Source organism: Microcaecilia unicolor, chromosome 8 (genome assembly GCF_901765095.1).
Source record: "Microcaecilia unicolor chromosome 8, aMicUni1.1, whole genome shotgun sequence".
NCBI classification, from domain to species: domain Eukaryota; kingdom Metazoa; phylum Chordata; class Amphibia; order Gymnophiona; family Siphonopidae; genus Microcaecilia; species Microcaecilia unicolor.
The window spans coordinates 5,019,028-5,155,572 of record NC_044038.1 but is presented as its reverse complement, the minus strand read 5'-3'; the positions used below and the strand labels follow the sequence as shown (position 1 = coordinate 5,155,572).

The 136,545-nt window shown below is 44.2% G+C and overlaps 1 protein-coding gene across 1 annotated transcript; it reads left to right on the top strand.

The window, feature by feature from the left end:
• The first annotated feature begins 55,358 nt into the window (after window positions 1-55,358).
• LOC115476498 lies at window positions 55,359-133,941 on the top strand. Its single transcript, XM_030212899.1, has 20 exons — window positions 55,359-55,466; window positions 61,321-61,463; window positions 62,032-62,155; window positions 65,230-65,323; window positions 69,389-69,539; window positions 70,348-70,528; window positions 75,538-75,663; window positions 80,458-80,520; window positions 83,740-83,862; window positions 83,959-84,114; window positions 97,844-97,897; window positions 99,276-99,493; window positions 99,832-99,908; window positions 103,063-103,173; window positions 103,930-104,010; window positions 115,063-115,176; window positions 121,052-121,173; window positions 126,220-126,342; window positions 126,839-126,881; window positions 133,605-133,941. Exons 2-20 carry the CDS (start codon window positions 61,334-61,336, stop codon window positions 133,710-133,712), a joined length of 2,199 nt encoding a protein of 732 aa, XP_030068759.1. The 5' UTR covers window positions 55,359-55,466; window positions 61,321-61,333; the 3' UTR covers window positions 133,713-133,941.
• The last annotated feature ends 2,604 nt before the right edge of the window (window positions 133,942-136,545 follow it).

The following is a 136,545-nucleotide window of genomic DNA, read 5'->3' as shown; positions in this document are numbered from 1 at the left end:
AGATAAAGACCTGCATGGTCCATCCAGTCTGCCCAAGAAGATAAACTCCTATCACATGGTATGAGCGATATATGCATACTTGATCTGTCTTTGCCATTTTGATTTTTTTTTTTCATTTGTAAAATGAAAAAGTGGGGCAAGGTCTTTCCAGTTCTCTTTTATGGAAATCAGGGGGGGGACGACAATATTTATGCCGTGGTGATCATCGTTTTTTAAATGGTGGCTGCTGTAGGCTTTTGTTTTTATACCTGAATATTCACTTCTGGGATAGAACCGGATACTGGCATTGAATATCCAAATATATCCAGGTACTGGCAAAATTCAGCCTGATGCCTGGATAACTACCCAGATAAAATTAGCACAAGCTTTTTGCTGTCCTAAGTTTATCCAGATATTTACTTGGTTAGGGGACTAAATATTGCTGCTAAACTCCCAGCTCAACCGAGACTGTGCCCATGCACTGCTGCAGCACTATCCGGATACTACCAAGGAAATACTGCAGAATATCTGGATTTGCCCTGGTCCGCAGGATTTAACTGGGTAGGAGCCTTCCTATCCAGTTACATCTTACTAAATATTAACCTCTAATACTAGTTTAGTTTATTAAATTAGGTATAAAAAATAACAATAAAACTAAGTGGAAAGGAAGTACAATGATCATTTCCCCTTGCTCGCTAAGAATCATCTTATCCACAGTCCAGTACATAGGAGCCAACTTTTCAGAATTATTGGGGGTGCTAAGCCCAATAGAAATAACCCCTCCCTGGACACATACAAGGAATTTTCTCAATATTGGGGGTGCTCAAGCACCCACAGCCCCCACAGAGTCGGCTCCAATGGTCCAGTATCATGTTCTGCAATTATCAGTCGCTTATCTTTAGGTTTCAGTTCACCTCTCCAGAACCATCCCTGTGGCCAGTGTGTTTCCCACTGATTTTGTGCTTTCACACTTGTGGTTCCTGAAATGATGTTTTACAAATTCTGTTGCATCGTTCTCTCCGTGTGTTGATGAATGCCTGACCCAGTTTATTGGAACATTTGTCCAGGTCCTGTGGGAAGGATTGATTGGAAGGCTTTCTTTAGAGTTTGATTAGGACCTTTGCACTCTCTTTTCTGCATCTCCAAATTATTCTGAAAAGTCCGCAGGCTGTATTTCCTGTCTCTAAGCCAGCCAGCTGTGAGCTCCAGTGAGCTCTGGAAAGAAGCCTACAGAAAGAACCATCGAATGTCAGCGAATCACTTCATTGAGAGAAATGATTGTGGAAAGCCAAACAACAATTCTAACACTACAGGAATTTTATTTAACCTTCCCTATACCTTGCTATCTGTAACTTTGCCTGGCTGTGCAATAGTCATTTTTCCCTCAAGAGGCTGGGATTGATCTTAAAAGCTTTGCAACATGGCTTAGTCTCCGTTGGCTCTTTTAGGTTCCAGTGAGATAGTGTCTGATCTGCTGTAGCTTTCGGTGTCTGACAGACTTGAGAAATTTAATTTTTTGGCCAAGAGTTTTTGTAATGGTCTAATTTTGTACTCTTGAAACTCATAGTTATCCCATTTGGGAGAAGCTGAACCGGTCTCTGGTACATAGTCAAAACTTTGGTCATCTGAACTGTTCACAAACATTCAACTACTTTAAAAAAAAAGCTTTGAACAAATACTGCTAGTCAGTAGTCATATTTCTTTAGATCAACGAACCAGTAGTCTAGAATTATAATCAGACCAACAAAATGTGTTTACTAGGCGTCACGAAAGTAAACCCATTCTTGGTCGTATTTCTTTGAGGCAGAAACAAGGAGTTGGCCACGGATGCAAGGGAAGAGCCACAGGAAAACCGCTGATAAATCACACTGTAGAATTTATTGAACAACCCTACAGTGTGGTTTATCAACAGTTTTCCTGTAGCTTTTTCCTTCCATCCATGGTGAACTCCATGTTTCTGTTTCGTGGTACATTTTTGTGGAAGTTTTTCCTTTTCACTTGCACATGTTTTTCTTTGACACTGAGCAGTTTCTTGAATGGTATGGATGAACTTTTATCTACAATCAATACTGTCCTGTCATTTGTGGCCTTATACGTATCTACTAATACTACTTAACATTTCTATAGCGCTACTAGACGTACGCAGCGCTGTACATTTGAACATGAACAGACAGTCCCTGCTCCACACAGCTTACAATCTAATTAGGACAGACAAACAAGAGATGAGGGAATATTAAAGTGAGGATGATAAAATAAGGGTTCTGAACAAGTGAATAAGGGTTAGGAGTTAAAAGCAGCATCAAAAAGGTGGGCTCTTAGCTTAGATTTGAAGACGGCCAGAGATGGAGCTTGACGTACCGGCTCAGGAAGTCTATTCCAGGCATATGGTGCAGCAAGATAAAAGGAACGGAGTCTGGAGTTAGCAGTGGAGGAGAAGGGTGCAGATAAGAGAGATTTACCCAGTGAACGGAGTTCCCGGGGAGAAGTGTAGGGAGAGATGAGAGTGGAGAGGTACTGAGGAGCTGCAGAGTGAATGCACTTATAGGTCAATAAGAGGAGTTTGAACTGTATGCGGAAACGGATAGGAAGCCAGTGAAGTGACTTGAGGAAAGGGCTGATATGAGCATAACGACACTGGCAAAATATTAGTCGTGCAGCAGAATTTTGAACAGATTGAAGAGGAGAGAGATGGCTAAGTGGGAGACCTGTGAGAAGCAAGTTGCAATAGTCTAAGCGAGAGGTGATAAGAGCATGGATGAGGGTTCTGGTAGTGTGCTCAGAAAGGAAAGGGCGAATTTTGGTGATATAGAAAAAGAAACGACAGGTTTTAGCAGTCTGCTGAATATGTGCACAGAAGGAGAGGGGGGAGTCGAAGATGACCCCAAGGTTATGAGCCGATGAGACATGGAGGATGAGAGTGTTATCCACAGAAATAGAGAATGGGGGAGGAGGAGGAGAGGTTGGTTTAGGGGGAAAGATAAGAAGCTCAGTCTTGGTCATGTTTAGTTTCAGATGACGCTGAGACATCCAGGCAGCAATGTCAGACAGGCAGGCTGATACTTTGGCCTGGATTTCGGCTGAGATTTCTGGTGTGGAAAGGTAGATCTGGGACCTCTCTCACCTGCTGTTAAAAATATGCCACCTGAAAATCGCATAGGACAGGTTTCAGTAAACGGCACTCACATTTAGATGCCAGAAAAATCAGCACAGATCTCTATTCTGTAAAGGACACTCCAAGTTGAGAGCTTAAAGCCCGTTCCCATGCCCAAATTTGGGTGCTGCTCCTTCCACCAAGTGAAACCTGGTATAAACTCTGGTGCCCGGCTTTTCTATGTTTAGTTTTATTTCTATTTATTACCATTGAGAATAAGGAAAGAGAAGAACTTTTGGTAAAGTGCTTTTAAAACACAAACAGGTTTATTCTTTCTAAGGTGAGCTGTCAGTTTTAGCTTGCCTTAGTAGGAGCTGCACAGAGATGTAGCTGATTGAACATTCTTACATTGCAGGAAGGGGGATGGACCCCACAGCCCTGCCTGCATGCAAATGAAAACAGACAGGTTGCTGGGAGGCTCCTCTTGAAGGGAGGACCAGCGAGGGACAAGGCCTCTGGGGTGTGATTGGCACTAGGGGCTCAGCAAAAGGGACAAGGCCTCTGGGGTGCAATTGGCACTAGAGGACCAGCGAGGGACAAGGCCTCTGGGGTGTGATTGGCACTAGAGGACCAGCGAGGGACAAGGCCTCTGGGGTGTGATTGGCACTAGGGGCTCAGCAAAAGGGACAAGGCCTCTGGGGTGCAATTGGCACTAGAGGACCAGCGAGGGACAAGGCCTCTGGGGTGCAATTGGCACTAGAGGACCAGCGAGGGACAAGGCCTCTGGGGTGTGATTGGCACTAGGGGCTCAGCAAAAGGGACAAGGCCTCTGGGGTGCAATTGGCAATAGGGGCCCTGCGATGGTTGTGAACAGCACTATGAGCCCAGTGGAGGACATCCAGTCCTCAGAGCCCAGAGAAAGCTTATAGTAAGCCACAGCAGGGTCAGGCATAGCTAGCCTGGAAGTCCAGCCCAAGAAGTCTCAAGCTGGGGGTTGAGATCTGAGGGGATTGGGAGAGGGTGGACTTGCAAGGAAAGGAAAGAAGGAATCTAGGCAACACAGTCACATCCACACACTGATTTAACTAAGCAGCAGGGACAAGCTTATATCTACTACCTTGGCAAGCAAGACCGAAAGGGTTTGAAAGATGTGAAAGACTATAAGCTACTGAGGCTGAAGATTTGAGTTATAGACTAATGCTATTGGTTTAAGTGCACAAGTTCTGGTTTAAGAGGTTAAGTAACGAGACTGTTGGTGTTTGTTTGTTGTAACCAGTGTGTTATTTCTAGTAAAAAAAAAAAAAGGTGCCGATGCTCAAATGCTAGGCCACCCTTCAAGGGTGGGGTGATCACTGAGGGACCCACCCCACAATGGCCAGGCTCCCTGCAACCAGTCACAGAATCTATGACAAGGCAGAATTGGTTTGTAGAGCCTGATCTCTTTCATTAAAACTTGGGGTCCATGGGTCAATTTTAGCAGACAATGGAAAAGGTGCCGGTACTCAGTACCTCCAAGTACCCCCTCAAAAAAAGCCCTGGTTGTAACTGAGTTAATGTGGTAAGAAATCCTCATTTCTTAGAGGCATATGATTATATATAGATGTCTATGTAAATAGTTCAATAAAACCTGTTTAATTTATTAGCCAGACTTGTTCACAGTAGTCTTTTGGGATTTTTCTTGGGGGGGGGGGGGGGGGGGAGAGAGGTTTAATCCCACCCACTAATACTTTTCATCCCCATGTGGAGACACCGAGCGCCAAGTGGGTAAAGGACTGACAGAGACCACCCTCGGGAGGCTCCTGCAGGGTCGGGCCTCTGATCCAGGGATGCCCTGAAGGGGGCAGTACAATCAGATACCTTTTCTGTTGATTAGTTTTGATACTGAGAAGACATTCAACCGTATAGATTGGGTTTACGTGAATATAGTGTTGGATTACTGGGGGTTTGAAGTCATAAAGCTATTTTACTCAGAGCCTAACGCTTCAGTGCTGTTAATGGAGTAGAGACGGTGGAGTAATTCCTTGTTTAGAGCATGAGACAGGGCTGTCCCCTTTCGCCATTGCTGTTGATGCTCACTTTGGAGCCCTGTTCATGTAGTATTAATGAGGAGGGCGTGATTTCAGGAATGGAAATAGGGGGTAAAGTATTTAAGATGGTGGCATTTACAGATGCTATTTTGGCTTATTTAACAGACCTTTCAACCAAATTAACCTTCAATCCACACTATACACACAATTGTTAACCCTAAGTGGTGGAGGAGTGGCCTAGTGGTTAGAACACCAGTCTTGCAATCCAGACGTGGCCAGTTCAAATCCCACTGCTGCTCCTTGTGATCTTGGGCAAGTCACTTAAACTTCCATTGCCTCAGGTACAAACTTAGATTGTGAGCCCTCCTGGGACAGAGAAATATCCAGAGTACCTGAATGTAACTCACCTTGAGCTACTACTGAAAAAGGTGTGAGCAAAACCCAAATAAATAGCAAGATTCTAGAATCCTAAAGAGTAACAAGATTCCATGCAGAATCTCAGAGTATCAACATTCCATGTAGAACCCCAAAGAATAGGAGTGGAGGAGTGGCCTAGTGGTTAGAGGTGGCCAGTTCAAATCCTGCTACTGCTCCTTGTGATCTTGGGCAAGTCACTTAACCCTCCATTGCCTCAGGTACAAACTTAGATTGTGAGCCCTCCTGGGACAGAGAAATATCCAGAGTACCTGAATGTAACTCACCTTGAGCTACTACTGAAAAAGGTGGGAGCAAAATCTAAATAAATAAGTGGAAAAAACTGATACCAAACTGAGCTCTCACATTTTATGTATCAAAAAGAAAGGGAAAAGCCTCAGAGGTCCATAGTAAATATAACACCCCATCGGACTGGTCCGTGGAAAGACTCCTTGTGTGCTAGTTTACAGCTTACTCTGGGCTGTTCACCCTGAACCTCTATCTATCATCTGCAAAAACCCTTTCACCTATTTTCATCCATTATTATACTTTATTTGACCAAACAAATATTTTTATATTTTTTTTATATTAAATATAACTTGCAGTGCAATTATGTGAGAACTAACTTAGGGTTAACAAACCTTTGACCTGTCTGTTGGAGGAGTTTGGTCTTTTTGGCTCTTTTTCAGGGCTTAAACTAAATTTGGAGAAGTTGGAGGTACTTCCCATACAGGGATGATGCGGGAACTGGGGGGGGGGGGCGTATTCTTTATCGTTTATTTATTTACTATACCGTTTCTTATTGCATTCGCAAAACAGAACGGTTTACATCATAATAACTAAGGTTTATATTAAAAAAAAAATAAGAAATCTATTAATTTGATAGAAAAGCACTGCAAAACACTAACAATAGACAACCATCCATAGCAAAAATAAAACATATTACTAGTTAATGCATATTCATTCTGTCTGTTTTTTTCCCTTTCAGCCCAGATTATTATCAAACGTATTTTGAAACAAACATGTTTTCAGAAACTTACGGAAATGAATATAGGACTCTTCTATTCTAATAGCTTTTGGAAGGCAGTTCCAGAGTGAAGGGGCTGGAAAAAAGAAAGCTGAAGTTCTGGTGGACTCTCATCTAGCCTTTTGAGGTGACAGAATTACTAATCTATTATCTGTAAGTGATCAAAGTGTTCGTATGGTATAATGAAATTAGCTAAATACGATGGAGTCAGTAAATGTAAGGCTTTATGTGTCAACACAAGAATCTTAAATTTTATTCTGGCTTCAACTGGGAGCCAGTGAAGTGTACAACAGTACTACCAGTAGCCAGAAGGGATTTGGGTTCATTTGTTCAGATTTTGATGGGCCGTACAGAACTCGTATGCAATGTGTCTGTATGTTATACACTGCTGCTAACGGAGCTCTGGTTTTTACGCTGTATGTTTCACAAAGCGTTGTTTTCGTGGTGTGTGTCAGTACAGCACATTGCAATCGACCCAGCATTTGGAGAGTGGAACTGCTTCTTAGTAGGACCATGCTGTGTTTGAAATGAGCTGTTTATTGCTCTGCGCTCTCACTTTTGGGGCCATCTGCATGCACGTGGGTGGGTCTGAGAAATCATTTTATGCCAATTTTGCTTTTTCTACACTTCATTTGCGATTGCATCACATCACTGCCCAAGTCAAATTGTCATTATTTATGGCTGCACATAGCTTGCAATGAGGTGGAAAATCTATTGTGATGTGTTTACTACTTAGCAGCTGGAAAATATTATTCCGCAGTTGATTTAGGAGCTAAGTTTGGAAGACCCCTCCCTCCTATGACCTACTGGATTTGAAAGTTTCTTATTCCAAGGCGGGAACTGGATTTAACAATACATAAACGCAAGACAAATGATGCATGAATGCCCTGCACGCGCCATTAAAGCTCTTTGGTCTACTCTGCTTTCTGATGTGGAGAAATCGCACTTTGCCAAAGCTCTCAACAGCATTACATCCACTTCACTGTAATGATACACGTTATGAGTAAATCTTCAGCAGGGTTGCGTCAGTGGGCAAGATGGTGTTTTTAGCTCATAAGGCGCTATAACAAATTCTTATTCAAACACAGTTCAGTTTTACTTCTAATGTCATAAGAACATAGAACATAAGAGTAGCCATACTGGGTCAGACCAACGGTCCATCTAGCCCAGCATCCTGTTTTCCAAACAGTGGCCAAGCCAGATCACAAGTACCTGGCAGAAAACCTAATCGTGGCAACACTCCATACTACAAATCCCAGGGCAAACAGTTGCTTCCCATGTCTGTCTCAATAGCACTTTTCCTCCAGGAATTTGTCCAAACCTTTTTTAAACCCAGATAGACTAACCGCTCTTACCACATCCTCCGGCAAAGAGTTCCAGAGCTTAACTATTTGTCGAGTAAAAAAATATTTCCTCCTATTTGTTTTAAAAGTATTCCCTAACTGCAAAGGTCTAAAATACAAATTAATGCACTCATCAACCTTTTCCTATATGAGCTCCCAATTCTGGAATGCATTGCCACGCACCCTAAAAGCGACCTATGAGCTGACCAACTTCCGCAAACTACTAAAGACCCATCTCTTCGACAAGACATACAACTAAGACCAAATCATGTGAAACTCCTACATCTTTCCAGAAATGTTAATAATGCCTTATGTTATATTACCATGCAATCCAACATTCTTCTGTAACAAAGTGCCTATTCTCTTCTCATTTCCATCATCCAAGATGTTTTGTAAGCCACATTGCGCCTGCAAAGAGGTGGGAAAATATGGGAAACAAGTGCAATAAATAAATAAATAATTTCCTTGAGTGTCCCCTAATCTTTGTACTTTTGGAACGAGTAAAAAATCGATTTACTTCTACTCGTTCTACACCACTCAGGATTTTGTAGACCTCGATCATATCTCCCCCTCATCTGCCTCTTTTCAAAACTGAAGAGCCCTAACCTCTTTAGCCTTTCCTCATACGAGAGGAGTTCCATCCCCTTTATCATTTTGGTCGCTCTTCTTTGAACCTTTTCTAATTCCGCTATATCTTTTTTGAGATACAGCGACCAGAACTGAATGCAATACTCAAGATGCAGATGCACCATGGAGTGATACAGAGGCATTATAGTATTTTTGGTCTTGTTCACCATCCCTTTCCTAATAATTCCTAGCATCCTGTTTGCTTTTTTGGCCACCGCCACACACAGAGCAGAAGATTTCAGCGTATTATCTACGATACCCAGATCTTTTTCTTGAGCGCTGACCCCCAAGGTGGACCCTAGCATCAGGTAACTGTGATTCGGATTATTCTTTCCAATGTGCATCACATGAGGAGAAATGTGATCGATCCAACAGCCATATATTTCTTTATTTAGATTTTGCTCACACCTTTTTCGTAATAGTAGCTCAAGGTGAGTTACATTCAGGTACTCTGGATATTTCTCTGTCCCAGGAGGGCTCACAATCTAAGTTTGTACCTGAGGCAATGGAGGGTTAAGTGACTTGCCCATGATCACAAGGAGCAGCAGTGGGATTTGAACCAACCACCTCTGGATTGCAAGACTGGTGCTCTAACCACTAGGCCACTCCTCCACCCCAAAGAATCTTGTTACTCTTTGGGGTTCTACATGGAATGTTGCTACACTTTTGAAATTCTGCATGGAATCTTTATGGAATCTTGTTGTTATTTAGAATTCTAGAATCTTTATTTATTTAGATTTTGCTCACACCTTTTTCAGTAGTAGCTCAAGGTGAGTTACATTCAGGGACTCTGGATATTTCTCTGTCCCAGGAGGGCTCACAATCTAAGTTTGTACCTGAGGCAATGGAGGGTTAAGTGACTTGCCCATGATCACAAGGAGCAGCAGTGGGATTTGAACCAGCCACCTCTGGATTGCAAGACCGGTGCTCTAACCACTAGGCCACTCCTCCACTTGAATTATTTGCAATTTTTTCAAAATTGATTTAGGGCAGACAACAAAAATCATGATCCAGTAATCAGTTTGTGAAAGTAAAACAGCCTGGACCAATACCTGAAAACAGTTTTCCCTGAGAAAGTTGTGAATACAACACAACTTTCTCAGAAGGAGAAAACATTTTTAATAAGAAGATTCATTTGCACTACCTACAGACCTGAAAGCAATCAAAGAAACATCTACCTTTCGAAAATCTCTGAAAACATTCTTCTTCAACAAGGCCTACAACGAGAACCTATAACCTCACTAAGTCCACTCAACTATGAACGCACACCTTCTATAATTACCCTAACAACTCTCTTCCTTCTTCCCTCACCCCTTCCTTAATCGCCACACATTACTAACTGTATCCGATATCCTGTTATGACAATGTTATCAAATCTATGTAAGCCACATTGAGCCTGCAATTAGGTGGGGGAATGTGGGATACAAATGCAATAAAATAAATAAATATGTGGATTGATAGACAAAGTATTGACAGAAAGGATTCCCCAAATCCTAATTTTTGGCAAGAGCTTATATTCCCTATCTTGTATTCTTATTGAATTTTTCTGTAGTGGACCAGAAGATCTATCAGTAAAACCGACGCAGCCCATTCAAAGCGAATGGGCTGTGTCAGCATTGCTGCACGGCAGCCGCTAGTGTGGCTTTGTAAAAGGGAGGGGGGTTGTCTTCTCCATATTTAACGTTTTTAGACAAATCAAGGGAAGATGCAATAGGAATGAGAACAGTTATCATCAGCATATATAACAGACTGAAAACCCGCATATTCCAATATAATACTGAAGGAAGACTTAAAGACATTGAACGAGATAGGTGAGAGTGGGGAGCCCTGTGGCATGGATTTAAGAACATAAGAATAGCCATACTGGGTCAGACCAATGGTCCACCTAGCCCAGTATCCTGCTTCCAACAGTGGCCAACCCAGGTCACAAGTATCTGGGTGAAACCCAAATAGTAGCAAGATTCTAGAACCTCAAAGAGTACGATTCCGGAATCCCAAAGAATAGCAAAATTCCATGCAGAATCTTAAAGAGTAGCAACATTGTCCCTGGCGGAAACCCAAATAGTAGCAACATGTTTTGTACTTTTTTGGGATCTTGTCAGGTATTTGTGACCTGGCTTGGCCACTGTGGGAAACAGGATGCTGGGCTTGATGGACCTTCGGTCTGTCCCAGAATGGCAACACTTATGTACTTGGGATTCTAAATGGAATGTTGCTACACTTTGAAATTCTGCATGGAATCTTGTTATTCTTTAGAATTCTAGAATCTTGCTACTCTTTGGGGTTCTACATGGAATGTTGCTACTCTTTGGGTTTCTGCAAGGTACTTGTGACCTGGATTGGCCACTGTGGGAAACAGGATGCTGGGCTTGATGGACCTTCGGTCTGTCCCAGAATGGCAACACTTATGTACTTGGGATTCTAAATGGAATGTTGCTACTCTTTGAAATTCTGCACGGAATCTTGTTATTCTTTAGAATTCTAGAATCTTGCTACTCTTTGGGGTTCTACATGGAATGTTGCTACTCTTTGGGTTTCTGCAAGGTACTTGTGACCTGGATTGGCCTCTGTTGGAAACAGGATGCTGGGCTTGATAGACCTTTGGTCTGTCCCAGTATGGCAATACTTATCTAGTCTCTTATGTAAAATTCCATGCTACCAATCCCGGGGCAACTAGATGAAAATTCATCATTCATTCTAACCCTATAGGAGAAGTCCTGCTGCATGCTCAAAACAGGAAGGAGGCAGCAGGAGGAGGAGGAGGGGAGCTGCGGCACTGTATTTATTTGGCTGGTGGAGCCTTGGGAAGGATGTTAAAAGAAAGGTCCATAGAATTAGAGCAATTGAAGATGGAATGGTCTACCAGATATATTCAGAGAGTCATCTCTCCTGCATTTAGGAAGGATTTGAAAATGTGGCTTTTCCCTCTTCTAGATATGTAGGTTCCTATAATTTTTATTTTATGTTACTTGTGTTGTCTGTCATACACCATTTTGACTGGTTTTGTTTACCAATATAAAGTTTTTAAAAGAAAAATGATAATAATTTATCATAGAAATAAAAACTTCAGACCCTCTTTTCTGGTACAACTTGCACTGGGTGGTCCTGATGCAACTCCGTCATGTTCATATATTAAGAGAATGTAAAAGAGCCTTTTGTTGTCCCCAGATGGTTAAATGTCACCCCATAAATATCAAAGGGTAAACAAATGTATAATCTCTTTCTAGCAGAAAGTGTTGACTGTCATAAACCTGCCCTGGACACTGACTGTGAATAATGTGTCTCTGGCAGCCCTGTACCAGGCACAACTGAACTGCCTTTTAGCACCACAGATGGCACCATTACAGCTGCAGCAACTCAATGATTCCTCTGCCCAAAACAGCCCTGCTTCAACTCCTACACATCAGTTAAAGCAATGCCCGAGTACCAGTGGTTGGTTCTCTCGCTATGATTCGTAGATCTTCATTCCAAATTAATATTTATCCGGCTCAGATCACACACAATGTTACAAAAATTTTAAGCCGACCTTAAAACTTTCCTCTTTGAAGATGCTTTTTCAATGAACTAATTCTGATGCTTTTTGAGGCAGCCACCCGTCCCCCTCCCCCAGGTGTGCCTGTATTACCTCTAAATGACCCTTATCTGTGCCCTCTGCCATAGACCCTTTAACAGAAGGAGCCACAGGTGCCATGGCTCCCACAAAAGTTTGCTACCCTTCCCATGTCATTTCTTCTGTTACCATTCATCTGCACATACTCAAGGCTAGCTCCAAAACAGGAAGTTTGGAGGGGGCGGGAGCCGACAGACCTTGAGCATCTGAAGGTCCTGCATCGGGCTGGCCATGCAATGTCTCCAACTTACTTATAGAGTTGCCACCCCAGGATAGAATTGTAAGGGAATAAATGCCTCACGGACACAGTAGGGAAGAAAATAAATGCTGAGGATGGGTGGGTGGGGGGGTGAGGTTTGAGTGATGGACACCACAGGCGGAGGGGGGACAAGAGAAGAAGAGAAAGGCTAGAGGGGAAAGACATGCTGAAGAGAGGAGGGTGAGGGGAGGAGAGGGAAAGAGAGAGATGCTGGAGACCGGTGGGGGGGGGGGGAGGGGTTGAATGATGGACACTACAGGCAGGGGGTGGGAAAAAGGATGGAGAGAGGTGCTGTAGACCATGAGGAATTGAGAGGGAGAGAGACGCTGAAAAGATGGGGGAAACGGAGTAGGGAAGGACAGAAATGCTTGACACCATGGTGGGGGGGCTGGTATGAGAGGGACAGAGAGAAGGAGAGAGATGTCAGATGCCGTAAGAGGGGACTAGGATGGTATGGAAGGGTTGGGGCAGAGCTTAGCCAAAGCCTTTGCCCTCTACTACCCCAGTTCATAGGAGCCAACTTTTCATAATGATTGGGGGTGCTAAACCCAATGAAAATTACCCCTCCCTGTACAGTGTCAAGCAGTTTGCTCGATATTGGGGGTGCTCAAGCAGCCACAGCACCTGCAGCGCCAACTCCTATGCCCCCATTTTCCCTATCTTATATCGTAGTTCCTTTTCCAGTTCAGCCTACCTTCCCCCTTCCTTTTTTCTCCATTTCTCCCTCCTTCCTTTCCATCTGTTATATTCGATTTTTTAGCCGCTCAGATATTACGTGCAGGACATTAAGCGCTTAATAAACTTAGTGCCTCTTTTACTAAGGCACGTTCATGTTTTTAGCGCACGCTAAAATTATGGACACTCTAAACGTTAGAGACGCCCATAGGAATGCATTGGAGTCTCTAAAGTTTAGCGCGTCTACAATTTTTAACGGGCGCCACAAACATGAGCGCGCCTTAGTAAAAGACCCCCTTAGGGTCTCTTTTACCAAACCGCGCTAGCAATTCACGCGCAGCAATGCGGACAAAGCCTATTCAAAATGAATGGGCTTTGTCGGCATTGCTGCGCCAGGTTCGCTAGCGCGGTTTGGTAAAAGAGGCCCTTGGAAACTTGACCACTGCTAGCCAAGGGGCCCTTTTACTAAGCTGCGATAGGCACGCTGTACGGCAGCAAAAGATGGAGTACCAGGGGACACAGATGTCCTGCTATAACTCTGTAATGTGCTTGTGCTAACCACACGTGACAACATTTTCAAATGATATTTTTAAAGAAAGGTATGAGAGAGAGAAGAAACTAGGTCTAACTGTAAAATAAAGAGAAACCGAAGGGTAGAATGATGGATGCCAAATGCTTTTTATATTTCATTTTATCAAAGCCAGATGGGATTATCAGATGACTTAGCTGTGTATAAAATATTCTGGCGAACGCCCTTGAATAAAGTGAGTGCTGCCAGGAAACGGTCTGTTTCAAGCACACATAGCGAGAGACGCATAACGAAATGGAGAATGTGAGTGCAAGGGCTCGACAAGACGGAGAATGTGTGAGAGAGCGGAGGAAAAGCACAAAAAAGGAAGTGACTGGAGACGGCCAGAGAGGTGGAGTGTGTGTGAGTGACAAAGAGGGACAGATGCAGGGAGATGATGGGGAGTGGGTGACAGAGAGAGCGTGAGGAAGAGACAAGAAAAACAGAGTGGAAAGATGTAGAGTGAGTGACAGAGAGGGACAGATACAGAGATGGAGCACGAGAGAGACAGAGGGGGACAGATGGAGATTGTGCGACTATCGAGAATGGTGGGAAAGAGATGCATAGACGAAGAACATAACAGAAAAGGAAAGAAAGAAACCAGGAAATAGAGAAAAGAATAAGCCTGAAAGAGAGTGAATGAAAAGAGAGGAGAATATGAGTGGGACAATAGACAGCTGCAGAATACATTTATTAATCGGCCTGCATCCTATCAGGCACAATGACATTGAAACCCTGCCATTGGTGTCCTTTCTGCACAGTTGTTGTTCTGGAAGAGAAACAAATGGTAATTCATTATGGATTGACTGGCAGAATTCCTACACATCAGTCAACTAGATTGTGACTTGCCAAACATCAGGGCCAGAAGCCAGAAGGACTATGAGAAAACCAGCAAAGGCGGCAACTGGAAAACGCACACCTTCCTAGCGCTCAAGTGGAGAAATGATTGCTTCAATTCATCACTTACAAATGCTCCCTCCCCATTAACCTTTCGTGGAGGGGGGTCGAAGTGCCGCACCTGTGTTCTCAAATCTTTATTCTCTGCAGCTGCACTTACATTAGTGGACTTAAGCAGCGTATTTGCATATGAATGAGCCTCTGATTAATATTTAAAGAGCCAGATGTCCAAGTTACATCTACTATAAAAGGGTCTTGTTCTATTTTTATTTTAAAGACAACACTTTAATGCTTTATTTGTTTCCATTCATTCGCCCAAAATAAAACTATCTATGAATCTGCTGTATTCCCTGTTTTCATTTGCAAATATAAATCTTGTATCCTCTGTATTTGAATAGGTTCATCCAGCTAAAAGTCTTTATCACAACAGTTATCATTATTTCGCCTTATTCATCTGTATCAGTCAGTCCATCTAATCAAGAACTCACAGAGATACAGCAGGCCAGTGCCATGACCCCATAGGAACAAAGGTCAACAGAAAGTCTTCAATAACTTTATTGCAACACTTCAGTGTAAGCAGCAACATACTGCATTTCTTAATCCTTTCCCCTTTTATTAGGGCCCTTAAATTCTTCATAACAAATGTAAAATGGAGCAAAGTATCCATTTCACATCCTACTGCTAACATCATGGGATTTGCGTTACAAGACGTATGAGGAGAGACTTGCGGACCTGAACATGTATACCCTGGAGGAAAGGAGGAACAGAGGTTCAAATATTTGAAAGATATTAATCCGCAAACAAACCTTTTCCGGAGATGGGAAGGCGGTAGAACGAGAGGGCATGAAATGAGATTGAAGGGGGGCAGACTCAAAAAGAATGTCAGGAAGTATTTTTTCACGGAGAGGGTGGTGGATGCTTGGAATGCCCTCCCGCGGGAGGTGGTGGAGATGAAAACGGTAACGAAATTCAAACATGCATGGGATAAACATAAAGGAATCCTGTGCAAAAGGAAGGGATCCTCAGGAGCTTAGCCTAGAATGGGTGGCAGAGCTGGTGGTTGGGAGGCGGGGCTAGTGCTGGGCAGACATATACGGTCTGTGCTGGGGCTGGTGGTTGGGAGGCGGGACTAGTGCTGGGCAGACTTATACGGTCTGTGCCAGAGCTGGTGGTGAGAGGCGGGACTAGTGCTGGGCAGACTTATACGGTCTGTGCCGGGGCTGGTGGTTGGGCGGCGGGGATAGTGCTGGGCAGACTTATACAGTCTGTGCCAGAGCCGGTGGTGGGAGGCAGGGATAGTGCTGGGCAGACTTATACGGTCTGTGCCGGGGCTGGTAGTTGGGAGGCGGGGATAGTGCTGGGCAGACTTATACAGTCTGTGCCAGAGCTGGTGGTTGGGAGGCGGGGTTGGTGGTTGGGAGGCGGGGATAGGGCTGGCCAGACTTATACGGTCTGTGCCAGAGCTGGTGGTTGGGAGGCGGGGCTGGTGGTTGGGAGGCGGGGATAGTGCTGGGCAGACTTATACGGTCTGTGCCCTGAAAAAGACAGGTACAAATCAAGGTAAGGTATACACATATGAGTTTATCTTGTTGGGCTGACTGGATGGACCGTGCAGGTCTTTTTCTGCCGTCATCTACTTTGATACTATGTTATATCAAGATAAGACAAAGTTGTGCTCGGGTCTATCCAAGAACTGAAAAGTACAACCCGTTTACTGGAAACAAGAAAGTACAACTATCCCAGATCCAAATGTTAATGGGAAATCTTCAACAAAAATCTTTATTGAACCACCTGGCTGTGAGCAGTCACACCACACAGTCCATCTACTTTATCAATTCCTCCTTCTCAGGAGTAGCCCCCACACTCTGGAATTTACTTCCAGAGGGGCTACGTATTGTTATTGATCTGTTTTTTTTGATGCATATAGAAACTGTAAACTGCCTAGAAAGTTTGAAAGTGGGGTATAGAAACTGTGTAAAAAAATAAATAACTCAACAACATCTCTGCTTCAGGAAGCAGGTGAAAACCTGGCTCTTCTGACAAGCCTTCGACTACACACTCACTCCACACCTGGACTAGCTTGCTGAACACCCTGTAACTCATCTCTTATTTAACTGTACATATAATTTGCCTTCAGTTTAGCCACCCATCCATTTATCCCAATTGAAAAGATATAGTGGAATTAGAAAAGGTACAGAGAAGGGCGATGAAAATGATAAAGGGGATGGGACAACTTTCATATGAGGAAAGGCTAAAGCGGCTAGGGCTCTTCAGCTTGGAGAAAAGACGGCTGATGGGAGATATGATAGAGGTCTATAAGATAATGAGTGGAGTGGTATGGGTAGACGTGAATCGCTTGTTTACTCTTTCCAAAAATACTAGGACTACGGGGCAAGCAATTAAGCTACAAAGTTTGGAGAAAATATTTCTTCACTCAACATATAATTAAACTCTGGAATTCATTGCCAGAGACTGTAGTAAAAGCAGTTAACTTAGCGGGGTTTTAAAAAGGTTTAGATGGCTTCTTAAAGAAAAAGCCCATAGGACTTGGGGAAAATCCACTGCTTATTTCTAGGATAAGTAGCATAAAATGTGTTGTACAGTTTTGGAATCTTGCCAGGTACTTGTGACCTGGATTGGCCACTGTTGGGCTTGATGGCCTTGAATGAATTCCTTCAAAAAGGCAGTAAATAAATCCTAATAAATAGTAACCCCATCAGTGGGTGAAACATGGACCATGTTGGTGATTTGTTTTCAATAAAGATATTTGTTTTATTTCTATTTCTGGACCTGCTTTGTGTTGTTTCTGCTTTTGTTGCAGATCCAAAGAGCCTACCTGGTTTTTTGCTCCTCTGACCTAGGGGCACCGTTCAAAGATTGTGGTCCAGCTAGAGGGGTCCTTGTCCAAAAAGCACCTTGCAATAGACTCAAGAGGAAACCCCTCTCCCCTTCCCCACCCATGTGGCATTAGCCAGTCACAAAATAATGACAGCGTCACATAGGTGTGACACTTCCAGCGGAGGGGTGGCTGCTGTTAGAAAGGCAGAACAAGTACCCCAGCACTGCCTATTTGCAATAACTAGATCACTGCACCTGAAAATATGGTGTAGCATTGAGGTTTGCATAATCCAGAGGCCTGTGCGAGTATCCCTGCTACTTCCAACAGAAAAATGACACCATACTTTGAGCTGTCACATGTCTGTTGATTTTAAGTAACCTTTGTAGTTTTTATTGGTTTTCCACTGGTGTCTTCTGGGGTTTGCAGCGCTGTTTGTTACTGCATAAGTTTGAATATTGTAAGATGGAAGGAGAGAGCACTCAGGAATCCTCTGGAGGAACCTGCACGCACAGGTGTGTGTGTGTGTGTTAGTAACATAGTAGAACACGGTAGAAAAAGACCCGCACGGTCCATCCAATCTGCCCAACCAGATGAACTCATATGTGTATATCTTACCTTGATTTGTATCTGTCATTTTCAGGGCACAGACCATAGAAGTCTGCCCAGCACTATCCTCGCCTCCCACCACCGGCTCTGGCACAGACCGTATAAGTCTGCCCAGCACTATTCCCCGCCTCCCAACCACCAGCCCCACCTCCCACCACCGGCTCTGGCACAGACCGTATAAGTCTGCCCAGCACTATCCTCGCCTCCCACCACCAGCTCTGGCACAGACCGTATAAGTCTGCCCAGCACTATTCCCCGCCTCCCAACCAACAGTCCCGCCTCCTACCAACAGATCTGGCACAGACCGTATAAGTCTGCCCACCACTACCTTCCCTCCCAACCACCAACCCCTCTTCTCCCCACCAGCTCCGCCACAGAGGCATGATCACTGAGAAAGAGAGTGTTCAGTTCTTAATATGCTCTTAGCACACACAACACGTGCTGATCTCAGTGCATGACATACTTTTCAGCTGTCACAACCTGTCATTTTTAGCTATTTTCAATAATCAGATCTTATTAAGACATTACACATAGTTCGTGCAACTCTCTATGGCTCAATTATGGCCTCAGAACACACAGCTCCCCACAAATACACACAGAACATGATGCCTTTCTGTGGCTGTTGAAAAGCAGGGAGCTGGTGCTAGAGGGATCCAAACCGAGCAGGAAAAGAAACCCTTTTTTCTTCCAGATGAGCAGAAAGAGAGTTATTCTGCACTCCATCTCCATCTCCCCCTGGAAAGGTTACACAGAAATGACAGCTGCACCCGTCAGCTGTTGATGTCCAGACAAGTCGCAGCTGCACCCCGGCCCCCACACAAAACCCCGCAAACCTTGGACTATCCAGGATTTAAACAAACAAAAGTCACACACTTGTGCTTAGAATTCCAACACACTCCCCCCCCCCCCCCCCCCCCCCACACAGCACTAATTATTAGCGCTTCCAGAAAGCATTAATATGGACAAGCCTGCAGATTCAGCTGGAAGATTCCATCGCCTGGAACTTCCTGTACAAAATGGCCACAAACGATTACAGCCACAGAACACATGAAATCAAATTACTTCCGAGAATATGGATTTCCTTCCCTTTTCTGTCCATGTCTTTTAAGTGGAATCTGCTGGTCACAGGACCTCCACATGTCTATCCTTGTCCATGGCCTTTGCAGTTATGTTTCTAATTTAAAGAAAGTTCTCAACTCAGTCCTCGCGGCACACTCAGCCAGTTGGGTTTTTGGGATATCCGCAACGAATGTTGCCCCTCCTTACCTCTCCACCCTCATCTCCCCCTACATTCCTACCTGGAACCTCCGCTGACTGGACAAATCCCTCCTTTCTGCTCCCTCCTCCACCTCCGCTAACTCCAGACTCCGCCCTTTCTGCCTTGCTTCACCCTTTGCCTGGAATAGACTTCCTGAACTGATATGTCAGGCCCCATCTCTACCCATCTTCAAATCCTTGCTCAAAGCCCAACTTTTCGACTCTGCTTTTGGCACTTAACCTTACCATTACTCCTCTATTCAACACCACTACCAATCTGTCTGTATTATGCATTTGCATACCTTAATTGTCTTTAGCTGTTTAGATCTATTAGTCTGTCCCTATGAACTATTGTGTAATCAGATGTACTATGCTGTCCTAATTTGATTGTCTCTGTTGTAAAGTCCTTTAGATTGTAAGCTCTTTAGAGCAGGGACTGTCTTTCTTCATGTTTGACTGTACAGCGCTGCGTAAGTCTGGTAGTGCTTTAGAAATGTTGAGTAGTAGTAGTAGAATGTGCTGGAGATAGATTAGCATGCACTGCCTCCTTGGCAGTGGCGTAGGAAGGGGGGGGCGGTGGGGCGGTCCGCTCCGGGTGCACGCCGCTGGGGGTTGTCGGCGCCTCGCTGGTTCCTTGCTCTCTCTGCCCCGGAACAGGTTACTTCCTGTTCCGGGGCAGAGAGAGAGCAGGGAACCAGCAAGGCGCCGACACCCCCCAGCGGCGTGCACTCAGCGGATTGGCTCTCCTGCCCGCCTCTCACCGCCTTCCAGGTATGTTCTCGGGGGGGGGTTGCGCTCCGGAGGGGGGAGGGTGCGCCGCGCTGCACCCGGGGGGGGGAGTGTGCAGCGGCGACCCGCCCCGGGTGTCAGCTGCCCTCGCGACGCCACTGCTCCTTGGTATGTAAATCAATTTTATGCATATTCATTGTACATATCTCAAAAACTGGGCTGGCTGGCTATGCCCCGAGGACTGGGCTTAGAACCCCAGGGCCTTAACACTTGAGGACAAGAATTCTGGAATGAGTGAATGAACTTTCTGAGCAACAGGGAATGTCTTTCAATTGTCCTCGGGGCTGGCAAACAAGGCCATGAGGCGGAGGAGCTCTTACCACCACCCACCCATTGAGTTGGCAGTAAGGGCTCCCGCAGTAACCCAGCGGTAACTGGGCAGTGCAATGCCCGATTACTGCCAGGTTAGCGCCGTACTAGGGAAATGCATTTCCTGGACCACTGGAAATGGCGCGTGCTCCAGCCGGAGCTACCATCAGCGGCCACATTGGGCTGGCAGTAGTTCCGCTTTAGCATGCGGTAAGGCCATGTTGGGCATGTGCAAAGTGATGCATGTGGGAAAGAGGAACCCGAATTATAGCTACGTCATGCAAGGTTCCACGTTAGGAGTCACCGACCAGGAAAGGGATCTAGGCATCGTTGTTGATGATACGTTGAAACCTTCTGCTCAGTGTGCTTCAGCGTATTATTAGGAAAGGAATGGAAAACAAAAGTGAGGACGTTATAATGCCTTTGTATCGCTCCACAGCCAAAGGAAAAAGGCTGAACAAAAAAATGGAAAGAAAAAACCCCTCCGATCAGTGGCAATTATTGACTAGCACCAGATCAAATATAGAGGCTCTTTTACTAAGGGCTTACGCTATGATTAGCACGTGGGTTTCCCCGCACAGAGGCCACTTTTAGTGCAGCTGTAAAATAACCACATTTACATTTGTCCTGTTAATGGCCAGGTGCTAATTTCTAAATTAGCGCACGGCAATTAGCGCATGAGCCTTTACTGATACCTGTTTATTTATTTATTTGTGGCATTTATACCCCGCTCTTTCCCGCTCAATAGCAGGTTCAGTGCGGCTTACAAAGTATCACAGAGATAATACAGGGATGGAAACAATCTATCAAAGAGATGACATAATTACTTAGATTATGTTCAGTATGGTACGTTGTATCACAGAGATGATGCAAAGTATGGAACAAAGTGTCGCAGGGACGGCATAATTTCATAGAGTGGGATAATTACACTGAGTGGGACAGTGGTAACAGATGTGTTGAAGGGATTGGAGTGTGGGTGATATAGTGGAGTGGAGTTGTGTTGCAGAGTTAGGATGGGTCGTAGGTTTGTTTGAAGAGGTAAGTCTTCAGCAGTTTTCGGAAGGGTAGATGCTCAGTGGTTTTTCGGATGTGTCGAGGTATGGCGTTCCAGAGTTGGCTGCCAATTACAGAGAAGTTGGATGTGTAGTAGGTTTTGTATTTAAGGCCTTTGCAGTTAGGGAAATGAAAATTGAGATATGTGCAGACTAGATGGACCGTGCAGGTCTTTTTCTGCCGTCATCTACTATGTTACTATGTTCTAGAAGTACTGGTCCAGTTTCTGGCTGGAAGATCGATCAGGTTGGACATGTAGCTTGGGGATTCGCCATTGAGGATCTTGTGGATCATTGTGTGGGCTTTGAAGTGTATTCGTTCCTTGATTGGGAGCCAGTGAAGTTTTTCACGAAGTGGTGTTGCGCTTTCGAATCATGATTTGCCAAAAAAGAGTCTAGCTGCTGTGTTTTGGGCGGTTTGGAGTTTTTTCAAGATTTGGGTTTGGCATCCAATTAAGATGCTGTTGCAGTAGTCGGCATGGGTGAGCACTGTAGATTGTACTAGATTGCGGAAAGTTTTCTGTGGAAGGTATGGCTTCACTCTTTTCAGTATCCACATCATGTTGAACAACTTTTTCGTCATGGCTTTTGCATGAGTTTCTAAATTTAGGTGTTTGTCTAATGTTACTCCTAGGATTTTTAGATTATCAGATATTGGGATTGTAACGTTGGGAGTGGTCAGGGTGGTTGGGAGCTGAGTAGTGTGTTGTGATGAAAGGATGAGGCACTGAGTTTTTTCTTTATTCAGTTTCATCTTGAAAGCGTTGGCCCAGGATGCTAGAGTATTCATGGCAGTGTCTACTTTCTCCGAGATTTCTGTAAGAGTGGATTTGAAAGGGATGAATATTGTGACATCATCAGCGTAGATGAAGGGATTTAGGCCTGATTTGGATAGGGATTTGGCGAGAGGGATCATCATGAGGTTGAAGAGGATCGGGGATAGGGGTGATCCTTGGGGGACTCTGCATTTTGAGGACCATGTGGGCGATATTGATGAGGTTGATTTGACCTGATAGAATCTGGTGGTGATAAAGCTTTTTATCCAGTTAATGATGTTTCCACCGATCCCTAGTTTGTCCAGTAATTTTGTATGGATGTCATGGTCTACCATGTCGAATGCGCTGGACAGGTAAGCAGAAAGGGCTCCTGCACTAACCATGCGCTAATCAGTAGGCATGCAGTGATAAACTACGCTAACCAATTAGTGCTGGGTATATAGTAACATAGTAAATGACGGCAGATAAAGACCTGTACGGTCCATTCAGTCTGCCCAACAAGATAAACTCATTTTACATGGTATGTGATACTTTATATCCGAGTTTGATTTGCCCTTTCCATTCTCAGGGCACCGACCATAAAAGTCTGCCCAACACTGTTCCTGTACTAAAAGTTCTGAACCTAACGTCGAAGCCCCTTAAAATTTACACTCCAGCCCATCCCTATCTATTCAGTCACGATCAGGGCGTAGACCGTAGAAGTCTGCCCAGCTCCCGTTTTGTTTCCAGTTACCGGCGTCACCACCCAATCTCCGCTAAGATTCCACGGAACCATTCCTTCTAAACAGGATTCCTTTATGTTTATCCCACTCATGTTTGAATTCCATTACCGTTTTCATCTCCACCACCTCCCGCGGAAGGGCATTCCACATATCCACCACCCTCTCCGTGAAAAAATACTTCCTGACATTACTCCTGAGTCTGCCCCCCTTCAACCTCAATTCATGTCCTCTAGTTCTTGTTGGAATGTAATTGTATTTTACATGCATTGCCTGTCACCTATTATTTCTCTGTGATTACTCTGTGACCTCTGATGTGAATTACTTAGAGAGGTCACACAGCTATGCAACTTCCTGTGGGGGTTAGACACAGCACATGCAGCACATGGAGCACATGGAGCTCATGATCTCTCCTAACCTGAGAGGATCTATGGTGGTGTGAGCATCCATTACCATCTAAGCACATGGAAGGAGCTGATAATACAAATGTATAGTAATATGTATATATAAGCCTGTCTGATTATAATCTAACTACAAACTGTGAGTAAACAGATGTTTTGTTACTTCAACTTTAAAGTGACTCAGCAGTGAATTATTCAGGGGTGAATGAGAGAGAGATGAAGAAAGAAATTAACATTTCTAAAGCTGAAGCTGTGTGTACTAAAATCTGCTAATTATTTACTACAAATAATCCAACAAAAGGGTTATGGGTCCAGGAATTGAAAAAGAAGAGAAATATTACCAGGCAGAAAAAAAGGCCACATTTTTCTCTTAAGTTTTAAAGGAAAGATTCAGTCTGTCTCTCTCTCCCCCCACACAGCAGACAGAAGGCTAAGAAAATGGCTGAGGGAAGAAATTCACTATTGTTCTATTCTCTCAAGGTGCCTAAATTAACTGAGTTTAATTATCAGAAGTGGGAACTAAGATTCATATGTCTCCTTCGAGCAAAAAGATTAAATATATGCTTAGACCAAGACAGAACAGCTGAAAATATGGCTGAATGGGACAATGCAAACTATTATGTGAAGTGCATGCTTTTGGAAGCTCTCTCAGAGAAACAAGCCATATTAGTGGAGGGAAAAGATACACCAAAGGACATTTTATATAAACTGAGAACTATGTATGCAACTACATATGCAAAGCAGCAACCAATTTGGCTGGCAGAGTTGAATGAAACCAAATTAAGGGATAAAAGTAAATGTAATGATCACATTATGCATCTTATGTCTTCATTTCAAAAGTTAGAACTTTCAGGAATTCCCATGTGTGATGCATTGAAAAGAGCATTTCTTTTTACCTCACTATCAAAGAAGTTTGATGTTTTTAGGTCTGTAAATGAGGCCATTGAAGGGCAATCTTTTGAACAGACAACATCAAAACTAAGGCAGGAATGCATAATAAATGATTCTGAGGAGATGTGTTCTCAAAGCAAGTCAGAGAAAAATGAAACAAATTTCTTGGCAAAGAACAGAGGAAGGCGGAGCTATGGGAAAACTCCACCCAAGGGCAAGCTGATTTGCTACTCATGTGGAAAGGAGGGACATGTATCTAAATGGTGTAAGGAAACACAAAACACTCCCTCTAGCTCACCTAAGCCAATGGAACTAAAGAATTTTCAAACCAGGAAATGTATGAAGGACAAAGATAAACACAAGGGTTTTCTAATGGCAGAAAAATCTTTGACTATGGTAAATAATAATTCAAATGAAAGTACTTGGATTTGAATTCAGGGAGCACATGCCATTTAACCAATTGTAAGGATTTCTTTCAGGAAATGTGTCCAGAGGAAGGTATTCTTAAAACTGCAAACGCAGGGACTGCTAAGATCCAAGCAAAAGGTATTGGATTCTTAAAATGCAAAGTGTCTAATGAAGTTAAAGAAATTCCTGTAAGTGATGTCTTGTATATTCCCCAAGCAGTTTGCAATATGCTTAGTGTATCTACATTAGATAAGAAGGGATTTGCGATTCATTTTGAAAACAGTAAGTGCACAATCTCTAAAAATGATGAAGTGTATGCTGAAGCTTTTATGCATAATGATGTTTATAAACTGAGCATTTCAGGTGAAGCCTCACATATGGCGCAAGTAAGGAAGAATGATGGTAAATGTAGTCTGGAAATCTGGCACCGCCGCCTGGGACATCGTGATTCTAAGGTGATCCAGGATCTTTACAGTAGGCAACTAGCCACAGGCATTCAGATAAGTGCAGATGCTGGTAAAATGGAGAAATGCATAGACTGTGTTACTCAAAAAGGTGTGAGACCCTCATTTCCTGCATACACAGGAAATAGGAGTAATAAAGTACTGGACTTAATACACAGTGACTTATGTGGACCGTTTAATATCCCATCATTGGGAAATAACAGATTTGTGCTAATATTCTTGGATGATTTCTCTAGATATTGTGTGGCCTATTTGCTGAAAGAAAAAAGTCAAGTCACAGACATGCTGAAGAAATACGTAGCCATGGTGAGCAATAAATTTGAAAGAAAACCAAAGGTTCTTCAGACTGACAATGGTGGTGAGTTCACTTCACAAAGCATGCGCACATTTCTAGAACAAGAAGGCATTCAACATATCACAACAGTAGCTTATACACCAGAACAAAATTCTGTTGCAGAGAGAAAATTTAGGTCACTTGTGGAAATGACCAGATGTATGCTGTCAGATAGCAATCTCCCTAAAAGACTATGGGGGGAAGCCATTCTCACAGCAGTGTACCTACAAAACAGAATGCCAACTAAAGGCGCTGAGCGCACACCACATGAGACATGGCATGGTAGGAAGCCAAACCTGTCACACATAAGAACATTTGGAAGTACAGCATATGCTCATGTACCAAAGCAAAGAAGGCATAAGCTGGATTCCACAACAGAAAGGGGCATTTTAGTTGGCTATGCTCCAGGACACAAAGGATATAGAATTTTGAATCTGAAAACTGGCATTGTTGGCATAAGACATGTTACATATTTTGATGAAAACAAAAGGGTTGATAAAGGCTGGATTATCCCAGATGAGCCTTATCATCCAGAATATGAAACTAGAACCATAATAGACATGCCAGTGTATATAAATGCCATACCAAGGCAGATGTCTGAAAGCAACTCACCTGTATCTAACGAGGAACAGGCAGAGGAAGCAGACACAGAAAGGATCATTGAAAAAGACAGTACAGTTGGAGAAGGGGAATCAATTGGAGAAGGACTCTCAGATTTAGAGGATGCGGAAAGGTCAGACCAACCTGTTGTCAGACGCTCATCCAGGGAAAACAAAGGTGTTCCACCCCCAAGACTGTCTTACCTAACAAAGTCAGCAGAAGCTCAAGAGCCCTTAACATGGGATGAGATTGAGAAAATGCCAGCAGAAGAAGCTGCTGAATGGCATAAAGCTGCACAAGAAGAAATTGATGCATTGGATAAAAATAATACTTGGATTCTTACAAAATTACCTCCTGGCAAGAAAGCTATAGGATGCAAATGGGTATTCAAGTTAAAAAGGAATGCACAAGGAAAAGTGGAAAGGTATAAAGCCAGATTAGTCGCAAAGGGATATCTTCAAAAATATGGAGAAGATTTTGATGAAGTGTTTGCACCTGTAGTGAAACACACGACAATCAGAACACTTCTGAGCATTGCAGTCTCAAAAGGCATGCAAGTCAACCACATTGATGTGAAAACAGCATTTCTTCACGGAGATATAACTGAAGACTTGTACATGGAACAGCCAACAGGTTTCATAAATACAAAACAAAGACAGCTAGTGTGTAAATTAAACAAAGGTCTTTATGGATTAAAGCAAAGTGCAAAATGTTGGAATGACAAATTGCATGAAATATTGACAAATTTAGGATTTAAGCAAGGTGAAGCAGATAAATGCTTGTACACTAGGTGCACAAATGGACAATATGCATACATTTTAGCTTTTGTTGATGATCTGCTCATTGCAAGCGAAAGTGAGCAAGAGTACAAGGACATTGTAAAGTGTTTAAACCTCAATGTTGAGATAAAAGAACTTGGTAATGTGTCATACTATCTTGGTATAGAAATTGAGAAACAAAATGATGGTTCTTATCTTCTAAGCCAGAAGCAGAAATAAATGAGCTTATTGAAAGTTTAGGTATGCAAGATGCCCAAGTTGTAAGCACTCCCATGATCACTGATTTTCTGAAGGATGAAACAGTAAGAGAACCTTTACCAGATAACATCCAATATAGATCAGCCATAGGTAAGCTTTTATATCTAGCTACCACATACAGGGCTGATATAGCAAATGCAGTAGGAATTTTGAGCAGAAGGGTCAGCTCACCTACCAAATCAGATGGGACTGCAGTTAAAAGGATGGTAAGGTATTTAAAGGGTACCATTGATTGTAAATTAAAGATTTCAGCCAATAGTAATCCAAAACTAATATGTTACTGTGATTCAGATTGGGCAGGGGATCATTCTGACTATAAATCCACAAGTGGATATGTGTTTATGTATGGAAATGTACACATTTCATGGGCCAGTCATAAACAAAGTATTGTGAGTTTGTCTTCTACAGAAGCTGAATACGTGGCCGTATCGGAAGCGTGCAGAGAACTGATGTGGATTGAAAAACTTTTGCTGGATTTCGGAATAGCTGAAAAGAGACCAATCCAGATAATGGAAGATAATCAGAGCTGCATCCGACTGTCACAGAATGACAAGGTTCAGTCACGCACCAAGCACATCGCAACGAAATACCACAACGTGCGAGAGTTGGCGAAAGAAGGGGTCATCAGTCTACACTATTGTCACACCAGTGAGATGACAGCTGACATCATGACCAAACCGTTACCCAGAGAACATTTTGAGGATCTGCGTATAAAGCTTGGACTTTGTATGAATAAATAATTGCATGACAGTTATGCATGAGAAGGGGTTTGTTGGAATGTAATTGTATTTTACATGCATTGCCTGTCACCTATTATTTCTCTGTGATTACTCTGTGACCTCTGATGTGAATTACTTAGAGAGGTCACACAGCTATGCAACTTCCTGTGGGGGTTAGACACAGCACATGCAGCACATGGAGCACATGGAGCTCATGATCTCTCCTAACCTGAGAGGATCTATGGTGGTGTGAGCATCCATTACCATCTAAGCACATGGAAGGAGCTGATAATACAAATGTATAGTAATATGTATATATAAGCCTGTCTGATTATAATCTAACTACAAACTGTGAGTAAACAGATGTTTTGTTACTTCAACTTTAAAGTGACTCAGCAGTGAATTATTCAGGGGTGAATGAGAGAGAGATGAAGAAAGAAATTAACATTTCTAAAGCTGAAGCTGTGTGTACTAAAATCTGCTAATTATTTACTACAAATAATCCAACAGTTTCTACCACCTTCCCGTCTCCGAAAAAGGTTCATTTGTGGATTAATACCTTTCAAATATTTGAACATCTGTATCATGTCACCCCTGTTTCTCCTTTCCTCCAAGGTATATGTGTTCAGGTCAGCAAGTCTCTCCTCATACGGTTTGCAACCCAAATCCCATACCATTCTCGTAGCTTTTCTTTGCACCACTTCCAGTCGTTTTACATCTTTAGCAAGATACGGCCTCCAAAACTGAACACAATACTCCAAGTGGGGCCTCACCAATGACTTGTAGAGGGGCATCAACACCTCCTTTCTTCTGCTGGTTATGCCCCTCTCCACGCAGCCTAGCATCCTTCTGGCCACGGCCGTCGCCTTGTCGCATTGTTTCTTCACCTTCAGATTCTCTGACACCCAACACCCCAGGGTACATCTACTGTCCACCCCCTAAACACCCCCCCCCCCCCCCCCGGTGCTAAAAAATACAAAGTACCAGGAAAAATACAAGGCATCGCAGCAGTGCATTTTGGCGTGCAGGAAGCACACATTACAGTTTATTGCGGCTTACTAAAAGGACCCCGTAGCCATTGGTAAAAAAAAAAAGTCCTTATTTGTAGCATCTCAGTAGTGAAAACAAAATATGAAGCTTATCTTAAACAGTAGCATCTTCTGAAAAAGCAAAAATCTTCCAGCATTCTAATTTTCTCTGTCACTTCGCCTCAGTTTTTTTATATTGTTCCTTTTGCTGGTAATGAGCCTCACTCCCTGCCTCTCAAGTTCACTGCTAAGGCTTGCCAGAGGTCTTGAATTGCGCCAAAAAGAGCTTTCTTCTGCAGTTCACAGGATGTAATAATAGAGGCATTTGCACAGGGCCGCAGGGTGGAAGCAGCACGTTACAGACTCATATCAGAGACAGACCCTGTTACTTGGAATTTACAAACTAATCAGAAACAGACATGAGACACAACAAAAACAGTTTAAAAGGCTCCAAGTTTAAATGCATAACCTGTGATAGGGAATATTTAAAGTAGGGAATATAGTTGTGACTAATTGAGGGAGGGCTAACTTTTTATTGACCAAAGCTGTAAGAACTAAAGGGAGCTAACTTAAAGAAAACAACCAGTAGGGTAACAGAAGAACTTAAGTGTTGCCATACTGGGACAGACCAAAGTTCCATCAAGCCCAGCATCCTGTTTCCAACAGTGGCCAATCCAGGTCACAAGGACCTGGCAAGATCCCAGAACAGTACAATATATTTTATGCTGCTTATCCTAGAAATAAGCAGTGGATTTTCCCAAAGTCCATCTTAAAAATGGCTTGTAGACTTTTCTTTCAGGAAGTTATCCAACCTTTTTTAAACCCTGCTAAGCTAATTGCTTTTACTACATTCTCTGGCAACGAATTCCAGAGTTTAATTACACATTGAATGAAGAAATACTTTCTCCAGAGGTGTAACCAGACTCAGTATTTCGGATGGGCCCAGAGATAGCTCCTTGTGACTCTGGGTAAGTCACTTAACCCTCCTTTGCCCCCAGGTACAAATAAGTACCTGTATATAATATGTAAGCCACATTGAGCCTGCCATGAGTGGGAAAGCGCAGGGTACAAATTTAACAACAACAAAAAAAAGGTAAAGCAGAGAAAGGGGTGTATATTACCTATACCTAGTATACCCTATGAATTCCAGAAGGCAGATCAGTTTGAGGCTATGAAAATATTAAAGACTGCACGAACAGCAAATCTGAGTGACTGAGATCTGGTTCTCAATATGTTATTATTTCTTTTCTTTTAGTTGATCTGTTTATAAGGGAAAAGGGGATGGGACTTCATATACTGCTTTTCTGTGGTTACAATCAAAGTGGTTTACATGGAGGGGCATAATCGAATGAAAACGTCTATCTCCATGGGCGTTTATCTCCGAGAACGGGTCCGTGAAGGGGCGGACCGAACCATATTTTCGAAAAAAATAGACGTCCATGTTTTATTCGACAATTTGTGAGCTGGACGTTTTTGCTTTTCAGCGATAATGGAAAATGAAAGCGCCCGGCTCAAAAACAAATAAATCCAAGGCATTTGTTCGTGGGAGAGGCCAGGATTCGTAGTGCACTGGTCCCCCTCACATGCCAGGACACCAACCGGGCACCCTAGGGGGCACTTTTACAAAAACAAAAAAAAAAGGTAAAAGAGTTCCCAGGTGCATAGCACCCTTCCCTTGTGTGTTGAGCCCCCCAAATCCCCCTCAAAACCCACCACCCACAAGTCTACACCATTACTATAGCCCTAAGGGGTGAAGGGGGGCACCTACATGTGGGTACAGTGGGTTTGGGGGGCGGTGTGGAGGGCTCCCATTTACCAGCACAAGTGTAACAGGTGGTGGGGGGGGGGATGGGCCTGGGTCTACCTGCCTGACGTCCACTGCACCCCCTAATAACTGCTCCAGTGACCTGCATACTGCTGCCAGGGAGGTGGGTATGACATTTGAGGGTGAACATAAAAAGTTGTGAAACGGCATATTTTTGTGGTGGGAGGGGGTTTGTGACCACTGGGGGAGTCAGGGGAGGTCATCCCCGACTCCCTCCAGTGGTCATCTGGTCGTTTAGGGCACTTTTTGGGGCCCTATTCGTGGAAAAACAGGGTCCAGGAAAAGTGCCCTAAATTCTCGCTAAAAACGCATATTTTCTTTCCATTATCGGCGAAAGGCACCTATCTCTGATCGGCCAATAACCACGCCCCAGTTCCGCCTTCACCACGCCTTTGACACGCCCCAATCAACTTTGTCCGCATCCGCGACGAACTGCAGTTGAAAACGTCCAAATTCGGCTTTCGATTATACCGCTTTATTCGTTTTTGTGAGATAAACATCTATCTCCCGATTTGGGTCGCAATATAGGCGTTTTTCTTTTTCAGTTATAAGCTGGATAGTATATACAGGTACTTATTTGTACCTGGGGCAATGAAGGGTTACATGACTTGCCCAGAGTCACAAGGAGCTGCAGTGGGAATTGAACCCAGTTCCCCAGGATCAAAGTCCACTGCACTAACCACTAGGCTAATAGGATTTTTTTGCTGCTTTTCTGCTTTTATGTAAGATGTTAATTGTACATCTTTACAAAAAAAGTTTTAACTTTATTGGTATTTATTTATTGCATTTGTATCCCACATTTTCCCACCTCTTTGCAGGCTCAATGTGGCTTACAGTACATCATGGATAGTGGAAATATATTATCCTGCCTTTATCCAAAGTGGGTAACAAAAAGTCGACATACATAATCAATAAAAATATAAAACATAATTTAAAAAAGCAATAATCAATAAAATTTTCCCAGAGAAAAAAAACCAATTATTAAAATACTTTTCATTCTTCCAAGAAGGCCTTTACAAAAAAGTACATTTTCAAACAATGTTTAAACTGTTGAATATTGTCACATGATCTTAAAAATTATTATTATTATTAGCATTTGTATAGCGCTACCAGACGCACGCAGTGCTGAATACCTGACACAAAGAGACAGTCCCCGCTCAAAAGAGCTTACAATCTAAATAATACAGACAGACAAGACAGTTACGGGCGAGGGAAGTACGGGGTGAGAAGGAAGGAAGGGACAAGGGGAGGGCAATTGAGTAGTGGCTAGGAGCTAAAAGCAGCAGTGAAAAGGTGGGTTTTCAGCATAGATTTGAAAACAGGTAGAAATGGAGCTAGACGTATAGGTCCAGGAAGTCTATTCCAGGCATAAGGTGCCGAGAGAGAAAAGGAACGAAGTCTAGAGTTAGCAGTGGAGGAGAAGGGGGACGACAAGAGAGATTTGTCTAGTGAGCGGATTTCACGGGGAGGAATGTAGGGAGAGATGAGAGTGGAGAGGTAATGGGGGGCTGCAGAGTGGATGCATTTAAAGGTCAGTAAGAGAAGTTTTAACTGAATGCGGAAGCGGACAGGGAGCCAGTGGAGTGACTTGAGGAGTGGGCTAGTGTGGGTATAACGATTCTGGTGGAAAATAAGTCGTGCCGCAGAATTTTGGACAGATTGGAGAGGAGAGAGATGGCTGAGCGGAAGACCAGTGAGAAGTAAATTGCAATAGTCCAAGCGAGAGGCAACAAGGGTGTGGATAAGGGTTCTGGCAGCGTATTCAGAAAGGAAGGGGTGAATTTTGCTAATGTTGTAGATAAAGAAGCGACAGGTTTTGGCGATCTGTTGAATATGGGCAGAGAAGGAGAGAGAGGAATCAAAGATGACTCCAAGGTTACCAGCTGAGGAGACAGGGAGGATGAGAGAGCCATTAACAGAAATAGAGAAAGGGGGAAGAGGGGAGGTGAAAAATCCAGGCAAGGCATTCCATGCAGATGGACCAGCAATCAAAAAAGTTTGCATCTTTGTCTCTACATAATGATATGATTTTGAAGAAGGTAGGCAAAGTTGAGTAGATGCCTCAGGTCTTAATACCAATCCTGGATTATATAATCGTAAAACATCTTATATTTTTTACTATGTAAACCATTTAGGATCATTTGTTGGATTAAGCGGTATATAAACATAAGCTAAGATAGGATAAGAAGACAGTGATAAGCATTCATAAATTTGATTTTATTAAAGAAACAAAAGAAAACAAAGGAATATGCAGATTTATATGGTCTGTGCCAGAGCCGGTGGTGGGAGGCGGGACTGGTGGTTGGGAGGTGGGGATAGTGCTGGGCAGACTTATACGGTCTGTGCCAGAGCCGATGGTGGGAGGCGGGACTGGTGGTTGGGAGGCGGGGATAGGGCTGGGCAGACTTATACGGTCTGTGCCAGAGCCGGTGGTGGGAGGCGGGGATAGTGCTGGGGAGACTTATACGGTCTGTGCCAGAGCCGGTGGTGGGAGGTGGGGCTGGTGGTTGGGAGGCAGGGATAGTGCTGGGCAGACTTATACGGTCTGTGCCAGAGCCGGTGGTGGGAGGCGGGGATAGTGCTAGGCAGACTTATACGGTCTGTGCCAGAGCCGGTGGTGGGAGGCGGGGCTGGTGGTTGGGAGGCGGGGATAGGGCTGGGCAGACTTATACGGTCTGTGCCAGAGCCGGTGGTGGGAGGTGGGGCTGGTGGTTGGGAGGCGGGGATAGGGCTGGGCAGACTTATATGGTCTGTGCCAGAGCCGGTGGTGGGAGGCGGGGCTGGTGGTTGGGAGGCGGGGATAGTGCTGGGCAGACTTATACGGTCTGTGCCAGAGCCGGTGGTGGGAGGCGGGGATAGTGCTGGGGAGACTTATACGGTCTGTGCCAGAGCCGGTGGTGGGAGGCAGGGCTGGTGGTTGGGAGGCAGGGATAGTGCTAGGCAGACTTATACGGTCTGTGCCAGAGCCGGTGGTGGGAGGCGGGGCTGGTGGTTTGGAGGCGGGGATAGGGCTGGGCAGACTTATACGGTCTGTGCCAGAGCCGGTGGTGGGAGGCGGGGATAGTGCTGGGCAGACTTATACGGTCTGTGGCAGAGCCGGTGGTGGGAGGCGGGGATAGTGCTGGGCAGACTTATACGGTCTGTGGCAGAGCCAGTGGTGGGAGGCGGGGATAGTGCTGGGGAGACTTATACGGTCTGTGTCCTGAAAGATACAACTCAAGGTAAGGTATTCACAAAAAGTGGCACATATGAGTTTATCTTGTTGGGCAGGCTGGATGGACCGTGCAGGTCTTTTTCTGCCGTCATCTACTATGTTACTATGTACATCTGACAATACAGGAAAAGTGACCAACTTTTTGATGAGAACCCATCACACACACCCACCCCTCCAAACAGAGAGATTCATTTCATAAGGAGTTTAATTAAACACAAAATATCCGGCATAACTGTTGCCGCTTCCAAAGTATTGACCTGTTCAGAAAGGGCCCAAATACTGCACCTAGAAGAAGGCCCATTTCCCAGCCCTGCTTTCCACATGCCAGAAAAGCAACTGCACAGCAAATCAAATCCACAATCACTCAATCAAACAAACAAGAGTTTTGCAAACAGTTTGTATTATTTCCAGTCAACGGCGCCCTCTAGTGCTCATTCCAGCAGCTGTTGGAAGCAGGCCATCCCCTTTCAGCAGCCAGTGGCTGAAATTTCACAGCTCAGGCCAGCTCACATTGTAAGTGCAGTGTCACTTATCTTTGCATGCATGAAGCCATCATCCGATACTTCCTGCCGGCTGTGCTCATGTCAGCTACGTCTGGCAGCATGAAATTGAGCTGGTAACAGTCAGGCACTGTTGCAAAATAACTCTCCTCTCGTGTGTCTGGGCAAAAAACTCTTTATTTGGGAGTCAATCCCCTTCTTATATACTCTATGAATATTCATGGATATTACATGTATTATCATTACTATTGGTTACATTTTGCTTACACAACCATGATCATGCATTGCTTACAAGAACAACTCTACATGAACAGCTCGTGAACCTGCTCAGGAATGTACAAACATCACCTGCTATTCTGCTACTTTCTCAGGAAAGAACAAAAACATCACATGCTAGATTCTCAGGAATATACAAAACATCATCTGCTGCCTGTATCCAAATACATTCTATCTACATCTCCACCTTTTTTTTTTTTTTTTTTTTTTAATGAAATCTCCGTGGTGTGCCAGCTGGAGATGGAGGTGGAGATGTTTGTAATAGCTTATAAACATATTGAGCAGAGTGACGTGTTGGAGCGAATGGACGAGGAAAACATAAAGAAAAAAGGTTAGGAATGCATTGTATACAACAGCAAAAAATAGTGAAAACAAAAATACCAATGACTAAATACTGGATAATAGGGCGGAGCCAGGTCCAAGGGATCCATTGCCACAATTGATCCCATACATCAGAGAGTAGGTTATTATGAATAGTAATATGAGTAGTTAAATTCCGTAGGAAAGCTAATTGTTTGTCAATGGCCTTTGAATTGTCAGATAAATTAAAACAGCACATGTCCTGAAACTCTTCGCAACCATGATGGTTAAGTAATAAAAGATAATCAATGGCTGCTCGATTTTGTAAAACTCCATGACGTAATTGCTGTTGCTCAGCATTAAGTAAACTAATAGCAGTGGAGGTTGCATTGATTGATTTAATTGCCCAACAGGCTAATTCACGAATATTTTTTGCATTTGCCGCTGCCTATTAATGAAAATGCAAGTGCCAGATATTCAGTTTGACTCAGAAATTTAACATTATCATTGCAATTGGCAGCAAGGGTCATACGCTTGGATCGCATATGTGAGGAGTTAGAAAATAAAATATGTTTACTGGGAAGTACCATAGTGAGTCGACTTAGACAGCATGTAGTACCATCAGATATATTAGCTGGAATATAATTAAAGGTATACATTCCACATGACCAAAACCAGCCAGGGGGTAAATGAGCAAATTTATAAATATATGAAACATTTTCGTAGGAGCTACAATTTAACAAAGTTGGTCCAAAATTAACACAATTTGATCGGGTACAATTAACCATACGAGCACATGTCATATTGATACTAGCTATTTGATTGGTTCTCACATGCATTGCCAAAGTAGGCGGCAACAGGGTTTGTGTTCCCCAATTATGGTATTCATAAGAAGCATTTCGATAGGATGAATTAACAGGAAGCTGTGAATAAAACCAAGTATCATTTTGCATATCTTTAGGATCATGACATACTGGAATCAGGCAAGTTGCCAAAACTTCTCCAACTGCCTTTTGATGAGAAAGACAGAAATCAGTTTGGTTCAGTGAAATTGCAAACGCTTCCCAAATATTTTTTGTGGGAAGTAATTGTGACTGTCCACAAGGTATGTACAAACAACAACACAGTAGAAGCAATGTAATGGAATTAGCATTAAGCGCTGCAATAATAGCCACTACGAAGTTATCATCAGTCTTTTCAATATGAGCTTTTTCTAAAGTCTCTGTAGCTTGTTGACTCAAGGCTTTAATTTGTCCCCAAGTAACAGGAGCATTAGGTTGACGAGTCACTGACCGTTTGCGTGTTTGCATCTGCGGTCCTTGAAGGGTGAGTGTGAAATTTGGAATTGGGTTGTGAAGACCTTGATGCCACGACATGAGGTTTCACCCACTTTGCTGGAATCCACACCGGGCCAGAATCTGTTTGAACAGCAGCGTAACCACGACCCCAGGTAAGGAGAGGCACAGGGGAACTCCACTGATCAGAAGGTAGTTGTCGGTATATGACCAAAGGACGAGATAAAGGTGGGGCAGGAGTACGAAAATGTTGTTCAAATCTGGAAGAAAAAGTTTTTGTAGCAGGATTATTGATGAGATTGAGATGATTCAGTGTGTAAAGGATTTGTGCTAAGCATTCATCAATGCTTACTCTATGACGGAGAATACCGTCTTTTTTTGTAGTCAGATTACTTAAAGCAGTTTTCAGTGTGCGATTAGCACGTTCAACAATAGCTTGACCAGTGGAGTTATAGGGGATACCAAAAAGGTGCTCAATATGCCAGAGGGTCAGGAACTCCTGTAAGGAGGTGGAAGTATAAGCAGGGGCATTGTCTGTCTTGAGAGTTTTAGGAACACCCATGACCGCAAAAGCTTGGAGAAGATGAGAGCGGACATGAGATGTAGTTTCCCCTTTTTGTGCAGTGACCCACAAAAATCCAGAATGAGTATCAACAACCACATGAAGCTTAGACCATTGACCAAAAGGGGGAAAGTGAGTAACGTCCATTTGCCAGAGGCTATTAACTTCCAGACCACGAGGATTAACTCCAGGAAAAAAGGTAGTAGGAGCTGAAAAGGAACATTGTGGACAATTTTTGATAATAGCTCTAGCTTCTTCTAAAGAAATTTGAAACTGGCGAGCTAGGCTAGGTGCATTTTGATGATGAAGTTCATGACTGCAGTGTGCTGTGGAGAAAAAATGAAGATGGCGATCCGCTCGAGCATTCCCTTCAGACAGACCACCAGGAAAAGGTTGATGACTGCGGATATGACCTATAAAGAGAGAAGAAAGGCGATTCTCCAAGTAACCTTGGAGGGTTAACAGTAAAGCATAAAAAGAGGCATCCATTTTGAATGATACATAACTGTCGGGCATGCGACGGACAAGATTAGCACAATATTGACTGTCAACAATAAGATTCAGTGGTTGATCTGAAAATAAAGAAAGAGCCAGGATGATGGCAGCAAGCTCTGAACGTTGAGCAGAGGTTTGTGGAGAGGTAAATTTGACGTGCCATTTGTTCAGATTGTACCAAGTAACCACCCCACGAGTGGGACTACCATCTGTAAAGACGGTGAGAGCAGTAGGGAGTGGACGTAAAGAAATGGGATCATGAAGAGTGATTGGCAAAATGGATGTGCCCTGTATGCGAGGGTCTTTAGGATAGTGGCAATCTATAATACCAACATAAGTGGCTAAAATAAATTGCAAGTCGTCGGAGAACTGAATCATTTTTTCCCACTGCCACAAAGAATGAGGAATGATGAGTTTAAGAATGTCGAAACCAGTCATGAATGTTGCTCGCTCTCGAGCTTTAGTAATCAGCAAGGCTAGTTGCTGGGGCCATTGTGTAATAGTAGAATGGAGAGTATTCTGTAAATAGACCCATTCTATCAATTTCGGAGGAGTTGTATCTTGATATAAGACACCAAACGGTTGTCGGTGGGTGGGGTCTTTGAGAACGCAAAAACAAAAAAGGGCAAATGCATCTCGTCTATCTGTCCATTTTGTTTGTAAGATTTGATCCAATTGTGACAGAATTGTTTGTTGCGATGCAGTGAGTGTAATTAATTCAGCAGGTGTTTTATGACCTTTTAATGCGAGAAACAGGGGTTGTAAAAATTCTGTAGGAAGTTTCAAGTAGGGACGTAACCAATTGAGATTTCCTAAAATCTCTTGTAATTGATGTAATGTCGTGGGAGACTGTAAATTGAGATGAGGAGCGACAGGTTGGGCTGCAGCTTTAGTCATACGGAAACCTAGATATAAATAGGGTTCCTTTTCTTGAACCTTCTCTGAGGCAATTGTTAATCCTGAGGAGGCCAAGATAGAAATTAAAGTAGATTTCCAAGAAGGGGGAAGAGTTATCCCTGCAATTAGTATATCATCCATATAATGATATACCAAAAGTTGAGGGAAATAGGCACGAAATGGTTGCAAGGCTTGATGAACATAGTATTGACAAATAGTGGGTGAATTTAACATTCCCTGGGGCAAAACTTTCCAACAATACCTAGTAGTAGGGTGTGCATTATTGTAAACAGGTACAGTAAAAGCAAAGTATTTATAATCTTTTTCCTGGAGAGGAATTGAAAAAAACAATCCTTCAGATCTATAATAGCTAATTGATAATCATAAGGAATCAAATTAGGATTTGGAATACCACATTGTAACGGGCCCATTGGTTCTAAAATCGCATTAATAGCTCGTAGGTCATGTAAAAATCTCCATTTTCCGGATTTTTTCTTGATCACAAATACCGGAGTATTATATGGAGAATTGGTAGGCTCAATGTGATTTAATTGTAATTGTTCTTCCACCAATTGATGTAAAATCAACAGTTTTTCTCTGGTAATCGGCCACTGCTCTACCCAAACAGGTTTGTCAGTTTTCCATTCCAAAGGAAGAGAAAAAGACATATTTATGAACTGTTAATCAGGTAGGATCAATGATGCATCTAATTGTTCCAAAAGGTCACGACCCCATAAATTAAAGGGTACTTGTAAAATACAGGGCTTAATATGTCCTAGAACCTTGGTATCGTTAGGATATGTAATAGATAACCATTGAGAACTTTGGGAGGCTGACTGAGTTCCCCCTATTCCTGTCACATGTGAAGTATCTTCAATGGGCCATTCCACAGGCCATTGTTTATAAGCTATGACAGAAACATCCGCCCCGGTATCTAATATACCAACAAAGGGCTTTTGTTGCAATAAAAATTGAGCAGTGGGTCGTGCATTAGAAACCGGTTTTAAAACTGCACTTACCTGTCGCGTAGATCCAAAGCCCCCTGTACGAGAGACAGTAGAAGGAATAGGTGCTGTAAAATATGGTAAAATAATTAATTGTGCCCACGAGTCCCCGGGAGAAATTGTTAAAGGTGATGAGGACCATACTTGAATTTTAACAATGCCTGTGTAATCAGCATCAATAACTCCAGGGATAACATGAATACCTGCCTTCGATGCAGAGGAGCGAGGTAATACTAAACCTACAGTAGCCGCTGGAATGGGTCCTTTAAAGGTAGTATTATATACCAAAACTTCATGAGGTAAGATGGCAGTTTTACATTCCGCTGCAATAAGGTCAATTCCTGCACTACCTTGTGTAGCAGTAGTACTATGAGCAAAAGACCCTTGCACTCCCTTTGGACCGAGGTTAGGAGTTAACCCGGAGCAAAGTTTTTTGGGGGTGGCGGTGTGGAATTAATTGGATTAGAGCGACATTGATTGGCCCAATGATATCCTTTTTGACATCGAGGACATTTTCGAGAAGGTCGAGAAGGTCCTTTTGCAAAGTTGGCACCCCCTCCTGGGGCTCTACACTGAGCTCGAAAATGTCCTGGTTTCTTACAATTAAAACACGTCCCCTGTGGCTTATTACCTTTTTGTATAGCTCCTGCTAACAAATTCATAGAATAACCATGAGTCCCCACATCTGCACATGCGCTCAATAAATCTGCTAAAGTAATTCCTGGGCGATGAGCTACAGTCTGCAATGCCTTTTTGCAATCTGAATTTGCATTTTCTTGGGCTAATTTAATCAATAACTCTGTTTGCGCATCAAGATTATCAATTTGCCTAGTTACAGCTTCCTGCAATCGATTAACAAATTGAAGGTAAGATTCGGTTGCACCCTGTTTAATTGATGCAAAAGATTTTGTTGGTTTATTCCCTTCTGGTGTTCTTTTAAATGCTCGCAAGATACAAGTGCCTATGGCTTGAAAACAGGTATCGTTTTGTTGAATTTGCATATCAAGGGTTGAAAATGGTCCCGATCCATAAATTTGATCAGGCACCAAATTAGTCCCAGTGATAAGTTGTGCTGCTTGCTTATATTCATTATCCCACACTACATATTGCGCAGGAGTTAACAGCATACGGAAAAGGTCTTTCCAATCTTTTGGAGTCATTAAGTAACCGTTACTAATCCCTTCTATCATGCCTTGAACAAATGAACTTTTTAAACCTGATTCTACGATAGCTCTACGTAATTCTCTCAAAACTTGATAAGGTAGAGCAGTCCATTCTGCATGATGTGTTTCGTTCCCTGCCTCTATTGTTGTAGTTCTAGTAACTGGGTATAAATTAGGATTAGGTTCCGAATTATCCCATAGATCATCGTTCCAAATGAATTCACCATTTTTTCGTGCTTGCTGTATACCTAATTGAATTAAACTAGGTCGTTCTACGCTCTTTGGTGTTTTGGTAATAATAACGCTATCATTAGCGTTGTTGTTTTGGATATTTTCAATTGGTTTATTAGGGGTAGTAGTAGTAAAGTCAGGAGTTTTGTTTTGCTCTTCCCTTCCCATATCGGTGGCCAGCCGACAAGAAGGAGGAGAAGGTGTAGGTCCAAGAGTCGCGGGAGGTAAAAGAGACCAGGTCTTGCCTGGCAATTTGTTGGATATATTTTCGTTAGTAATGCCTGTCAATCCAGAAGAGAGAATTACTATAGTAGAATATATCTCTCTCCAAGTCAATAATATAGGAGTCGAAACTCTAGGCTCTAAACGAAACTGCTGCCCTATCTTTTCCCATGTTTGAGGATCGAATGATCCCTTCTCTGGATACCAGGGACATTGACAAACTATTTCCTCAATTAAACGCTCTATATCTTTAAGAGTTATTGGATTTCGGGAGGAACCATATCTTTGCGTTATAGTATATAGCTCCTGTGCATGTTGTTTATGTGATGATGTTAAATTTCCCCCCATACTTACAGTGTTCCGTAGAAGGAATGGCGCGCTGACTGTTCCAGTCGTAGTAAGTACGTCACGTTTTCACCGATCACGTCGGGGTCACCAGATGTTGCAAAATAACTCTCCTCTCGTGTGTCTGGGCAAAAAACTCTTTATTTGGGAGTCAATCCCCTTCTTATATACTCTATGAATATTCATGGATATTACATGTATTATCATTACTATTGGTTACATTTTGCTTACACAACCATGATCATGCATTGCTTACAAGAACAACTCTACATGAACAGCTCGTGAACCTGCTCAGGAATGTACAAACATCACCTGCTATTCTGCTACTTTCTCAGGAAAGAACAAAAACATCACATGCTAGATTCTCAGGAATATACAAAACATCATCTGCTGCCTGTATCCAAATACATTCTATCTACAAGGCACATGTGCTTGGTCCAGACCCTGCTCTCAAACACTTAGGCAAGTCAGCAGTGTCAGCCTCACCTGCTGTCTCATCTTTCCCTCTTCAAACCCATCTTCTCATCAATAGGCCCAAACCTGCTCGTCTACTACCAGAGGTGCAGAACCAGCTCTGCTGTTCACTTTATTGCTGTCGAGAGGCATGACTCACCCATGCTTTCTAGACAAGCATCTTTCATTTATCAACTGTAAACATTCACAAATCGGATGCAGTGATTCCTGAGCTTGGAAGAAAAGGTTTTTTGGGTTTTTTTTTAAATAAGATCATGGGGGTCAGGTCAGCACTGAAGAAAAAGATCTAGGTGTCTTTGTAGATAATATGCTGAATTCTTCTGCTCAGTGTGCAGGCGGTGGCCAAAAAAGCAAACAGGATGCTAGGAATTATTAGGAAAGGGATGGTGAATAAGACTGAGAATAGTATGATGCCTCTGTATTGCTCCATGGTGCGACCGCACCTTGAGTATTGAGTTGAATTCTGGTCACCGTATCTCAAAAAAGGTATAGCAGAATTAGAAAAGGTTCAAAGAAGAGCGACCAAAATGATAAAGGGGATGGAACTCCTCTTGTATGAGGAAAGGCTAAAGAGGTTAGAAAAGAGACAGATGAGGAGAGATATGATTGAAGTCTACAAAATCCTGAGTGGTGTAGGGCGAGTAGAAGTAAACTTAGTTTTTACTTGTTCCAAAAGTACAAAGATTAGGGGACACTCAAGGAAGTTACATAGAAAAATTTTTAAAACAAATAGGAGGAAATATTTTTTCACTCAACAAATAGTTAAGCTCTGGAATTCTTTGCTGGAGGATGTGGTAACGGCGGTCAGCATATCTGGATTTAAAAAAGGTTTGGACAAATTCCTGGAGGAAAAGTCCATAGTCTGCTATTCAGACAGACACAAGGGGAAGCCACTGCTTGCCCTGGGATTGGTAGTATGGAATCCTGTTACTCTTTGAGGTTCTATATAGAATGTTGCTACTAATTGGGTTTCTGCCAGGTACTTGTGACCTGGATTGGCCACTGTTGGAAGCAGGATACTGGGCTAGATGGAACCAGATAACTGCTGAATCTACTCTCAGATCATCCACATAATAGCCGGTTCTGCTTAGGTGCTGGCTGGGTACAGTGAGACTAGCTGGTTAAGTGCCACCAAATTATTTATTTATTTATTTATTACATTTGTATCCCGCGCTTTCCCACTCAAAGCAGGTTCAATGTGGCTTACATAGTAATAGGGAATACAGAATATTGTTGGAGAAAGTAAAGCTTAAATATACCAGAATGACAGAAGAGGTGAGTAGGTAGAGATAGGCAATGGAGAAGGGAGTAAGGTAGGAGAGTGATTTAAACAGCCAGAATCTCTCCTGGCTGTTTAAATAGCTTAGAATATTGACCCCTGAATTTACCTTGTGCTAGAACTAAAAAAGGTGTGAGCTTAATCTACATAAATTAGTGTTGTACTAAGGACAGAAAGGGACAACCAGGAAGCAAGAGAACAGTGAAATATAACAATGAGCCACTAGGTGGCAGCAGCATAAATTACAGTAATTTATCTGGGCAATATGTCAATAAGAAAAGGCAGGTGGATGTGTTATTACGATTTATTTACTGCCTTTTTGAATAAATTCACTGGAGATGGTGTGGCCTCTGTGTGGAGGCAAGCTGAAGAGATAAGGATATTCTGTACTTTTGTAGCCAACTGGGAAAAGGACTCGTGGTCTTTCATCATCATATCCTAAGTAGAGGGTTTGTGAGAATCCTGCGGAACCCGCGGGGTTGATGGAAGCAGTTCCTGTGGGGTTCCCGTGGAAGTGTAAGCTACACCTGCACCAGCCTCTCATCTACCGAGTACCAAGTTCTTTGAGTGCTGTCTCCTCCTCCTCCTCTTCCTCCTTGCTTTAACAGCACAAATGTGGAAAATTTTCCATTAAGGAGGTGGTAGAGACACAAATGGTGACGGAATTGAAAAAGATGTGGGATGAACACAGAGGATCTCTACTTAGAAAATGGAAGTAATGAAAAACCTAACCTGAAATGGCTGCATGTGTGTGGATGTCGAGTGATTCTGGCTGTGATAAACTAGGGCCAATACCAGGCAGACTTGTATGGTCTTTGTCTCATACATGGCAATCTGGTGTAGGATGGGCTGGAAAGGGCTTAGACAGCAACTTCAGCGGCTGGAACATGAGGACAGTGCTGGACAGACTTTTACGGTCTGTGTCCCACAAATGAGAAGACAAATAGGCTGGAGTGGGCTTCGACGGCAATTCCAGTAGTTGTAACATAAGGACAGAGCTGGGCAGACTTTTATGGTCTATATCCCAGAAACACCAAAGAAAGACCATGATCGAGTATATAATATCACGTTCATTGTTGATTTAATCATGAATTGATAATGAGTGCGACTATTGGGCAGACTGGATGGACCGTTCAGGTTTTTATCTGCTGTCACTTACTATGTTACTATTAATCCTCTCTGCTCCGGGCTGATCACAGACCTCAACTCTGACGCAGGCACGAGAATCAGATGTCACCTGACCTACTGACGCGTGAATGTGGCGACCTCTCAGCACACAGTGCCAGTGAATCAGAGACAAGTCCTACATGTGCACATTAGAGTGTTCCAACTTCCATTCCTTCCTTGCCTGCATTGCTGCGGCTCGAACCCAGAGAGAGACTGAGAGAGCAGACTGGACATTTTTTTAATGTACCATTAAATTCTTGCGGAACTGGGTGGGGACAGGTTAAATTATTGTGGGGATGGGTAAGATTTTTGTCCCCATGCACCTCTCTAATCCTAAATTTCTCCTGAGCAACTATGGCTTAGTAACAAAAGCCATATCAGCTGCTTCCTTAAGATCTCAGACATAAGCACAGACCTGGAGTCTGACACATAATGAAACTGCCCAACTCTGCAGTCTGCAAGAATAAATGAGGGACTTTAACCCTGTACAACCCTTATTGTCCACATCTGATCCACATTTCAGCCGATGATGCTGTGATTATAGCTTTAAAACTGACATCACTTACGTAAGGTGATGCCTGGGTTCTCAGAATAATGTCCCCTTGATTTAACCACAGAAGCAAGGCCGCCGAGAGACTGAGCCGGGCCCGGGGCCCCTGCCGCCCCCCCCCCCCCCTCAATCGCTACCACTGTTGCCTCCCTCTCCTGCTCTCAGGCCACCAGCGCCACAGTCCCCAATCTCCACCCGCCCACCCCCCAGCCCCGTTGACAGGCCCCCTGCATTCAAATCAGCAGCGCAGCACCTCACCTCTGTGTGAAAGCGGCAGATCACCTCCCTTCGGGCCCTCCCTCACGGAAACAGGAAGTTACATCAGATGAGGGCGGGACACCGCTCTCAAACAGATGTGAGGCACTGCACTGCCAACTAGAGACTCTCCCTTTTCAAAATGCAGGGGGCCCAGTGGCAGACAGAAGGGAGTCACCGACAGAGCCGAGGGCAGGCAGGTGAGACCAGGGACTGCAGTGCCAGCGGACTGGGAGCAGAAGAAGAGAGACCCCGGCACTGGGCCCCCCTTGGAGGCCCGGGGAATTTTGTCTCCCCTGCCCCCCCTCTCAGTGGCCCTGCACAGAAGAAACCCTTCTGCAAACAGCAGAGGAAGCCACTGGTACAACCAAGATTTGACCTCAAATTCCTGAAGTCTGGTCCTAAGCTCTAGCATAAAACTGCCTGTCCCCCTTGGTCTTTACTGGCCATTCCCACTTTCTCACTCTGGTTGTAAAAGCCTGATGGTAATAAATCAGTTGCTGGTCCTACAAACAGCTCTCCCAGTAGAGGGGATGTAAATTTTCTGGATCAAGGAGCACCTGAGGGCTACAGGTTAGTTCCCTGCTGCCATTGGCTACATCGGTGCAATACTAAATTATAAAGACACAGTATTAAAAGCAGATTTTCCCAGACTGTCTGGATTCTGGAGAGAGATTAACAGCAACACTCACTACAGCATCCATTCTGCAAACTTTGGCAGTTTGGAAAACAGCCCACAGGCACCCAGGAGTCCATATCTATAAGACAAAGTTGACTGTTACCCCCCACCCCCACCCCCCAAACCAGAAATATGAGAAAAGTTAACATATTTTGTAGCTCGGGGAGTCTGCAGAATGGAAAGAACTGTATTTGCAAATCTAGATTCCCTGGAGTTCAGCTTGGTTCCTGATTTCTTACCCTTGTTTCTAGCCCCGCAAATTAGCCTGTTCCCTGGTCATGTCCAATTCCAAATAAAATTATCATTAAAGCAAAGGAAAGCCTCATCTCCTCACCAAAAATCTTAAAGTTTCTCTTAAACTCTGTTGATAATCTGCCCTACAGATGTTATTAAAACCCCCTGTGCTGGTTTAAATTCTTATTTCATTACATAACAATTTTGTGGGGCCGTTTGACACATGGAAGCTAGAAGCTGAATCCTACACAGCCCTGACAGGTGCTGATTTCTGAGACGCCTTTGGCTGGGAATGAAAAGAACGCATTAGATATGGCAAGTAGGAACATGCAGTGTGCTTGGGGATTCTTGGGGGGGGGGGGGGAGGAGTAGAGAACCCCTCAGGTCCACCCACACTAATGCTGAAGAACAGGAGAGATGAAGAGAAGATCCAGAAAGCACTAAACCGAAAAGTAGCCACTCAACCTAATTTCTGAGCTCAGTGTATGCTGCTACTACTTATCATTTCTAAAGCGCTACTAGACGTACGCAGCGCTGTACAGTTGAACATGAAGAGACAGTCCCTGCTCGACAGAGCTTACAATCTAATAAGGACAGACAAACAGGACAAACAAGGGATAAGGACAAAGAGTAGCAAGATTCCGGAATCCCAAAGAATAGCAAGATTCTAGAATCCCAAAGAACAGCAAGATTCTGGAATCCCAAAGAGTAGCAAGATTCCGGATTCCCAAAGCGTAGCAAGATTCCGGAATCCCAAAGAGTAGCAAGATTCCGGAATCCCAAAGACTACTACTACTATTTATCATTTCTATAGCACTACTAGACGTACGCAGCGCTGTACACTTGAACATGAAGAGACAGTCCCTGCTCGACAGAGCTTACCATCTAATCAGGACTGACAAACAGGACAAACAAGAGATAAGGGAATATTAAAGTGAGGATGATAAAATAAGGGTTCTGAACAAAGTGAATAAGGGTTAGGAGTTAAAAGCAGCATCAAAAAGATGGGCTTTTAGCTTAGATTTGAAGACGGCCAGAGATGGAGCTTGACGTACCGGCTCAGGAAGTCTATTCCAGGCATATGGTGCAGCAAGATAAAAGGAACGGGTGGTGGAGGCATGGAATGGCCTCCCGGTGGAGGTTGTGGAGGCAAGCAGTGGCATACCAAGAGGTGGGGGCGGTCCACCCCGGGTGCACGCCACTGGGGGGGTGCCACGCGCCGGTCAGCTTCCTTCGTTTCCATGCTCCCTCTGCGCCGGAACAGGAAGTAACCTGTGCACCCGGGGGGGAGGGTTCTTTCGCCGGGGGGGTCGTGCTGCACTGTGGGGGGGGCGGGGTGCATCGGCGATCCGCCCCGGGTGTCAGCCCCCCTAGGAACACTACTGGAGGCCAGGACTATTCCAGAATTTTAAGAGGCACAAATAAGCATGTGGGATCACTAAGGAAAAGGAAGAGTCAGAGGTTACAGAGGATGGGCAGACTGGATGGGTCATATGGCCTTTATCTGCCATCATGTTTCTATCAGATTCAGAAAGAAATAAAATAATTGAAAAAGGGAAGAATGGTGTTGACACCTCCAGTCAAACATTGAATGGGAAATGTTGATTCTATATAGATTTTACACGCATTTACCACATTTAATTTTTAAATTCCTAACCAGGTCCTCTCTCCTCCTATTTCAAATATCACAGAGCATCTCTTTCTCTCTTACTTGTCCACCGCTGTCCTGTACGCTATTATCCATTTTTTCCAGTCCTTCCCCCTCCTCCCCTGACTATGTATTGTGCCCCTCTGTCTACTACAGTGGTGTTCCTAGTTTGGCTGTCACCTGGGGTGGGTCGCCGCTGGGCCCCCCCCCCCCCTCGTAAATCATAACACACCCCTGGCGCATCACCTCCACCCACCAAGCGCATCGCTCTTACCTCCTGGGGGTGCAGGGAGCAGTCACATGGCTGTCGGCTCCACCGATTCCCTGCCCCGGAACAGGAAGTAACGTCAGAGGGAGCAGGGAACCGGTGGAGCCGACAGCCACCCGGCTGATCCCTGTACCCCTCTGCAGCGTACACCCACCCTTGGTATGCCACTGGTCTACTCTACCCTATCTTTATTCTTCGAGCATGGTGTGTGTGTGTGTGTGTGTGTGTGTGTGAATTAATTTCCTATCAATATATTGAACTACTTTTCCTTTTCTGTTCTTTTATAAAAAATTTTTAAAATTTTGTACACCGCTCGATCTGCAAGTTAGCGGTATAGCAAATTTTAATAACTATTAAAACTATTTTTCCAATTACATAACATACCTGGATTGCTGTAACATTTCTTATGATATTATCATTTTCTGTATATTGTAAGTCACATTGAATTCAAGCTTGTTTGGGATAATGTAAGCTATAAATGTCATAAATGCTTACAAAGAGCCCTGCAGTATACAATGCGCATTACTGCCTGTTAGATCGTGGGCCTGGACCCTTCTGGATCTTACTTCTTTTTCTCGGTTGGAGTGGAAGGTAGAGGTTGCTACTGTCCCATATCTTGTATCTTATTTTTGAAAAATGACCACTGCCTCGGTCTGTGTGATCACTGAAGCTTCAACATGAATCTAGTTTTCTGCTTTTCAGAGAGGTAAACCAAGGAGGAATTAGACCTTACCTGCTAATTTGCTTTCCTTTAGTTCCTCCAGACCTGTCTTGAGTCTGGAGGGCACTAAGGAAATATATAGTTTTGTCTTTGAAATGAGCTGTTGGAATTTTGACACCTTCTAGTTCATCTGTCCTCTGCTATGTACCTTTTGCTACAACTCTAGAGGCAGCCGTTGAAGAACTAATTACTAATCTTACAACCGAATTCCTCCCTCCTGAACCCTGCTCAGCTTGTTTTCTGCTTGTCTTCTAAAGATTTTTTTTTGTTTTGAGGGGGATATAATCTACTTCTCACAGATTTACCCACAGTTTATCCCTGTCTGTTCCCGAGCATTTATTTGTCTGGTCTGTCTTCAGTAGATTGAAAGCTCCATGGAGGATGGACTGTCTCTTGCAGGTATGGAGTGGAGGAGTAGCCTAATGGTTAGAACAGAACAGCAGCTAAGAACCAAATCGGGCTACAGCTCCTTCTGATCGTGGGCAACTCATTTAACCCTCCATTGTATCAGATTCAGATTGTGAGGCTTCCAGGGACAGAAAAATTATCTACTGTACCTTTTGCACTGCAGCACTTCTTCTGGTACTCACAGGTTCCAGGTCAATAGCAGCCCCCAATCCACATGGGATTCTTTGCCACATGCCCACCTGAGCCCTTGAAGCCCAGTAAGGATCACAGCTTGAAACCTCAGAGATTATATGCTGAGGGACAAATGCACTAAACCTAACGAGCCAACAACGTGGTTTTTAAACTGGTTCTAGCAAGTAGTAAACCGGGACATGCACAAAAGGGTTCTCCGAGCCATTTTCCTGTCTCAGTAGCAGCAAATGAGCTAATTACTATTATAATGTGAATGCGATGCGATGCACTACCGTTTCCGACCCCATGCACCATGGAAAACCTAACGGGAGGTCTGCACCTCTCATTGGGGCTGCTGTGAGCGGGACCCATGCAGAGGACGCCCATCGCAAAAATCGGAAGAAAAAAAACGTCCAAGTGCTCGTCAGGGACGTCCTTTCAAGTGCCTAACACTTGGACGTCCTTCACTCAAAAAAAAAAAAAAAAAGGACGTCCCTGACGAGCACTTGGACGTTTTTTTTCTTCCGATATTGTGATGGGCGTCCTTCTCATGGACGTGTTTTTCTTACATGCCCAAAATGACCATGCCGGAGAGAATCGGGGATCGGGACGTGCAAGGACGTCCAAATCAAAACTATTTGGACGTCCCTTTCGATTATGCCCGTCCAGGTCTCTCTCAGCCAGTCACAGCGCGTTTTTTTTTTTTTTTTGAGTGAAGGACGTCCAAGTGTTAGGCACTTGAAAGGACATCCCTGACAAGCACTTGGACGTTTTTCCCTTCAGATTTTGTGATTGGCGTCCTTCTCATGGACGTGTTTTTCTTACATGCCCGAAATGACCACACCGGAGAGAGGAATCGGGGATCAGGACGTGCGAGGAAGTCCAAATCAAAACTATTTGGACGTCCCTTTCAATTATGCCCCTCCAGGTCTCTCTCAGCCAATCACAGCGCGTTTAGCTGTCACTGGTGTCACGGGTTCTCTGGCCCTTCCCTTCCTTATCCTTTTTCTGTATCAGCTCCTCAGTACCTTCCCCTGTTGCTCTATTGATTCAGAACTTCTCCCTCTCTCTGGGGGGCGCGGCCGCTGCAGGCATTTAAGAGAAGCCTGCAGCCCACCTCCTTGGGGCTTCTATTGGTCCAAATTGAACCAATAGAAGCCCCGCGGAGGTGGGCTGCAGGCTGAAGAGGGGAGGGAAATTAGGGAATGCTGGGCTTCTAGACCAATAAAAAACCCTACTGCCTGGCGGACGGGAAAAGCGCCCAAACCCGCACAGCAGCCGTGAAAATGCCGCCCAATTTCCCGCAACCCGCAGCTGTCAAAAATTGCCCACAACCGGTCGCGGGAAGCCGTCCAATTGTGCGGGAAACCCGCAGCCCTGGCAACACTGGCTGACCAAAGCGGGAAGCTTGTCTGACCTATGCAGCTACTCTTGTCTGCTCCCTGCTATTTGCCTATTGGTCAGATATTCCTTAGCCAGCCAATAAGGTGTAGGGGAGGCAGGAGTAGTAGCTTAGGAGACACCAAGGAGGTTGGGATAAAGAACAGGAGATGGTAGGAGCATGCTTCACCCATTATCTGGGCTGAAGTCAGTAGGCGGAGCTTATCACCCTATCAGTTCTATTGTTTTGGGTGTATCAAGATGGTGGCAGCTGTATTGGGGAGAATGAAAGCTTCTTTGGGTGGACCAGATTCAGCTTTGTGACATCACACCCTGGTCTTTCTCTAACCTCCTTGGGAGACCCCAGTGTTCCTTTCTCCTTTCCCCTACAGCCCATTGGTCAGACATTCCTTAACCAGCCAATAGGTAGCAGGGAGGAGCTGCTTTTCCCTGTAGCTCTGCATCCCTGAAGTTTTCAGCTCTGGTAGTATAGTGCTGGAAACAATATTGGGGGTGCCATGGCATCCATAGAGCTGGTGCAGACTAAAGAACAGTGCACAAACCACCCACTTTGTGGAGGAGAGGTTGGAGCTCTGCCAGTCCTGTGTCTCCAGCTCCAGTAACTCAAAAAGCAGGAAATGGGTTTAGGGTGCTTACTTGAATCTACACTCCACTCATAAGGGACATGCCAAGCTACTGCTGTGTCTGCCCCATTACAGTTAGGAACTAGGAGTTCCTGCATCTTTACAACTTCACAGATGCAAGTAAAAGTGGGATTGAGTCAGCTTTGCTTTATAGACAAGACTTCGTAAAAGTAGAGTCCCAGGCCTAGCTCAGGTGGTAGCAATATTGGGCCTAGCATTTAACTTTATTGGCCAGTACAGTTCACTCCCGCAGGCTTCCTGCTTGCATCAGCCATTTTCTGAAGTAGGACACATGAGGCCTCTGAGTAATCATGTTTCACTGGTTTTGTCAAGATGTTAGAAGGCAGCCACTGACCTCAGAGGCCTTAAACACACTGTCTCTATTTATTACAAGAAAGGGCAGTCTCAAAATCTCTTTTCTCAGACTTAGAGGTTTTAGAAGGCACTGCAGGATTAAGACTTCCTGCTCCACCTCCTGGGATTTCATAAACATGCGACTGTATTACCCTGTCAGTGAAGCAGCCTCCTCCCTCTCACCACTGTGCAAACTCAGACCCAGGGCCTGAGCCTCTATTATAAATCTTTTTTTCATAATCCTCTGCTGTCCAATATTTTTAGACTCAGAGAACACTGAGTAAATCCCCATTCAAAAAGCACAAGATTTCTTCCTGGAAATACTAACAAATAGGGCCCCCACCTAAATAAGCTCAAAAATATTCAGTATAAGGTTGATGTGGCATACTAACTAGTCCAGAGGCAGTGGGCAGTTTTGGGATTCATTATATACCCGTCACCCATTGACCAGAGTTAGAAATCAGCCAGCCCCTTCCCCACATCCTCCATCTCTGAATGCTCTAGAGCGCTGTTCTCTGATCATATGGGCAGAGTACCACAGAACTAATTTCAATGAGCTCTGCGGTAAACATTTCCTACACAAGCGCAGGCTCATCTGAAGAAACTCATACCCAGCCTTCTGTGGGCACATTCTACATGCTACCCCAAATCCATAAACATGGAAACCCTGGCAGACCAATCATATCAGGTATTGACACACTCACAGAGGAAATATCTGGATTCATAGAGGGAATTCTGAAAACTCTCGTACACAAAACTAACAGCTTCATACAAGACTGCTGAAAGTTCACACAAAATTGCTTAATACATGCTTATAGATGCTTATATATGCTTAATGTTGACACAGCCCAGGGGCGTAGCTACGGGTGGGCCTTGATGGGCCCAGGCCCACCCAGTTTAGCCTCAGGCTCGCCCCACCCAGAAGCAGAGTCCGTCAGCTCCCGGACCCCGACAACAGCTTGCCACTGCCGATTGCGATTCCGTCATTCACAAGGGAAAAATATTCAACATAAAAGAATCTTTCACATGCTCATCTTCCAATGTGGTGGTATACATCATTCAGTGTAAAAAATGTAACGAAGGATGCTATATTGGAGAAACAGGCCAGATGCTTAAGACAAGATTTAACCTGCACAGACATCACATGAAGATAGCCTGTGCCAGTCAGGTTCCCACCCCTGTGGGCCAACACTTTGCAAGACCAGAACACTATTCACAATGTAACCATAATCGTAATGTAACAAACTGTATCTCTATTATTTACAATGTATTGTAAGCCACACTGAGCCAGCAAATAGGTGGGAAAATGTGGGATACAAATGCAACTAAATAAATAAATAAATAGTAAGAATCTTGAAGGGTAACTTTAAAACAGTACAGGAACGTAAGACCTTTGAAGTCAGAATGATTGAATATTTTGACACCCAACAGACCAGTGGCGTTTCTGACACCCGGGGCGGATTGCCGATGCACCCCCCTCCCCCGGGTGCAGCCCCCCCCCCCCCAGCGAAATTACACCCTCCCCCCGGGTGCATTTTTACCTGCTGGGGGGTGCCGCGCGCGCCTGTTGGCCGAGTCCGCTCGTTCCCTCCCTGCTGCTCTCTCTGCCCCAGAACAGGAAGAAACGTGTTCCGCGCAGAGGGAGCAGCAGGGAGGGAACGAGCGGACTCGGCCAACAGATGCGCGGCACCCCCCCCCCCCAGCAGCACCTGGGGCGGACTGCCCCCCCGCCCCCCCCTTGGTACGCCAGTGCAACAGACGGGACTTAACAAGGATCTGGGTTTTCTAGCCCATTATAAACCAGTGGCGTAGCCACAGGTGGGCCTGGGTGGGCCAGGGCCCATCCACTTAGGGTTCAGGCCCACCCAACATTAGCACATATTTAGTGCTAGCTAGTGGGGATCCTAGGCTCCGCCAGCTGAAGACCTCCCCCTGATGGTGCTGAAAACACTGCTCTCCACTTCAGCAGTCTAAGCTTCCTAAGCTGCTGATACTGGCCTCATCACATTGGGGGGGGGGGGGGGGGGGAGGAGAACACTTGGTGCCCACCCACTTCTTGACTAGGCCCACCCAAAATCTGCTGTCTGGCTATGCTCCTGTTATAAACCATAAAGTATTGCTCTGTTTATTACCCTCCTCTTACCTATCCACCCCCATCCTGTTAGACTGTCACTGAAATGCTTTGATGTCTCACTTATATATACTGTCATCTACCAACATTTGCTTATTTCCGATCTGACGAAGGGCAACCTTCAAAAGCTAATCAAGAAATGTACTAAGTTATGTCCAATAAAAAAAGGTATCATCTTATTTTGTTTTCTATGTTTTATTTTGTTTGATTTCTATAAATAAAACCATATAAACCGCATAATTCTGCTTGTTCCTTGTTCTAGTTTCTTGCCTGAAGTTCTTGCCAGTTTCTAGTTAGTGTATGTTTAGTTTAGGGTTTGCTTGTTTCTTAGTCTTGCTCCTTGTTTGTAGTTCTTTGTGTAGTGCTTAGGTTTCTGTGTTGTCTGTCTTCAGTGGCTGCTTGCAGCTTTTAGTTCTTTCCCTTGTTTGTCAGTGTTTTTTTCCTGCTTTTGTGGCTGCTTGCAGCTTCCAGTTTCTGTCCCCTAGCTTGTCCATTCCCTGCCTTGTGTTGTGTTGTCTATTCTGTGAGTCCTAGCCCAGGTTCCTGCCTTGCTGCCCATGTTTATTTCCCTTTCCCTCTGACCCTCAGTCCCTATGCTGCCTAGCTGTTATCCAGTCCTGCCTTGCCTAGGGTTACCATACGTCCGGATTTCCCCGGACATGTCCTCTTTTTGAGGGCATGTCCGGGGCGTCCGGTGGATTTTGCCCGCGCCCACGTTTGTCCGGATTTCTGGACAAACGTGGGCGCGGGTGCGGGCAGGCGCGTGCGTGCGGTGGGCGGGTGATCGGCGCCGTGGGTCTGGTGACCTGGTCTCCCGTCCCCTCCCCTTCCTTACCATGTTCCCTGGTGGTCTAGTGATGTCTTCGGGGCAGGAAAGAGCCCCCTCTTTCCTGCCCGGAGCGCTGCCTCCCCTGTCTATCATCCTTCTCGGTCTGGCTGGGGATTCAAAATGGCCGCCGAGAGTTGAACTCTCGCGAGGCCGCTTCAACTCTCGGTGGCCATTTTGAATCCCCAGCCATACCGAGGAGGATGCAGCAGGCAAGGGCAGGCAGCACTCCGGGCAGGAAAGAGGGGGCTCTTTCCTGCCCCGAAGAGAAGACGCTACTAGACCACTAGGGCTAGATAGTGAGGGAGGGGTATGTGATGGCGGGGGGGGGGGGGGGGACTATGCGACGGGGGGGGGGGAAATAGGGGCAGAACCCGACCTGAAGGGGGCGTGGCAGGGCGGGGCATGAGGCGTGGCAGGGGGCTTGACACATGTCCTCTTTTTCAGAGGACACAAAATGGTAACCCTAGCCTTGCCCAGTAAGTCCTGCCGGCCACCTGCAGCCAGGAGCTGAACTCCGGGTGAAAAGTGGCCAAGTGCAGGTGAAGGTTAAGGGTACCTGCTCTGCTTTAGTCCTGCTTGTTTGCCTCTGCTGCAACTCCAGTCCGGTCCAATCCTGTTCTGCCTAGTCCTAACCATGACTCTCTTACTCAACACCCTCACTTATCACCCCTACCACTGCAATTTCCCCACCCCTAGCTGTCTGTTGGTCTGTCCAATTTAGATTGTAAGCTCTGTTGAGCAGGGACTGTCTTTTCATGTTCATTTGTACAGTGCTGCGTAACCCTAGTAGCGCTCTAGAAATAATTCTGCTGTCTGTGTTTTTGTTTTCTGAGCCACATATGGCGGCAAGCTCCGCCCACTGCCTGTTCAGCCCACATAAAGGACGGTCCTCCAGATGATAGGCTCGTCGTCACCTGTCACTCAATCTCCTGGGCCGGCCTACTTGCCTGGCGCCGCTTCAGTCCAGTAGTACAGAGAGCAAGTGCGGTTGCGCTGAATCACTGCCCAAGGGAGGAGGATGAGGAGGCGGGGCCCTACCTACCTCTATCCCCGTGGTGTCCCGCGCTCTCCTCCGACGCAACTTCCTGTTTCCGGCAAGGCGGCGGCGGGACGCTTCAGAAGTGTCACAGGAGAGGAGGGAGGGGGAGTCAGGGACCGGCGAAGGAGAGCGACGGGATTTGTTGGTGGGGCGACCTGAGGTATTATTTTGACGGGGTGGGGGAGGGGTTTGCGGGACCCCCCCTCCCCCCATACGTGCGTCTTGGTATCTTTGTCGTTAGACCTTTAGCTGTTTTCTTTTTTCTTGTTAGCACGAACTCCATTGGGCTATTTATTTTATTTGTAGATTAGAATGCAATTTATCACTCTGAACCCTTCAGGCTGTACCATAATTATTCTTCTATACCATGATCTACTCCATATATGTTATGTTCCATGTATGTTATCATGTTTGTATGCACCATACATAGTAACATAGTAGATGACGGCAGAAAAAGACCTGCACGGTCCATCCAGTCTGCCCAGCAAGATAAACTCATATGTGCCACTTTTTGTGTATACCTTACCTTGATTCGTACCTGTCTTTTTCAGGGCACAGACCGTATAAGTCTGCCCAGCACTATCCCCGCCTCCCAACCACACGTCCCACTTCCCACCACCGGCTCTGGCACAGACCGTATAAGTCTGCCCAGCACTATCCTCACCTCCCAACCACCAGCCCCGCCTCCCAACCACCATCCCCACCTCCCAACCACACCTCCCAACCCTGGCACAGACCGTACAAGTCTGCCCACCACCAGCCTCACCTCCCAACCCCGGCACAGACCGTACAAGTCTGCCCAGCACCATCCCCACCTCCCAACCACCAGCCCCCCTCCGCCCAACCACCAGCTCCGGCACAGACCGCACAAGTCTGTCCAGCACTATCCCCACCTCCCAACCACCGGCCCTGGCACAGACCGTATAAGTCTTCCCAGCACTATCCCCGCCTCCCAACCACCAGCCCCGCCTCCCGATCCTGACTAAGCTCCTGAGGATCCATTCCTTCGGCACAGGATTCCTTTATGCTTATCCCACACATGTTTGAATTCCGTTACCGTTTGCATGTCCTGGTTTACTACTTGCACGTTAAAGTGGCTAGAACCAGTTTAAAACCCAGGTTACTGGCTCGTTTATTTTGGTGCATCTTGCCCCTAGGGACTAAAAGCTACTGACAGCTCTTCAGCTGTTGGTAGTGTCCCCTGTTAACTTTCTTGTCAGTGCCTGACTGCTGCTGATTGGTTCAGGCATTGACAGGAAGGTGACACTATGGCCCCTTACCCCCAAACCCATTTGCCGTAATGGCGGTTGCAATTTCTGGGTAACAGATTTACAAATGGTATTGCGTTAAGTTGCATACATACATGGTAACATACATGGAACATAATATATATGGAATAGATCATGGTATATATATATACCATGTGCATACATACATGGTAAAGAAGAATACATTTTGGTATTGCATGAGGGTTCCTGAGTAATAAATTGGATTATAATCTACATTAGGTCATTGACTATAGAGAGACCCTGTTTGACATAAGGTTTAGGGTGGTAGTGTTTATCATGTGATAAGATTTTGGTTTTGTATAGATCGTGTGTAGTGTTATCATTTAGTATATAAGATGGGTGTTTATGGTATGCCTTCTTGAAGAGATCTGTTTTCATTGTGGATATCCTTCAAACCTGATTAGCAAGGGGTACTCCAGGACTGGACTTCGGGAAACACTGCTTTAAACCATGGTTTGTTTTTTTTTGTTACATTTGTACCCCGCGCTTTCCCACTCATGGCAGGCTCAATGCGGCTTACATGGGGCAATGGAGGGTTAAGTGACTTGCCCAGAGTCACAAGGAGCTGCCTATGCCTGAAGTGGGAATCAAACTCAGTTCCCCAGGACCAAAGTCCACCACCCTAACCACTAGGCCACTCCTCCACTCCATGTTTATGTGTTCCATAATTTTATTCTTTATAATAGTTTCTACTATATTGCCTGGTACTGATGTCAGTCTTACTGGTCTGTAGTTTCCCGGATCACCCCTGGAACTCTTGTTAAAACTCGGCATTGCATTTGCAACCCTCCAATCTTCAGGTACCATGGACAGTTTTAATGACAGGTTACAAATCACTAACATCAGATCAGCAATTTCATTTTTGAGTTCTTTCAGTACCCTCGAGTGCATGCCATCCGTTCCAGGTGATTTACTACTCGTAAGTTGTTGATCTGGCTCAGCATGTCTTCCAGGTTCACCGAGATTTCTTTTCAGCCTCTCTGCATCATCACCCTTGAAAACCATTTCTGGTACAGGTAGATCTCTTACATCTTCTGTAAAGATTGAAGCAAATAATTATTTCAGTATCTACACTATGGCCTTGTCCTCCCTGAGTGCCCCTTTTACTCCCTCATGTCTAACGGTCCCATGGATTCCCTCACAGGCTTTCTGCTCCTGATATATCTGAAAAAGCTGTTAATGTGTGTTTTAAGTTTCTCTTCATATTCTCTTTTAGCCTTGCATCTAACTTGCCAGTGCTTATGTTGCTTCTTATTTTCTTCATTTGGGTTCTTTTTCCATTCATTGAAGGATGTTCTTTTGGCTCTAATAGGGTCTTTTACTTCACCTTTTAACCATGCTGGCTGGCTGTTTGATCTTCTTTCTACCTTTGTAAATGTATGGAATGCATCTGGTCTGGGCTTCCAGAATGGTATTTTTTAAACAGCTTCCATTCCTGATTTGAAGTCGTAACCTTTGCATCCAAACTTTTATCTGGAACGATAATTGGATTGTCTTTTTCAGACGTGGGTGTAGAGGAGAACCAACACTTTGTAGTGGATGAACAGGAAAATAACTGTCAAGTGTTGGAAATGCTCCTTGATGCCAGCAATAATGGATGAATCTATTGCGGTAACAGTAAGATGCTTGGGCAAGTGACGGAAGGACTTTGCGGATTGTAGGAATTTGATCAGCAGACAAGGCACTTGTTGCCACATCAGAAGCAGTCGGGACACAAATGATGGCACTTAACAATGCTTCATTTAGACCCCAAAGCAGCTTCTGCAGTTTTTTATCATTGAATTCAGTTACCAGTTGTCTAAGATGTGTTAAGTTTTTACATATTGATACTAGCATTTTATAGATACTGCTCTTTCTAGTTGGAACAGCCTGTTTTAAGGCTAGTCTCAAGCTTTTAGAGGATGACACGGGGACAAAGTTTGTCCCTGTCCCAGCGTCGCTCTCCATTGTAAAGGCACATATTAGTTTGGAGGGAGGATGCCACTGAACAGTTCTCCGTCTGTCTCAGCACTGTCTGAATCACATAGTAACATAGTAGATGACGGCGGAAAAAGACCTGCACGGTCCATCCAGTCTGCCCAACAAGAATCATGCTGCAGTGGTTTAGGGTCAGGGCTTGGGCGGAGTTGAAGGTTATCCATTTAGCAGGGATGTTCAGTCTGCTCGTCAGATACAGTTAAAAACCTTCAAAACACAATATAGTGGAGTTAGCTTTATACCCACAGATTCTATATAGCGCGCCTAGAGATTCTGTAACAGTGCGTGTAATTCAGCAAGCTGATAGCAGCACTTAACGAGCAATTATGAGCACTAAATGGCACTGATTAGAATTTAGGCACACAACTCGTTAAGCATATTCTGGAACGATGTGCTCCAAACTTCTAACGTGCACTGGCAAAAAGGGGTCTGGTTGTGGGCGGGGAAATGAGCGTTTTGTCGGTGTTCTGAAATTTACGCACCTATAGAATATTTATTTAATTATTTATTTGGATTTATTTACTGCCTTTTTGAAGGAATTCACGCAAGGCAGTGTATAGTAAGAATAAATCAAACATGAGCAATAGTCAATTACAGCAGTAAAACTATTCAGCTAACAATACAAAGTATGGCATAGTACACTATTTACAATGTCAACACAATACGTAATAGAACATTTTAACTGATAGTGAAGGGTAATGCAGAGTTGTAACATATAGATGGGTAAGAAAGTAGGAAGAGTTAGAAAGTAAGGTGACTGATTTGAAGAGTGTTGCACATGAGGTCAGATAGATGGTTAAATATTATCTCAGCTAGGGTAGGCGTGGAATATGGCCCAGTGCGCCTAAATCTATGAGCTGGGGTTTGCGCCACTTTTTTTGTTGGTGTAAATGGATGTGCGTAGATTTAGATTCTGAAATATCAACTAAGCGTATTCTATAATCGGTGCCTAAATCTACACACTGAATATAGAATAAGCTTAGTGAACACTGCTAGTGCGCCTTTGTAGAAGACGTCCTAAATGCGGTCTCACTGCACTGTTATTCAGGGGCATCATCACCTCCTTTTTCCTACTGGCCATTCCTCTCGCTCTCTTCTAGGTTTCACCGTCTACTTTCCTACCTGTTTGGCCACCTTTAGATCATCACATACAATGATTATTATTATGTTCTTAATTAGGTTTTATAGATTATGATTTTGTTTTTGTAATATTTTGACATTCTACTGTTAATTTTTTTTATTTGGTTTATTATTTTATCTTACCAATTCGCTCCATGGTGCAACCACACCTTGAATACTGTGTGCAATTCTGGTCAGTGCATCTCAAAAAATATATAGTGAAATTAGAAAAGGTACAGAGAAGGGCATCAAAAATGATAAAGGGGATGGGACGACTTCCCTATGAGGAAAGGCTAAAGCGGCTAGGGCTCTTCAGCTTGGAGAAAAGGCAGCTGAGGGGAGATATGATAGAGGTCTATAAAATAATGAGCGGAGTGGAACGGGAAGACGTGAATCTGTTGTTTACTCTTTGCAAAAATACTAGGACTAGGGGGCAAGCAATGAAGCTACAAAGTAGTAAATTTAAAATGAATCGGAGAAAATATTTCTTCACTTAACGTATATTTAAACTCTGGAATTAATTGCCAGAGAATGTGTTAAAAGCAGTTAGGTTAGCAGGGTTTAAAACTAATTTCCTAAAAGAAAAGCCCATAAGGCAAGCCATTATTAAGATGGGGAAAATCCTGCTTATTTCTAGGATAAGCGGCATAAAATCTGTTTTACTGTTCTGGGATCTTGCCAAGTACTTGCAACCTGGATTGGCCACTGTTGGAAACAGGATGCTGGGCTTGATGGACGTTCAGTCTGTCCCAGTATGGCAACACTTATGTACTGTTGGAGCAGTCAAGCAGGGAAAGTGCAAGAGGGTTGCACGTCTCATAATTTATTTATTTATTTATTTATTGCATTTGTATCCCACATTTTCCCACCTTTTTGCGGGCTCAGTGTGGCTTACAATAAGATATGAATAATGGAAATACATTTGTTACAACTTGGTTATGGATTACATTGTACAGAGTTATGCGAGACATTCGAATATCATTAGGAATATAACAATGGGACATCAACATAGAAACATTGGAAGGAGACAATGGGAAGCTAAAAGGGCAGTGTTAGACACAAAGACATATGGTGTACATAGTTCCGTGAATAAATGTATGATTGACTGGATTACGGGATGAGGGATCAGAAGTGGATGTATGTTGCATTGATGAACAGTGAGTATGGACTCTATGTGTTTTGGCTCTTTCCGTAAGTTTTTTCAAACAGGTGAGTCTTCAATAGTTTACGGAAGGAAGCTTGTTCGTTAATCATTCTTAGGTTGCGCGGTAGTGTATTCCAAGACTGCGTGCTCATGTGGGAAAAGGTTGACGCGTGTAGCGTCTTGTATTTCAGGCCCTTGCAAGTAGAGAAGTGGAGGTTGAGGTGTGTTCGGGATGATCTTTTAGCGTTTCTGGGTGGTAGGTCTATTAAATCAGACATGTATACTGGGGCTTCGCCGTAAATGATCTTATGGACTAATGTGCAAACTTTAAAAGTAACACGTTCCTTAAGTGGAAGCCAATGTAATTTCTCTCGTAGTGGTTTTGCCCTTTCATATCTTGGTTTTCCGAAGATGAGCCTGGCTGCTGTGTTCTGGGCTGTTTGAAGTTTCCAATAAATGAATAAAGGCCTTTGCATTTCCTTCAGGTTTTTGGTGAACATGCTGTCTGAGACTGCAGTGGAGGAGCCAAGCATCGCAGCTGTCACCACAGAGAATAGTGTGGTTGTGATTAGTGATGATGAAGCAGACAACACATTGGGCGATTCAGTAATAATCCTTGGGTGCTTGGGTAAGTGGATTGTTCATCCTTTGTCTCACACCCTTGACTAAATCAGACTGTAGGGTTCCCTGTTTCATTTCTATAATAATTTTGTAATGTACAGTATATATAGTGCTTCTAATTTTCAGTTATAACTAAAAAAAATAACCACCAGTAACCCCCCCGGCCAACATGGAGAGAAAATTGGTCTTTTTTAACCAAAAGCACCAAAAAATCAGCTTCTTCGCTGCAGACTAATGATACATTTGCTCCTCCTGCTTAAACAGTAACTTAGAGGCAGGAGCCATTGTGTTTGGCTTCCACCGTTTTCTTTCTTACTGGTGATGGCAATTGCTCTTGCATGACACTGAAGGCCTGGAAATACATTTCCTCCCAGACCTCGTTATAGAGCACTCGAGGGTTCGCTGCTGTTGAGCATGTATGATCGTTAATTTGAAAATTAAAAAGCACTTTTAAGCTGTAGTATTAGAGTCCATAATAGTTCTTCCTGCAGTGCTTCCATAGACATTTATAATATAGCAAAAAGACAAGCTTGCATAAGTACAGGTAGGTAAATGCAGAATTATATTTCTTTCAGAGCAATCCGTTTTGGAAGAGAAGACTCCTGAAGAAGTGCTGGATGACGAACTCGCCGTTACATTCAGCAGAAAAGGAAATGTGTTACCCCATGCCAGATATGACTGTACAACGCATCCATTTGTGTAAGCAGTCATAGCACAGAGTAACAGAGGCATGACATACTGTACAACCCTATGTATTTTGTCTATGTAGCATTTAAGAAATGGCCTGCATACTGTCTAAAATCAAGGAGGAGAGTCTTATAATCCAGCCGTTGTTGAGTAAATTGCCACAGAGAGGTTAAATGACTTGCTTGAAGTTGCAGAGAGTGGGAACTTGAGCTCTGGAGCCTTGGTCCCCTGTTGAGTTGAAAAGACATTTGGTTTATGCTATGAGATATTATTCCATGGTAAAATCCCTTCACTATTTTATTAGGAAAGAACAAATTCTATAATACTAGTATAAAAGGCCCGTTTCGGTAGGCAATGAAACGGGCGCTAGCAAAGTAATCCCCCCACCCCGCAGCGTCCCTCCTGTCTCCCCTGCCCCCCTGCAGCCACCCATCTGGTCTCAGGACCCCCTCCCCACCAACCCTCCTCTGCCTCTGCAGCCACGCATGTGCAGCAGTCCTCTTCTCTCCCTTGCTTCCCCTGCAGCCACCCGTGTCCAGCGACCCTCCTCTTCTTTCCCCTTGCCCCCCCCCCTGTAGCCACCCATGTCCAGCGACCCTCCTCTCCCCCTGCCCCCCCTGCAGCGTCCTTTCTGTCTCCCCTGCCCTCCCCTGCAGCCACCCATCTGGTCTCAGAACCCCCTCCTCACCTCCCTCTTCCCTGCCCCCCCTGCAGCCATCCATGTCCAGCGACCCTCCCCTCCCCCTCGGCGCATCATCCAAGCCCCTACCCCCCCCCCCCCTTTGGGCACATCAACCCCCTCGCCACCCACAGCCGCCAATACTAATGCTGTCCGGCTGCTGCTGCTGCGTCTCCTGTTGAGCAGCAGCGGCCGGTACAAAAAGAAAAAAGCCAAAAAAAGATTTTAAACCTGAAACGCGGCTCCGTAGACAGCCATCTGGCATTGGCTGTCATCTCTGCAGCCGCTCCTCCTCTCCCCTCTGACGTCGCTGCGCTCCTCCGGGGTCTTCCTGCAGGGGCAGTGACGTGGAGGGGAGAGGAGGAGCGGCTGCAGTGATGACAGCCAATGCCAGATGGCTGTCTACGGCGCCGCGTTTCAGGTTAAAAATCTTTTTTTGCCTTTTTTCTTTTTTTTTTACCGGCTGCTGCTGCTCCACAGGAGAAGCAGCAGCGGCCGGACAGCATTAGTATTGGCAGCTGCAGGTGGCGAGGGAGTTGATGTGCCCAAGACGGGGGGGGGGGGGGGGTAGGGGCTTGGGTGATGCGCCGGGGGGAGGGGCTTGGGTGCTGCGCCGAGGGGGGGCACTGAGAGCTGATTGGTAGGCAGGGGGAGGAGTACCCCCCTGCCTGGCTCGCGGTTTTGCAGGGCAGGGGCTTGGGTGTTGCGCCGAGGGGGGGCACTGACAGCTGTTTCCCAGGCAGGGGGAGGAGTAGGGAAACACGCTCCATGTGTTTCCCTACTCCTCCCCTTGCCTTGGAATCAGCTGTCAGTGACATCACTGACCTCAGTGCATTCTAAACTGCCTAGCAGACCACCTCTGAGGGAGCCACGGTCCCAGGCACATTAGAACGTTGGAGGTGAGAATTATTATATAGGATGTCTAATACTGTATATTGGGTAAGCTTTGAAATTCTTGCACCATCAGGAAGGTAAAGACCCATACATTTAAGTAGAGGCGGACTGAAACTGCTTTTTTTTTCAGTTTTGGCCAAAACCAAATTTGCCACTGAAATTGTCTGAAAGCTTTCAGCCGGTTGTGTGAATATGAACCAGTGAAGGCCACTTGGGATTGTCGGAGCTTGCAGTGTGCATCTCTCTGCTAAACCCACAGTAACCAAGCCAGAATATAATAATTTTAATAATGAAAGACCATATTTTGCCTCCAAGCAAAATAGCCTCCACAGACATGGACCATAGCTAATGAAAACTAAACTAAAAACCATGGTACTTTTACTGTGTCTGTCTTTCTGCCACACTTGGCGTAACAGCTGATGTCATAACTCCAAAGAGAGGCTAATTCCTAAGGAGTTTATCTGGGGACCAACAGAAGACCACCTTTAAGGCAGAGAGGCATGATTGGGGGAGAAAAGATTCCGGATCACGCTAAGGACAGGTTGGGAGTGGAAGAGAGCAGAGAAGATGTTTGGGGGGAAAAAAGGGAGATGCTGCAATGTAGTGTTTTGTTTTTGTTTTAATTGTGCCGAATAATTAATGCATTAATCGCAGAGTTAACTGTGATTAACTTTCAGTCCTAATCAAAAGCATTTATTTGGAGAACTCTTATTGTGCAAGATCATAACTGCATTACTTACAATTGCAATACAAAAATAAAAAAAATTCAAAGAGTAGCTCCCCCCCCCCTCCCCCCCCCGGACTACATTACATTCCCTGGTAGTCTAGTGGTGGAGTCATGGCAGGAGCAATGCTCCAGTCACAGCAGCCATTTTGAGAGCAGAATCAAAATAGGGCAGGAGTGATCCCCAGTTACTCCTACCCAGCTACACCCCTAGACCACCAGAGATTGTGAGGTAGGTTTAGAGGGACCTATGGGAGGAAGGAGGCACTCTGGGCTCCAGGGGGGAGACAAATGGGATAAAGCATACATTTTTGGCTTCCACTAAAGAGACATAATCATTTTCAGCTGGAACTGCACAGAAAAAGGATTTTGGGCCTGTTTCAGCACCATAACTAAAACCAAAGCAGAAATCTGGTCAGCCTCTACGTTTATGTTGGTCTAGTACAGTGTTTCCAGGGTCCGGTCCTGGAGTACCCCCTTGCCGGTCAGGTTTTCAGGATATCCACAATGAATATGCATGAAAGAGATCTGCATATAACGGAGGCAGTGTATGCAAATCAAGTTCATGCATATTCATTGTGGATATCCTGAAAACCTGACTGGCAAGGGGTACTCCAGGACCGGACTTGGGAAACACTGGTCTAGTATACACATAGCATGTTATAGAGCTCTTTCCAGCTTTTTAAAATATTTGTTTTAAAGGTCACCACTTCAGTAATAAACTTTAAAAAAAATATATTTGCAATGTGCAGTAACTTCAAACTCATTACCTTTGCCTACTTTTTCTAGGCGAACAGAAAATGACACGAGCGCTCCCATAGAGAAGAATTCTGATGCGTGTGGACAGTGCTTCTGCTATCTGTGTGATAAGCTTGCATCCCTTGTAAGTGGGACCAGATAACGTTTCAGTATTGGAACACGAGGGGGTGGAGAAGGAGCATGTACTGTGCTGACTGTTGTCCTGAACATTAGATGTCTCATCTGTGTGCTATCATGGGAGGGGGCTTTCTGGATGATGTCATCTTTTGCAAAAGCCCCAATGTAGAGCCCAGAAATATATACCGATCTAAATACGGTTTCTCAAGAATAGATATTGGAAACCACGAATATTTTAATAGTTTGAAAATTGGAACTTCATATATGGATTGACACTGTTGTGAAGAACTAGCGTGTACATCGTAAATGTAATCATTGGTCCGAACTGAATTGGGTCCTTCCTTCACCAAAAATAGATGCTTAGAATGTAAAATAGTGACATTCAGATCTTTCTTCCAAAAAGTGCATAAATACACAAAGATCATCAAATTACTTATCTTCAAATCAGAACACTTAAGTTTGTTTCATCTGTTTGGATCCCCAAATTCCAAAGACTTTTTACCAAACAATAGACTGTTGCGATGTATGCTGAGGACTTTTTTTTTAATTTTTTAAAGACCTAGGCCCCTGTTCAGGAAGTTGAGGAGTGGCCTAGTGGTTAGGGTGGTGGACTTTGGTCCTGAGGAACTGAGTTCAATTCCCACTTCAGGCACAGGCAGCTCCTTGTGACTCTGGGCAAGTCACTTAACCCTCCATTGCCCCAGGTACAAATAAGTACCTGTATACAATATGTAAGCCACATTGAGCCTGCCATGAGTGGGAAAGCGCGGCGTACAAATGTAACAAAAAAAAAAAAAAGTATCTTCCTGAATAGGGGCCTGTTCAAGATTATAGTCCATTTTGGGTTGTTGTGAAGGAGTGTTACCCTTGATAACTGTTTCTATGTCTCTGACTTGGGATGAATGAGTTGGGTGATAGTGATAATTTAGCCAAAACCCATAAACAATGGAATAACGGGGAGTAATTCTGAACTACAGTTAGGCATAAATACTGTTAAAAGTTGTTTTGTAGGTGTGTTAATAACACAGTATAAATTTGTGTTAAAACAATGAGACATTTAAAATACAGAAGTGCCTTGCTGAGTCAGACCATGGGTCCATTGAGCCCGGCTTCCTGTTTTTAGTAGTGACCAGTATGTGTAAAAGGGGTGATCAAGGAAAACAAAGAAATAGCAGAAAACTTAAATGAGTTCTTTGTCTCGGTCTTCACCGAGGAAGATTTGGGAGGGATACCGGTGCCGGACAGGGTATTCGAGGCTGACGAGTCGGAAAAACTTCATGAAATATCTGTAAACCTGGAAGACATAATGGAGCAGTTCTGCAAACTGAAGAGTAGCAAATCTCCAGGACCGGATGGTATTCATCCCAGGGTACTGATGGAAATAAAAAAATGAGCTGGCAGAGCTACTGTTAGTGATTTATAATTTATCCTTAAAATCGAGCGTGGTACTGGAAGATTGGAGGGTGGCCAATGTAACGCCGATATTTTAAAAAGGGTTCCAGAGGAGATCCGGGAAATTATAGACCGGTGAGTCTGACGTCGGTGCCGGGCAAAATGGTAGAGACTATTATCAAGAACTAAATTACAGAGCACATTCAAAAGCATGGACTAATGGGACAAAGTCAACATGGATTTAGTGAAGGGAAGTCTTGCCTCACCAATCTGCTGCATTTCTTTGAAGGGGTAAACAAATATGTGGACAAAGGTGAGCCGGTTGATATTGTGTATCTAGATTTTCAGAAGGCGTTTGATAAAGTCCCTCATGAAAGTCTACAGAGGAAATTAGAGGGACATGGGATCGGAGGTAGTGTCTTACTGTAGATTAAAAACTGGTTGAAAGGAAAGAGAGTAGGGTTAAAAGTTCAATATTTGCAATGGAGAAAGGTAGTTGGTGGGGTCCTTCAGGGATCTCTGCTGGGACCTCTGCTTTTTAACATATTCATAAATGACCTAGAAATGGGGGTAACTAGTGAGGTAATCAAATTTGCTGATGACACAAAGTTATTCAAAGTCGTCAAATCGCAGGAAGATTATGAAAAATTACAAGAGGACCTTACGAGACTGGGCATCTAAATGGCAGATGACGTTTAACGTGAACAAGTGCAAAGTGATGCATGTGGGAAAGAGGAACCCAAACTATAGCTACGTCATGCAGGGTTCAGCGTTAGGAGTCACGAACCAAGAAAGGGATCTAGGTATCATCGTTGATGAGACGTTGAATCCTTCTGCTCATTGTGCTGCTGTGGCTAGAAAAGCAAATAGAATGTTGGGTATTATTAGGAAAGGAATGGAAAACAAAAATGAGGATATTATTCTGCCATTGTATCGCTCGATGGTGCGACCGCACCTCGAGTATTGTGTGCAATTCTTGTAGCCGCACCTCAAAAAAGATATAGTGGAATTAGAAAAGGTGCAGAGAAGGGTAACAAAGATGATACAGGGGATGGGACGACTTCCCTGTGAGGAAAGGCTGAAGAGGCTAGGGCTCTTCAGCTTGGAGAAAAGGCGGCTGAGGGGAAATATGAGAGAGGTCTATAAGATAATGAGTGGAATGGAACTGGTCGATGTGGAGCATCTGTTTATGCTTTCCAAAAATACTAGGACAGGGGGGCATGCGATGAAGCTGCAGTGTAGTAAATTTAGAACGAATCGGAGGAAATTATTCTTCACTCAACGCGTAGTTAGACTCTGGAATTCGTTGCCGGAAAAAGTGGTTAAGGTGGTAGACTTAGAGCAGAATTTAAAAAAGGGTTGGACGGCTTCCTGGAGGAAAAGGCCATAGAATGTTATTGAATGGACGTGGGAAAAATCCACTATTTCTGGGATGGGCGGGACAAATTGTTCTTTTGGCTGCTGTCGGAGACGGTGCTGGGCTTGATGGACCCTTGGTCTGTCCCAGCATGGCGATGCTTATGTACTTATGGACTTGCTGACCTGAACATGTATACCCTGGAGGAAAGGAGGAACAGGGGTGATATGATACAGACGTTCAAATACTTGAAAGGTATTAATCCGCTCAACAAGATAAACTCATATGTGCTACTTTCTGTGTATACCCTACTTTGATTTGTACCTGTGTTCTTCAGGGCACAGACCGTATAAGTCTGGGATTACCTCTCGCCTTGACTACTGCAACCTACTCCTCACCGGCCTCCCACTTAGCCATCTATCCCCCCTTCAGTCAGTTCAGAACTCTGCCGCACGCCTTATCTTCCGCCTGAACCGATATACTCATATCACCCCTCTCCTCAAGTCACTTCACTGGCTTCCGATCAGATACCGAATACAGTTCAAGTTTCTCCTACTCACCTACAAATGCACTCGATCTGCAGCCCCTCCTTACCTCTACTACTACTACTACTACTATTTAGCATTTCTATAGCGCTACAAGGCATACTCTACCCTCATCTCCCCTTACGTCCCTACCCGTAACCTCCGCTCTCAAGACAAATCCCTCCTTTCAGTACCCTTCTCCACCACCGCCAACTCTAGGCTTCGCCCCTTCTGCCTCGCCTCTCCCCATGCTTGGAACAAACTCCCTGAGCCCATACGCCGGGCCCCCTCCCTACCCATCTTCAAATCCTTGCTCAAAGCCCACCTCTTCAATGTCGCCTTCGGCACCTAATCACTGCATCTCTTCTCAGGAAATCTCATATACCCCAACTTAACATTTCGTCCTTTAGATTGTAAGCTCTTCTGAGCAGGGACCGTCCTTATTCGTTAATTTGTACAGCGCTGCGTAACCCTAGTAGTGCTCTAGAAATGTTAAGTAGTAGTAGTATTTAGTTGGAGCCAATGGCACCTCATAGGTTTTCATTTTGTTCAGTTTCATGGATTCTAGCTTTCTCCGTACTTCCTTGCAGCTAGTCATCATCTGTGCTTGCCCCAGGCTTTTGTGAATTCCATCACTGTGAGGTTTCCAGATGGAACAAAGCCTGGGGATTTCGTTAGTGTGTGTTTAAGTATAACAGAGATACAGGTATTGCATGCTGTCTCCCACCAGCACTGTATTAGATGTCTCAGTAAAGATATGCCACTAATTGAAAGTATACCTTTGTCGCCATTGTAACAGTGTCCGCATTGGACAACTCCATCTATTTGTCATTGCAACGCACACAACAAGAGCAAGTACTGGAAGGCTGCAAGGGACACTGCCCTGGTGGGCGTACTTACCATGTTCAACCTGGACCTCACGGAAATAGATGCAAACCTGCGTCAAGGAGGTATGCTTTCTGCTTCAGGATTGTCCAAATTACAGGAATTCAATATGTCTTTTTTTTTTTTTTTTTTTAATTCAGATAAACATAAGTTGGAGTTTGTTAGAAACAATGATATATTGATCCCCCATTTTAGATAGAACATGCATATCTGGTCGGGATGTGTCCAATTTCAGGTAGTGTTTTAGAAAACGATCTGGTGATGTAGAGCCTTTTCTAAAATACATGCAGGAATGGACGTGTGTATAGCAGCTCTGTACTGTGGGAGAAACCACTTTACAATTCTCAACTTTGAAAACATCAGCAGAAGCCAGTTCCCCAGATGAAGATCTGCATGGTCCATCCAGTCTAGCCTGCAAGTCGACCAGAACTGCACTCTCCACTCTGCGCAGGTTACACTCCTTCGTAATTGGACACAGGCATCACATTTGGGGCAGTTGAATTTATTACCATACCTTAATGTGCAAAAGGTTGTTTCAGAGCTTATACATATGCTGATCTCTGAGTTCACAGACATGCATTTTCCTGCTGTAATGGGAAATACACATCTAGAGTTTTGTGCCACCGTGCCCCCTTGCCTATGCATCCAGTGCAGATTTACATGTATAATTCCTGGCTTCCTAAGATTAGGAAGTTGAGAATAGAGCTTCTAACATCCAAGCCATTGTGCCATATATCCAATTGTCTTTTGCATAATGCGATTGTGTATTTCTTTTACAGACTGTCTGGTGCTATGTATTCCAGTTGTGCTCCATAAAATTCATGACTTTATTTCAAACAAAAAAACCTATGTGTGTTTTTGTCTTGGTTTTAGGAAATCGCTTGCTAAAATTTATGCAGGAGCTTTCAGCACAATATAACGATTATTTGATAGGAGAGCAACTCTCTCAAGACGTTTCATATATCTGCGTGTGCGACTGTCATCGTGGACAAATACAGAAAAGCATGGGATGCGTTAAATGCAACTACTATCATGCAGAAACAAGAATATACAGGTGGTGTGTTACTACTACTACTATTTAGCATTTCTATAGCGCTGCAAGGTGTACGCAGCGCTGCACAAACATAGAAGAAAGACAGTCCCTGCTCAAAGAGCTTACAATCTAATAGACAAAAAATAAAGTAAGCAAATCAATTAATGTGTACAGGAAGGAGGAGAGGAGGGTAGGTGGAGGCGAGTGGTTACAAGTGGTTACGAGTCAAAAGCAATGTTAAAGATACCTCTTTCAGTCTAGATTTAAAGGTGGCCAAAGATGGGGCAAGACGTAGGAGCTCAGGAAGTTTATTCCAGGCGTAGGGTGCAGCGAGACAGAAGGCGCGAAGTCTGGAGTTGGCAGTAGTGGAGAAGGGAACAGATAAGAAGGATTTATCCATGGAGCGGAGTGCACGGGAAGGGGTGTAGGGAAGGACCGAGTGTGGAGAAATACTGGGGAGCAGCAGAGTGAGTACATTTATAGGTTAGTAGAAGAAGTTTGAACAGGATATGAAAACGGATAGGGAGCCAGTGAAGTGTGTTATATTGTTGTGTGAATGGCTGCATAGGTGTGATGTTTCTCTCCTGAGAGGACAGTTGTATAAACAGCTAACCACTCAAATACAGAAGGAACCTGAAGGGAATTAACTAGCTGGAGAGAACTAGATATTCTAGGCTTTTCTAATGGATTTCATATACATTCTATAGACATTTAATTTCATGTATCAAACTTATAGCTTACTCATCAATACATGCCGCAAGTGAGGAATGACAATATAAATTGAAACATAAAATAACATGCAATCATGTGTTTATTTGGATTTAGCTCACACCTTTTTCAGTTGGAGCTCAAGGCCAGTTATATCCAAGAACTGCTGATATTTCCCTATCTCTGGAGGGCTTACACACTTTGAGTATGTACCTGAGGCAGTAGAGAGTTAAATGACTTGCACAAGATTAAAAGGAGTGTCGGTAGGTTTTGAACTCTGGCTTCCCTGGTTCTTAACCTGCTGCTCTAACCACTAGGGTATTCCTCCACTCCATAAATAATCAAAAATAGAATTTGATTTGTCTTATATTTTGGTAGCTCACCAGAGATGTGCTGCAGCAGTGATCCTGGGTGTAGATGCGGAGAGGGCCTTTGATAGGGCCTCTTGACCCTATCTTGTTCAAGCTTTGGGAGAATTTGTCATCTCTGGACAGTATCTGGCCTGGATTAGGACTTGATCCTCAGACTTGCTAGAGCCTGTGTGTACAAACATGGGCTATACAAATATATTTGAGCTTGCCTGGGGTAGTAGGCAAGGTTGTTTGCTTTTCTTGAGGTTTTTTTTTGTTTGCCTTAGCTACCCTTGGCACAAATGGTACGCTGCTCTTTTTTGATTCGCGGAATTAGGTGTGGGGGAGTGCAGAATAAAATTCTTCTGTTTGCAGATGATATCCCGTTCACACTGTCAGACCCCATGGAACCCTTGTCAGCTGTTGGCGTCTTGTTGGAAACGTTTGGGCAGATATCAGGATTTTAAGATTAATAAATCCAAACTAGAGGTGTTAAACCTTACAGTGGTTGAGCCTGAGCTGGGTCATGTGCAGAGTCGTTTCACTTATAGCTGGAATGCCAGTTCGGTATGGTATTTGGGCGGTCAACTTGACATCCACCTTGGAGAGTTTGTTTCACGCTAATTACTCTGGACTGTTGCAGAAACTCTGGGCAGATCTAGACCGGTGGCATAGTCTGCATATTTCCTGGTTGGGTAGCGTTCACGCGATCAAGATGATACTATTCCCAAAACTCTTACACTTATTTGCACCTTTACATGTCCCTGATCAGTTTGGTTTTTTTTGAAAGCTGCACTGAAGGGTTTTTCAATTCATATAGCAGGGGAAACCACCGAGGGTGCAGAGGCAGATGCTCTTTCAACATTGGCGACGGGTGTGGGGAGGATGGAGGTGCCCAACTTCAGGGCTTACTATTAGGCTGCCCAGCTTAAATATCTTGTAAATTGGCAATGTGATCGGGATAAAAGCTGGGTTAAGATGGAGCACACCCTTATGGGGGATACTCCATTATGGGTGCTGCCTTGGAGTGGAGGAGTAGCCTTGTGGTTAGTGCAGTGGACTTTGATCCTGGGGAACTGGACTCGATTCCCATTGCAGCTCCTTGTGACACTGGGCAAGTCACTTAATCCTCCATTCCCCCAGGTACAAATAAGTACCTGAATATACTATGTAAACCTCTTTGAACGTACTGGCAAAAACCACGGAAAGGTGTTATATCAAGTCCTATTTCCCTTTCCCTATTTGAGATTCTACATGGAATGTTGCTAGTGGAGGAGTAACCTAGTGGTTAGTGTAGCAGACTTTGATCCTGGGGAACTGAGTTCAATTCCCACTGCAGCTCCTTGTGACTCTGAGTAAGTCACTTAACCCTCCATTGCCCCTGGTACAAAATAAGTACCTGAATATATGTAAACCGCTTTGAATGTAGTTGCAAAAACCTCAGAAAGGCGATATATCAAGTCCCAGTTCCCTTTCCCCCTTTCCCTTATGACATCACAATATCAGAAGTGAGCCAAGTATCAGGCAATCAAGCCATTGTGACATCACTGAAGAGGTTGGCTCTTATTGGTGGAATGAGTGGAGGAGTAGCCTAGTGGTTAGTGCAGTGGACTTTGATCCTGGGGAACTGGGTTCAATTCCCACTGGCCCTTGTGACTCTGGGCAAGTCACGTAACCCTTCATTGCCCCAGGTACAAATAAGTACCTGTATATACTAGGTAAACCGCTTTGAATATATTTGCAAAAACCAGAGAAAGGCGGTATATCAAGTCCCATTCCGTATTCCCCCTATCCATACCAGTCCTAGGAAGGCTTATGTGTACCACTAACCCTATTATCATTCAGACTCTTAAGCTTTGGCGTTATGACCTGTGTCCATCTTCTTCTGGGTCGAGCCTATTTCTCTGCAACTGTGGGAGGAGGCTCTGGGAGTAGATTACGCAGATCATGAGTGGGGGTGATATATAAAAACCTTTTAAGAGTATCTGTTTCTAGTAGCTTAGTTGAGAATGGATATAAACTGTTCTATCATTGGCACCTCACCCAGGTACTACTACTACTACTACTTAGCATTTCTATAGCGCTACTAGGGTTACGCAGCGCTGTACAAGTGAAAACATGGGGAAGGACAGTCCCTGCTCAAGAGAGCTTACAATCTAAAGGTAACAAACTATGTAGTCAGTGTAGTCAGTGTATCATGAATGGGGAAGGTGGTTAGGCGCCAAAAGCAAGGGAAAAGAGATGGGTTTTGAGTAAGGACTTAAAGATGGGCAGGGAAGGGCGCATGGCGTATGGGCTCAGGGAGTCTGTTCCAGGCATAAGGTGATGCGAGGCAGAAGGGACGGAGTCTGGAGTTAGCGGTGGTGGAGAAGGGTACAGATAGGAGTGATTTGTCCTGAGAGCGGAGGTTACGGGTGGGGACATAGGGGGAGAGGAGGGTAGAGAGGTAATGGGGGGCTGCAGATTGAGTGCATTTGAAGGTCACCTCACCCAGGTACGCCTGAAAGCTGTATATGGGAGCGGGTCAGATCGGTGTTGGCGTAAATGTGAGGGTCAGGGTACTTATCTTCACATCTGGTGGTCATGTCCCAAAGCTCAGCATTATTGGGGGGGGGGGGGGGGGGGGGGGGATAGCTGATTGGGTGTTTGGCAGTTTGGTTGACCCCAACGATATCTTCTAGTTTGCGCCATTTTGGACCCACTGAGCTGCGTATGCCCTGAGTCGCAAGGAATCGAATCCAGTTCCCCAGGATCAAAGTCGGCTGCACTAACCACTAGGCTACTCCTCCACTCGTGCGTCTGGTGATTGATGGTACTCTTCAGCTACGGGGCTTTCTGAGTCTTCTGTGCAAGGTCCCATGTGGATGTCGCTTGTGGCATAGGTCTTGAGCGGGGGTTTTTGAGGAAGCGTGGTTTCTCCAGGCAAGTGATCTCTACGATGTTGGGTGTGCACAAGCGAGCCACATCCTTGGCATTTATTCAGGTCTGGCGGGTGTTTGAAGATTGCTGTTTGGAACGTAGTGTATCTCGTTTCCAGGCTTCAGTTTTGGTTCTTTTAGATATTCTCCAGGCTTGTGACCATAAAGGTGCAGTTAGCGGCATTGGAGTCCTTCCACGGCCAGGTTCGTTTTCTCCTGTCATCCCTTGGTGCCTCCTTGGGATTTGAATTTGGTCTTGGAGATATTGGTTTCAGCGCCTTTTTAACCTTTGGCTTCTTCGGTGTGGAGGATTTCGGAATTGCGGGCCTTGACATGTTGTTCGCATGAGGAAAAGGTTACTTTGCAGATGGTTCCGTCCTTCATGCCTAAAGTGGTTTCCATGTTCTGTGTGAATTGGGTAATTTCGTTGCTGGTTTTGGGACACGTCTCTGGTGATTGGGAGCAGAGACGCTTGGCGCGTTTAGATGTGCAGTGGGCACTGTGGCTCTGCTTACCTAGAATGGAGGAATTCTGTAGGTCATATCATCTGTTTGTGCCGTTTGGTGGCCCTAAGAAGGGTGTGGCGGCTTCCAAAGCTTCCATTGAGCGGTGAATAAAGGAGACCATTGCGTCTGCCTACCTCCTGAATGGCTAGAGGGTGCCGCTGGTGCTCAAGGCTCACTCTACTTGGGGTTGGATTTTGAGATGACAATTGCTCTGTTATCATTGGGTGTGTTGATGTTTTTTTTTCAATGGTGATGTGGTTTTGCGGACCAAGAAACTGTCTTATTAAAATAAAAATATAGTCAGATAAATATGAAAGTTTGGTTGCTTAAAATGGGCTGATGATTCAAACCATTTAAACGCTAATTATAAAGATAAAAAAAAACAATGTGAACTATATTATAGAACCATATCTGGACATAACTGGCGCTTTATAGCGTCCTCTCACAATTGTCATTCTTCAGCTAGAATTGGGTGAGCAGAGAGACCTGTCAGTTTGCTGGTTTGTTTGTAAAGTTAAGTTGTTTGTCCTTTCACCTCTCCCTTCCAGATATTCTCCAGTGTATGATCTCGTAAGCAAATTTCTAACGCAAGTGGAGCAAGAAAATCCAGAAACAGCAGCTGTCATACTTCTGGGAGTAGCCAAAGAACTAATGCTTCAGAAGGAGCGTCCACAGTAAGTATTCACCTCCAGGAGAGAGAGCACAAGCCCTGCTTCTGCAAGAAAATAAGATGAATTTTTATCCTAAACATAAATTGTCTTGAGTTTACTGTCTCCCTTTTGTAGTAACTGGCTGCTAAAATAGCTGTGTATTGAGAGCTAATGCCTCTTCCTTACTTACAAATGGGATTTCTCTGACATACTGAGGCTGATATAGTAAGGCGCCTTAAAATTAGATCTTTTTCTTCTCTTGTAGCATACAAGGGTTTACTAAACTTACTTCCGTTTCATAGCAATTTTAATATGTGCACTGCAGTGGCGTTACTTCCTGTTCCGGGGCAGAGGGAGCATGAAAACGAAGAGCCGGCAGGCGCATGGCAACCCCCCCCCCCCCCCCCCCCCCAGCAGCGTGCACCCGGGGGGGGTGGGGTTCTTTCGCCGAGGGGGGGGGGGGCGTCGCGCTGTTCCGGTGGGGGGGGCGCATCGGCGATCCGCCCCGGGTGTCAGCCCCCCTAGGAGCACCACTGGTGCACTGAAAGGGAAGTTTAAAGGTGAGCTTGACAATGCATAATCTGTGCTATCACTTCAATTGCATCAAAATATGCTAAATGATAGCTCACTTTATTTTTTTTGATTCACCTTTTATCACTGTTCAGAAGGAAGGGATCCTCAGGAGCTTAGCGGAGATTGGATGGCAGAGCCAGTGCTGGGAGGCGGGGCTGGTGGTTGGGAGGCGGGGCTAGTGCTGGGCAGACTTATACGGTCTGTGCCCTGAAAAAGACAGATACAAATCAAGGTCAGGTTTACATATAAAGTAGCACATATCTTGTTGGGCAGACTGGATGGACCGTGCAGGTCTTTTTCTGCCGTCATCTACTATGTTACTATCCAGCTTATAATCAAAACTTTTCGCCGGCGATCTTCCGACACAAATCGGGAGATCGCCGGCTATTTTGCAAAAGTGGCGAAAAGCATATAATCGAAAGCTGACTTTTTAACAGCATCGCCGCTTTCCCTTCGAATCGCCGGCGAAAGTTCAAGGGGGCGTGTCGCCGGCGAAGGCGGAACACAGGCGGGCATGAGCGTGGCTACCAGATGGCCGGCTTTCGCGGATAATGGAAAAATAAAACCCGGCGATAATCAGCATTTCACTGGGTTTACTTGGTCCTTTTATTTTCACGACCAAGCCTCAAAAAGTGCCCCAGCTGACCAGATGACCACCGGAGGGAATAGGGAATGACCTCCCTGTACTCCCCCAGTGGTCACCAAACCCCTCCCACACAAAAAAAAAATAAAAAGAAACACCATTTTTCCCAGCCTGTATGCCAGCCTCAAATGTCATACCCAGCACCCTGACAGCAGTATGCAGGTCCCTAGAACAGTGTTTGATGGGTGCAGTGCACTTCAGGCAGGCGGACCCAGGCCCATCTCCCCCCTACCTGTTACACTTGTGGTGGTGGTGGTGACCATGGATGCCAGTTTGTCGGGTTGGAGGGCCCATTACGGGGGGGGAGGAGGGGGGGGCACCTGGCCCAAGGCACTCGTTTGGTGGATAAATGTTTATACAAGAAGGATAAACCTTGTGTTCAACAGCTAGTGATTACGCTCGCATTTCTTATTAAAGTTTCTATTTGCATTTCAAGCTGTTGACAAGGCGCTGAATGCAAGGTTTATCCTTCTTATACAAAACTTTTATGACGAGTCTCTATTAGGGAATATTCAGCAGCTGACTGAGGGGTGATATGATAGAGGTCTACAAAATAATGAGTGGGGTAGAGCGGACAGATGTGAATCGTTTGTTTACGCTTTCTAACAATAATAGAACCAGGGGACACAAGATGAAATTAGAATGTGGTAGGTTTAAAACAAATTGGAGAAAGTTTTTCTTTACTCAGCGCGTGGTTAGACTCTGGAACTCATTGCTGGAGAAGGTAGTGACGGCAGCTGGCCTTGCTGAGTTTAAAGGGGGTCTGGACAGATTCCTGAAGGAAAAGTCCATTGATCGTTATTAAATTTTGGGTTTTTGCCAGGTTCTTGGGGCCTGGATTGGCCGCTGTTGGAGACAGAGTGCTGGGCTTGATGGACCTTTGGTCTTCTCCCAGCGTGGCAGTGCTTATGCACTTATGTACTTATGACTCCTGATGAAGGGTGATAAAACGAAACACAGTGTGTTGAGTTCAGTTGACTGGGATTTGTATATACAGAACGTACAATAAAAGCTACATGTTTTACAAGACGGTATCATCTTGATGCTTTATCTTCTTCCACTTCTGTGACTGTTTTGTTCATATTTGCTTTGAGGGATAGCTTTTGAAAATCCTACAAGTCCTGGAATAGTAGAGAGAAACATAATGGAAGGAGAAATTAGGTTGTACCTGATAATTTTTTTTCCATTAGTTCTTCACACTATTCCAGTAGCCCACCCGTGGTTTGAGGCCATGCTTGAGACGTGGAGTAGTGTTAAGTGTGTGTGTGTGTGGGGGGGGTCTGTTTGGTGGGCCTTGGCGGCCCGGTGCTGTTTCATTTCGTGTCATACTTCCAGGGACCATGAGTTTATGGTTATGGTTCATGTTGCTGGACATGCCCCTGGTCTGGGTTTTTTGTTTTCTCCTCGCTGACTTATACTGGAGAAGTGGGCTAGTTGTAGGGGTCTGTATAGTGGAGCTCAGTTCTGTATTCTCTATCTCCACTTGCTGGTTGATGGATATAAACATCCCACAAGTCCTGGAATAGTGTGAAGAACTAATGGAAAGAAAATTATCAGGTAAGACCTAATTTGTCCTTCTCTTGTATAAAACATGCATTGAGCACAGAAATTGCTTTGTAAAATTACCTTTTTTTCTTGATAGGACTCTTAATTCTGCTGTGGGCCATAACTGAAATGCGTTTTTGCCGTAAACTCTGGAATTCATTGCCAGAGAATGTGGTAAAGGCGGTTAGCTTAGCGGACTTTTAAAAAGGTTGGATGGCTTCCTAAAGGAAAAGTCCATAGACTATTATTAAATGGACTTGGGGGAAATCCACTCTTTCTGGGATAAGCAGTTTTGGGATCTTGCCAGGTATTTGCGACCTGGATTGGCCACTGTTGGAAACAGGATGCTGGGCTTGATGGACCTTTGGTCTTTCCCAGTATGGCAATACTTATGTGCTTATGTACTTGGGATTCTGAATGGAATCTTGCTACTCTTTGGGGTTCTACATGGAATGTTGCTACACTTTGAAATTCTGCATGGAATCTTGTTGTTCTTTAGAATTCTAGAATCTTGCCACTCTTTGGGTTTCTTCATGGTACTTGTGACCTGGATTGGCCACTGTTGGAAACAGGATGCTGGGCTTGATGGACCTTTGGTCTTTCCCAGTATGGCAACACATATGTGCTTATGTACTTGGGATTCTGAATGGAATCTTGCTACTCTTTGGGGTTCTACATGGAATGTTGCTACACTTTGAAATTCTGCATGGAATCTTGTTGTTCTTTAGAATTCTAGAATCTTGCTACTCTTTGGGGTTCTACATGGAATGTTGCTACTCCATAGACCATTATTAATTTGACTTGGGGAAAATCCACTGCTATTTCTGGGATAAGCAGCATAAAATGTATTGAGCTTTTTTGGGATCTTGCCAGGTATTTGTGACCTGGATTGGCCACTGTTGGAAACAGGATGCTGGGTTTGATGGACCTTTGGTCTGTCCCAGTATGGCAACACTTATGTACTTGGGATTCTGAATGGAATCTTGCTACTCTTTGGGGTTCTAAATGGAATGTTGCTACACTTTGAAATTCTTCATGGAATCTTGTTGTTCTTTAGAATTCTAGAATCTTGCCACTCTTTGGGTTTCTTCATGGTACTTGTGACCTGGATTGGCCACTGTTGGAAACAGGATGCTGGGCTTGATGGACCTTTGGTCTTTCCCAGTATGGCAACACATATGTGCTTATGTACTTGGGATTCTGAATGGAATCTTGCTACTCTTTGGGGTTCTACATGGAATGTTGCTACACTTTGAAATTCTGCATGGAATCTTGTTGTTCTTTAGAATTCTAGAATCTTGCTACTCTTTGGGGTTCTACATGGAATGTTGCTACTCCATAGACCATTATTAATTTGACTTGGGGAAAATCCACTGCTATTTCTGGGATAAGCAGCATAAAATGTATTGAGCTTTTTTGGGATCTTGCCAGGTATTTGTGACCTGGATTGGCCACTGTTGGAAACAGGATGCTGGGTTTGATGGACCTTTGGTCTGTCCCAGTATGGCAACACTTATGTACTTGGGATTCTGAATGGAATCTTGCTACTCTTTGGGGTTCTAAATGGAATGTTGCTACACTTTGAAATTCTTCATGGAATCTTGTTGTTCTTTAGAATTCTAGAATCTTGCCACTCTTTGGGTTTCTTCATGGTACTTGTGACCTGGATTGGCCACTGTTGGAAACAGGATGCTGGGCTTGATGGACCTTTGGTCTTTCCCAGTATGGCAACACATATGTGCTTATGTACTTGGGATTCTGAATGGAATCTTGCTACTCTTTGGGGTTCTACATGGAATGTTGCTACACTTTGAAATTCTTCATGGAATCTTGTTGTTCTTTAGAATTCTAGAATCTTGCCACTCTTTGGGTTTCTTCATGGTACTTGTGACCTGGATTGGCCACTGTTGGAAACAGGATGCTGGGCTTGATGGACCTTTGGTCTTTCCCAGTATGGCAATACTTATGTGCTTATGTAACTACATACTCTTGCAATTCTTTTAGCTTTGTTGCAATGGAAGGATATAAAACGACAACCTTTATATTCTTTCTGTCAGGACTGGCCAAGCTCAGGATCCCACTTCAACGCTGAAGAGTGCTGTAGTCCATTTGATGGAAAGGTAAGATGCTGCACCTTGAAGAAGGGAAGGATTCTAAGAAAATTCAGGTGTGACATTTTCTGCTTCTGCTCGTGATGACCCTGGTACTAACCAAGTACCAGGACCATCAAAAAGAAGTGGCTACTCTAGTTAACTGCAGCATTCAGTTATGGTAGAATTTGCTTCAGTGACTGATGAGGGCTGGCCCGGTGGCCCAACACTGGTTCCATTTGAGAGACCTGGGCTTAGTTCCTGGATCTAGTTTCCGTTTTTCAGGCTAAACAGGGCTCAGGTGCAGCAGAGGCAGCAGTTGTAAACCCCAGAAAGAAGAGTATCCCAATCATTGCTCAGCACTAATTCCTGGGGGCCAACTGGAACGTATTTTGGCCAGGTTCTGGAACAAGGGTTGTTATATATTTTTTTTGTTACATTTGTACCCCGCGCTTTCCCACTCATGGCAGGCTCAATGCGGCTTACATGGGGCAATGGAGGGATAAGTGAGTTGCCCAGAGTCACAAGGAGCTGCCTGTGCCTGAAGTGGGAATCGAACTCAGTTCCTCAGGACCAAAGTCCACCACCCTATCCAGTAGGCCACTCCTCCACTGTTGCTACTATTTGAGATTCTACATGGAATGTTGCTATTCCACTAGCAGCAACATTCCATGTAGAAGTCGGCCCTTGCAGATCACCAATGTGGCCGCGCAGGCTTCTGCTTCTGTGAGTCTGACGTCCTGCAAGTACGTGCAGGACGTCAGACTCACAGAAACAGAAGCCTGCGCAGCCTTCTACATGGAATGTTGCTAGTGGAATAGCAACATTCCATGTAGAATCTCCAATAGTAGCAACATTCCATGTAGAATCTCCAATAGTATCTATTTATTTTTGTTACATTTGTACCCAGCGCTTTCCCACTCATGGCAGGCTCAATGCGGCTTACATGGGGCAATGGAGGGTTAAGTGACTTGCCCAGAGTCACAAGGAGCTGCCTGTGCCTGAAGTGGGAATCCAACTCAGTTCCTCAGTTCCCCAGGACCAAAGTCCACCACCCTAACCACTAGGCCACTCCTCCACTGTTGCTACTATTTGAGATTCTACATGGAATGTTGCTATTCCACTAGCAACATTCCATGTAGAAGTCGGCCCTTGCAGATCACCAATGTGGCTGCGCAGGCTTCTGCTTCTGTGAGTCTGACGTCCTGCACGTACGTGCAGGACGTCAGCCTCACAGAAACAGAAGCCTGCGCAGCCTTCTACATGGAATGTTGCTAGTGGAATAGCAACATTCCATGTAGAATCTCCAATAGTATCTATTTTATTTTTGTTCCATTTGTACCCTGCTCTTTCCCCACTCGTGGCATTACATGGGGCAACGGAGGGTTAAGTGACTTGTCCAGAGTCACAAGGAGCTGCCTGTGCCTGAAGTGGAAATCCAACTCAGTTCCTCAGTTCCCCAGGACCAAAGTCCACCACCCTAACCACTAGGCCACTCCTCCACTGTTGCTACTATTTGAGATTCTACATGGAATGTTGCTATTCCACTAGCAACATTCCATGTAGAAGTCGGCCCTTGCAGATCACCAATGTGGCTGCGCAGGCTTCTGCTTCTGTGAGTCTGACGTCCTGCACATGCGTGCAGGACGTCAGCCTCACAGAAACAGAAGCCTGCGCAGCCTTCTACATGGAATGTTGCTAGTGGAATAGCAACATTCCATGTAGAATCTCCAATAGTATCTATTTTATTTTTGTTTCATTTGTACCCTGCTCTTTCCCCACTCGTGGCATTACATGGGGCAACGGAGGGTTAAGTGACTTGCCCAGAGTCACAAGGAGCTGCCTGTGCCTGAAGTGGGAATCAAACCCAGTTCCCCAGGACCAGAGTCCACCACCCTAACCACTAGGCCACTCCTCCACTCCCTTTTTGCGAAGGGTTGTTGGATTTATTGTATACGTTGTTTTTAAGATGCTATACAACTTTCTATGATTTTGTGCTGCTCTACTGGACAGCTTATTTTCTTTTTTGAGAAAATTGGGGTTCCTCTATTTTTTCACTTAGATGTACTCTTCTGTTTTATTTTTTCCCTTTCCCTTTCTGCAGTTTTTGAAATGATAAATATCTTAAAATACTAGAGGTTTCATTTGGTTTGTTTGCTATGAGACCAGTGTTAATTTTTTGCTTCGGTTGGGGGAAAAAAAAAAAAGAAAGATGCTTTACAATTTAATAATGGTCCAAAGCAAATAGGTGACCTTTAAAAGTTGACTAAAAGACACCATTTATTACATTTAGCATTTTTAGTTATTTAACCTTCAAAATGACTAGTGTGTGTTTTAATCATAAGCTTATTGTATTTACTTAGGGCTCTTTTTTTCACCCAAACAATTTGCATCTTACTTTCCAGGAAAGATTTCATCAGATTCATTGTAGCTATCAGTGTTAAGCTGTAATCTGCCTTGAGCTCATGATTGTCTAAGTGGACAATAAGTACTTGAATTAAATTTTATAATCAAATAGCAGTATAAATTTACTGTGATAAAAGGCATAATGCACTCCAAAGATTACCGTATTTTTCGGACCATAAGACGCACCGGACCATAAGACGCACCTAGGTTTTAGAGGAGGGAAATAGGAAAAAAAAAATTTGCTTTTTCCCTCCTCTAAAACCTAGGTGCTCCGGTGCGTCTTGTCCGAATCCCTCCCTCCAAGTTCCGGATCGCCCTCAGGGTTACCTCCTCCCCCCTCCCCGGCCCTGTCACCACCTCTCCCCTTACTCACGCGATCTTCCCTGGTGGTCTAGTGACGTCGGGGCAGGAAAGAGCCCCCTCTTTCCTGCCCAGCGTGCTGCTCTCCATCCTCCTGTATGCATTGCTGCCTGACGGTCTCAGCGAGATTCAAAATGGCCGCCGAGACTTCAATTCTCGGCTCTTTCCTGCCCCGACGTCACTAGACCACCAGGGAAGATCGCGTGAGTAGGGAGGTGACAGGGGAGGGCGATCCCGAACTCGGAGGGCGGGCGGGCGGCCTGCCAGCCAAATCTCTACCTTCGGACTATAAGACGCACCCCCCTTTTTCCTCCCAAATTTTGGGGGAAAAAAGTGCGTCTTATAGTCCGAAAAATACGGTAGATTTAGGGCTGATTTTACAAAGGAGTTTGCTCCAATCTGACACCCACAGTAAATCTTCACAGTTAAAGAAGAACCAGTTACGCATTTGAATTACTTGGGTATTTTTTCATTTCATTGTAGGATTACCGTAACTCTTCAGAAGATGTTGGTGCTGCATAATTTTCCTAACAATCTGTATCGGAAATTTGTAGATTTCTTCAAGTCTCTGGTATTTCCCCCTCACTGCTATTCCTTTACAAATAGGTAAACTCTTGGATATCAGCACAATTTAATACTAGCAGTATCATTCTGAGCTGGCTTGAAAATGTCTGTAGTTAAAATTCTCCTTCTCTTTGCTAGGCTTAATGTTTTGCCATGGAGTGACTACTTACTGACCTCTGTGTTAATGGGTCAGAATGTCACAGGGGAACGAATCAAGAAAGGAAAAAAGGAATTTCTTTGGGAGTCCTTACCTGTGGTGCAGGCTCGGGTGAAGAGAATGGAAGATGAGGGCAAGTAAGAACCTTTGCATGTGTCTCTGAACGATATTGTATCTTCATATACTCAAATACTGTGTGTAATTCTGACCTTTGCACCTCAAAAAAGATACAGTAGAATTAGAAAAGGTACAGAGAAGGGTGATGATAAAGGAAAAGCTAAAGGGACTAGGGCTGTTCAGCTTGGAGAAGAGATGGCTGAGGGGAGATGTGATAGAGGTCTACAAAATACTGGTAGACGTGAATCACTTGTTTACTGTTTCCAAAAATACAAGGATTAGGGGGCATGCAATGAAGCTACAAGTAGTAAATTTAGAACAAACATTTCTTCACTCAGGGTAGAGAGGTGTGGTAGCCGTGTTAGTCCACTCTTAAGGTTATCAATAGAAATCAAACAAAATAAAACATGGAAAAGAAAATAAGATGATACCTTTTTTATTGGACATAACTTAATACATTTCTTGATTAGCTTTCGAAGGTTGCCCTTCTTCGTCAGATCGGAAATAAGCAAATGAGGTAGCAGATAGTATATATGAGAGAAACATCAAAACATTACGCTCAGGGTGTAATTAAACTCTGGAATTCATTGCCAGAGAATGTAGTAAAAGCAGTTAAGTTTTGGATAAATTTCCTAAAAGAAAAGTCGAGAAGCCATTAGGATGGACTTGGGAAAATCCACTGCTTATTTCTAGGATAAGCAGCATCAAACCTGTTTTTACTTTTCTAGGATTTTGTCAGGTACTTGCGACATGTATTGACCATTGTTGGAAACAGGATACTAGGCTCGGTGGACCCTTGGTCTGTCCCAGTATAGCAACACTTATGTTCTTAACATATTTTAAGATAAGTAATAGAGAGTGTCATTTTATCAAAAGGGTAATTGTATATCAGAGTGCCTAGACTGTGAAAGCACATAGGTGCACATGCTACACATCTTCTATAAAGACAACATACACACCTGTGTACCTATATAAAATTGCCTTTCCAAAAGAATGAGGAAGAAAAGAATTATGCAGCCTTAACCCTTGTCCCTGAGGAAAGTGATTGAAACCCCACGGAGTTGGGCGGTTTCAGGGGAAGGCAACTGATGAATGGTTCAGCAAGGCAAGATAGTTCTGCCAGGGAGGCAAGAACTTAAGAGATAAGTGCACAGTTTTCACCTAGTATATACAATTTTAAAAGTGATAAGCGATTTTATAGCACTGAGGTGATTGGGAAGCATAAAAAAATGAGCATATGTTGCTCCTCCCAAAAAATTTGTTAGAGTTACCTGATGAAAGAAGTGCTATGCCACTTTGTAGCAGCATTATTGACTGCAGTAATAGTGGTAAATATCTGAGGGTACTCTATACACATAAAAAATATTTCTATTATATTATACTGGTGTGAACTGTTTTAAGCACTCTCTTTGAGTTGGTGGCTACAAGTCCTGGTTTGTGTGTATATGTCATTGCCAGAGACACTGATATTGTGGATTCGTTTCCAAAAGCTGTGGCATTGTATAATGTAATGTAATGTATCCTACTATCTCCCATAAAAATGGTTCAAAACGGGTAAAAAAAAAAAAATGAAAAATTAACCCATAAATTTCTTAAATAAAAAGTTTCCAAGTTTTTTACGAAAACTATAAGAACCCCAAAAAAGTAATTCTAATGGAAGAGATGACCAAAAACGAGGAGCTTGATAAAATGAAAGAAGCCTCAAGATAACGCTTGTATCTGACTCCTTAAAATGAAGGCGGAAACAAGTGAAACGAGTCGCTCGTTCTAATGAAACTGTTAACAGAGGAAAATGAAAAAAAAAAAAGAAAAATCAAGAATATAAGCAGGAACAAAGCCATCAAACATTTTGAATATTATACAGGACAGTTTAAACAGAACAAGAGCTTGATATACTCGTATCACCCCTCTCCTCAAGTCACTTCACTGGCTTCCGATCAGTTACTGCATACAATTCAAGCTTCTTCTCCTTACCTACAAATGCACCCGGTCTGCGGCTCCTCACTACCTCTCTACCCTCATCTCCCCCTATGTTCCCGCCCGTAACCTCCGCTCACAGGACAGATCCCTCCTTTCAGTACCCTTCTCCAACACTGCCAACTCCAGGCTCTGCTCATTCTGCCTTGCCTCACCCTATGCCTGCAACAATCTTCCTCAACCCCTACGCCAAGCCCCCTCCCTACCCATCTTCAAATCTCTGCTTAAAACTCACCTCTTCAGTGCTGCTTTCGGCACCTAACCTTTCGAGAAATATAGTATGCCCTATCAGATTGACTCTACACTTGTCTTTTAGATTGTACACCTGTCTTTTAGATTGTAAGCTCCTTGAACAGGGATCGTCCTTCCATGTTAAAATTGTACAGCGCTGCGTAACCCTAGTAGCGCTTTAGAAATGTTAAGTAGTAGTAGTAGTAAATGGGAGCCAATGAAAAGAAATAAGAGCTGAAGAAGAACTATCTGATCTTTTAAGTCCCAATATCAGTTTGGCTGCAGTGTTTTGCAGGAGTTTTAGTTTTGAGCGAAGTTTAACAGTAATGGATAGATATAAAATATTACAGTAGTCAAAATGGAAGAAATAGGAGATAAGAGACTGCTAATTTTTTTTCACTTTCCCCTCATCTAAGGTTAAGAAGAGACTAGCGCTCTTTGACAAATCTCATGCCGTTCAAACAGCCAGACTCTGGAAAGACATTGCCGAAATGTTCTGTCCTTCACAATCAAGAAGATAAAAGCTTTGTTATTTAGGAAATATGTATTATAGCTAGATTCCTGCTTGTCTCCAAAGCAATCCATTGTAATTATCAGAGGAACTAGACTTTGAGCCCGTAAAAACGGGCTATTATAGGAAGGGGGGGTTGAAAGGCCCGCCCCCACCGCCGAGTTCGCCGCTGCCCCTCCCCCTCCGAGTTCGCGCCCCCCCCCCCCACCGAGCCGTCACCACCCACCTTCCACCCGGCCGGGCCCTCGCTCCGCTATTGAAACAGCGAGGGTCCGGGAACGCAGCACTGAGCTCTGCTGAGCTGCCGACGTCGGCCTTCGTTCTTCTTCTCTGCCTGTCCCGCCCTCGTGTGACGTAACGTCATCGAGGGCGGGACAGAGGCAAAGAAGAAGAAGAAGGAAGGGCGATGTCGGCAGCTCAGCAGAGCTCAGTGCTGCATTCCCGGACCCTCGCTGTTTCAATAGTGGAGCGAGGGCCCGACCGGGTAGGTGGGTGGCGGGAGCGCTAGACGGCGGTGTCCCTCCCTCAGCAATGCGCAGTACAGACCCTCTGTGTTCCGCCCCCCCCCCCCCCCCCCCCCCCGTCATCACGTATTGACGTGGGGGCGGGGCAGAGAAGGTCTCTACTGCGCATTTGCGAGTGAGTACGGTCACTCGCCGTTTATATGTTTGATAGCTAGATTCCTGCTTGTCTCCAAAGCAATCCATTGTAATTATCAGAGGAATGTTCTGATTTCTACACCCTTTTAAGATGTTTATAAACCGCTTAGAACTGAAAAGGTGTTAGCGGGATATAAGCCCTAATGTAATGCAATGGGAATTGGTTTCCACGGTTGTCATCAGCAGTATGTTCCTTCCTGCTATGTCCACAGAGAAGGGCAGGAACTTATTTCTCAAGTCGTTGATGATACGTAGAAACCTTCTGCTCAGTGTGCTGCTGCAGCTAAGAAAGCAAATAGAATGTTGGGTATTATTAGGAAAGGAATGGAAAACAAAAATGAGGATGTTATAATGCCTTTGTATCGCTCCATGGTGCTACCGCACCTCGAATATTGTGTTCAATTCTAGTCGCCGTACATCAAAAAACTAGTAAAAAAGCCCCGTTTCTGATGCAAATGAAACGGGGGCTAGCAATGTTTTCTTCTGTGTGCATGTGGGAGTGTGTGTGTCCCTGCCCTCTCTCCCCTCCCTCCTCTGGGGCTAGCAATGTTTTCTTCTGTGTGCATGTGGGAGTGTGTGTGTCCCTGCCCTCTCTCCCCTCCCTCCTCTGGGGCTAGCAATGTTTTCTTCTGAGTGTGTGTGTCCCTGCCCTCTGGCCTCTCTCCCCTCCCCCCTCTGAGTCCTTCACTGTTACAGAGCCAGCGATTTGATTTCGTGCTCTGCTGTTTTCCTTCACTGACTGTGTTACAGAGAGGGCGGGGCAGACACTCATAGGGAAACCGGATATCTCGCCCCCTTCACACTTCCGGCTGGAGGCTTCATAGAACGTTGGTGTTGCTTTTTATCTTTCAATGATTTTTATTAAGGACGTTACCAATACAAATGTGAATAGAACAGACATTTTCAGAGAAAGAGTATAAAACCACAGTACAATGAGTTCTTCCACATTGTTCCCCCAAACATTATTATCAACTTTTCATTTTATATCCCACCTCCCCCCTCCCCTCATACTGGAGTCTGTTTTATTCAGATAAGTTATCATATCTAACATCTGCAGCATATCTCAAACAAAGGTACTTAAACATCAATGAACTATCCAGCCTCTGTGTAGAAAGCAGTACTTTATAAATTTCTCTCCTACGTTACCAAACCTCTATTAACTAACCTAATTGCTACTAAAACGGTAAGCAGACATTATCAGTGGTCCATTGTCTGTAATAATCCCTCCATCCCCCCTCCCTCCCTCCTTCTCCTCCCTTCCCACCCTCCCCCCCTCTGAGGTCTGATTAAAGGTCTAATGTCACTTCTGTGATGTACCAAAAGGTGTCGCTGGTGTCTCCTCTCTCCCCTTCAATCTGTGTATGATCCTCTTCCTGATGCTAGGCTGAAGGGTGGTCCAATAATGTTCCCACACCCTACAGAATGCGTTCCGCTCCTGCTGTGAGTATGCTGCCTCAGTGAGTCCACAGAGTTCCAGGTGCAACTGTTCGGTCATTTTTGTTCTCCACAGCTCTTTTGTAGGCGCCTGAGTCTCTCTCCAGCAGAGCAGAATCACCTTTTTTCCTATTAACACTGTCCTTCTGAGAAAGCCTGTGCATCCCACAGGGATCGGTTTGGCGATAACATAAACGTCAAATAATAACAGCGGGGTTTCTCCCACTGTCCGCTTCCAGTAATGTCTGACCTCTGCCAGAACCCGCTTCCAAAAGGTTCTAATCTGTGCGCATTGCCAGAACATATGGCCCAAAGTCGCCTTTTCTTCTCCGCATTTGGGGCAGTTTCCTGTTCCAAAACCTGCCTTTCGTGCTCTGGCTGGTGCGATGTAAGCCCGCGTGGCAAACTTATATTGCTGTTCCCATTGCCTTATGAATGCCGCCCTATGTAGAATGGATAGCAGGTAACCTTGTAGCATATCCGCTGTGATCTCTACTTTTAGATCCCTCTTCCAATCCCGTGCCATTTTGCGATAGTCTATATCTTCTGTTGTGTCCAAAAGGTGTCTATGATGAAATCGCAGTGGCACCAAATTTTCCGATCCCAGAGTGAGTGCTGTTGATATCGTTTCCTGTACGTCTTCTGCCAGATTCATGGCTCCCAATGATTGTGCATAGTGCTTCACTTGTGCATAGGCATAAAAGTCTGATGCAGTCAAACCAAATTCTCTTTGTAATTCTGCCAGTGGCTTTACCTGCCCTTCCTCATCCAGCAATTGAAATAGGTACCGGATCCCCTTCATCCTCCATGATTTAAAATGTTGCGCTGATGATCCATCTGGGAAATCTGGGTTAAGATTCAATGATAGAAAAGGAGTAGCCTCTGCCGCGAAGCCTTGTCTTTGACACAACCACCGCCACATTGCTCTTGCTGATCGCACAAAACAGTTCAAAGGTTGCTGCCCAGCGGGTCTTGTTTTTAAGGTGTGCATTAAGCAGCTGAGATGCACCTCCGGATTCAATGATGCTTCCAGCTGGGTATTTGTAAACTGTTGGCTTCCTACTAGCCAATCGCGAACATGTCTCATGGTGCAGGCAATTGTGAGGTACCTGATACTGAGTAATCCCATACCCCCATGTGTTTTAGGCTTACACAGTACATTCAACGCTATTCTGGGGCGTTTGTTATTCCACAAAAACTTCCTTAACACTTCATGTAATGTTTTCTCCTCCCTTCCCCGTAAATACAGTGGTAGCATCTGGAATCTGTACAGCCATTTTGGTGCTATCATCATGTTAAATAAGGCAATGCGCCCCGCCAGGGAAAGTGGACAAGATCCCCAGATCCCTAAGAGGCGTTTAGTTTCCTCCAGCAGAGGCCGTACATTCCTTCTATACAATGTTGACAAATCTACCGGGATTTCCACCCCCAAATATTTAAGCTTCTCCTCCGCCCATTTAAAAGGGAAGGGGCCACTCCAGCTGGTCTGAACAGTGGGGGACATCGGCAGTGCCAAGGATTTCCCCAGATTTAATCTAAACCCCGATAACTTCCCATATTCCCCTATCTTCTCAAGTAGCCGCGCCACTGATGTCTGCGGGTCTTCCACCAGAAGCAATATGTCATCTGCATAAGCCAATAACTTCACCTCTCCTTTGCCCACCTTCATACCCCGGATTCCAGGCTCCACGCGAATTTTACATAATAGGGGTTCCAATGATATCAAAAATAGTAATGGGGATAGAGGACATCCCTGTCTTGTTCCCCGCCTTATTAGGAATTCTTGAGTTCTAACCCCATTTACCAATAATTTAGCCCGTGGATCCACATAAAGCATCTTAACCGCTTGCAGGAACCAGCCCCTTATTCCCACCCATTGCAATGTCTCAAACATAAATGACCAGATTACCCTATCAAAAGCACGTTCCGCATCCAAACTAATCACTAGGCTTGTTGCAGTTCCCCCAGGTGCCGCTATCACAGCTGCCAGCAGCTTGCGGACATTTAACACTGAGTGCCTACCACGGACAAATCCCACTTGTTCCTCTCCTACTAACGTTGGAAGTACACTTGCTAGGCGTTCTGCTAATAGCCTAGAAAGGATTTTAACATCCACATTAATTAGTGATATCGGCCTATAAGCAGCTGGGTCTGTGGAATCTCGTCCTGGTTTGGGGATTAAAGTGATTAGCGCTTCATTCGCGTATCTGGGGAGCCTTCCTGTTTCTATCGCCTCTTCAAACAGGCCTAGCAGGGGCCCCACTACTTGTTGTTTAAGCAATTTATAAAACTCACCCGAAAACCCATCAGGGCCGGGTGCTGAGTGCATTTTTAGAGCCTGTATTGCTTTCATCACTTTTTTTCATCTAGTGGGGAGTCCAGAGACTCCATCTGTTCTCCCGTCAAATGTGGTATTTTAGACTGAGTTAAATATTCTTGAATCTTTCCCCGTAGCTCTTCCCCTGTCTGCTCCCCTGAATATACCTCCTCAAAATGTGTTCTAAAAATCTTCGCAATTTCCTCCGGGCTTGTAGTGCATGAATTAGGGCCACTGCGTATGCTAGTCACCACTAGCCTTCTGCGAGCTCCTTTAATCAACCTAGCCATCATGCCTCCCGGGCGGTCTCCAAATCTATGGAGATGATATTTGCGGGCCACTGTGGCTCTCATAAACCTCTCCTGGAGCAGGCTATTTAACTCTGTCCGTGTTGCAATTAAGGACTCGAACAAGTCCTGTGTGGGATGAGCCGTGTACTTCCGTCTGGCCTGTTTTACCCTCCTCTCTGCCTGCACCACCCGCTGTGCTATTTGCCTATTCCTCCTTCCAATGTATGCCATCACCTCCCCCCGCATTACCGCTTTTGCAGTGGACCAGAAAAGGCCCGCATTATCTACGTGCTGTTTATTGTTCAAGTTATAATCTGCCCACTTGTCAGCCAGATATGCAGCAAACTCAGCGGAAGAATATAGGTATGCTGGAAAACGCCAACCTCCAGCCGCTCGGTAATATGGTTGGGCCTCTATGTCTATCCAAATCATAGCATGGTCTGATATTTCATCTGGGCCAATAGTCGCATTCAGAACCTGGGAAAACAGTTGTTGTGAGACGAGAATATAATCTATGCGGGATTGGGTTCCGTGGGCCCGTGAGGTGTGTGTGTAATCTCGTTCTGTATCATGAAGTAGCCTCCACGGGTCTACCATCCCCAGCCCGCCACAAAAGGTCTCAAGCACGCTAGGTCCTAACGTCTCCCCTCTCGGTTGTCTGCCTGTCCTGTCTAATTCTGGCTCCATAACCTGGTTCATGTCTCCGGCAATAATTAGTGGGTCAGAGCCATATTTCTGGCATTTTGCAAAAAGGTCTGCAAAAAAGTTCTTTTCTCCGGACTGGGGTGCATAAACTGCTACAAGTAGCCTCGTCTGTCCCTGCCAATTTAATTGCACCCCTACGTAATGTCCCCCACTGTCCGCAAATAAAAATTTAGCTTTTATTGCTGCCGCTTTGTGTACTAAAATCGCCACCCCTCCTCTTCTCCCCACTGCTGAGGAGCAAAAAACCTCTCCCACCCAGTGCCTTTGTAATTTCTGGTGTTCTATCTGAGATAACCGGGTTTCTTGTAGGCATGCAATTCCCACCTTATGCCGCTTTAAAGCACTTAAAATCTTTGCCCTTTTAACCGGGGATGTGATCCCACCTACGTTCCAAGAGATCAGTCTAGTCCCCCCTCCTTGCAAATTAGCCATCTCCTCTGTGTGCAACATAGAACTTCAGTTTACATTCTATTCCCTTCCTCAGGGGACCCAGCCTCCCCCCTTGGAATATCCATCTCCATTTACACCTGATCTTTAAGTCCACCAGTCTCCCCCTCCGCTCAGTCCTTCTCCTCTTTAGAGATACCCAGCTTTTTAGTAGTACCTCCTGATTGTGACCTTCAGCCTCTACCCCCCCTCTTTCCCTTCCCCCTTCCCCCTTCCCTCCCCTTTCCTCTTTTAGAACTCCCCTCATCCCCCGTCTTCCCTTCTCCCCTCCCCTCTTTATCTACTCCCATTATCCTTAATGGGTATTGGGGTTTCCCGTGTCCCCGGGCCCCAGCTCCCCCTCCCCCTCCGCCCCAGCTCTACATCCATTGTGAAATTCTTTTATTACTCAGTATCGGTCCCCAAAAACAAACCTTTTGCACTGCAGGTCTCCCTTCCTTCGTGCGCCTCAGCCGTTTGTCTGCTCAGTGTTTCCTTGCTGGTCTCTTGTCTCCAGCTCCATCACGAATCTCTGAGCTTCCTGAATATCCTCAAATTGCCTCCAACGGCCCTCATGTTTGATCTTTAATATTGCTGGGTAAATCAGCATAAATACCTGTTGGTTTTCATGTAATTTCTGGCACAGTGGGGTGAATTTTTTCCTTTTTTCCTGCAGTGCTGCTGAATAATCCTGAAAGATACGTATCTGCTGTCCCTCATACTGCAGCGTATTCCTTTTTTGGCGAAACCCTCTTAATATTTCTTCTTTGTGCACATAATTATGTACTTTTACAATCACTGTTCGTGGGGTCTGCCTGCCTTCTTGCCTCCTACCTATGCGGTGTGCCCTTTCCAGGCATAGTTTCCCTGCATGGTCCGATAACGCGAACTCTTCTGCTAACCATTTTTCTAGTAAATCGGATAACAGTCGGTCATTTACTGACTCTGGCAGCCCCACTATGCGAAGGTTTCCCCGCCGTGACCTGTTCTCTAGGTCCTCTACTTTTGCTGACAGGGTTTCCAGTGTGGCGGCCATTTTTTTTTCTCTCTGCGTCGCGGGGCCTGCTGCATCTTCTACAGCGGAGACTCTTCTTTCCAGTTCTCCAGTTCGTCCTGCCGTGTCTGCTATGAGCATTTCCAGGTTGGTCACTTTCGTGTATAGTTTTTCTAGCTTCGGGTCTAGTGCGGTGTCCATTGCTTCCACGATCTGTTGCAATTGCTACGTGGTGAACCGGGTTCCCCCGTTTGCAGGGCGTTCTTCTGCTATCGCGGTTGGCGCCTTTGTTTTTTCTTTTTCCTTTTTGCTCCCTCGGTTCGCCATTGTTTGCGTTGGCGAACTTAAATATTTGTCCATGAGGGGTTAAACTGTTCCTTCTATCGTCTTTTGGGGAGAGATGTGAGCTGGAGATCCTATTTTAAGGCAGTTTAGAGAGCCAGGGCCCAGGAGATCGCGGGACCACGTCTTCCTCTCTTCAGAGCATCACGTGACCCCTGAGTATTGCATTTAATTCTGGAATTAAAAAGGTTCAAAGAAGAGCAACTAAAATGATAAAGGAACTCCTTCCATGGGAGTGGAGGAGTCGGTGTTGCTTTTTATATAGAGAGAAGATATAATGGAATTAGAAAAGGTGCAGAGAAGGGCGACGAAAATGATAAAGGGGATGGGACGAATTCCCTATGAGGAAAGGCTAAAGTGGCTAGGGCTCTTCAGCTTGGAGAAAAGGCGTCTGAGAGGAGATATGATAGAGGTCTATAAAATAATGAGTGGAGTTGAACGGGTAGATGTGAAGCGTCTGTTTACGCTTTCCAAAAATACTAGGACTAGGGGGCATGCGATGAAGCTACAATATAGTAAATTTAAAACGAATCAGAGAAAGCTTTTCTTCACTCAACGTGTAATTAAACTCTGGAATTCGTTGCCAGAGAATGTGGTGAAGGCGGTTAGCTTAGTGAAGTTTAAAAAAGGTTTGGACAGCTTCCTAAAGGAAAAGTCCATAGACCATTATTAAATGGACTTGGGGAAAATCCGCTCTTTCTGGGATAAGCAGTATAAAATGTTTTGTACTTTTTGTGGATCTTGCCAGGTATTTGTGACCTGGATTGGCCACTGTTAGAAACAGGATGCTGGGTTTGATGGACCTTTGGTCTTTCCCAGTATGGCACTACGTATGTACTAAGTCTCTGCTGTGCTAAAATTTGAGGAAGATCCTAAGGAAGCTCCGTGGGTGGTGGATCCCTTTTAAGGCCTCCAGATCTTTTCCCATATCATATATATGTGATGTAATTCAGATGTAATGGAATTTTTATGCTTTGTTTAAAGTGGCCCATTCTATTGTTCATGTCTGTCCTATTCCAGAGCAGGATAGAGAACCTTTGCGGCCTCCTATGGTTCATGCTGTTGTTTCTGTGGTGACTAAAGAATACTGTTCCAGTGAATGGCCGTACAGCAATTAAGGACCCTCAAGACCATCGGATGGAGGCCCTTCTGAAGCAGAGCTTTGATGTGGTGGCTCTGGTATTCCAGGCAGATATCTGTGGGGACCTGGTGGCCAGGGCATGTTTTTGCTGGGTTGAGCGGGTCCTGGATAGGTCATTGGATGATTGGTTTTTGTTGGATCAGGAAGTGACTACGATTGAGATAGGGTCTGTCTTCTTTTCAGACACTCTGTATGACCTTTGTGTTTGGCAAAGTCCATGGCACTCATTGTGGCAGCTAGATTGGTCAGCTGATTCGGCATCTAAGGCAAAGCTCAGCAAATTTCCCTTTCGGGGATCACGTTTGTTTGGTGAAGAGTTGATAAGTTGGTCAAGTGTCTAGGAGAGACAAAAGTGCCCCAGCTTCTGGAGGATAGGTGAAAGGCTGCTAATAGAGGTTTGGCCAGCAGGAGTCGTTTTTGTGAGGCTCAGTGTATAGGCCTGGCAGAACACGTGGTTCCCAGAATAACTGGTTCGTCCAAAGGTCTCGGTCTTTTCTTGGGAGCTGGAGGTGGGCTGAGAAGCTGGTCTCGCCTCCACGGCCCTGGGGCGTGGTAACCAATGAAGTTGTTGGGGTTCAGCCTCTGCTACCAATGGGAGCGAGGTGGACCCAAATTACTTTGGATCGGTGGGTGATGGAGGTCGTCCACAAAGGTTAAACCCTGGAGTTCGCCCATCCCCTGCTGGACTCTTTGTTAGAGTTTCCCTGTTGGTTCTGGTGGAAAAAGAGGGCCATCAGGGACACATTACAGAGGTTGGTTGACCTGAGAGTGGTGGTTCTAGTGCCGAATGACGAGAGAGGTACGGGGCATTATTCCATTTATTGTGTAGTTCTAAAGAAGGAGAGTTCCTTCAGACCCATCTTGGACTTGAAAGGAGTAAATTGTGTCCGCGTGTCGTCCTTTATAATGGAAACTTTACGGTCGATCGTTGTGGCTGGGGGGAGTTCCTTACTTTAGATCTAACAGAAGCCTATCTTCATATCCCTATCCAGCAAGCACACCTGAGGTTCCTTCACTTCATGCTTTCTTTTTGTCTGGCGATAGCTCTGTGCACATTTTCCAAAGTTTATAGGGGAAGTGGCCATGGCTTTTCAAAAGAAGGGCATCCTGATTCATTCTTACCTGGATGATTGGGCTGATTCAAGCAAAATCCTTTCAGGAGAACAATAGAGCCACAGTGAGAGTGGTTACAGGTGTCGCAGTTGCTAGGCTGGGTGGTCAGTCCACCCAAGAGCCATCTGATGCCCTCACAGTGCCTGGAATATCTTGAGTGTGGTTTGACACGCAGCTCAACAGGTTGTTTCTCCCGGATAAGGAAGCTGCAGGTCCAGGTTTGTTCTCTTCTTTGAGCAAGATGTCCGCATGTCAAGCCCTTATCTGCAAATCCTGGGCTCGACAGCGGCAAGTATAGAAGTGATGCGGTACGCGAGGCCCTATATGAGACCGCTTCAGGAAGCATTCATTTGAGGCAAGCCTTCCCCTCCGAGGATTGTCGGGACGTAGTGTGCAGTAGTGGTTGGATGCTTGCAACCTGTCAGGAGGCATGAATCTGGATTTTCCCCTTTGGACAGAGGTGACGACGAATGCCAGTGTACAAGGTTGCAGAGTCCATTGTCTGGGCCAGGTAGCTTAGGATGGTGGTCATTAGAGGAGGCTCAGTGGTTGATCAACATATTGGAAATCAGGGCAATTCATCTGGCTGTCCAAGATGAAGATGTTTGTTTCTGGTAGCTGTAGCTTTGGTGAGGCAGATTTTGGAGTTTCAAGCTTTCTCGTGTAGGGAACCCTTCCTGCTATTTTCTAAAGAAAAAGATGTCTTTGAGACTGGTGTCTGCCTTCCTTCCCGTGCCAGAATTTCACATCAACCAACTGCCAGTTCTAGGAAACGAATCAGAGAAAAGTTTTCTCTACTTAATGTGTAATTAAACTCTGGAATTCGTTGCCAGAGAATGTGGTTGGTTTCCTTTTCAGGGTACAGAGGTGATGATGGATGCTTGGCTATTCAGACTGATTCTAAGGGGGCTGCACAGATTATTTATAGGCTTACTTAAAACTCAGTGGTTCTTAGTCTCCAGCTGCTGGTGAGTGAGCATAACCCATCTGTCTGTGCCAGTCTGGCGAGACTAAAGGAAAGTAAATTATCTGAAATAAATGTTGACCTTGGTCATACACAGTCTTTGGGTTTGTGTGATTGTATAGAAGAATGTGTCTACTATGACCATCCGGTAATGCTGAGAGATTTGTTTTAGCATTGGTGTATAAAATGGTATACACCAATGGTACTATGTGAAGGAAGAGCCATTTATTTTAATTTTATTACAGTGTACAGCGCTGCATACGTGTAGTAGCGCTTTAGAAATGATAAGTAGTAGTAGTAAAATTAGAGTATAAAACTGTTTTAGAATTCAAATCGGAGCAGTTTTCAACTGTAGGAAGTCCAGCTGAGAAATTCTGATCATCAGAATCTGAGGCTCATTTTCAAAGCACATAGATTTACTAAGTTACATATGTTAGTATGTACCTTTTGTAAGTCTATGTGCTTTGAAAATGAGCACCTTTATGTAAATACTGTTGGAGACTCCTGCCCTATCCAGCAGCTGAGGATTAATGTATATATTAGCTGTCAAAGTTAGAAAAAGACTATGAGGCATGATTTCACCCTGAGGCGTTCCAGTTGCTCAGACAGATTTTCTTACACTTATGCTGTTCCTCTCATTTTTAGGTATAGACAGTTGGTTCGTTACCTAAAAGCGGTAAGATGCAACAATTCACTTCCGTGAGTATTTCTTAAATCCTCCCCCCCCCCCCCCCCCCTCTAATGAAAATCTAAGCTTATCAGATACAAAAGAATGTAATTCTTATCTAGAAATTCAAGTATATGTTTACACAGCAGTACTGTGGGGAAAAATGATCCACCTAGAGTTGAGGTCTCCTGGCTGATTGCTGCAAACAGATTTGTTCTTTCTGGTATTTTATCTAGACCTTGAAAAATCAGATTTTGGCCAATTCATGTTTCCTTAGCGTCCCTCCGGACCGGACCAGGATTGGACTGATGGGTTGTGCTCGCCTACCAGCAGGTGGAGACTGAGAAAAAACTCTGACTCTAGAGAGCCAATAGGAGCCCTGGCCATGTGACCTTAGCCTCAGTATTTTCTCAGTCTCCCAGCAGGTAGGAAGCGTTATCATACTTCACAACATATTTCTTCTACATTATTATTCGAACAAAAATGTCTTTAAAGCATTCCGAAAAGCCGGATACGATGGTAAAAATCTGATTTTCTGAGGAAATTCATTCCAATTTTTAGCAGCTTGAAACAGGAATGAGCTCTCGGGAATAGATTTTACACTTATATTTTTAGGGGTAGGGTTCCCAATTTGCAAAGTGCACAAAAAAACCCCCAGCTGTTGCACCCGGAAGCAGGTAAGATCAGTAAATCTGTCACATCTTCAGAATTCAAGCCATGAAACTGCAATATGTCACTATCTTGGAAGTATATATATTACTGGGGATAAATATTTAAACTAGAAGAACAGATCCCAAAACTATATCACAAAAAACGTTCTTCCTTTAAAATATTTAATTTCTTTTATTACAATACATATATCACATAAAACCACTTATGCTGTGTAAGTTCCGGAACTTGCCCAGTCACACCCAAGGAACAAAAGAGAGAAGGTGTGAAGAGTTAGAAGGTGCTTAAAGTCTGGAAACAGTATGTAAATTCCAGGAAGCCCTTGACACACTGCACTGATTCACTCTGCTGAACTAACACTACTCCAAGAAGAGTGCTGGAGAGACTTTGTTGTGAACACTGTGCTCCTGCTTGATGTGATTTAGAAGATTTTTATGATTTAAAAGGACTATAATTTGAACCTTTAAGGACGATATCTAAGACACAAGTGGAAGATTTGAAATTGGGGAGCATGTACACAGATTATGGATATATAGAAATGTGCCCACACAAGGTTTATGTGAATGGGTGGTGAAGTGAAGGGTGTGACTGGGCAAGTTCCGGAACTTACACAGCATAAGTGGTTTTATGTGATATATGTATTGTAATAAAAGAAATTAAATATTTTAAAGGAAGAACGTTTTTTGTGATATAGTTTTACTATCTTGGAAGTAACATTTCTGTTAAATTTTATTTCTCAAGGTTGAGAGTGTTAAAAGACAAAATTCCACTTTATATGTGTAAATATGGAGACTTTTGTGATGCTGCACATATGCTGTTGACCTGGAAATCAGTTGGCTGCTGTATTGCTTGTCGTATCATACCTGCGGAGTTTGCTGCCTACCTGAAAATGTTTCGAACTAGGAGCTACCCTTCTGACAATGAGCTGCTTGGTCAGGAGCAATGGTTGATACACCCAGGTAAATACCCAATGGAGTTGTTCAAATATACTCCCACAGAGAGTGATGATATTTGCAGATTTGTTTTTTTTTGGGGGGGGGGGGCGGGGGGGGGAGAGAGAAACTTCAGCTGAAGCAATCACTTGAGTATCATGACTTCTGTAAGAAGTTATGATTTTTATGGTGGCAAGGTGCTATAAAAATGCAGCCTAACAAGTGAAAAGTGTAAAACATTGAAAAATGATTGGCAATATAATGGTAATGATGGGGAAAAGCCAACTTTTATTGAGTTTTCAAGCATTGTGCTGTTTCTTCCAAGGTAGTTCCGATAGGTCATTAAGCTTATTCTTTTCCCATAGACTCTGTCTTGAAGCCGGGTACCTCAATAAAACTTGCAATACAGATCTTGTATGCCAACAAACAGCTGTACAGAAATGTGAGTATTACACAGCTTTGGACAGATAGCGGTGGGAAGGGAGCAGGGCATGCTGACAGAGCTATACTTAGCTGAGTCAGAGCCAGTTCAGTGTATTCCGAAGGACAAGAACTAGATTCCATTGGAATAGGGTTAGAAAATCAGGACTGGGCTGGCATTTTGTGATGACATGGAGTGAGGTTGCCTGTTTTGACGCAGTGATGAAGGAAACCTGTAACTTTGGTGTGGAGGAGTGGCCTAGTGGTTAGAACACTGGTCTTGACATCCAGAGGTGGCTGGTTCAAATCCCACTGCTGCTCCTTGTGATCTTGGGCAAGTCACTTAACCCTCCATCGCCTCTGTTACAAAATTAGACTGTGAACCCTCCAGGGACAGAGAAATACCCAGTGTACCTGAATGTAACTTACCTTGAGCTACTACTGAAAAAGGTGTGAGCAAAATCCAAAGAAACAATAATAATATGCACGCAGTTAGTGTTGAGCATTGGACATTAAAGAGGGAGAAATGTTCCTGGTGCATGTCCACAAGAGCTGGCCTGCCGAGGTGGCAGAGGGCTGTGCTTGGAGGTGCACTTTCTGCTCTCTGGGGAGCTTCCAAAAATTGGTGTTTTGAGCTACTATCTGAGATGAACCCACAAAAGAAATCTACTGTAGCTGCATTTAATTTTCGAAAGGGCGACTATAATAAAATGAGGATGATTAAAAAGAAACAAAAAGGATTGGCTACAAAGGTTAGGACACTAAATCAGGCGTGTAAGTTATTCAAAAATACCATCTTGGAAGCCCAGTCCAGATTCATTCCACGTATTTGCAAAAGTGGAAAGAAGAGGAAAACGTCAGCCAGCATGGTTAAGATTCTCCTTCAAAGAATGGAAAAAGGACCCGAACGAAGAAAATAAGAAGCAACGCAAGCACTGGCAAGTCAGATGCAAAGCATTAATAAAGAAGGTTAAAAGAGAATATGAAGAGAAACTTGCTGCAGAAGCTAAAACTCACAGTAACAACTTTTTCAGGTACATCAGAAGCAGAAAGTCTGCGAGGGAATCCGTGGAACCGTTAGTTCACGAAGGAGCAAGAGGGGCACTCAGGGAGGACAAGGCCATAGTGGAGAAACAGTGAATTCTTTGCTTCTGTCTTTGCGGAAGAAGATGTTATAGATCTGCAGTACTGGAAATGGTATTGAAAGGGGGTGATGCAGAGGAATTGAAAGAAATCTCAGCGAACCTGGAAGATGTACTGAGCCAAATTGACAAATTAAAGAGTAGTAAATCACCTGGACCAGATGGTATACATCCAAGGATACTCAAAGAACTCAAGCATGAAATTACTGATATGCTGTTAGTAATATGTAACCTGTCGTTAAAATCGTCCATAGTACCTGAAAAGTGATTCTTAAAAAGGGTTCTGGGGTGATCCGGGAAATTACAGATCGGTAAGCCTGACGTCACTGCCGGGCAACAAGTGGAAACTATTATAAAGAATAAAACCACTGAACACATAGACAAACCTGTTGTAATGGGACAGAGTCAGCATGGGTTCAGCCAAGGAAATTCTTGCTTCACTAATCTGCTTCGTTTCTTTGAAGGCGTAAATAAACGTGGATAAAGGTGAGCCAGTTGTTGTAGTGTTTATAGATTTTCAGAACGCTTTTGATAAAGTTCCTCATGGGAGACTTCTGAGAAAATTAAAGAGTCATGGGATAGGAGGCAAGGTTCTGGTGTGGATTAGGAATTGGTTATTGGACAGAAAACTGAGGATAGGGTTAAATGGTCATTTCTTTCAGTGGAGGAGAGTGAACAGTGGAGTGCTGCAGGGATCTGTACTGGGACCGGTACTATTTAACATATCCTATATAATAAAACGCACCTCCAACATTCTGAAGCCGACTGCATGTCTGAGGCATTCCTGCTCTCTGTATTCCATCTCCTGAATTGTCATCACGTACTTCCGGGTTCGTCACAAGCAGAAGTGACCAACCACACGAGGTTTCTCGGCTTCAGAATGTTGGAGGTGCATTCTATTAAATAGGATTGGTCAGTTCCTTTCCTGTATAATAAAAGGCACCTCCAACGTTCTGAAGCTGATAGTCTATTCGGTGGCTGTTACAGATGTCACAATAAAAATGGCCAATGCCTGCTAGGGCAATTGTCTTGGCTTCACTGAGAGAATGAGAGCAGGGCCAGCTAAATTATCTCCTTTAGGCACTTAAAGAAAGGCTGTTCAGAAGGGGGAGGATGAAGTTGGGGGGGGGGGGGTGAAGGGATGGAAGGGTCTCAAATGGGTGGGGGGAAGGTAGGAACAAAATAATGGGGAGAGTAGGGTGGGAATACACTTGGAATTTAGGCTTGGTGGGGAGAGGAAGGGTGGTTGGCATCCTGTTATAAAGGTGACTGTTATCTCTGGCTAGTGGTAAAGGAAACGCAGTGTGCCAGTTTGATGTAAACTGTTGAAGTCATTAAAAAAAAAAAAGAGAGAGAGAGAACATAGGCTGTGGTGTAGCTACATGGGGGCCTGGCCCCCCCCCCCAAAATTCCTCTGGGCCCCTGGTTTTGCGGGGGGGGGGGGGCCGCAACCCCCCTCCAGCTGAAGCCTTCTCCAGCGCCGCTGCGTTGCCTGACCTGCTCTGTCTTCCCCTCACATGCTCCTTTTAGTGAAACTGAGCATTCTCAATTTCACTAAAAGGATTATGCAGGACATGAGGGGAAGACAGGGCAGGCAACGCGGCGGCGCTGAAGACTGGCGCTGGATAAGGCTTCAGCTGGTGGGGGTTGGGGACCTCCGCCAGCCAAGGTATTTGCTGAGGCGGTGGGGAGCAGCAGCTGGGCAGCAGACCAAAATGTGCCCCCCACCTCAGCTCTGGCCCCCTCCCACCACAAGGGGAGAGGGAACAGAGTGGATATGAGGGAAGGAAGGAAGTCAGAATCTCTTCCTCAAACTCGCATTGTGAATGTGGATCAGGGTCAGTCCTTCTGTGGCTGTACAGTTCAAAGCACAGGCATCAAGAACTATCTTGCAAAGTTAATTACATTTCCACTTTTATTATATCGTAATCCTTCTAATGTTCTTATAATTCATTGCTACGCCCCCAAAAATCTTTATTATTGCAGATTTGAGACAATGTGTGTTTCTAACGATGGAAATGTCTTGCGTCTTAGCCAAAATGTTGGATCAGCCTTATCCAGACCTGGTGCAGTAAAACCATTTTGGGCGAGAAAGGACATCTGGAAACATTATCGTGTGTAGAACCAGCAGTGATTTTCCAAAAGGTATGATCATCAAACCATTTTTTTTTTAATTATTTATATATCAGTTTCAAGCTTTACAAGCATTTTACATCTTGAGTAAGAAAAACAGTACATAAATTCAAAGTGGTAAATCCATAGGAAAATAAAAGAAAAATTATACAACTTGTATTAGACCACAGTAAGAGTGGGGGTTGGAGCCTTCACGTACTCAGGAGATGAGATTCAAAACCATATTTTAATTAAGCACAGCTTAGCAAAATTAAACCATTTATTCCTATTCTGTCTCTCTGATCTAATGCTCAAGGCTAATCATTACTGCCTAGTCTCAGCATGTATTAAATTATCTTTTTCTGAGTAATACATTGTTTTAAATGTTCAGGAATTAAAAAAAATATATTTAACCCCTAAGTATGTGATGTTACATTTACACGGGTAATTCAGGTTGAATGAAGCTCCCAGGGCTAAAGTTGCAGATCGCAGTGCCAAAAACTCTCTTCTCCTAACTGGAGTCTGCTTAGTAACATCTGGGAACTCCCAGAATTTTTTTCCCCATAAAATGGGTTTTGTAAGTTCCTCAATGCAAGTTTCCTAACAGATTCCAAGTCTTGGTGAAATATAAATGATACCAAGAGAGTTTGGCGCTCAGTTAAAGGTGCAGAAGAAATGTAAAAATCTTTGATGACGAGAACGTTTTGGTAAATGGAGCTTGTTGGCTGTTTAATTTGTTGAATCATCAATAAAAATAGTTGAAACATAAATTCTACCTTTCTCTGCTAGGACATTGTACATTTATCGCTTGGTGTGCTGGAAGACCTGAAGAAACAGATCTCTGTCAAGCTACCCATTCAATTTTCCCTTGTAAGTTTTTATTTATATACTGGGTGACACCTGCAAAACATTTCAAGTGCAATGAGCTTTTGTATGACCACATCCCACCAATTGGCCCTACTGGTTTTCCACGGTCTTTCAGTCTTCGAAGGCTAATGCCTGAACCATCTTCCATGCATACACAAGTGCTGGCCGCTGACACAGATGCCATCTCCTCTGATCTTATTTTGGTATACAGAGGTTTGATCCCCATTAATGTACATAATGGAGCTGTTGATTTCCTGGGTTCCTGCATTCTCTCTGGTGATCTTCACTGCTTGTGTAGTGTATTCCCATTGAACATACACTGAGATTTCCACAAAGAGACCAGCCTATCAAACATATAAACGGCGAGTGACCGTACTCACTCGCAAATGCGCAGTAGAGACTTCCCTCTCTGTCCCGCCCCCGTGTCAATACGTGATGACGGGGGGGGGGGCGGGACAGAGAGGGAAACTGCGCCGCCGAGGTTGCTACCGCTCCCCCCCCCCCCCCACTCGGAGTCGCCGCCGCCACCCCTCCACCCGGCCCGGGCCCTCTCTTCCCTTCTGAACTTACACATCCATTCGCCGAACGCAGCAACGCACATCAGCTGAGCTGCAGTGAGCCCTTCCTTCTTTGCCTGTGGCCCCGCCCTCCTGTGACGTAACGTCAGCGAGGGCGGGACACACACAGGCAGAGAAGGAAGGGGCAGCTCAGCTGATGTGCGTTGTTGCGTTCGGCGAATGGATCTGTAAGTTCAGAAGTGAAGAGAGGGCCCGGGCCAGGTGGAGGGGTGGCGGCGACGACTTCGAGGGGGGGGGAGCGGTGGCGACTTTGCGGGGGGGAGGGGAGCGGTGGTGACTGCGGGGGGAGGAAAACCTCAATACCAGCCCGTTTTTACGGGCTCAATGGCTAGTATTACAGAGAAGCTGATGGTATACTAAACATTTCCTGACATTCTAACCCTTAATCATGACAAGCTAATCTTGATCCTGAATGTTATTCTTTTCCACGGTTTCTAGGAGGCTTAAGAAAGAAGTCTTGTGGGATAATATCAATAGTGCTGGTGCTCTTAGGAGATTGGTAGACGACCTGGTATTATATGATTCTTGGGCACTAATCCCAAATCCTACTACTACTTAACATTTCTAAAGGGTTACGCAGCGCTGTACAATTTAACATAGAAGGACAGTCCCTGCTCAAAGAGCTTACAATCTAAAGGACACGTGAACAGTCTGATAGGGGCAGTCAAATTGGGGCAGTCTGGATTTCCTGAAAGAGTTAGGTGCCGAACGCAGCATTGAAGAGGTGGGCTTTAAGCAAAGACTTGAAGATGGGCAGGGAGGGGGCTTGGCATAAGGGCTCGGGAAGGTTGTTCCAAGCATAGGGTGAGGCGAGGCAGAATGAGCGGAGCCTGGAGTTGGCGGTGGTGGAGAAGGCAATGTATTAAGGCGTTTGCTCTTGTTCTATGTTACTATACTACTTGTACTACGTAGCAAACTAATATTGTGCTTACTCGATGACTATTATTATTAAAGAGGAAAGACTTCAGAATCTCGGTCTCAGCTGATCATGCCACTAGCGATACAGCTGACCACAACGCTCAGCGTGACTTTTATTCTTAGTTCACGCTGGCGAGAATCCTCATTAGCCAAAACCTCTGTCAAACTATAAGCATGTTTTATTACAAAAGTACTTAGCTGTGGATAGTGCTGAATTTATTGTTCATGTCCGTGCCCAGGAGCCGGACTACACATTTCTTTACAGCACCTACAGATGTACATAAAACAGTATTTAAATCAATCACCTTTTGCACATGGTGGAGAAGGGTAATGAGAGGAGGGATTTGTCCTGTGAATGGAGGTTTCGGGTGGGAACGTAAGGAGGGGAACGTAAATCCTGTGAATAATATGTACTACACTTCCTCCACATGGGACTTACTCTCAGACTGACTACCTTTTCTTGGATAGGTCCCTTTGTTATGTGGGATTTTACTCCTTGACTGGTAGTATTACTATTTTGGACCACATCCCCCTGTTGGTTTATGATTCCTGATATAAGAGAGGAGGAGAAAGATCAGTGGCGTAGCAAGGGGGGCTGCCCCCTGGGGCGGTTCGCCGTTGCACCCCCTCCCCCCAGGTGCAGCACGATGACACCCCCCCTCCCTCGGCACATCAACACGCCCCCCTCCCGACCCAGTGCCTACCCTCCTCAACTCCATCCAACCAGCTCCCGCACCCTACCTTTAAAGAAATCTCAGAAGCCGTGGTGAGGCGCAGCGCCTCGTGCCTGCATGTAGAAGAAGTGTGCATCGTCTCATCGGGCCTTCCCTCACTCTCTGTCCCGCCCTTGCGGAAATAGGAAGTTGCGTCAGCGGAGGGCGGGACAGACAGAGTGAGGGAAGGCCCGATGAGACGATCCACACTTCTTCTACATGCAGGCACTGCGCCTCGCCACGGCTTCCGAGATTTCTTTAAAGGTACATAAGTACATAAGTAGTGCCATACTGGGAAAGACCAAAGGTCCATCTAGCCCAGCATCCTGTCACCGACAGTGGCCAATCCAGGTCAAGGGCACCTGGCACGCTCCCCAAACGTAAAAACATTCCAGACAAGTTATACCTAAAAATGCGGGTAGGGTGTGGGAGCTGAGGGTAGGCACTGGGTCTGGGGGTGTTGATGCGCCGAGGGCGGGGGGTGTCATCGTGCTGCACCCGGGGGGGGGGGGGAGCTGGCAGGGAGCACCCCCTTGAGCTGACACCCGGGGCGGACCGCCCCCCCTTGCTATGCCACTGAGAAAGATAAATGTTGGATGCTTAACAATAATCTGTTTAAGGAAGAATGTACAGTGAAGGCCTATATGGAAATGCTTAAGGAATTTCTCACTTTTAGTCGCCAATCAGGTCCACCATTGGGGGTGGTATTGGATGCCTTAAAAGCAGTGACCACGGGATTTTTCATTATGGTAACTGCCCAGTGTAAACCTCCAAAGTGAAAGTTAATACAGAAGTGGAAAGATAAAATTCATTAGAATTAAAAATTGGATGGCCCATATTTTGTGGACTTTAGTCAAGATTTCGTTATTTTGTTTTTTTTTTCCTTATTTGGGTGTACAATGTATTATATGTTGTTTCTCCACAGATAAGAAACAAAGAAGGATTGGAAACACCATAATCCGGGAAATACATTTTGAATCTGATTACCAAATAATTGCAAATAAATGTAGTACATGATTTATAATTAATATACAAAATAAAAGAAAGCAGAAGCACATATAAGATTGAAGATAGGGGAGCGACCTTGTTGGTCCATTCTGAATAGTGCTTCACTTGTCTTTGTCCCTTGATTAATGTGTTAAACTAGGGTGCAAAATAACTGTGGCAGAGGTAATGGCAACTATCAAGTCGTTATCTTCTGGCAAATTGTTTTTTTTTAGGTGAATTTTCAAAACTTCTGCTCCAAAGCTTGCTCCCTTGTTGAGGGGGTTGTAAAATTTGACTCGTATCAGAGAGACTTTATCTGCCACTAGGATGGAGGCTTGTATTGCTGCTTATTCCCAAGCTCCAAGGAGTGTCAATCTTATTGTCCTATTTCAGTTCTTAACATGGATGTTAGGATTCTGGCTGGGGTTTTTGCCGTATCAGATTTACCCTGATGAGGTGTGCTTTGTTCCGCATAGACAAGCTTCTGATAATATTTGTAGAATAACTAATTTGATTTATACAGCTCTATGTGCCTATTAAGCATTGAGGTTGAAAAGCACTCGATAAAGTTAATTGAAAGTTTTTAGATCTAGTCTAAGGTAAATTTGGACTGGTGGAGCATTTCAGGGGTGCAGGCTTTGTACTGTAACCCAAAGGCCTGTTTATAGATTTATTGGTGTAACTCAGGGGTTGAACTTCAGAGGGGTACCAGGCAAGGCTGTCCCCTATCACCCCTACTTTTGCTCTAGCAATGGAGCTGTCTGCTTCAGTAATCAGAAATAAGCCAAATACACATGTTTCAGAGTGGAGGGATGTGGTTATAAAATTGCATTATTTGCTGATAATGTCGTCCTATTACCCAACCAATTACCTCTTTGCTTAATTTAATTCAAGAAACTCATTTATATTCTAGAGTAGTGCTTCTCAACCCAGTCCTTGAGGTATACCTAGTCCCATCAGGTTTTCAGGATATGGACAATGAATGTACTTGAGATAGATTTTGCAGCTGTTGAGTGGTTTCAGGACCATGATTACAAGTTATGGATTAAAATAGAACAATGCTTGATGGGCTTACTTAATGTGGTTGCCTTGTACGCTTAGGTATTCTATGGAATACTACTACTACTATAAATCATTTCTGTAGTGCTACCAGTCGTACGCAGCGCTTCACAATTGAACATGAAGAAAAGACAGTCCCTGCTCAAAAGAGCTTACAATCTAAATCAGGACAGACAGACTTTATGTTACAAAATAACGTAAAGCTTTGAAAACTAAGTATTTTGAACTGATATGCAAAACTATAAGAAACCAATGAAGTTCGATATGTTGTGCAAAAATATAATCAATCCTATTTAATCCTAGTCGAGCCCACAGAATTCTGGGCTACCTAAATTTGCTGCTAATTTACAAACTGGGAACAAATAAATGAAACAAAATGGCTGATGAAGAACCCTGTGGAACGCCAGATTTAACTGCGGCCCAATCAGACCTGGAATTTCTTTGAACCGCTTGAAATTGACAGCCTATTAGAAATATACTAGCCCTGCCATTCTCTTTACTCTCCAGTGCTGGAATCAGCTCTCAAGACATACTGCCATTACAGTCTATTGCGGCCTGTGCTGGGAAACATGGTATTTAATTAGGGGGAGACCTTGGGGGTGGCCTGTGGGGTCAGATGTTTGAAAGCACTATTAAATTTCAACATGTTGGTGATCAATAGAAATAAAAGAAAATAAGATAATACCTTTTTATTGGACATCCTATATAATAAAACTCACCCTCAACGTTCTGAGGACACTGACGTCGCTGTCAGGTCCTCCGAGCAGTTCCTTCCGGTTCGAAGCCTTCGTGGTGGTGAAGCCACCGAAAACATTGTGTTGGGGCCCCGCCCTCGCGTCAAACGTTATGACGTCGAGGGCAGAGCAATGGCGTCAGTGGCTTCACAACCAACGAATCAGCAGATTGAAGGTGGCGTGCCGAGGTCCGCAAAAATGGAGGTCAGTGCCTTCAGAACGCCGAAGGGGTGAGTAGGGAGGGGGGGAGGTTCGGAAGGAAACCGTGCTAGCGCCCGTTTCATTTGCGCTAGAAACGGGCATGTTTTACTAGTAGCTTAATACATCTATGGAACTGTGTTGGAATGGTTTTGAGGATTCCTGTCCAACCGCAGTTTATTCTGTGATTCAAAAGAAACTATTTTCTACTTATTGGTATTCAGGTTGTGGAGTGCCACAAGGCTCTCCAGTATCGCCATTTCTTTTGAACTTTTTTATGGCTACGTTAGGAAAAATCGAATTAGGCCCAGGGGAACTGTTGCTGTTTTATGCAGCTGACATCTTTTGTCTTCTACCACTTCCAACTATCAGGATTCAATATTATTGGTCACTTCAGGAATAGATAAAATTCAAAAGTGGGCGCAGATTAATAGATGGAAATTAAACCTGGTTAAGACTAGGGCCTGTGGTTTAAGAACCAGAATGTCATGGTTCCTTCTCTCTAGTAGTTTTTTCCAGTGAAATCGGAGGCTAAAGTTCTTGGAGTAATTCTTGACTCCGCTCTTTCATATGATTCTCACATTAATCATCTTTGGAGGAAAACCTTGTATAAATTGAGACAAATGCATTTGCTCTACTGGTCCAAATGTTAATATTACCCCATCTGGACTATTGCAGTGTCCTTTTCTTGGGCATTAGCTGTAAACATTTCAAAAAGTTACAACTTATTCAAAACACTGCAGCAAGATTGATTTTTAAGCTTAGTAAATATAGTAGTGTTTCATTATGTTTAACAAAGTTACACTGGCTTCCTGTTCAGGATAGGATTCACTTTAAAGCGGATTAACTTCTGAATTACTTTTTAAAACACTGTTTTTTCCTCCCGTGCATTAGACCAGCTAACTCTATGACCGCCTTGCTTTAAAAATATTTGGTTTCTTTTCCGAATAACTAATACTAATTTTGCATCTATAGTATTTCAACTTTGGAACTCTTTTCTTAAATTTATCAGATTAGAGAGAAGTTATTTACTTTTTTTCTCTTTAGAAAAAAAGGTTAAAACATTTTTGTTTCCTAACATTTCTAGTAATTAGATTGTGTTTGATAGTTTTTATCTGATTTTATACTGTTTTGAGCTTGATGTATGTACTTTACTGTGTTTTGAAGTATTGTACACTGCATTGAACCCTGAAAAGGGGAGATAGTACTCTATAAGAATTATTGTGATTTGATTTGACAGTGAGCTCATTAGTATTAAAATGAGCATTCGGTGTGATGCACAAACGTTTCTGTGCGTTGCACAGAAAGGAGTACCTACCTTTAACATGCAGAATTTTTTGGCAGTGCTGGAGCTGTCGTATGAAGGCGACTTCTGGGAGGAGCACTCTGCTTGCATTTTTCAATAGCAAAACGTGACCAACGGCAGAGAACAGCGTAGAGGAATGGAGAAACAATCAGACAGCCTGTTGGCTGGGGAAAGCCCCTATGATGTCAGCTGGGGGGGGGGGGGGCAGAGAAATAAGCAGACAGCCTTTCGACTGGGGGAAATCCCTATGATGTCAGCTGGGGGACTTTCAGCAAGGAGGAGATTCCCAAGCAAAATCATGGGGGGGGGGGGGGGCAGCCTTACACACTGTAGGAGGACGGTGGAACCAGCATCAGAGCACTGCAGGGGAATGGAGACAGTAGAGACAGCAAGTGCCGCAGGGTTAATGGAGAGTAGTGTACATCAGCAGCAGTCCTGGGCATGGACACTTACCGAGAGACTGTTCTGCACATGTGCTAAACGTTTTCCCTTCCAAGCTGCTTGCTGAATTTACGTGAATCTTATTTTCATGCAGTTTTCTTTGAGAGTCGCTTGCTATTTCAAAATCGGTAACTTCTACCGTTGATCTAAACACACATGGTTTTTTAATGGAGACTTTTGAGCATCGGCCCCTAAGAGCGTCCTCTCTTCAAATATTTGTCAAGCATTACAGAGTTGATATGGCTGCAAGGAGTGATTTGATCTTGCTAAATCCCACCCATTTTGAGAAGTACTTTGCTTACATCCCTCGGGTTCTGGACTGGCCTGGTGAGGATGATAAGGAGAGAGAGTTCTTATCTGCTAATTTTCTTTTCTTAAGTTCTACCAGACCAATGTAGCTGTCCACCTCATTCTTTCTGTGTTGGTGGTTATTTTCAGATAGTTATTTTCCTCCTGTTTCTGTTTAAAAATAAAAAGAGGAATAGAATTACTTTCATTGCATTTTGAGTTATCAGGAAGGAGGAGGTCTTATTATGGGTTTTTTTTTGTTTTGTTTAGACTGCATTACCAATGTATTTTATTTTAAATCAAAATACTGTAGAACTCTGACTGCTAGGTGCCCTTATAGGGCGTGGTTTACAGTCTTTTTTTGTTCTTGGCCTCCATCTGCTGATCAGTGGGCATAACCTACATATTCTGGACTGGTCTGGTGAGACTCAAGAAAAGAAAATTAGCAGGTAAAACTAATTTCTCCTTTGCATGAAAGTGTGGTCTTCATATGGCATTGCTGTGCAGTTGCATATGTTCAGTAGCTATGCATGTGAAACTAGATAGATGTGCATTGCCTTAGATTTTCAGCTAAATAATATTCCCCTAGTAGATATAAAGGCTCAATTTCAAAGCACATAGACTTACAAAGTTACATGGGTTGTTATGGGGCTTATTTTCAAAGCACTTAGGGGTCCTTTTGCTAAACTGCGGCAAAAGGGGGCCTGTGCTGGCGTCAGCGAGTGTTTTTGATGTGTGGTGAGGCCCCGGTTTACCACAGCTTAGCAAAAGGACCCCTAAGTGCTGGGAGTGGAAAGTACCGCCGGGCTTCTGCGGTAGCCTGACTGTACTTCCGGTTTAGCGAGCAGTAAGTCCACGCTGGTCTTACCACCACTTAGCAAAAGACCCCCTTAGACTTGCATAGTTCTTTAGAACTTTGGAAGGCTAAATGCTTTGAAAATGAGCCCCAATGTAACTTTGTAACTCTTAAGTGCTTTGAAAATACACTTCCACGTGACTTTATAAGTCTGTGTGCTCTGAAAATACACTTGCACGTAACTTTGTAAGTCTATGTGCTTTGAAGATATACTTCCACATAACTTTGTAAGTCTGTGTGCTTTGAAAATAAGCTTGCACGTAACTTTGTAAGTCTGTTGCTTTGAAAAAACACTTCCACGTAACTTTGTAAGTCTTAAGTGCTTTGAAAATACGCTTGCACGTAACTTTGTAAGTCTATGTGCTTTGAAAATGAACACCATAATGTGCGGAGAAAGAACAGTCTCCAAGAACATAAGGATATTTATTCCTAAGGTCATCTGAAGTTAGCATACATGCTTACCACAAGAATAAATGTAGTGTTGGTTCACATTGCCTTTTTATTTTAATTTGACTAAAAACAGTAATACTTAATCATATTAAAGATGAAATTCTCCTTGTGACCTTAGACAGATCACTACACCCTCCATTTGCCGTAGGTTCACCATGCAAACCAATAACCTACATTAATGCAGTTAATGCTCCTTAACCCACATTAATGCGAGTTAATACACATTATTTAAAACAATACCTATTATTCTCAGTGGAGCCTCTTGACTAAGTACGTTATTTGCATAACACTAATGCACGTAAGTAAATGATGCCCTTAGATCGTGATCCCTTTGAGGACAGGGTAAGCAGTACTGCAGCTGAATGTAGTTTCTTTGAGGTACCACTGAAAAGGCGTGTGCTAAATCCAAATAAACAACATGAAACTTTAGCAGTGATAGTTCTAATCTGAAGTCCATTTCCTTGGGTGCAAGGTGCTGGCAAACAGGAAGATATTTAAGATGTAATTAATCATTAGGAATAACCTCACCTTCAGTATGTGAATCACCGGCCTCTCATTGGTTCAGGCATGTTTATATTTTAGTTTGCAGTAAGCCCTACCCCTACCCCTCATTCCCTTTCCTCCTTTCCTGAAGTTACTATTGAGGAAACTACACTTCTCCTTTCTTCCTCAAAATGTACCACCTGTTCCTCTGATCCCATTCCCACCCACCTTCTTAATGCCATCTCTCCTACTCTTATTCCTTTTATCTGTCACATTCTCAATCTCTCACTTTCCACTGCGACTGTCCCTGCTGCCTTTAAACATGCTGTGGTCACACCTCTCCTTAAGAAGCCTTCACTCGACCCTACTTGTCCCTCTAATTACCGACCCATCTCCCTCCTTCCTTTTCTCTCCAAATTACTTGAGCGTGCTGTTCACCACCGCTGCCTTGATTTTCTCTCCTCACATGCTATTCTTGACCCATTACAATCTGGTTTTCGCCCTCTCCACTCAACCGAAACTGCGCTTACTAAAGTCTCCAATGACCTTTTACTGGCTAAATCCAGAGGTCAATATTCCATCCTCATTCTTCTTGATCTTTCTGCTGCTTTTGACACTGTCGATCACAGCATACTTCTCGATACCCTGTCCTCACTTGGATTCCAGGGCTCTGTCCTTTCCTGGTTCTCTTCCTACCTCTCCCTCCGCACCTTTAGTGTTCACTCTGGTGGATCCTCTTCTACTTCTATCCCTCTGCCTGTCGGCGTACCTCAGGGTTCTGTTCTTGGTCCCCTTCTCTTTTCTATCTACACTTCTTCCCTTGGTTCATTAATCTCATCCCATGGCTTTTCCTACCATCTCTATCCTGATGACTCCCAAATCTACCTTTCTACCCCTGATATCTCACCTTGCATCCAAACCAAAGTTTCAGCGTGCTTGTCTGACATTGCTGCCTGGATGTCTCAACGCCACCTGAAATTAAATATGACCAAAACCGAGCTTCTCATTTTCCCCCCCAAACCCACCTCCCCGCTCCCCCCGTTTTCTATTTCTGTTGATGGCTCTCTCATTCTCCCTGTCTCCTCAGCTCGAAACCTTGGGGTCATCTTTGACTCTTCTCTCTCCTTCTCTGCTCATATCCAGCAGACCGGCAAGACCTGTCGTTTCTTTCTTTACAACATCCGTAAAATCCGCCCCTTTCTTTCCGAGCACTCTGCCAAAACCCTCATCCACACCCTTGTCACCTCTCGTTTAGACTACTGCAATCTGCTTCTTGCTGGCCTCCCACTTAGTCACCTCTCCCCTCTCCAGTCGGTTCAAAACTCTGCTGCCCATCTCATCTTCCGCCAGGGTCGCTTTACTCATACTACCCCTCTCCTAAAGACCCTTCACTGGCTCCCTATCCGTTTTCGCATCCTGTTCAAACTTCTTCTACTAACCTATAAATGTATTCACTCTGCTGCTCCCCAGTATCTCTCCACACTCGTCCTTCCCTACACCCCTTCCCGTGCACTCCGCTCCATGGATAAATCCTTCTTATCTGTTCCCTTCTCCACTACTGCCAACTCCAGACTTCGCGCCTTCTGTCTCGCTGCACCCTACGCCTGGAATAAACTTCCTGAGCCCCTACGTCTTGCCCCATCCTTGGCCACCTTTAAATCTAGACTGAAAGCCCACCTCTTTAACATTGCTTTTGACTCGTAACCACTTGTAACCACTCGCCTCCACCTACCCTCCTCTCTTCCTTCCTGTACATATTAATTGATTTGATTTACTTACTTTATTTTTTGTCTGTAAGCTCTTTGAGCAGGGACTGTCTTTCTTCTATGTTTGTGCAGCGCTGCGTATGCCTTGTAGCGCTATAGAAATGCTAAATAGTAGTAGTAGTAATATGGCTCAAGTAGTGTAGTGAGTCATGACATCTGGGGTTCAGATCCCAGTCCTGCCACTTCAGATGAGAAATAACCTTTGCACTGTATATATAAATCCCAAATTTATTTATATAAGTCACAAGTTTATTTCTGTTTGATATTTTCTCAATTAGCTGAATTTTGAAGCTGAGCTCATTCTTGCAGTGCAAGCTGTGGTTCGGATACTGTTAGACCTAGATGGCCAGCAACCGTTGAACTCTGTTCTAGAAATGGTGTTTGCTTTCGGGGTAAGTCAGCAATTTCAACACAAAACAAGTCTATTCCTAAAAGCTAACCTAAACTGATTTAGTCAAACCTCTTTCCAATTTCAGACCTCATGTTGGAACAGTGATTTGCTTTAGTTTTGTTTGTTTTGTTACCATGTATTTGCATGTGAGGTATTTCAGAAGAATCATTTGTTTCTGTGTCTGCTTTTTTTTCCTCCTTGCGTGGTATAATTCCAGATATAAAGATCAAGTAAAGGTAGACCAAAAATGTGCAAAAGGCTTAGAAGCTAAAGAAGAACCATTTTTGCTCACATACATATTTTCCTGCATCTTCTCAAAGAGGAGATAATTCCAAAGTAAACAGGTGGGGATGTTATGCTGAAGTGTGGCTTTGGGCATGCTTTCCAACCTAGATTTATAGGTGATGGGATTCTTATATTGAATATTAAGCTCATAGAAGAGAGCAGTTTAGAGCTAAAAGAAAATCCTTCAGAAAATGGAAGAGAGATCCGTCTGAAAATAATAAGAAACGGCATAAGGAATGTCAAGTCAAATGCAAAGCGCTGATAAGGAAGGCAAAGAGAGACTTTGAAAAAAAGATTGCGTTGGAGGCAAAAACACACAGTAAAAACCTTTTTAGGTATATTAGAAGCAAGAAGCCGGCAAATGAATCAGTCGGACCAGTAGATGACTGAGGGGTAAAAGGGGCAATCAGGGAAGACAAAGCCGTAGCGGAGAGATTAAATGAATTCTTTGCTTCGGTCTTCACCGAGAAAGATGCGAGAGAGATAGCGGTTGCCAGAAATGGTTTTCAAAGCTGACGAGTCAGAGAAACGGAATGAAATCTCTGTAAACCTGGAAGATGTAATGGTGCAATTTGACAAATTGAAGAGTATCAAATCGCCTGGACTGGATGGTGTTCATCCCAGAGTACTGATAGAATTGAAAAATGAACTTGCGCAACTATTGTTAGTAATATGTAATTTATCTTTAAAATCAAGCATGATACCGGAAGATTGGAAGGGTAGATGATGTAACACCGATTTTTTTAAAAAGAGTTCCAGAGGTGATCCGAGAAATTACAGACCGGTGTCCCTGACATCGGTGCCAGGCAAAATGGTAAAGACTATTATAAAGAGCAAAATTGCAGAGCATATTCAAAAGCATGGATTAATGAGAGAAAGCAAACATGGATTTAGTGAACGGAAATCTTGCCTCACCAATCTACTACATTTCTTTGAAGGGGTGAGCAAACGTGGATAAAGGTGAGCCAATTGATATTTTGTGTCTGGATTTTCAGAAGGCATTTGACAAAGTACCTCACGAAAGACTCCAGAGAAAATTGGCAAGACATGGGATAGGAGGTTTGTGGATTGAAAACTGGTTAAAACATAGAAAACAGAGATTAGGGTTAAATAGTCTCAATGGAGAAGGGTAGATAGTGGGGTTCCCCAGGGGTCTGTGCTGGGACCGCTGCTTTTTAACATATTTATAAATGATCTAGAGATGGGAGTAACTAGTGAGGTAATTTAAATTTGCTGGCGACACAAACTTATTCAAAGTTGTCAAATCGCAAGAGGATTGTGAAAAATTGCAAGAGGACCTTGGGAGACTGGGCATCCAAATGGCAGATGATCTTTAATGTGAGCAAGTGCAAAGGGAAGCATGTGGGAAAGAGGAATCTGAGCTATAGTTACGTGATGAAGGGTTCCACGTTAGGAGTCACCGATCAGGAAAGGGATCTAGGTGTCGTCGTTGATGATACGTTGAAACCCTCTGCTCACTGTGTGACAGAGACTAAGAAAGCAAATAGAATGTTAGGTATTATTAGGAAAGGAATAGAAAACAAAAATGAGGACATTATAATGCCTTTGTATCGGTTCATGGTGCGACCACACCTCGAATACTATGTGCAATTCTGGTCACTGCATCTCAAAAAAGATATAGTGGAATTAGAAAAGGTACAGAGAAGGGCAGTGAAAATGATAAAGGGCGGGGCTGGTGGTTGGGAGGCGGGGCTAGTGCTGGGCAGACTTATACGGTCTGTGCCCTGACAATGGCAGATACAAATCAAGGTAAGGTATACACAAAAAGTAGCACAGGTGAAATTATCTTGTTGGGCAGACTGGATGGACCGTGTAGGTCTTTTTCTGCCGTCATCTACTATGTTACTATGTTCCCTGTGAGGAAAAGCTAAAGCAGCTAGGCCTCTTCAACTTGGAGAGGAGAAGGCTGAGGGGAGAAATGATAGAGGTCTATAAAATAATGAGTGGAGTGGAACGGGTAGACGTGAATCGCTTGTTTATTCTTTCCAAAAATACTATGACTAGGGGGCATGCATTGAAGCTACAAAGTAGTAAAATTAAAACAAATCCGAGAAAATATTTCTTCGCTCAACATGTGATTATACTCTGGAATTCTTTGCCAGAGAATGTAGTAAAAGCAGCGGGGTTTAAAAGGTTTTGATAGCTTCCTAAAAGACGTCCATAAACCATTATTAAGATGGACTTGGGGAAAATCCACTGCTTATTTCTAGGATAAAACTAGCAAAAATATACATAGGAGAATGTCTCCAGAAACACTTGTGTACTATAAACGAGGTAGAGTCTCATATTATTACTCACGACTACTATTCACATCACTCCCGTGGTGAATCTTTTTCTTCTGCTATCTCTGCCTCTGTACCCAAGCTCAGGATAGAAATGGGGAAGAGCCACACAAAGCGTTTCTGAGTAGATGAAGAGAATGGATTTGGAAATGCCTAGCTCCTTGAATATACTTCCAATTAAAAGTTTGAAGGTGGGCTGGTGGGAATAGATGTCTGACACACCCTGGTCAACAGTGTAACAGCTCCGAATGGGAAGATATTTGATGGCTCTCCCCATCTCATTAGAATGCAAAGTGGCCCCAACTTAAAAATTAATGAAGACCACTCTCGTAGATTAACCTGGTAGCATAAACTGTATCATCAAACTTTAATGGTCCTTAAATTTAGTCCATAGGAGCTAAAGCCTTGCTATGCTTTTTGTATATTCTGAACTTTTTCTTCCAGGAGATTTTAAATGTTTATTATTATTTATTGCATTTGTATCCCACATTTTCCCACCTATTTGCAGGCTCAATGTGGCTTACAGAGTATGGTAATGACATCATCATTTTATTTCATGATAATAGGTATAGTTCTTAGTGTTTGAAGATTAGGTAAGGGAGGGTCACCAGAATCACTTCATGATAATGGGAACAATTATTAAAGTTTGAAGGTTAGGTGAGGGAAGATAGAGGAAGGTGTTAGGTAGGATATAGGAGAGCTGTATTAATTGTGTGGATTGTTGAGGTAGTTTGTAGGTTATGTGTTTTCTTTATAGGCCTTTTGGAAGAGATGTGTCTTCAGAGATTTGTGGAAGTTTGTTATATCGTCAGTAGCTTTCAGGTCTGTAGGTAGAGCGTTCCATAGCTGCATGCTCAAGTAGGAGAAGGTAGTGGCATGTAGCAGCTTGTATTTTAGTCCTTTATAGCTGGGGAAGTGCAGATTGAGAAATTTGCGGGATGATCTTACAGCGTTTCTGGGAGGCAAGTCCACAAGGTTTAGCATGTAGATTGGGGCGTCTGCATGAATGATTTTGTGTACAATCATGCAAATCTTGAACGCAATGCGTTCTTTGAGTGGGAGCCAATGAAGTTTCTCTCTTAGGGGTTTTGCACTTTCATATTTAGGTTTTCCAAATATGAGTCTAGCGGCAGTATTCTGGGCTGTTTGAAGTTTTTTGATAGTCTGTTCTTTGCAGCCAGCATATAGTGCATTACAGTAGTCCAGGTGACTTATTACCGTTGACTGTACCAAGGTGCGGAAGATATATCTCGGGAAGAAAGGTTTTACTCTTTTGAGTTTCCACATGGAGTGGAACATCTTCTTCGTTGTATTCTTCACATGGGTATCGAGTGGGAGGTTTCGGTCGATTGTCATTCCAAGAATTTTTAGGTTTTATGCAATGGGAAGAGGACAGTATGGTGTGGTTATTTTGGAGTAGTTGTTTTTGTTGTGTTGTGAGGTTAGTAGAAGACATTGTGTTTTCTCTGCGTTGAGTTTCAGTTTGAACGCATCCGCCCAGGAGTGCATAGTTTGGAGGCTTTGGTTGATCTCGTTGGTGATTTCGTTTAGATCATATTTTAATGGGATGTAGACCGTGACATCGTCTGCATATATATAGGGATTGAGGTTTTGGTTGGCTAGAAGTTTGGCTAGCGGTATCATCATTAGGTTGAAGAGAGTTGGTGATAAGGGGGATCCTTGGGGAACTCCGCATTCAGGTGTCCATGGGGGTGACATGTCCTCATTGGTTGTAACTTGGTATGATCTTGTGGTCAGGAATCCTTTGAACCATTTGAGAACTGTGCCTCCTACTCCGAAGTATTCTAGTATATGTAGTAGTATTTCATGGTTAACCATGTCGAAGGCGCTGGACATGTCAAGTTTAGAGATCAGTTGCATGATTTCTAACGTGTGTAAGTAAACAGCCTTGCAAGCATTGTGTGCTTGACCCTTAAATCTGGTTCTGAGAATTCGTGGAAGCCAGCTGTAGTGGTTTTGAAATTTGAGCTCGTCTTTTGCCACTTCCTGTTACTACTTTTGAAATAAGTTTGAAAATACATTGAGACTGTACCATTGAACCTGGTCGTGTTTAGATTTGGCTCACGCCTTTCTCAGTAGCAGTTTTTATTTATTTATTTATTTATGCATTCTTGTATCTCACTGTTATCCAAAAACAAGTTTCGGTTCAAAGTGGCTTAAAGTTTACATTGAAATTGTAGTCGTGTTTTATAGTTGTGACTTGACTAGGTTCTTTGTGGCAGGGGCGTAGCCAGACACCCAATTTTGGGTGGGCCTGAGCCCAAGATGCGTGGGCAGAAGAACCCTGCTATGGTCCTACAGGTGATTTGGTCTCTCCTTCTCTCACCTGCATGCCATATGGTCTCTCAAACATCCCCCCCCTCTCCCACATACCTTTTAAATAGCAGATTTTCACCAGCAGCGAGCAGCAACTAATACACACTGTTCATGTTGACCCCACAGCCTTCCCATTGATGCAACTTCCTGTTTCCACATAGGCGGGAATACATCATTGGGAAGGCTGTGGGGGTGGTGCAAACAGTATGTATCAGTCGCTGCAGGCGAAGATCTTCTATTTACAAGGTATGCAGGATGGACGATTGTTGGGAGTCTTCAGCTGGTGGGGCTTGGGAATTCCCCCTGCCAGCCACATCATAGGTGTGCTGCTACTGGGTGGGCCTGGGCCCACCCTTGGCTACGCCACTGCTTTGTGGCTGTATAATTTTTTGAAGAGGTATTTTTTTCAGTTCAAAGCATGATCCATTTAGGTTCAGTATGAATATCCCTGTCCTGGTTTGTACCAGATGTGTTGGATATTTAAGTGACTTGCCTAAGAACACAAAAGTACATCAGCGGATTTAAACGTTGGCATTCCTGGTTCTCATCCCAGCACTCAAATCACTAGGCTACACCTGCACTATTAGGAAAGGATATAATTGGTATAACTCAGGTTGTTTGAGAGTACAAAATCAGTAACTGGAAAACCTGTGCTCAGCACTGTATTGACATCTTGAGGGGAGCTTGTTTTGTCATCTTGTGGATTCAGTGGCTTTTAAAAGTATCAGTAAAATTCACATGCTCAGTAGTGGAGTTTATTTTGTGTTTATGTGTGTGGCTGGACCGGACAGTATTTCAGTAGAAGAGAAAACACCATCTTATCCAATTAAAAAAATATTAGGTTAAAGATCACCTGAGAGTAAGAGGCCTTCAGCCTGAAAGCTTGTTTGTTTAAGCATCTATTGGCCTTCTGTTTATACCTCATTAGTTCTTCCCTTCTTCTTTCTTTAGAGCAATCTGTGGGCCCTGAAGCTTCTCCTGGAAGGTATTAGTTTCAATGAAAACCTGCTGTATGAATTTTCCACAGCATTTAAACAAGAGCTGTGTAGCCAAAGCCTGTTTGCACGGACAATGTGAGTAGGTTTGCCCTTTTATATTAAATTATACTAGGCGGGTTACGTATTAAAAAAGAGTGAACCATTTGTTCAGATATTAGATATCACTCAGTAAGTACAATAAAGATGAAAGAACATCAACTAGGGACTAGTTTCTATATATTGAAATACCTTAATGTGTTCTTAATATACTGAGAGCCCCTGCTGCCAATGTCATGATACACAGTAGAAGAGGGGACCTACTTGCTACCGGCATAGTCTAACCCAGGGTGTCCATATGTCAACCTGACAAGCCTCGTTATCTAGTCCACCCTACAGTCATAGTGCAGAATTGATGGGAATAGCTGTGGTCCTTCCCACCCGGTGCTGTGCTGATCCCAGTAGTTACAATGACAAAAGCAGCAGTGTGGCACCCCAGCCTGTATTTGTCTCTTCTGTTGCTGGTCCCCAAGTGTCAAAGCATTGTGTCTTGGTTCTCCTCCCCTTTTGAGGAGGAGGAGGAGAAAGGCACTAGCAGTTTGGCACCTCCCTCTGCCTTCTCTTCCTCCTCTGCCGACAGGCCCAAAGTTTTGCATTCTGAATTGCTTGGCAGTACTGTGATCAATGCAGTTCAAGACACTTTGACCACCTGAGCAGCAGAGGAGAAGGATGAGGTTGGATGTGCTACACTGCCACTGTTGTCGTCATCGTCCTGACAATCAGCCTAATCATGGGAGCATGAGCAAGGGAATCGGAAAAGGAGGTTTAGAGAGGTAGTGGGTGGAGTGGGAAGATGGATGTGAGGGGAGGGGTGGAATGAGAACGTGAGGGAATCTGATGAGCGATGAGTTGTGAGAGGGAGAGAACAATTGAAGACATTTGAAAGCCTGTGGGTTGGGTAGCGGGACAAGATGAAAGGTGGGGGCAGTCAGAGGTGCTGTAGGGTGAGGAAGGAGTGATGGAACCTCATGTACAGGAAGATGAGAAGAGTGAGCAAATTAGAGGTGAGCATGTGGGCAGAGCGAGTTGAAGGGATTGAAGAGACTGTAGGATGTCATCATCTCTCCCTCTGTCCTTCACAGAACCATCTCCCTGTTCCATGATCCCTTCTTTTCCCACCCACCCCCTTAAATCCCCACCCCCCCTGCTTCTTGGTTTCACCTATCCTCACTTCTGGCCATCTTTCCAACCCTTATTCCTATTCCCCTTCTGCCAGAGATCCCTTCTCCATTTACCTACCTCGGCTAATACTCTATTCCCTCAAGTTGCAAATCCTTCAGTTCTGCTCTTACGTTTTCAAGGTTTGCCTGTAGCTTCTTGCTTCCCATCCTCTTACAGATGGTTTCTAAATTCCACTTTTCTTACACAAGTGTATGGGGACAGACTTAATGATCTCAATATGTATACTTTGGAAGAAAGGCGGGAGAGGGGAGATATGATAGAGACATTAAAATACTTATGTAGCATAAATGCATAGGAGGCGAATCTTTCAATTCAAAGGAAGCTCTGGAACAAGGGGGCATAGGATGAAGGTGAAAGGAGATAGACTCAGAAGTAACCTGAGGAAATATTTCTTCATGGAAAGGGTGGTGAATTCATGGAACCTTAGCTGTGACTAGAGAGGCCTGCAGATCTTTGAATGATATTCTTTGGAAATTTCATTTGATCATGGCACTGAGTTCATTGATATCATTTTTCCGCCACTCTCTCCTTTAACTTCTAGCTATGGTAACAAGCAATAATGCCTCGGGGCAAGTTTGTCCACACTGTCCCTCCCCATTGACCTGATCACTCAGTCCAACTCAACACAGATATCACCCTGTGCCGTCAACCCTCTGTATTCCCCTACTCCTCAGAATCTGGCACTCCATAAATTGCTTTGTCTGCTGCAGTTCTCCACATCCTCAGGCTTATATGTTAAATCTGAATTCACTTTACATGACTTTTGCACCTGGCCCTCCACAGATCATAGAGCATCCGCCTGTTCGTCATTGCATCTGTTATGTCTGAGTCAAGATCTGTGACCATTGAAGATAACTTGTTCTGCACTGCTGCAGTCTCTCTTTTTTAAAAAAAGCTGAAAAGCAGGTTGCGCAGTTCTCCTGGCAAGATGTGCTCATCAGAATTTTAATCAACTGGCAATTCAAGCGGCATCTCCCACATGCCATCTTAGTGGGTTCTCTGTCAAGTTGGCAAACTCATTTAAGTCTATAGTTTTAACATTTTACTGCTATTTCAGACCCTCTAAGGGAAAGCTGTCTTGATCACCTCATGCTTGTTTTGAGGGAGTTGAAACCGCTTAACTCTTAAGAACATAAGAATAACCATACTGAGTCAGGCCGATGGTCCATCTAGCCCAGTATCCTACTTCCAACAGTGGCCAATACAGGACACAAGTACTTGACAGAATCCCAAAGAGTAGCAAGATTCCGTGCAGAACCCCAAAGAGTAGCAAGATTCCACACTAGTAAGTAGTGACTTTCCCTATGTCTCTCTTAATAGCAGATTATAGACTGTTTCCTCCAGGAACTTGTCCAAACCATTTTTAAACCCCGATATTCCAACTGCTGTTACCACATCCTCCGGTAACAAATTCCAGAGTTTAACTATTCGTTGAGTGAAAAAATATTTTCTCCTATTCATTTAAAAGTATTACCATGTAACTTCATTGATTTTTTTTTCCTAGTCTTTTTGTACTTTATGAGAGTAAAAAATCGATTCATGTTTACCTGTTCTACTCTACTCAGACCTCTATCATATCTCCCCCTCGGCCGTCTGAAGTGCCCTAAACTCTTAAGCGTTTTCTCATGTGAGAGGAGCTCCATCTGCTTAATCATTTTGGTCACCCACCTTCGAACCTTTTATAATTCTTTTTTGAGATTTGATGACCAGAATTGTATACAATACTGAAGGTGAGGTCATACCATGGAGTGATACAGAGGCATTATTCCTAATAATTTCTAGCATCCTTTTGCTTTTTTGGCCGCCGCCACACAATGAGGAAAGATTTCAGTGTATTGTCCATGATGACACCTAGATCTTTTTCTTGGGTGCTGACTTCTAAGGTGGACCATAGCATCAGGTAACTATGATTAGGATTATTCCTTCCAATGTGCATCACTTTGCATTTGTGCATATTACATTTCATCTGCCATTTGGATGCCCAGTCTTCCAACTTCCTAAAGTCTTCCTGTATGCGTTTAACAATTTTGAATAGTTTTGTGTCATCTGCAAATTGAATCACCTCACTTGTCATTCCCAATTCCATGTCGAATAGCATCAGTCCCAGTACAGATCCCACGGTGACCAACCTTATATAAAGTAAGTGCAGCTGAGTTCCCGGATCAGGCTTGCATCGGGTCTGATGATGTCACTTCTTTCTTGGTTTCTAAAACCAGTTATTTGTCCTTTATGAGTTCCCTAATGTCACTATTTTGTTTTTTTTTTTTATTCTGGAAGCTTCGCCCTACTCCTTTGGACTACCAACCAAATTGGAACCTTTCCCAGCTGGGGCCATGAGCTTTCAGTTTCATGTACCTGGGTATTTTTAGTAACTTGTGTGATATCTGTTTCTGCCTCCTTCCGTCCATCTTTCCCCTTTCGTCCATCTTTTTTTTTTTCCCCTTACATTTGTACCCCGCGCTTTCCCACTCATAGCAGGTTCAATGCGGCTTACATATTATATACAGGTACTTACTTGTACCTGGGGAAATGGAGGGTTAAGTGACTTACCCAGAGTCACAAGGAGCTGCCTGTGCCTGCAGTGGGAATCGAACCCAGTTCCCCAGGACCAAAGTCCACCACTCTAACCACTAGGCCACTCCTCCCCTTCCGTCCATCTTTCACAGTTATTACAATAGGGCACTATTTGAGAGGCATAGACAGTGGATCCCCTCCAGAGGGCAGTATAAGCCTTGCTCTTGAGTTAATCAGTAAGTATTGTGGTTGGTGCCAGGGGTTGTAAATCCTTCCTGTGCAGTATCCCTACCTTTACCAGAATGAGAAACAGGAGCCAGGTCCAGGAATTTAATCTGGGTCTCCGTGACTAAAGGCATATTCAAGGGTGGAAAATTGAAACCTGGTTTTTGCTGCTCACTTGAGTCCTAACTGAGGTGCTGCAGTGTTCACTGCTTGATCAGAAAAGGAGAAACTGGGGGACAGATTCGAAAGAGGTGGCATTATTCAGCTATTAGGCATGTAGGTAGTGTATATAAATAGAGGTTGAAGAGGAGAGAAGGCAAAATAATTACAGCAAAATATTTTTGTGCCCTGCCTCTGAAAACCTGTATATTATTATTATTATTATTACATACGTAGCCCACATTTTCCCACCTTTTGCAGGCTCAATGTGGCTTACATATAACCGTTAATGGCGTTATCCGGTTACGGTTTGAACAAATACATAGTATGAATGAATGCAAAGTGATATTGTGGTAGAATGAGGTACATGTAAGGTAGGTACAGTTGGGGGAACTTAGAGAGGAAAAGGGGGAAGAAGAGTCGGGTAATGTCCCTTACAGTCTTTGGTTGCATTGTGTCGCAGGTGAACAGGCATTTTTATGTTGGGTCGTTTGGGGTAAGCTCTTCTGAACAGGTCTGTCTTTAGTGCTTTCTGAAAATTTAGGTGGTCGAGCATAGTTTTATTGCTTTTAGAAAACTTGGGCACTAGTCTATTTTTTCCATTGCTGGCTAAAACTCTCAAGATGGCTTGGCAGTCAAACAGCCCTACTGCTCTCTTGTTGGCCGAAGTGACAACTTTCTCAATTATCTGCTGTTCTGCAGGGGAAGCGTTTGATCATTTCTGCCCAAGGCTGATGCTGAATAAGTACCAAGAGCCATAAAAGAGAGGGTGTCAGTCTGCAGGTAGCAGTTACGGCTGGGAAGGCGGTAGATTGATGCTTCCTTTCTACTGTGGGATTGCCATTGTAACCATGGTAGTAAGCATTGATTGTCTGCTGTATCAACCAGTCAGAAAGCAGGATCACTGTCCCTCAAATTTCTTTGGCGTTTTGATAAGACGTTTGATGTGGAAGCTGGAATATAATCTAAATCCTGTCTGTTCCTTTTCTTCACATAACCGATCAGATGGAATAAACAGGGCCCTCTGTATGTGGGTCAGCTGATCACCTTATTCATAACGCATAACCACGTCATGATGCGTTCAGCTGCCTTTGTCATCATGAATATTATCCTGGAGAACTTCAGCCAGTAAGTTTGGTTTGTTACAATAATAGAATTTAAACACTGCACACAATGTACAAGTAACATTGCTTCTGTTTTGAGGATATGTAAGGAGGGATTTGAAGCAGGCGCTGTGAATGCACTTAAGTCTTACACTGTGTAGCACTTCCAAAGCCCAGAATTTAATCACTGTCTGCCTTTTCCCCTCTTCCTGCCGCAGTAGCCCAGGACCTGGTTCAGTCTCTGCCCATTCCCCCTCCCTACTGGTCACTATGTTCAGACTCTGGCTTTGTCACACTTAGCTATTTGACTTTTTTTTTAGCAGTGTACATACAATTACAGAAAGCACAACCTTTTCTGTTCAGACCTTAAACTTCTTTTATTTTGTTCATATGCTAAAAGATCTTGGAACCACTGATAGGTATTTAGGGATTTTTGGAAAACTCAGATTGCAGCTGCTGTTGTCTTCTCCTTTCAGACACGTCAGAAAATGAATTTAACTTCTTTTGGTTTTGTATTTCAGATTTTCATGGACTCCTTATGTTGCTAATTTTCTTAAGAACAGAGTAAGTGCTTTCTCTACCTTATCTTCCAGTTGATTAGCCACCTCAATACAAGACCTTTGCTGATCCCTGTTAGTTTAGGATATCCTGAATATGGAAGATAGATCGGATCAGTGTGGCAAGCTGCTCCTGTTAACCAGTAACATAGTAGATGACGGCAGAAAAAGACCTGCACGGTCCATCCAGTCTGCCCAACAAGATAACTCATATTTGCTGCTTTTTGTGTATACCCTACTTTGATTTGTACCTGTCCTCTTCAGGGCACAGACTATACAAGTCTGTCCAGCACTATCCCCGCCTCCCAAACACCAGTCCCGCTGCCCACCACCGGCTCTGGCACAGACCGTACAAGTCTGTCCAGCACTATCCCCGCCTCCCAACCACCAGCCCCGCCTCCCGATCCTAAGCTCCTGAGGATCCATTCCTTCGGCACAGGATTCCTTTATGCTTATCCCACGCATGTTTGAATTCCGTTACCGTTTTCATTTCCACCACCTCCCGCGGGAGGGCATTCCAAGCATCCACTACTCTCTCCGTGAAAAAATACTTCCTGACATTTTTCTTGAGTCTGCCTCCCTTCAATCTCATTTCATGTCCTCTCGTTCTACCACCTTCCCATCTCCGGAAAAGGTTCGTTTGCCTTTTCCCTTACATAATTTTCCATTGATCCAGAATCTGTAGGATAGTTGTGTCCATCAACCGGCAAGTGGAGATAAGAGAACTGAAAACTGAGCTAAGATATCTCTCTTGGCATCCAGTCCAGCTCCTCAGTATTTTCTATCTCCGTCAGGTGGATGGTCACACTTTTCAGCCTCTAGTTCTGAGTGATTTGCTCCTGGTCCAGTTGGGTTTTCCCGCTGTGAAACCCACCAGCTGACATCAGGGTGTTGCAGTGCGTGCAAGCTGGGAATCCAATGGGATGTGGGGCAAATGGTTGGCGGCAGCACGTCTTCAGATTTGGCGCATCATCCGAATATGCAGAGGACTTAGGGCTCTCCAGCAGGACAGGTGCACAGTTTGATACAGGAGAGTGCGGAACAGGCGCCATTTTGTCAGGGCCGACTGGCAGTGAGGCACAGCCATCATTTTACAACCTCAGGGAGCATTCAGCTGCATCAGGGTCTTTGTTTTCTCCAGAGTTTATATTGCTCTTACACCAGGCCTATTTACTGAAGCAGGGACAGTCGGAGTTGCTGCAAGGTGCTTCAGTTTCTCGCCCTGCTGCCCCTCCACTCCTGAGAGATCTTGTATAACCTCATCTGTCCACTCCTGGAGGTCTGTCTCTGCTTCTTTTCTGTTGTGGCCTCAGTCTATTCAGAGGAGCCATCCTTGAAAGAGCCGTTCGAAGAGGGAGAGCTCCAAAAGTACTGAGGTTGTTTCATAAAGAGAAGTTCAGTACTTTATTTTGAGGAATTGGTGGTCCATTGAGGAGCCTTCTGCTTCGGCATGAGGAGTTTTATCTTCGTCAGTCATGAGTGTCCTTCTAAGGCCTTTCCAATGCATCCAGACAATCAGGACCTGATTACAGCCAAATGGATCTCACCACATGCGGAGCTGAGTTGGAAGACCTATGGCTCGCCTCTACCCATTGGTTCTGGAGGAGAAAGAGAAATTGCAGCTTCACAGGGTGGACCCTCTTGTTACGCAAGGGGGCAATGACCTACATGATAGGAAGCTAGAAGGCTCACTGAAACAAGCCTTTGAAGTGGCCTCTGTGGGCCTTCAAGTGACAGTGTGCAGCTCATTTCGGGCTAGAGCATTCCTAAAGTGGCATCATCAATCTGCAATGCAAGACGGGCACCATAAGGCCCAACTGGAAGTGGCGTTGGCCTACCTGGTGAATGCTGTTTATGACATGTTACAGGTTATGGCCCACAGAATGTCTTTGGCTGTTGCGGCACATCAGCAACTCTGGTCGCGACATGGGGCAGCAGATGCAGCATCATGTCTAGTTAAACTGCCCTTTTGGGGCAAGTGGCTATTTGGAGAAGACATCGGTAACTTGGTGAAAGAAGTACTATAAACTACTACTATAAATCACTTTTATAGCGCTACCAGTCGTACGCAGCGCTTTACAATTGAACATGAAGAAGACAGTCCCTGCTCAAAAGAGCTTACAATCTAAATCAGGACAAACAGACAGGACCAAAAAGGATAAGGGAAGGACAGATAGAAGGACACACAAGGATAAGATAAAAGTTTCAAGTCAGGAGTCGAAAGCAGTATCAAACAGGTAGGCCTTTAGCCCGGATTTGAAGGCAACCAGGGATGGAGCTAGACGTAATGACTCAGGAAGCCTATTCCAGTCATAAGGTGCAGCGAGATAGAAGGAGCAGAGTTTGGAGTTAGCGATGGAGAAGAAGGGTGCAATTAGGAGAGATTTGCCTAGTGAACGGAGTTCTAGGGAAGGAGTGTAGGGAGAGATGAGGGTGGAGAGGTAGTGAGGGGCTGCAGAGTGAATGCACTTATAGGTCAACAAGAGGAGCTTGAATTGTATACGGAAACAGATAGGGAGCCAGTGAAGTGATTTCAGGAGAGGGCTGATATGGGCATAACGACTTTGGCGAAATATTAATCGTGCGGCAGAGTTTTGAACAGATTGAAGAGGAGAGAGATGGCTGAGTGGAAGACCTGAAAGAAGCAAGTTGCAGTAGTCTAAGCGAGAGGTGATGAGAGTGTGGATGAGGGTTCTGATAGCGAGTTCAGAAAGGAAAGGGCGAATTCTGGCGATGTTATAAAGGAAGAAACAACAGGTTTTAGCAATCTGTTGAATATGTGCAGAGAAGGAGAGGGAGGAGTCGAAGATGACCCCAAGGTTGCGAGCAGACGAGACAGGAAGAATGAGCGTGTTGTCGACAGAAATAGAGAATGGGGGAAGGGGAGAGGTTGGTTTAGGAGGGAAGATAAGGAGTTCAGTTTTGGACATATTGAGTTTCAGGTGGTGGTGAAACATCCAGGTAGCAATGTCAGAGAGGCAGGCAGATACCTTGGACTGGATTTCTGTGGGGGAAACTAAGCCACAGCGGTTGCCAGAAGATAAGCCAAAAGACTCTGGTCGTCCATCTTCAGGGGACTCTTGATCTCGATTTCGAGACAGCAGATGGTACCAGCCTGGTCTTCAGCAATGTGGTCAGAAGTCCCACTTTTAAGCATGCCAGTCTTCCTTTCGTGCAGACAGGAAGTCTTCCTTCAGTCAGCTAGAGCAGCTAATGCCTAATGTTTAGTCGGTGCGAAGTAATGGGTCAGACTGTCATCTTGCATGGTGCTTCCTGCATATCTCTTGGTCTCTACAAATTGTCCAGAGATGAGAGAGATTTGCACATGTTTGCTCATCTGGTTAGTGTTAGATTAGTGAGTTGTTTATGATTGTTGTACTTATTCTTAATTTGTCCTTACTGCTTGTTTATGTAAATACTGAAGAGCTGGACTGGATGCCAAGAGAGCTGTATTTCAGCTCAGTTTTCAGCTCTCTGTCTCCACCTGCTGGTTGATGGAGACAACTATCCCACAGGTTCTGGATTAGTGTTGTGAAGTACTAATGGAAAGAAAATTATCAGGTAAGACCTAATTTCTCCTTTGTCCTGCCACTTTGTTCTAGTTGTCATTTTCTCTGTGATTTAAAAGGGCTGTACAATTGGAGAGAGAACAGACAGCGGGAAGAGATTGGCTGTGCAGGATTTATTCCTACTTTTCTCCAATACTACTGCAGTGTTGATCCTCTGACGAGGAGGGTGGATTTGCATAGTAATATGGTGTGTGAAGTTAAAAGAAGCCCCACAGGGTCATTAAATCCCGCCTTTCACAAGTGTTTAATAGCTCTCTCTTCATGATAGCAAGAAAGGGAAAGGGAAATGGGACTTGATATACCGCCTTTCTGTGGTATTTTGCAACTACATTCAAAGCGGTTTACATATATTCAGGTACTTATTTTGTACCAGGGGCAATGGAGGGTTAAGTGACTTGCCCACAGTCACAATGAGCTGCTGTGGGAATCGAACCCAGTTCCCCAGGATCAAAGTCAGCTGCACTAACCAATAGGCTGTAGAGACAAAACCCCTTCACCTCCAGCCCTTAATCAGGATGCAAGATGCCTATAGGTAGCTAGAAGCCATTATATTCTCTTTTGCCTTATAGATGTTCAATGTATGTGATTTTTCAGGCAGCACGGAGGATTCAGTTTCCAAAGCTTTCGTGTAACCTGCAGGCCCTCTCCTTACGACCAGTGGAAGACCCAGTTCAATTCCTAAATCTGGTTCCTGCTTCTCACACCCCCAGCAGGATGTTATTGATGTGACACCCCCATGACCAGATTGAAATTCACAGGTCCTAAGTCCAAAGGGAGCTGCAGTCTGTGGCTGATGGTCAGTGATGAGGTGCCAGAAAGATGAGAAAAAATCCTGGCATTCATTACAAAAAAAAGAAAGATCAAGAACAAAATGTTACCCAAGTTTCACATTTATACACCAGCAGACAATTGCACTGCATGAGAGTTGGGGCAGCTTGTTTCCCTTGAAGTCGTTTTTTGAGGGGAAAACATACTCCATACAGCTCTCTGTTTCTCATTTGTGAAATTAGAAGGTTCTGCAGAGGACCAGGACCTCTCACACTGACTGGACAAAGAGTCTTTGTAGGACCTGACATCAGTTGTACTAGACTTTATTGTATAGGTGTACTTTGGAGGGGGGGGGGCATTGAGGATAGTACCCCCTAATGTCCCTCTCAACCCCCCTGCAAATTAGACTTCCTTAATGTCTACATCCCTTCCCCCCCTCACACACCAAAAAAAAGGCAGACTGGACATTTGCTCGCACAGCCTATATAGTTCAAATTCTCCAAATGCTGTCTTCAGGACCTTAATTCTTCTGTGTCTTATAATGAATTTTAAGCCATCCTCCTGGTTCAGTGTCTGTGCCTGAGTTTGAATACCATATATATTTTTTTTTTGTTACATTTGTACCCCGCGCTTTCCCACTCATGGCAGGCTCAATATGGCTTACATGGGGCAATGGAGGGTTAAGTGACTTGCCCAGAATCACAAGGAGCTGCCTGTGCCTGAAGTGGGAATCAAATTCAGTTCCCCAGGACCAGAGTCCACCACCCTAACCACTAGGCCACTCCTCCACTGTTGCTACTATTTGAGATTCTACATGGAATGTTGCTATTCTACTAGCAACATTCCATGTAGAAGTCGGCCCTTGCAGATCACCAATGTGGCCGCGCAGGCTTCTGCTTCTGTGAGTCTGATGTCCTGCACATACGTGCAGGACGTCAGACTCACAGAAACAGAAGCCTGCGCAGCCTTCTACATGGAATGTTGCTAGTGGAATAGCAACATTCCATGTAGAATCTCCAATAGTATCTATTTTATTTTTGTTACATTTGTAACCTGCGCTTTCCCACTCATGGCAGGCTCAATGCGGCTTACATGGGGCAATGGAGGGTTAAGTGACTTGCCCAGAGTCACAAGGAGCTGCCTGTGCCAGGAATCGAACTCAGTTCCTCAGTTCCCCAGGACCAAAGTCCACCACCCTAACCACTAGGCCACTCCTCCACTGTTGCTACTATTTGAGATTCTACATGGAATGTTGCTATTCCACTAGCAACATTCCATGTAGATGTCAGCCCTTGCAGATCATCAATGTGGCCGCGCAGGCTTCTGCTATGTGAGTCTGATGTCCTGCACGTACGTGCAGGACGTCAGACTCACAGAAACAGAAGCCTGCGCAGCCTTCTACATGGAATGTTGCTAGTGGAATAGCAACATTCCATGTAGAATCTCCAAAAGTAGCAACATTCCATGTAGAATCTCCAATAGTATCTATTTTATTTTGTTACATTTGTACCCTGCGCTTTCCCACTCATGGCAGGCTCAATGCGGCTTACATGGGGCAATGGAGGGTTAAGTGACTTGCCCAGAGTGTTGTTCAGACTTCTGAGTTGGGCTGGAGATGCTGTGAAAGGAGTCCTAAACCATGCAGTGGTGACAGCTGCTGATTGAATTTTGATTGCAGGATTTTAGAAGGACGTCTGGTTCATGAAGGGGGTGGCCTTACCATTTGGCCAACTGAGGTGGGGGCCTCAGGCAGCACTCTTCAGAGGTGGCATCACCCCCCCCCCCCCCCACCCTGCCTTCCCCAACCACCTTCTCCAAACTTACCTCTTACTTTCTTGTGATTTCAAAGGTGGTGATAGCAGCAGCAGCGATGCCCATAGGCTGCCCTGCTGCTGGTCCCAGCCTCTCCTCTCTATTCCAGCCTGCCTCTCTGATGTAACTTCCTGTTTCCTCAGAGGTGGGCCACAGTAGAGAGAAGGTGGCAGGGTAGCCTATGGGAATCTCTGCCTCTGCTGCCAATGTCACTGCCGCCTTTTAAAAAAACAAGAAAAGGTAAACTCGAAGAAGGGGGTTGGGGAAGGAAGGAGGAAGATGTCAGATCGTGGTGTGGTGTGGCATGGGGGCGGCAGAGGAGGAGCCAGGGCAGCTGCTCATTCCTCACCTCAGGCGGCAGATTGTCTTGGGCCGCCCCTGGGTTCATGGACCCCCAGCTGTAGGTATGATGACTGGGTTAGGAGAGTTGGGGGTACAAAATAAGAGCACTTGTGAATGTAGGTTCATAAAAGCAGATCCCAGGGCTTATTTGAGCTAAACGGAAAGCCCAGAGAAGCAGGAGAAAACAGGTCAAGAAAAAGAATGACTGAATGAATTGTAACTTCTCTTTCTCTGCACAGGTTTTAACAGTCTCGTGCAGTGTGTTGACCCCTGTGGAACAACATGAACTCGAGGACAAAATAGCAGTTTTCCAGAAAAAAAGCATAAGTCCTGCCATAGGGGAGTAAATGAGAGCTTTTGTAACAGCAGCCAGCAGAGGTCGTCACTGCCTTGGAAATTCATCCAGCCTCTTCTGCTCAGTCCTTTCCAAAGGCCTGGAGTAAAAACAGAGACCTGCTTAAAGACCGATTTCTTATAAACTGTCTTCAGTGTACATATACAAAAAAAGGGCTATGAAACACGACTCCCGTTTGCCTTTTATCACTTGATTTTGAAAAATAAAAAGGATTTCTATTTTAATGTAGTTGTATATATCAAATGCAACACAGTCAAAACAAGCTTCTGGTGCCACAGAGAATTGCAGACATGTCCTGTTTCCTAGCTCCACGCTGACCAGTTAGTCTTTTGTGCCGTTTTCAGGTCTGAACTTTCCTTCTCCCCCATCCCCATGGTAAATAGCCAGTCCATTTTTCCTGAGCGACCAGCGTCATGCCCGGCGAAGGGGTGACCCATTGGTTAGAAGCCAAAATATCACTAGTCCAACATGCACAAAAGGAACGGACCCTATGATTTTAATAGTTAAAACTACGCTTGTGATGGTTGGTGAGACTCAAGATCTGGATCGATATCGCTCCACCATTAACAATTCGTTGATTACTGAGGTTTTTGACCAAAACCTGGAATCTTTTCAACAGGATTTGAAACAAGTGAAGTTGAAAAAAATATGAGAATTTGGAGATTACATGCATGAATGTGTGTGTGTCGCTGGTTATCAAGTTCATGCCGTTCCAAAAACAAGAAGTCTATCTGTAGAAAGGACCTCAGTGGATAACGCCTCAGAAGAGGGATTTGCAAGGTATAATGTATTTGGCTGTACAAAATATTTTGGATGCAGACGCCTAGTGCAGTTGGGAAATTTAAACCTTGGAATCTTTCAGTTTAACTGCATGTACAACACCATTGAGAGCTGCTGTTGGCTCAGCATATATCAATTGGTTTCCTAGAAGTTGATTTTGATTGCAATGATCTATTCTGAAGGCAGGGTGGTTATTTGTCCCATGTGCAAGATATGTTGTTTTGAGGTTTGTGTGTGTTCAGAAATTTTGTCAGGTTTCTTCACTTACATCTGGAGACGTTGGTCTCTTGTCCTAAAGTTAAGATTTCTAAGGGGTTCTTTTACTAAGGTGTGCTGAAAAATGGCTTGCGGTAGTGTAGACGCGGGTTTTCTGCACGCGCCGATCCATTTTTCAGAGTGCCTGTAAAAAAAAAAAAGGCCTTTTTAAAATTTTTGCTGAAAATGGACATGCGGCAAAATGAAAATGGCCACGCGTCCATTTTGGGTCTGCGACCTTACTGCCAGCCATCGACCTAGCGGTAAAGTCTTGCGTGGTAACCGGGCGGTAATGACCTACGCGTGCCAAATGCCACTTGGCGCACGTCCGAAAATAAAACTTTTTCAGCCGCGTGTATCGGATGAGCGCCAAAAATGGAATTACCGCACGAGCCATGCAGTAGCTGGGGCGGTAACTCCATTTGGTGCATATTGGGCAAACTCAGACTCTTACGCGGCTTAGTAAAAGGGCCCTAAGTGTTTTATGGTATAATTCACCTGTCTGGTGCTCACATGGAAATATTTTATTCTTAAGGGGGCCACCATGACCTTGTTGAGTTTACACAAGTTTTGGAAGAATATTTCGATTTGGTTGTGTTCTGTTGATATATTCATGGTGTGAAGGTTTTCTAGGACAGAACAGATGTGATCTTCATTTTGGATTTGTGCATGTTTTACATCCCCAAACAGATATCTTTCCTTCATGTATTTTTATATTGTAAACGGTTAATTTGAATCTGTAATTTTGAAGGAACCCACAGACTGCAGTCATCTGTTACACATTATCCAAGCTGTCATTCGTGTTTTATGAAGGATAATATTCCAGTAGCCATTTGAGAAGTGTGTTTTTCTTCTTTTTTTTTTTTTTTTTTATTGATCAATTTCAAAAATGATCATGCAAAAAAAAGAAAACGTGTACAGAAAGTATGATTAAACATTTTAATATTATTTATTAAATGAAACAAAAAGAGGAAAAATAACATGAAAATCATACTCGTCCACAATTTGGGATTCAAGATCACAATCAATGGAGATTCTAGCTTAGAAGTAAAATAAATAAAGGTTCGTTGACCTAACGTGTCACAGGATTCCTATTTGTCAAAAGAGAAAAGAGAGCCGACTGTGTTTCTCTTTGTCGTTTTTGACAAACGTGCATCAGATGAGTTTGAAAGATTTATACGGTGGGATTATCCAAGGTCTTTCAACCCAGGCCGTGGGACACACCTAGCCAGATTTTCAGGATACCCTCAATGAATATGCATGAGATTTGGATAAAGTGGAGGTGGTGCATGCAAATTTATCTCATGCATATTCATTGTGCGTAACCTCCAAACCTGACTGGCTGGGTGTATCTCAAGGACTGGATTCAGAACCCCCTGCCCTAGGTCAATTACATGTGAGGCTTGTAAGAGAGCACAGTTCATTAATTGGGATTTATTACTGTAATTAAAAAAAAAAAAAAACAAAGCAGCCTCAGAATTACCATAGAATAAGAATACAGACGGTGCAGGCGGCATAAGGAAATATAATTATCCTTTCCACTGTTTCACACAAACAGTCATGGGATTTGCATGATTTTCTTGTTTGTACATGTTTATATTCCCTTTAGACGACGTGTTAGAGTTTACTGTTTGCCCACATTCACTGAATTAGAGTTTTAGACATCCCGCCATTGGCAAGGATTGACTCAAAAATGAGCACTTCTTGTGAGTTTTTTTTTTTTTTTCTTTTAATGATTTAACAACCTGCCTTTTATATGTAGGGAAGGTGGAAGGAGCTGGGAATGCACA

Coding starts and splice junctions, on each gene's coding strand:
- LOC115476498 (XM_030212899.1), top strand. CDS start 61,334: ATGCTGTCTGAGACTGCAGTGGAGGAGCCAAGCATCGCAGCTGTCACC. Junction 62,156..65,229: donor TGTACAACGCATCCATTTGT/GTAAGCAGTCAT, acceptor TACTTTTTCTAG/GCGAACAGAAAATGACACGA. Junction 104,011..115,062: donor TACCCATTCAATTTTCCCTT/GTAAGTTTTTAT, acceptor TTTCTCAATTAG/CTGAATTTTGAAGCTGAGCT.